The following is a 144,179-nucleotide window of genomic DNA, read 5'->3' as shown; positions in this document are numbered from 1 at the left end:
TGCTACTGGAAATGTAGTGGTCAGAGCCTCCGATACTGATGTCATTGTTATTCTAATTGGAATGCTAGGAAGGCACCTGGAAAGTCACAGGGAAACATCATACAATCGTATTATTATGGAATGTGGATCAGGAAATAACCGTCGACATATTGATGTCAGCAGTATTGCCACTGCCCTGGAGTCAATGCAGAATGGACTAGCTGCAGCAATGCCAGGTCTTCACGCATTTACAGGCTGCGACTTCACCGCATCATTCTACAGAAAGGGTAAAGTGAAGCCACTAGAAGTTCTTCAGAAAAACACTACAGGAACGCTCACCCAATTTTTCAGCAAGCTGTCTTCTGAAGATGCACCAGACCAGCGTAAAGCAGAAGAGTTCATTTGTTCTTTGTATGGAATGAAGGGTGATGTCAAGGATGTCAATGAGGCAAGATACGCAAAACTGCTTCAGATGACTGGAAACAAGAATCAGGTAACTGGTATCTTTGGTATAGGGGCTGTTTTATATTGTTGGCTGGGTTGGGTCAATCAACATAACCACATACACTTATGCAGATGTGCTAATCAAAACATGTTTTGGAGATGTAACCTCTTCCATCACCAATTTGATAGATGGGGACATTATACATGAACAAGTAGGAGTGATGATGGATACTCATAAACTATCAAGATCGAATAGCCAATCAGAACATAAAAATGTGTACTAAAATGTCTAATTGCACTCACCGTGATGCACACAATGTCTTGCCATGCATGCCTGTAGCTTTGGGTTGATTCATATTTCGTTCACAGGAAAGTACTTTATAACTGCATAGTAGCGATATTTTAGATCATTGAGCCTCAACATCTAAATTAGGTTAATAATAGCATACCATTGGTTTTCTTGTATTTAATAACACTTTGTCAACGACAACTCATCTGCAGTTATTAACCAATAATTAAATCCCTCATCTGTAAATTGATTTTAATCCATACCTACATCTTATTTCAGGAAGCCTCAATGACCAATGTGAAGAAGGTTGACTGCGCTCTCCTGCCACCCTGTGCAAAGACTGTGCACAACAAATTACAACGGGCCCACTTCATTAGCATTCTGTGGGAAAATGCTGACTCACCACATCCAGGACATGGTTTGGACCCTCTTAAGTATGGGTGGAAGGACAAGAATGGATATTATGCCCCTGACTGGTTCTCAGGACCTGCCATCCCACATGATCTTTTCAAGGCAGTTGAACGAATGGATGACAATGTGGAAGATCGTCAGAGTGACCAACAAGATGTAGCGACAGAGTATGATGATTCAAGTTCTGAACTACCTTGGAGTGATGACTCAGAAAGTGAAACAGAAATCTGAGCATCCAACAAACTTTAAGGATTATATTCATAGACAAAAGTTTAAGTTTTGTGTGTACTAACAGATGTGTGTTGACCAGATTTTCCTTAGCTAAGCCATTTATTTATTTATTCTTACAGTTCAAATTATTTTATTTTATCTTGTTAGGTGTGTATTTATATGTAAGGCAATAAATTGTTATTGTTAAAAAGCTGTACATCAATTTTGAGATACCCAATGGGGGGGGGGGATTACGTGTATGCAGAGACCAATTTGTGCTGCAGTAACATTTCAGACACAGATACAATAGTTGGTTTTACATGGTACCTCTAATGTGTGATGTGGACCAAGTTTTGAGATCCCATTGGGGGATATAGTGGTATTTTCCATATTTACTCAATCAGTAGTAAGATAGTAGGCGTAGGGGCCACATTTGGAGACTGTCTGGCAGGCTCTATGCAGCAAATAATTTGTCTTGCAGGGACCATTCTGAGCTCTGTGGGATGTACTCATTCTTTTGAAATTGGTTTCATGTGGTACCTCCAATGTTTGATCTAGCCCAAATCTTGGAGGGGTCCTTTTTGGGCGTCTGTCGGGCCTAATGCAGCAGAAAATTTGTCTGGCAGGAGCCATTTTATACTCTGTATGATGTACTTGTTCATTTCAAATTGGTTTGGGGTGGTACCTCCAATGTTTAATCGAGTGCATTTTTGGCCCCTCTTAGAGGCCCCCCAGGGGCCACACGCAGCAGGTGGTCCCCGGCAGACATCCATATTTGCATATGTTAGGTTACACCACGAATGCTCATGTGTTCAGATATTGGTACCTTGTTCGTTTGATCAAAATGCTCTGGGCTGCCGGTCTAAATTGAAATGTATATTTTAGTATGCACAGTTCATTTTACATCACTTCTGGTGTACCATCATAAAACATAACACATTAGATGGTGCCACGTGCGTCCACCACATGTGTGCCAACACATGATTTGATTTAATTTATTAATGCGCTTACGTAATTTGCTCTAAACCTAACACTAGTCTGCTTTACTCCGTTGTGGCGCCCACGTCCAGAGTCTACACTTTTACCAATCTGATTAAAATCCGATGTAGGTATGAGGCTCCAATAAAAAAAATTGGAGCCTCATACCTACATCGGATTTTAATCAGATTGCACATGAATCAAATAATTACATTGTTCTAATGTGGAGTACATTTTCGTCGGTAAAGGGTTAAAGTCAGTTGGAAGAAACGATTTTGGTGTCGTGCTACCTTTCAGTACGATGTAGTACGATATAGGTCAATGGCGTGCATTGAACCCATATGGATAATGTGTGGTAAATGTAGCGAAAAAATAAATAACCTAAATATAAACATGTCATCTTTCACAAATATAGGATACTAAGAAACATGCACAGACCAAGAATATCATACCGTCTTCAATAACTCAACAGAAATATACTGAAACGAACACACCAATTCGAAGAAATGATACAGATTCAAGTCGATATAGCAAGACAGATCGACCCAAAGACACACAATACAACGTAGGACCGGTCTCACAAGATAAGCAATTATTTAGTAACATGTCATTAAACATTTCTTCTCATCATCGTTATTTGCTGCCAATTTTCTTTTACAATAGCGGGCCATGTGGACAGTTCCGCTTTTTTAAGACTGGCATTGCAGCTGCTATATATCTCAACCGCTCTATTGTGACCATACCATTTCATAACAACCACCTTTTTAATGTCAGCAAAAAACGTAGCATTGATGAGACATTTGACTTGACAAAGCTACGAACAATTGTGGATTTTGCAACACCTGATGAGTTTCTGAGTGAATGTGGCCGACACTTTAAACCAGAAAACGTGTTATTGGGACCATATTTTGTAACGTTAGCTGATTCAGTAACATTGAAAAGTTATAGTACTGCTCGATCGTTTTTTCAAAGAGTTATGAATATCAACTTACCAGAGTCAGATGATGTCGTGAAATATCAAGACAACCTAGGAAAAAAACGGGCAAATTCCAGTCCAGTTGAAGTTTCTAGCAAAGTCAGATGTATCATATACTTAGCACAGTCGACATTTGGAGACAAATTTGAACAAGCAAAGTGTGATCGCAAAATTGCCGGTTCTTTTGCTAGAGCACCGTATGTACGCCATGCCGCGGATATTGCAGTTCAACAGATTTCTGATTGGTCACCGTATGCAGTAATTCACTGGCGAAATAAATCGGGTGAGATGTACGTTGTCTTTATACAAAATATAAACAGTTAAATTTTATTCATACGGAGATTGTAAACTTATATATTTCTGTAAACTCATATTGCATTTATGTAAATTTTTCACTATGAACACATTATACAAAGGAAGATGTTTGAAACCAAAACGTCATACACCACATTGTACATTTCCTGAATCCGCGTTACTATTGATCGACTGTGCTAAACTAATAATATAACAAGGTATTTTGAAACCCAGTGTACAAATAACAAAATAATATTTTGTTAATGGAGAGTTTAATTATAATGTGATATGTATCTAACACGCGTCAAATGTTGTCTCTCTTGTAGTTGTTTGAATCCTTCTTCACACCTATGCAATGGTTCAAAGTGGCAAGACGATTTAAAGATCACGAATAAGTATAGTGACGTCATTGCAGAGGCCATTAAGAAAAGTTTGAAAGACCAGAACATCACTATTCTATATGTAGCAGCGCCCCCATATCCTCATGTAAGTAAGACAGTCTTGAATAGATCATTTTCCGTTCATTTCAAAATCCCGCGTTATGCGTGAAATCGAAAAAAGAAAAAGAAAAATTAGTCCAAATAAGTATAACATTACTAAATGATGCATTTACAATGTAAATAATTATGATATGATGACATTTGCAAAAAACAGCATAATTACGCTTCGCAATATCATAATAATTATAACGTAATTTTATAACGTTATAATACTGTTATTTTTAAATGTCACATATGTATCTTCCCTGGGTACGTCATAGTGACGTTTGCCACGACAATTTAAATGTCATACCTTTAATGCTATTTAAAAAAAAACATTATCATAATGGTATTTTATAACAGAAAAATTTAGTTCTTTTTATGTGATTTATTTACGTAAATTGTCATAATGCCATAATTACGTTTTTTAGTGATGCATAAAACACGTTGCATACAGTTATTACAAATACACTGTATAGTAATTTACATTATTCTGAAATACAAACAAAGCAAGAAATGTTACAACAGTAAGTTCATTCAAATACAATTTGTCCCTGAACCACCAACACAGGGAAGAACGAAATTCAAATTCGCCAGCAAGTTCCTGAAAATGGACGGTTTCTGCCTCGCGTAGCAACCATCTTTCTGATTGATAAGCTTAAATAATCATGGTTTTCTGAGTAAAATCTTTGTCTGAATCGTATATATTAATATTAATATACAACCTGTATAGATTATACAAATATTTGACCACTTACCATGCGAAGAATGAAGAAAACGCCGGCAACAGTTACATCTACGAGTTTTATCGTTGCGGGAAAGCCAGCTCAGTACTGAGCTTATGGTCCATACCATTTTTTGGATAGGGGTGCAGAGATAAAAACAGTATTTATCCGCAATTAAATGACGCTATAATAACGTTTTCATCAGAAAAATAACAATTACATCTTTAAAATATAGTAGAGTGTGATTGACTTAACTCATTGTTCTTAAAAATTAAGAGTCTACACAGCTAAGTAAACAGTGAATAGATGCTAATAAATTACGTTATAATAACGTTTTAGAATATTATAACTATGAAATAAAACATGATTTCAATATACTTTAATTTTGAAAATGGCAAATCGTTACAAAACACTAATATATCAGTTTTGTGAAAATTATGATTTGAACGTAATACAATTATGGTATAATAACGTTTCTGTTTGAAACCAGTATAATAGCAGTATATAAAATTGCATTATCAATGTTTTAAAATAGTTCATATTTTATTACGTTATCATAACGTTTGAAATAAAAACATCATAAATAAGTTATATAAACATTGGCGGGAAATTATTTAATGATTGTCCAATACTGATATTTAATAACATTACTTCCACGGATTAATTTCGTGTAAATTACTTCCCCTTGGAACCTCTCCAGGTCTGTGATGAGACAGTGGGTCCTGTGATGATATAAGGATAACTAAGTCTTTATTATTATTCACAGAAAATGCTTTTGCATTTGAAGAAAAAAGTTCCAAATATGAAGACAGAAAACGATATAACCTTGCCAGGAGAGATGAATAAATTAAAAGAAGATAATTATGTGTGGTCATTAATAGAACAGGAGATAGCAGAAAGTAAGTTAATGATAATTATATTTACAAGGATACAGCTGTTATGTCGAATCAGTCAATTGTGGTGGCGCACACAACACTGTTAAGCAGAGAATCTGTGGGAAATGCAATGGGCAATGCAAATTGTTGTTTGTGCTAACATTTCAGCTTCATTCGGTGTTCAAGTTAACGTAGTTCACATACATTGCATAAGATATCGTAAAAGAACGGTTAGTAGTTTAGTTTACTAGTTTACTAATTAGCTAATTACTATATTCTTAAAAGTCGGACATTTGATACATTTAATTTGTAACATCATGTTGATATTCAGATTTGGTAAGTTCGGGAAAGCACTTTTACAATAAAGTAATACAATTTATTAATAAGTAGTGGAATCAAATCTTGTTTAAGAAACCTGATTTATGTTTAATTGAATCTATACATCACAAATATAATGATAAAATATTATTATTTACAATTCATATATGTTCCAGAAATCGAAATAGTTTTTTTAATGTTGCGTATTCATCGTTATACTTTAATTATACTATATAAAGTACCGTAACTTCAACATTTGAATATGAATATTCTGCTAACTTCAACATTTGAATATGAATATTCTGCTAACTTCAACATTTGAATATGAGTATTCTACTAACTTCAACATTTGAATATGAGTATTCTACTAACTCCAACATTTGAATATGAGTATTCTACTAACTCCAACATTTGAATATGAGTATTCTACTAACTTCAACATTTGAATATGAATATTCTGCTAACTTCAACATTTGAATATGAGTATTCTACTAACTCCAACATTTGAATATGAGTATTCTACTAACTTCAACATTTGAATATGAGTATTCTACTAACTTCAACATTTGAATGAGTATTCTACTAACTCCAACATTTGAATATGAGTATTCTACTAACTCCAACATTTGAATATGAGTATTCTACTAACTTCAACATTTGAATATGAATATTCTGCTAACTTCAACATTTGAATATGAATATTCTGCTAACTTCAACATTTGAATATGAATATTCTGCTAACTTCAACATTTGAATATGAATATTCTACTAACTCCAACATTTGAATATGAGTATTCTACTAACTCCAACATTTGAATATGAGTATTCTACTAACTCCAACATTTGAATATGAGTATTCTACTAACTCCAACATTTGAATATGAGTATTCTACTAACTTCAACATTTGAATATGAATATTCTGCTAACTTCAACATTTGAATATGAGTATTCTACTAACTCCAACATTTGAATATGAGTATTCTACTAACTTCAACATTTGAATATGAGTATTCTACTAACTTCAACATTTGAATATGAGTATTCTACTAACTTCAACATTTGAATATGAGTATTCTACTAACTCCAACATTTGAATATGAGTATTCTACTAACTCCAACATTTGAATATGAGTATTCTACTAACTTCAACATTTGAATATGAATATTCTGCTAACTTCAACATTTGAATATGAATATTCTGCTAACTTCAACATTTGAATATGAATATTCTGCTAACTTCAACATTTGAATATGAATATTCTACTAACTCCAACATTTGAATATGAGTATTCTACTAACTCCAACATTTGAATATGAGTATTCTACTAACTCCAACATTTGAATATGAGTATTCTACTAACTCCAACATTTGAATATGAGTATTCTACTAACTTCAACATTTGAATATGAGTATTCTGCTAACTTCAACATTTGAATATGAATATTCTGCTAACTTCAACATTTGAATATGAATATTCTGCTAACTTCAACATTTGAATATGAATATTCTACTAACTTCAACATTTGAATATGAATATTCTACTAACTTCAACATTTGAATATGAGTATTCTACTAACTTCAACATTTGAATATGAATATTCAACTAACTTCAACATTTGAATATGAATATTCTGTTAACTTCCAGTTGGGTGTTGGATTACAGGATATTATGTCATTTGAATGACGAATAATGGTAGTTGAAAGAACGCTACGAATTCTCTACAATTCACATCCTTGACATACAACAGATATAAATACAAAACCCAGTCACAGCGATAGATTAATGTGACTCTATACTTATTTTAAGTTTTATTCATATTTTTAGGGGCAGATTTGTTCTTGGCAAGCCGAGGGTCAAATTGGTCGTCCTTTGTTACGTTTTTTCGAAATGCTCAATACAAGACAACGAAGCAAGTAAACAGTTTACCTGATGTTGCCAAAGTCATGCATGATATTCATGTAAAGTAACTGAGATATCACAAAAGGAGACATTAATATACAATTTTTATTGGACTACAGGTCTGAGTCTGAGCATTGCTTATTTCATTTACATATTGTTTTATTCATGCTTTGCAGCGGTGGCAGACTTTGAGTTTATTTTATTTGTTATGTAAGTAACAGACAAATCAACATGACTATAGCTCAATATGGCAGGTACGATTAGAGTCTTCCATCTTCACTTTTCGCAAAAATGCATTGACTGAAACCATGAAATGTTATGCAGCGGTCATATATTATTTTCCTCATTTACTTTCAATCAATACTATATGATTAGTATAAAACTATTTGTAATTAATTTGGAGTTTTTAATTTTGTGCTTAGTGCGTAGTATGCTGCTTTGATGTCGATCGATACGCACTATGTATTCACGCAAGAAATATTTCCTGTATCACTCAAACATATTGTTGATTTGTGTATCTTGAACACAAAACCAGTTGAACACCAATCGACTCATGTTGTCGGACAGATGGGCGGACCCCAGTTTGGAACTAGTGTATATGTGCATGTGTTAGGTTTACCATAAATTATGGTGATTTCATGTCAAATAAAATATACTATACTATACTTTGGGGTGGAGCTTTTTTGTAAATTTGTTCCATGGGTGGGGTCTTTCCAACCTGATTCATCTGAATTTCTATGATTGGGTTTATGTTTGCGCCGATTCTGCATTGCGCCAAAAACAGGAACATTGTTGCACTTCATCGCGCGCACTGCTTATCGGGAAAACAAACCTAATATTATTACTATTTACTCACTGTACCCACCAATTGTGACTACGATAAGTGTCGTTTCGCTCCGCTCAGGTGTTACTGGTAATAACACACTCAACCTTTTTGTTTGCAACATGGAATTACTTCATGGCTTGTCTTTCAGCTGCAATGCGATCGTTGATTGGCGATTCCAGCCGTAAATTACTTGGCTAGTGTATAATGGATGAAATAACTTGAATAAAATTCCTCGATCATGTGACCTCATTATATCTACTTCACATAAATTGGTTATAGATACATATTTAGTTGGCATGTGCATCATCACTATCATGCATTTATTGCTTTTGACACAATATTGGCATGTGTATCATCACTATCATGCATTTATTGCTTTTGACACAACATTGGCATGTGTATCATCACTATCATGCATTTATTGCTTTTGACACAACATTGGCATGTGTATCATCACTATCATGCATTTATTGCTTTTGACACAACATTGGCATGTGTATCATCACTATCATGCATTTATTGCTTTTGACACAACATTGGCATGTGTATCATCACTATCATGCATTTATTGCTTTTGACACAACATTGGCATGTGTATCATCACTATCATGCATTTATTGCTTTTGACACAATATTGGCATGTGTATCATCACTATCATGCATTTATTGCTTTTGACACAACATTGGCATGTGTATCATCACTATCATGCATTTATTGCTTTTGACACAACATTGGCATGTGTATCATCACTATCATGCATTAATTGCTTTTGACACAACATTGGCATGTGTATCATCACTATCATGCATTTATTGCTTTTGACACAACATTGGCATGTGTATCATCACTATCATGTATTTATTGCTTTTGACACAACATTGGCATGTGTATCATCACTATCATGCATTTATTGCTTTTGACACAACATTGGCATGTGTATCATCACTATCATGCATTTATTGCTTTTGACACAATATTGGCATGTGTATCATCACTATCATGCATTTATTGCTTTTGACACAACATTGGCATGTGTATCATCACTATCATGCATTTATTGCTTTTGACACAACATTGGCATGTGTATCATTACTATCATGCATTTATTGCTTTTGACACAACATTGGCATGTGTATCATCACTATCATGCATTTATTGCTTTTGACACAACATTGGCATGTGTATCATCACTATCATGCATTTATTGCTTTTGACACAACATTGGCATGTGTATCATCACTATCATGCATTTATTGCTTTTGACACAACATTGGCATGTGTATCATCACTATCATGCATTTATTGCTTTTGACACAACATTGGCATGTGTATCATCACTATCATGCATTTATTGCTTTTGACACAACATTGGCATGTGTATCATCACTATCATGCATTTATTGCTTTTGACACAACATTGGCATGTGTATCATCACTATCATGCATTTATTGCTTTTGACACAACATTGGCATGTGTATCATCACTATCATGCATTTATTGCTTTTGACACAACATTGGCATGTGTATCATCACTATCATGCATTTATTGCTTTTGACACAATATTGGCATGTGTATCATCACTATCATGCATTTATTGCTTTTGACACAACATTGGCATGTGTATCATCACTATCATGCATTTATTGCTTTTGACACAACATTGGCATGTGTATCATCACTATCATGCATTAATTGCTTTTGACACAACATTGGCATGTGTATCATCACTATCATGCATTTATTGCTTTTGACACAACATTGGCATGTGTATCATCACTATCATGTATTTATTGCTTTTGACACAACATTGGCATGTGTATCATCACTATCATGCATTTATTGCTTTTGACAAAACATTGGCATGTGTATCATTACTATCATGCATTTATTGCTTTTGACACAACATTGGCATGTGTATCATCACTATCATGCATTTATTGCTTTTGACACAACATTGGCATGTGTATCATCACTATCATGCATTTATTGCTTTTGACACAACATTGGCATGTGTATCATCACTATCATGCATTTATTGCTTTTGACACAACATTGGCATGTGTATCATCACTATCATGCATTTATTGCTTTTGACACAATATTGGCATGTGTATCATCACTATCATGCATTTATTGCTTTTGACACAATATTGGCATGTGTATCATCACTATCATGCATTTATTGCTTTTGACACAATATTGGCATGTGTATCATCACTATCATGCATTTATTGCTTTTGACACAACATTGGCATGTGTATCATCACTATCATGCATTTATTGCTTTTGACACAATATTTGCATGTGTATCATCACTATCATGCATTTATAGCTTTTGACACAACATTGGCATGTGTATCATCACTATCATGCATTTATTGCTTTTGACACAACATTGGCATGTGTATCATCACTATCATGCATTTATTGCTTTTGACACAACATTGGCATGTGTATCATCACTATCATGCATTTATTGCTTTTGACACAACATTGGCATGTGTATCATCACCATCATGCATTTATTGCTTTTGACACAACATTGGCATGTGTATCATCACTATCATGTATTTATTGCTTTTGACACAACATTGGCATGTGTATCATCACTATCATGCATTTATTGCTTTTGACACAACATTGGCATGTGTATCATTACTATCATGCATTTATTGCTTTTGACACAACATTGGCATGTGTATCATCACTATCATGCATTTATTGCTTTTGACACAACATTGGCATGTGTATCATCACTATCATGCATTTATTGCTTTTGACACAACATTGGCATGTGTATCATCACTATCATGCATTTATTGCTTTTGACACAACATTGGCATGTGTATCATCACTATCATGCATTTATTGCTTTTGACACAACATTGGCATGTGTATCATCACTATCATGCATTTATTGCTTTTGACACAACATTGGCATGTGTATCATCACTATCATGCATTTATTGCTTTTGACACAACATTGGCATGTGTATCATCACTATCATGCATTTATTGCTTTTGACACAACATTGGCATGTGTATCATCACTATCATGCATTTATTGCTTTTGACACAATATTGGCATGTGTATCATCACTATCATGCATTTATTGCTTTTGACACAACATTGGCATGTGTATCATCACTATCATGCATTTATTGCTTTTGACACAACATTGGCATGTGTATCATCACTATCATGCATTAATTGCTTTTGACACAACATTGGCATGTGTATCATCACTATCATGCATTTATTGCTTTTGACACAACATTGGCATGTGTATCATCACTATCATGCATTAATTGCTTTTGACACAACATTGGCATGTGTATCATCACTATCATGCATTTATTGCTTTTGACACAACATTGGCATGTGTATCATCACTATCATGTATTTATTGCTTTTGACACAACATTGGCATGTGTATCATCACTATCATGCATTTATTGCTTTTGACACAACATTGGCATGTGTATCATTACTATCATGCATTTATTGCTTTTGACACAACATTGGCATGTGTATCATCACTATCATGCATTTATTGCTTTTGACACAACATTGGCATGTGTATCATCACTATCATGCATTTATTGCTTTTGACACAACATTGGCATGTGTATCATCACTATCATGCATTTATTGCTTTTGACACAACATTGGCATGTGTATCATCACTATCATGCATTTATTGCTTTTGACACAACATTGGCATGTGTATCATCACTATCATGCATTTATTGCTTTTGACACAACATTGGCATGTGTATCATCACTATCATGCATTTATTGCTTTTGACACAACATTGGCATGTGTATCATCACTATCATGCATTTATTGCTTTTGACACAACATTGGCATGTGTATCATCACTATCATGCATTTATTGCTTTTGACACAACATTGGCATGTGTATCATCACTATCATGCATTTATTGCTTTTGACACAATATTGGCATGTGTATCATCACTATCATGCATTTATTGCTTTTGACACAACATTGGCATGTGTATCATCACTATCATGCATTTATTGCTTTTGACACAACATTGGCATGTGTATCATCACTATCATGCATTAATTGCTTTTGACACAACATTGGAATGTGTATCATCACTATCATGCATTTATTGCTTTTGACACAACATTGGCATGTGTATCATCACTATCATGTATTTATTGCTTTTGACACAACATTGGCATGTGTATCATCACTATCATGCATTTATTGCTTTTGACAAAACATTGGCATGTGTATCATTACTATCATGCATTTATTGCTTTTGACACAACATTGGCATGTGTATCATCACTATCATGCATTTATTGCTTTTGACACAACATTGGCATGTGTATCATCACTATCATGCATTTATTGCTTTTGACACAACATTGGCATGTGTATCATCACTATCATGCATTTATTGCTTTTGACACAACATTGGCATGTGTATCATCACTATCATGCATTTATTGCTTTTGACACAATATTGGCATGTGTATCATCACTATCATGCATTTATTGCTTTTGACACAATATTGGCATGTGTATCATCACTATCATGCATTTATTGCTTTTGACACAATATTGGCATGTGTATCATCACTATCATGCATTTATTGCTTTTGACACAACATTGGCATGTGTATCATCACTATCATGCATTTATTGCTTTTGACACAATATTTGCATGTGTATCATCACTATCATGCATTTATAGCTTTTGACACAACATTGGCATGTGTATCATCACTATCATGCATTTATTGCTTTTGACACAACATTGGCATGTGTATCATCACTATCATGCATTTATTGCTTTTGACACAACATTGGCATGTGTATCATCACTATCATGCATTTATTGCTTTTGACACAACATTGGCATGTGTATCATCACCATCATGCATTTATTGCTTTTGACACAACATTGGCATGTGTATCATCACTATCATGTATTTATTGCTTTTGACACAACATTGGCATGTGTATCATCACTATCATGCATTTATTGCTTTTGACACAACATTGGCATGTGTATCATTACTATCATGCATTTATTGCTTTTGACACAACATTGGCATGTGTATCATCACTATCATGCATTTATTGCTTTTGACACAACATTGGCATGTGTATCATCACTATCATGCATTTATTGCTTTTGACACAACATTGGCATGTGTATCATCACTATCATGCATTTATTGCTTTTGACACAACATTGGCATGTGTATCATCACTATCATGCATTTATTGCTTTTGACACAACATTGGCATGTGTATCATCACTATCATGCATTTATTGCTTTTGACACAACATTGGCATGTGTATCATCACTATCATGCATTTATTGCTTTTGACACAACATTGGCATGTGTATCATCACTATCATGCATTTATTGCTTTTGACACAACATTGGCATGTGTATCATCACTATCATGCATTTATTGCTTTTGACACAACATTGGCATGTGTATCATCACTATCATGCATTTATTGCTTTTGACACAACATTGGCATGTGTATCATCACTATCATGCATTTATTGCTTTTGACACAACATTGGCATGTGTATCATCACTATCATGCATTAATTGCTTTTGACACAACATTGGCATGTGTATCATCACTATCATGCATTTATTGCTTTTGACACAACATTGGCATGTGTATCATCACTATCATGTATTTATTGCTTTTGACACAACATTGGCATGTGTATCATCACTATCATGCATTTATTGCTTTTGACACAACATTGGCATGTGTATCATTACTATCATGCATTTATTGCTTTTGACACAACATTGGCATGTGTATCATCACTATCATGCATTTATTGCTTTTGACACAACATTGGCATGTGTATCATCACTATCATGCATTTATTGCTTTTGACACAACATTGGCATGTGTATCATCACTATCATGCATTTATTGCTTTTGACACAACATTGGCATGTGTATCATTACTATCATGCATTTATTGCTTTTGACACAATATTGGCATGTGTATCATCACTATCATGCATTTATTGCTTTTGACACAATATTGGCATGTGTATCATCACTATCATGCATTTATTGCTTTTGACACAATATTGGCATGTGTATCATCACTATCATGCATTTATTGCTTTTGACACAACATTGGCATGTGTATCATCACTATCATGCATTTATTGCTTTTGACACAATATTTGCATGTGTATCATCACTATCATGCATTTATAGCTTTTGACACAACATTGGCATGTGTATCATCACTATCATGCATTTATTGCTTTTGACACAACATTGGCATGTGTATCATCACTATCATGCATTTATTGCTTTTGACACAACATTGGCATGTGTATCATCACTATCATGCATTTATTGCTTTTGACACAACATTGGCATGTGTATCATCACCATCATGCATTTATTGCTTTTGACACAACATTGGCATGTGTATCATCACTATCATGCATTTATTGCTTTTGACACAACATTGGCATGTGTATCATCACTATCATGCATTTATTGCTTTTGACACAACATTGGCATGTGTATCATCACTATCATGCATTTATTGCTTTTGACACAATATTGGCATGTGTATCATCACTATCATGCATTTATTGCTTTTGACACAACATTGGCATGTGTATCATCACTATCATGCATTTATTGCTTTTGACACAACATTGGCATGTGTATCATCACTATCATGCATTAATTGCTTTTGACACAACATTGGCATGTGTATCATCACTATCATGTATTTATTGCTTTTGACACAACATTGGCATGTGTATCATCACTATCATGCATTTATTGCTTTTGACACAACATTGGCATGTGTATCATCACTATCATGCATTTATTGCTTTTGACACAACATTGGCATGTGTATCATTACTATCATGCATTTATTGCTTTTGACACAACATTGGCATGTGTATCATCACTATCATGCATTTATTGCTTTTGACACAACATTGGCATGTGTATCATCACTATCATGCATTTATTGCTTTTGACACAACATTGGCATGTGTATCATCACTATCATGCATTTATTGCTTTTGACACAACATTGGCATGTGTATCATCACTATCATGCATTTATTGCTTTTGACACAACATTGGCATGTGTATCATCACTATCATGCATTTATTGCTTTTGACACAATATTTGCATTTGTATCATCACTATCATGCATTTATTGCTTTTGACACAATATTGGCATGTGTATCATCACTATCATGCATTTATTGCTTTTGACACAACATTGGCATGTGTATCATCACTATCATGCATTTATTGCTTTTGACACAACATTGGCATGTGTATCATCACTATCATGCATTTATTGCTTTTGACACAACATTGGCATGTGCATCATCACTATCATGCATTTATTGCTTTTGACACAATATTGGCATGTGTATCATCACTATCATGCATTTATTGCTTTTGACACAATATTGGCATGTGTATCATCACTATCATGCATTTATTGCTTTTGACACAACATTGGCATGTGTATCATCACTATCATGCATTTATTGCTTTTGACACAACATTGGCATGTGTATCATCACTATCATGCATTTATTGCTTTTGACACAACATTGGCATGTGTATCATCACTATCATGCATTTATTGCTTTTGACACAACATTGGCATGTGTATCATCACTATCATGCATTTATTGCTTTTGACACAATATTTGCATGTGTATCATCACTATCATGCATTTATTGCTTTTGACACAATATTGGCATGTGTATCATCACTATCATGCATTTATTGCTTTTGACACAACATTGGCATGTGTATCATCACTATCATGCATTTATTGCTTTTGACACAACATTGGCATGTGTATCATCCCTATCATGCATTTATTGCTTTTGACACAACATTGGCATGTGTATCATCACTATCATGCATTTATTGCTTTTGACACAACATTGGCATGTGTATCATCACTATCATGCATTTATTGCTTTTGACACAATATTTGCATGTGTATCATCACTATCATGCATTTATTGCTTTTGACACACTATTGACATGTGTATCATCACTATCATGCATTTATTGCTTTTGACACAACATTGGCATGTGTATCATCACTATCATGCATTTATTGCTTTTGACACAACATTGGCATGTGTATCATCCCTATCATGCATTTATTGCTTTTGACACAACATTGGTATGTGTATCATCACTATCATGCATTTATTGCTTTTGACACAATATTGGCATGTGTATCATCACTATCATGCATTTATTGCTTTTGACACAACATTGGCATGTGTATCATCACTATCATGCATTTATTGCTTTTGACACAACATTGGCATGTGTATCATCACTATCATGTATTTATTGCTTTTGACACAACATTGGCATGTGTATCATCACTATCATGCATTTATTGCTTTTGACACAACATTGGCATGTGTATCATTACTATCATGCATTTATTGCTTTTGACACAACATTGGCATGTGTATCATCACTATCATGCATTTATTGCTTTTGACACAACATTGGCATGTGTATCATCACTATCATGCATTTATTGCTTTTGACACAACATTGGCATGTGTATCATCACTATCATGCATTTATTGCTTTTGACACAACATTGGCATGTGTATCATCACTATCATGCATTTATTGCTTTTGACACAATATTGGCATGTGTATCATCACTATCATGCATTTATTGCTTTTGACACAATATTGGCATGTGTATCATCACTATCATGCATTTATTGCTTTTGACACAATATTGGCATGTGTATCATCACTATCATGCATTTATTGCTTTTGACACAACATTGGCATGTGTATCATCACTATCATGCATTTATTGCTTTTGACACAATATTTGCATGTGTATCATCACTATCATGCATTTATTGCTTTTGACACAACATTGGCATGTGTATCATCACTATCATGCATTTATTGCTTTTGACACAACATTGGCATGTGTATCATCACTATCATGCATTTATTGCTTTTGACACAACATTGGCATGTGTATCATCACTATCATGCATTTATTGCTTTTGACACAATATTTGCATTTGTATCATCACTATCATGCATTTATTGCTTTTGACACAATATTGGCATGTGTATCATCACTATCATGCATTTATTGCTTTTGACACAACATTGGCATGTGTATCATCACTATCATGCATTTATTGCTTTTGACACAACATTGGCATGTGTATCATCACTATCATGCATTTATTGCTTTTGACACAACATTGGCATGTGCATCATCACTATCATGCATTTATTGCTTTTGACACAATATTGGCATGTGTATCATCACTATCATGCATTTATTGCTTTTGACACAATATTGGCATGTGTATCATCACTATCATGCATTTATTGCTTTTGACACAACATTGGCATGTGTATCATCACTATCATGCATTTATTGCTTTTGACACAACATTGGCATGTGTATCATCACTATCATGCATTTATTGCTTTTGACACAACATTGGCATGTGTATCATCACTATCATGCATTTATTGCTTTTGACACAACATTGGCATGTGTATCATCACTATCATGCATTTATTGCTTTTGACACAATATTTGCATGTGTATCATCACTATCATGCATTTATTGCTTTTGACACAATATTGGCATGTGTATCATCACTATCATGCATTTATTGCTTTTGACACAACATTGGCATGTGTATCATCACTATCATGCATTTATTGCTTTTGACACAACATTGGCATGTGTATCATCACTATCATGCATTTATTGCTTTTGACACACTATTGACATGTGTATCATCACTATCATGCATTTATTGCTTTTGACACAACATTGGCATGTGTATCATCACTATCATGCATTTATTGCTTTTGACACAACATTGGCATGTGTATCATCCCTATCATGCATTTATTGCTTTTGACACAACATTGGTATGTGTATCATCACTATCATGCATTTATTGCTTTTGACACAATATTGGCATGTGTATCATCACTATCATGCATTTATTGCTTTTGACACAACATTGGCATGTGTATCATCACTATCATGCATTTATTGCTTTTGACACAACATTGGCATGTGTATCATCACTATCATGTATTTATTGCTTTTGACACAACATTGGCATGTGTATCATCACTATCATGCATTTATTGCTTTTGACACAACATTGGCATGTGTATCATTACTATCATGCATTTATTGCTTTTGACACAACATTGGCATGTGTATCATCACTATCATGCATTTATTGCTTTTGACACAACATTGGCATGTGTATCATCACTATCATGCATTTATTGCTTTTGACACAACATTGGCATGTGTATCATCACTATCATGCATTTATTGCTTTTGACACAACATTGGCATGTGTATCATCACTATCATGCATTTATTGCTTTTGACACAATATTGGCATGTGTATCATCACTATCATGCATTTATTGCTTTTGACACAATATTGGCATGTGTATCATCACTATCATGCATTTATTGCTTTTGACACAATATTGGCATGTGTATCATCACTATCATGCATTTATTGCTTTTGACACAACATTGGCATGTGTATCATCACTATCATGCATTTATTGCTTTTGACACAATATTTGCATGTGTATCATCACTATCATGCATTTATAGCTTTTGACACAACATTGGCATGTGTATCATCACTATCATGCATTTATTGCTTTTGACACAACATTGGCATGTGTATCATCACTATCATGCATTTATTGCTTTTGACACAACATTGGCATGTGTATCATCACTATCATGCATTTATTGCTTTTGACACAACATTGGCATGTGTATCATCACCATCATGCATTTATTGCTTTTGATACAACATTGGCATGTGTATCATCACTATCATGTATTTATTGCTTTTGACACAACATTGGCATGTGTATCATCACTATCATGCATTTATTGCTTTTGACACAACATTGGCATGTGTATCATCACTATCATGCATTTATTGCTTTTGACACAACATTGGCATGTGTATCATCACTATCATGCATTTATTGCTTTTGACACAACATTGGCATGTGTATCATCACTATCATGCATTTATTGCTTTTGACACAACATTGGCATGTGTATCATCACTATCATGCATTTATTGCTTTTGACACAACATTGGCATGTGTATCATCACTATCATGCATTTATTGCTTTTGACACAATATTGGCATGTGTATCATCACTATCATGCATTTATTGCTTTTGACACAACATTGGCATGTGTATCATCACTATCATGCATTTATTGCTTTTGACACAACATTGGCATGTGTATCATCACTATCATGTATTAATTGCTTTTGACACAACATTGGCATGTGTATCATCACTATCATGCATTTATTGCTTTTGACACAACATTGGCATGTGTATCATCACTATCATGTATTTATTGCTTTTGACACAACATTGGCATGTGTATCATCACTATCATGCATTTATTGCTTTTGACACAACATTGGCATGTGTATCATTACTATCATGCATTTATTGCTTTTGACACAACATTGGCATGTGTATCATCACTATCATGCATTTATTGCTTTTGACACAACATTGGCATGTGTATCATCACTATCATGCATTTATTGCTTTTGACACAACATTGGCATGTGTATCATCACTATCATGCATTTATTGCTTTTGACACAACATTGGCATGTGTATCATCACTATCATGCATTTATTGCTTTTGACACAATATTGGCATGTGTATCATCACTATCATGCATTTATTGCTTTTGACACAATATTGGCATGTGTATCATCACTATCATGCATTTATTGCTTTTGACACAATATTGGCATGTGTATCATCACTATCATGCATTTATTGCTTTTGACACAACATTGGCATGTGTATCATCACTATCATGCATTTATTGCTTTTGACACAATATTTGCATGTGTATCATCACTATCATGCATTTATAGCTTTTGACACAACATTGGCATGTGTATCATCACTATCATGCATTTATTGCTTTTGACACAACATTGGCATGTGTATCATCACTATCATGCATTTATTGCTTTTGACACAACATTGGCATGTGTATCATCACTATCATGCATTTATTGCTTTTGACACAACATTGGCATATGTATCATCACCATCATGCATTTATTGCTTTTGACACAACATTGGCATGTGTATCATCACTATCATGCATTTATTGCTTTTGACACAACATTGGCATGTGTATCATCACTATCATGCATTTATTGCTTTTGACACAACATTGGCATGTGTATCATCACTATCATGCATTTATTGCTTTTGACACAACATTGGCATGTGTATCATCACTATCATGCATTAATTGCTTTTGACACAACATTGGCATGTGTATCATCACTATCATGCATTTATTGCTTTTGACACAACATTGGCATGTGTATCATCACTATCATGTATTTATTGCTTTTGACACAACATTGGCATGTGTATCATCACTATCATGCATTTATTGCTTTTGACACAACATTGGCATGTGTATCATTACTATCATGCATTTATTGCTTTTGACACAACATTGACATGTGTATCATCACTATCATGCATTTATTGCTTTTGACACAACATTGGCATGTGTATCATCACTATCATGCATTTATTGCTTTTGACACAACATTGGCATGTGTATCATCACTATCATGCATTTATTGCTTTTGACACAATATTTGCATGTGTATCATCACTATCATGCATTTATTGCTTTTGACACAATATTGGCATGTGTATCATCACTATCATGCATTTATTGCTTTTGACACAACATTGGCATGTGTATCATCACTATCATGCATTTATTGCTTTTGACACAACATTGGCATGTGTATCATCACTATCATGCATTTATTGCTTTTGACACAACATTGGCATGTGCATCATCACTATCATGCATTTATTGCTTTTGACACAATATTGGCATGTGTATCATCACTATCATGCATTTATTGCTTTTGACACAACATTGGCATGTGCATCATCACTATCATGCATTTATTGCTTTTGACACAATATTGGCATGTGTATCATCACTATCATGCATTTATTGCTTTTGACACAATATTGGCATGTGTATCATCACTATCATGCATTTATTGCTTTTGACACAACATTGGCATGTGTATCATCACTATCATGCATTTATTGCTTTTGACACAACATTGGCATGTGTATCATCACTATCATGCATTTATTGCTTTTGACACAATATTTGCATGTGTATCATCACTATCATGCATTTATTGCTTTTGACACAATATTGGCATGTGTATCATCACTATCATGCATTTATTGCTTTTGACACAACATTGGCATGTGTATCATCACTATCATGCATTTATTGCTTTTGACACAACATTGGCATGTGTATCATCACTATCATGCATTTATTGCTTTTGACACAACATTGGCATGTGCATCATCACTATCATGCATTTATTGCTTTTGACACAATATTGGCATGTGTATCATCACTATCATGCATTTATTGCTTTTGACACAATATTGGCATGTGTATCATCACTATCATGCATTTATTGCTTTTGACACAACATTGGCATGTGTATCATCACTATCATGCATTTATTGCTTTTGACACAACATTGGCATGTGTATCATCACTATCATGCATTTATTGCTTTTGACACAACATTGGCATGTGTATCATCACTATCATGCATTTATTGCTTTTGACACAACATTGGCATGTGTATCATCACTATCATGCATTTATTGCTTTTGACACAATATTTGCATGTGTATCATCACTATCATGCATTTATTGCTTTTGACACAATATTGGCATGTGTATCATCACTATCATGCATTTATTGCTTTTGACACAATATTGGCATGTGTATCATCACTATCATGCATTTATTGCTTTTGACACAATATTGGCATGTGTATCATCACTATCATGCATTTATTGCTTTTGACACGCTATTGACATGTGTATCATCACTATCATGCATTTATTGCTTTTGACACAACATTGGCATGTGTATCATCACTATCATGCATTTATTGCTTTTGACACAACATTGGCATGTGTATCATCCCTATCATGCATTTATTGCTTTTGACACAACATTGGTATGTGTATCATCACTATCATGCATTTATTGCTTTTGACACAATATTGGCATGTGTATCATCACTATCATGCATTTATTGCTTTTGACACAACATTGGTATGTGTATCATCACTATCATGCATTTATTGCTTTTGACACAACATTGGCATGTGTATCATCACTATCATGCATTTATTGCTTTTGACACAACATTGGCATGTGTATCATCACTATCATGCATTTATTGCTTTTGACACAACATTGGCATGTGTATCATCACTATTATGCATTTATTGCTTTTGACACAATATGTGCATGTGTATCATCACTATCATGCATTTATTGCTTTTGACACAACATTGGCATGTGTATCATCACTATCATGCATTTATTGCTTTTGACACAACATTGGCATGTGTATCATCACTATCATGCATTTATTGCTTTTGACACAATATTGGCATGTGTATCATCACTATCATGCATTTATTGCTTTTGACACAACATTGGCATGTGTATCATCACTATCATGCATTTATTGCTTTTGACACAACATTGGCATGTGTATCATCACTATCATGCATTTATTGCTTTTGACACAACATTGGCATGTGCATCATCACTATCATGCATTTATTGCTTTTGACACAATATTGGCATGTGTATCATCACTATCATGCATTTATTGCTTTTGACACAATATTGGCATGTGTATCATCACTATCATGCATTTATTGCTTTTGACACAACATTGGCATGTGTATCATCACTATCATGCATTTATTGCTTTTGACACAACATTGGCATGTGTATCACCACTATCATGCATTTATTGCTTTTGACACAACATTGGCATGTGTATCATCACTATCATGCATTTATTGCTTTTGACACAACATTGGCATGTGTATCATCACTATCATGCATTTATTGCTTTTGACACAATATTGGCATGTGTATCATCACTATCATGCATTTATTGCTTTTGACACACTATTGACATGTGTATCATCACTATCATGCATTTATTGCTTTTGACACAACATTGGCATGTGTATCATCACTATCATGCATTTATTGCTTTTGACACAACATTGGCATGTGTATCATCACTATCATGCATTTATTGCTTTTGACACAACATTGGCATGTGTATCATCACTATCATGCATTTATTGCTTTTGACACAACATTGGCATGTGTATCATCCCTATCATGCATTTATTGCTTTTGACACAACATTGGTATGTGTATCATCACTATCATGCATTTATTGCTTTTGACACAATATTGGTATGTGTATCATCACTATCATGCATTTATTGCTTTTGACACAATATTGGTATGTGTATCATCACTATCATGCATTTATTGCTTTTGACACAATATTGGCATGTGTATCATCACTATCATGCATTTATTGCTTTTGACACAATATTGGTATGTGTATCATCACTATCATGCATTTATTGCTTTTGACACAATATTGACATGTGTATCATCACTATCATGCATTTATTGCTTTTGACACAACATTGGCATGTGTATCATCACTATCATGCATTTATTGCTTTTGACACAACATTGGCATGTGTATCATCACTATCATGCATTTATTGCTTTTGACACAACATTGGCATGTGTATCATCACTATCATGCATTTATTGCTTTTGACACAACATTGGCATGTGTATCATCACTATCATGCATTTATTGCTTTTGACACAACATTGGCATGTGTATCATCACTATCATGCATTTATTGCTTTTGACACAATATTGGCATGTGTATCATCACTATCATGCATTTATTGCTTTTGACACAACATTGGCATGTGTATCATCACTATCATGCATTTATTGCTTTTGACACAATATTGGCATGTGTATCATCACTATCATGCATTTATTGCTTTTGACACAATATTTGCATGTGTATCATCACTATCATGCATTTATTGCTTTTGACACAATATTGGCATGTGTATCATCACTATCATGCATTTATTGCTTTTGACACAACATTGGCATGTGTATCATCACTATCATGCATTTATTGCTTTTGACACAACATTGGCATGTGTATCATCACTATCATGCATTTATTGCTTTTGACACAACATTGGCATGTGCATCATCACTATCATGCATTTATTGCTTTTGACACAATATTGGCATGTGTATCATCACTATCATGCATTTATTGCTTTTGACACAATATTGGCATGTGTATCATCACTATCATGCATTTATTGCTTTTGACACAACATTGGCATGTGTATCATCACTATCATGCATTTATTGCTTTTGACACAACATTGGCATGTGTATCATCACTATCATGCATTTATTGCTTTTGACACAACATTGGCATGTGTATCATCACTATCATGCATTTATTGCTTTTGACACAACATTGGCATGTGTATCATCACTATCATGCATTTATTGCTTTTGACACAATATTGACATGTGTATCATCACTATCATGCATTTATTGCTTTTGACACAACATTGGCATGTGTATCATCACTATCATGCATTTATTGCTTTTGACACAACATTGGCATGTGTATCATCACTATCATGCATTTATTGCTTTTGACACAACATTGGCATGTGTATCATCACTATCATGCATTTATTGCTTTTGACACAACATTGGCATGTGTATCATCACTATCATGCATTTATTGCTTTTGACACAACATTGGCATGTGTATCATCACTATCATACATTTATTGCTTTTGACACAATATTGGCATGTGTATCATCACTATCATGCATTTATTGCTTTTGACACAACATTGGCATGTGTATCATCACTATCATGCATTTATTGCTTTTGACACAATATTGGCATGTGTATCATCACTATCATGCATTTATTGCTTTTGACACAATATTTGCATGTGTATCATCACTATCATGCATTTATTGCTTTTGACACAATATTGGCATGTGTATCATCACTATCATGCATTTATTGCTTTTGACACAACATTGGCATGTGTATCATCACTATCATGCATTTATTGCTTTTGACACAACATTGGCATGTGTATCATCACTATCATGCATTTATTGCTTTTGACACAACATTGGCATGTGCATCATCACTATCATGCATTTATTGCTTTTGACACAATATTGGCATGTGTATCATCACTATCATGCATTTATTGCTTTTGACACAATATTGGCATGTGTATCATCACTATCATGCATTTATTGCTTTTGACACAACATTGGCATGTGTATCATCACTATCATGCATTTATTGCTTTTGACACAACATTGGCATGTGTATCATCACTATCATGCATTTATTGCTTTTGACACAACATTGGCATGTGTATCATCACTATCATGCATTTATTGCTTTTGACACAACATTGGCATGTGTATCATCACTATCATGCATTTATTGCTTTTGACACAATATTTGCATGTGTATCATCACTATCATGCATTTATTGCTTTTGACACAATATTGGCATGTGTATCATCACTATCATGCATTTATTGCTTTTGACACACTATTGACATGTGTATCATCACTATCATGCATTTATTGCTTTTGACACAACATTGGCATGTGTATCATCACTATCATGCATTTATTGCTTTTGACACAACATTGGCATGTGTATCATCCCTATCATGCATTTATTGCTTTTGACACAACATTGGTATGTGTATCATCACTATCATGCATTTATTGCTTTTGACACAACATTGGCATGTGTATCATCCCTATCATGCATTTATTGCTTTTGACACAACATTGGTATGTGTATCATCACTATCATGCATTTATTGCTTTTGACACAACATTGGTATGTGTATCATCACTATCATGCATTTATTGCTTTTGACACAATATTGGCATGTGTATCATCACTATCATGCATTTATTGCTTTTGACACAACATTGGCATGTGTATCATCACTATCATGCATTTATTGCTTTTGACACAACATTGGTATGTGTATCATCACTATCATGCATTTATTGCTTTTGACACAACATTGGCATGTGTATCATCACTATCATGCATTTATTGCTTTTGACACAACATTGGCATGTGTATCATCACTATCATGCATTTATTGCTTTTGACACAACATTGGCATGTGTATCATCACTATCATGCATTTATTGCTTTTGACACAATATTTGCATGTGTATCATCACTATCATGCATTTATTGCTTTTGACACAATATTGGCATGTGTATCATCACTATCATGCATTTATTGCTTTTGACACACTATTGACATGTGTATCATCACTATCATGCATTTATTGCTTTTGACACAACATTGGCATGTGTATCATCACTATCATGCATTTATTGCTTTTGACACAACATTGGCATGTGTATCATCACTATCATGCATTTATTGCTTTTGACACAATATTGGCATGTGTATCATCACTATCATGCATTTATTGCTTTTGACACAATATTTGCATGTGTATCATCACTATCATGCATTTATTTCTTTTGACACAACATTGGCATGTGTATCATCACTATCATGCATTTATTGCTTTTGACACAACATTGGCATGTGTATCATCACTATCATGCATTTATTGCTTTTGACACAACATTGGCATGTGTATCATCACTATCATGCATTTATTGCTTTTGACACAACATTGGCATGTGTATCATCCCTATCATGCATTTATTGCTTTTGACACAACATTGGTATGTGTATCATCACTATCATGCATTTATTGCTTTTGACACAATATTGGTATGTGTATCATCACTATCATGCATTTATTGCTTTTGACACAATATTGGTATGTGTATCATCACTATCATGCATTTATTGCTTTTGACACAATATTGGCATGTGTATCATCACTATCATGCATTTATTGCTTTTGACACAATATTGGTATGTGTATCATCACTATCATGCATTTATTGCTTTTGACACAATATTGACATGTGTATCATCACTATCATGCATTTATTGCTTTTGACACAACATTGGCATGTGTATCATCACTATCATGCATTTATTGCTTTTGACACAACATTGGCATGTGTATCATCACTATCATGCATTTATTGCTTTTGACACAACATTGGCATGTGTATCATCACTATCATGCATTTATTGCTTTTGACACAACATTGGCATGTGTATCATCACTATCATGCATTTATTGCTTTTGACACAACATTGGCATGTGTATCATCACTATCATGCATTTATTGCTTTTGACACAATATTGGCATGTGTATCATCACTATCATGCATTTATTGCTTTTGACACAACATTGGCATGTGTATCATCACTATCATGCATTTATTGCTTTTGACACAATATTGGCATGTGTATCATCACTATCATGCATTTATTGCTTTTGACACAACATTGGCATGTGTATCATCACTATCATGCATTTATTGCTTTTGACACAACATTGGCATGTGCATCATCACTATCATGCATTTATTGCTTTTGACACAACATTGGCATGTGTATCATCACTATCATGCATTTATTGCTTTTGACACACTATTGACATGTGTATCATCACTATCATGCATTTATTGCTTTTGACACAACATTGGCATGTGTATCATCACTATCATGCATTTATTGCTTTTGACACAATATTGGCATGTGTATCATCACTATCATGCATTTATTGCTTTTGACACAACATTGGCATGTGTATCATCACTATCATGCATTTATTGCTTTTGACACAACATTGGCATGTGCATCATCACTATCATGCATTTATTGCTTTTGACACAACATTGGCATGTGTATCATCACTATCATGCATTTATTGCTTTTGACACACTATTGACATGTGTATCATCACTATCATGCATTTATTGCTTTTGACACAACATTGGCATGTGTATCATCACTATCATGTATTTATTGCTTTTGACACAACATTGGCATGTGTATCATCACTATCATGCATTTATTGCTTTTGACACAACATTGGCATGTGTATCATCACTATCATGCATTTATTGCTTTTGACACAATATTGGCATGTGTATCATCACTATCATGCATTTATTGCTTTTGACACAACATTGGCATGTGTATCATCACTATCATGCATTTATTGCTTTTGACACAACATTGGCATGTGTATCATCACTATCATGCATTTATTGCTTTGACACAATATTTGCATGTGTATCATCACTATCATGCATTTATTGCTTTTGACACAATATTGGCATGTGTATCATCACCATCATGCATTTATTGCTTTTGACACAACATTGGCATGTGTATCATCACTATCATGCATTTATTGCTTTTGACACAACATTGGCATGTGTATCATCACTATCATGCATTTATTGCTTTTGACACAACATTGGCATGTGTATCATCACTATCATGCATTTATTGCTTTTGACACAACATTGGCATGTGCATCATCACTATCATGCATTTATTGCTTTTGACACAATATTGGCATGTGTATCATCACTATCATGCATTTATTGCTTTTGACACAATATTGGCATGTGTATCATCACTATCATGCATTTATTGCTTTTGACACAACATTGGCATGTGTATCATCACTATCATGCATTTATTGCTTTTGACACAATATTGGCATGTGTATCATCACTGTCATGCATTTATTGCTTTTGACACAACATTGGCATGTGTATCATCACTATCATGCATTTATTGCTTTTGACACAACATTGGTATGTGTATCATCACTATCATGCATTTATTGCTTTTGACACAACATTGGCATGTGTATCATCACTATCATGCATTTATTGCTTTTGACACAACATTGGCATGTGTATCATCACTATCATGCATTTATTGCTTTTGACACAACATTGGCATGTGTATCATCACTATTATGCATTTATTGCTTTTGACACAATATTTGCATGTGTATCATCACTATCATGCATTTATTGCTTTTGACACAACATTGGCATGTGTATCATCACTATCATGCATTTATTGCTTTTGACACAACATTGGCATGTGTATCATCACTATCATGCATTTATTGCTTTTGACACAACATTGGCATGTGTATCATCACTATCATGCATTTATTACTTTTGACACAATACTGGTATGTGTATCATCACTATCATGCATTTATTGCTTTTGACACAACATTGGCATGTGTATCATCACTATCATGCATTAGTGCTTTTGACACAACATTGGCATGTGTATCATCACTATCATGCATTAATTGCTTTTGACACAATATTGGTATGTGTATCATCACTATCATGCATTTATTGCTTTTGACACAATATTGGCATGTATATCATCACTATCATGCATTTATTGCCTTTGACACAACATTGGCATGTGTATCATCACTATCATGCATTTATTGCTTTTGACACAACATTGGCATGTGTATCATCACTATCATGCATTTATTGCTTTTGACACAACATTGGCATGTGTATCATCACTATCATGCATTTATTGCTTTTGACACAACATTGGCATGTGTATCATCACTATCATGCATTTATTGCTTTTGACACAACATTGGCATGTGTATCATCACTATCATGCATTTATTGCTTTTGCACAATATTGGCATGTGTATCATCACTATCATGTATTTATTGCTTTTGACACACTATTGGCATGTGTATCATCACTATCATGCATTTATTGCTTTTGACACAACATTGGCATGTGTATCATCACTATCATGCATTTATTGCTTTTGACACAACATTGGCATGTGTATCATCCCTATCATGCATTTATTGCTTTTGACACACTATTGGCATGTGTATCATCACTATCATGTATTTATTGCTTTTGACACAACATTGGCATGTGTATCATCACTATCATGCATTTATTGCTTTTGACACAACATTGGCATGTGTATCATCACTATCATGCATTTATTGCTTTTGACACAACATTGGCATGTGTATCATCACTATCATGCATTTATTGCTTTTGACACAATATTGGCATGTGTATCATCACTATCATGTATTTATTGCTTTTGACACAACATTGGCATGTGTATCATCACTATCATGCATTTATTGCTTTTGACACAATATTGGCATGTGTATCATCACTATCATGTATTTATTGCTTTTGACACAACATTGGCATGTGTATCATCACTATCATGCATTTATTGCTTTTGACACAACATTGGCATGTGTATCATCACTATCATGCATTTATTGCTTTTGACACAACATTGGCATGTGTATCATCCCTATCATGCATTTATTGCTTTTGACACACTATTGGCATGTGTATCATCACTATCATGCATTTATTGCTTTTGACACAACATTGGCATGTGTATCATCACTATCATGCATTTAGTGCTTTTGACACAATATTGGCATGTGTATCATCACTATCATGCATTTATTGCTTTTGACACAATATTGGCATGTGTATCATCACTATCATGCATTTATTGCTTTTGACACAATATTGGCATGTGTATCATCACTATCATGCATTTATTGCTTTAGACACAACATTGGCATGTGTATCATCACTATCATGCATTTATTGCTTTTGACACAACATTGGCATGTGTATCATCACTATCATGCATTTATTGCTTTTGACACAACATTGGCATGTGTATCATCACTATCATGCATTTATTGCTTTTGACACAATATTGGCATGTGTATCATCACTATCATGCATTTAGTGCTTTTGACACAATATTGGCATGTGTATCATCACTATCATGCATTTATTGCTTTTGACACAATATTGGCATGTGTATCATCACTATCATGCATTTATTGCTTTTGACACAACATTGGCATGTGTATCATCACTATCATGCATTTATTGCTTTTGACACAACATTGGCATGTGTATCATCACTATCATGCATTTATTGCTTTTGACACAACATTGGCATGTGTATCATCACTATCATGCATTTATTGCTTTTGACACAATATTGGCATGTGTATCATCACTATCATGCATTTATTGCTTTTGACACAATATTGGCGTGTGTATCATCACTATCATGCATTTATTGCTTTTGACACAATATTGGCATGTATATCATCACTATCATGCATTTATTGCTTTGACACAACATTGGCATGTGTATCATCACTATCATGCATTTATTGCTTTGACACAACATTGGCATGTGTATCATCACTATCATGCATTTATTGCTTTTGACACCACATTGGCATGTGTATCATCACTATCATGCATTTATTGCTTTTGACACAACATTGGCATGTGTATCATCACTATCATGCATTTATTGCTTTGACACAATATTGGCATGTATATCATCACTATCATGCATTTATTGCTTTGACACATCATTGGCATGTGTATCATCACTATCATGCATTTATTGCTTTGACACAACATTGGCATGTGTATCATCACTATCATGCATTTATTGCTTTTGACACCACATTGGCATGTGTATCATCACTATCATGCTTTTATTGCTTTTGACACAACATTGGCATGTGTATCATCACTATCATGCATTTATTGCTTTTGACACAACATTGGCATGTGTATCATCACTATCATGCATTTATTGCTTTTGACACAACATTGGCATGTGTATCATCACTATCATGCATTTATTGCTTTGACACAACATTTGCATGTGTATCATCACTATCATGCATTTATTGCTTTTGACACAACATTGGCATGTGTATCATCACTATCATGCATTTATTGCTTTGACACAACATTGGCATGTGTATCATCACTATCATGCATTTATTGCTTTTGACACCACATTGGCATGTGTATCATCACTATCATGCATTTATTGCTTTTGACACAACATTGGCATGTGTATCATCACTATCATGCATTTATTGCTTTTGACACAACATTGGCATGTGTATCATCACTATCATGCATTTATTGCTTTTGACACAACATTGGCATGTGTATCATCACTATCATGCATTTATTGCTTTGACACAATATTTGCATGTGTATCATCACTATCATGCATTTATTGCTTTTGACACAATATTGGCATGTGTATCATCACCATCATGCATTTATTGCTTTTGACACAACATTGGCATGTGTATCATCACTATCATGTATTTATTGCTTTTGACACAACATTGGCATGTGTATCATCACTATCATGCATTTATTGCTTTTGACACAACATTGGCATGTGTATCATCACTATCATGCATTTATTGCTTTTGACACAATATTGTCATGTGTATCATCACTATCATGCATTTATTGCTTTTGACACAACATTGGCATGTGTATCATCACTATCATGCATTTATTGCTTTTGACACAATATTGGCATGTGTATCATCACTATCATGCATTTATTGCTTTTGACACAACATTGGCATGTGTATCATCACTATCATGCATTTATTGCTTTTGACACAACATTTGTATGTGTATCATCACTATCATGCATTTATTGCTTTTGACACAATATTGGCATGTGTATCATCACTATCATGCATTTATTGCTTTTGACACAACATTGGCATGTGTATCATCACTATCATGCATTTATTGCTTTTGACACAATATTGGCATGTGTATCATCACTATCATGCATTTATTGCTTTTGACACAATATTGGCATGTATATCATCACTATCATGCATTTATTGCTTTTGACACCACATTGGCATGTGTATCATCACTATCATGCATTTATTGCTTTTGACACAACATTGGCATGTGTATCATCACTATCATGCATTTATTGCTTTGACACAACATTGGCATGTGTATCATCACTATCATGCATTTATTGCTTTTGACACCACATTGGCATGTGTATCATCACTATCATGCATTTATTGCTTTTGACACAACATTGGCATGTGTATCATCACTATCATGCATTTATTGCTTTTGACACAACATTGGCATGTGTATCATCACTATCATGCATTTATTGCTTTTGACACAACATTGGCATGTGTATCATCACTATCATGCATTTATTGCTTTGACACAACATTTGCATGTGTATCATCACTATCATGCATTTATTGCTTTTGACACAACATTGGCATGTGTATCATCACTATCATGCATTTATTGCTTTGACACAACATTGGCATGTGTATCATCACTATCATGCATTTACTGCTTTTGACACAATATTGGCATGTGCATCATCACTATCATGCATTTATTGCTTTTGACACAATATTGGCATGTGCATCATCACTATCATGCATTTATTGCTTTTGACACAACATTGGCATGTGCATCATCACTATCATGCATTTATTGCTTTTGACACAATATTGGCATGTGCATCAACACTATCATGCATTTATTGCTTTTGACACAATATTGGCATGTGTATCATCACTATCATGCATTTATTGCTTTTGACGCAACATTGGCATGTGTATCATCACTATCATGCATTTATTGCTTTTGACACAACATTGGCATGTGTATCATCACTATCATGCATTTATTGCTTTTGACACAACATTGGCATGTGTATCATCACTATCATGCATTTATTGCTTTTGACACAACATTGGCATGTGTATCATCACTATCATGCATTTATTGCTTTTGACACAACATTGGCATGTGTATCATCACTATCATGCATTTATTGCTTTTGACACAACATTGGCATGTGTATCATCACTATCATGCATTTATTGCTTTTGACACAACATTGGCATGTGTATCATCACTATCATGCATTTATTGCTTTTGACACAACATTGGCATGTGTATCATCACTATCATGCATTTATTGCTTTTGACACAACATTGGCATGTGTATCATCACTATCATGCATTTATTGCTTTTGACACAACATTGGCATGTGTATCATCACTATCATGCATTTATTGCTTTTGACACAATATTGGCATGTGTATCATCACTATCATGCATTTATTGCTTTTGACACAACATTGGCATGTGTATCATCACTATCATGCATTTATTGCTTTTGACACAACATTGGCATGTGTATCATCACTATCATGCATTTATTGCTTTTGACACACTATTGGCATGTGTATCATCACTATCATGCATTTATTGCTTTTGACACAACATTGGCATATGTATCATCACTATCATGCATTTATTGCTTTTGACACAACATTGGCATGTGTATCATCACTATCATGCATTTAGTGTTTTTGACACAACATTGGCATGTGTATCATCACTATCATGCATTTATTGCTTTTGACACAATATTAGCATGTGTATCATCACTATCATGCATTTATTGCTTTTGACACAACATTGGCATGTGTATCATCACTATCATGCATTTATTGCTTTTGACACAACATTGGTATGTGTATCATCACTATCATGCATTTATTGCTTTTGACACAACATTGGCATGTGTATCATCACTATCATGCATTTATTGCTTTTGACACAACATTGGCATGTGTATCATCACTATCATGCATTTATTGCTTTTGACACAACATTGGCATGTGTATCATCACTGTTATGCATTTATTGCTTTTGACACAATATTTGCATGTGTATCATCACTATCATGCATTTATTGCTTTTGACACAACATTGGCATGTGTATCATCACTATCATGCATTTATTGCTTTTGACACAACATTGGCATGTGTATCATCACTATCATGCATTTATTGCTTTTGACACAACATTGGCATGTGTATCATCACTATCATGCATTTATTACTTTTGACACAATATTGGTATGTGTATCATCACTATCATGCATTTATTGCTTTTGACACAATATTGGCATGTGTATCATCACTATCATGCATTTATTGCTTTTGACACAACATTGGCATGTGTATCATCACTATCATGCATTTATTGCTTTTGACACAACATTGGCATGTGTATCATCACTATCATGCATTTATTGCTTTTGACACAATATTGGCATGTGTATCATCACTATCGTGCATTTATTGCTTTTGACGCAACATTGGCATGTGTATCATCACTATCATGCATTTATTGCTTTTGACACAACATTGGCATGTGTATCATCACTATCATGCATTTATTGCTTTTGACACAATATTGGCATGTGTATCATCACTATCATGCATTTATTGCTTTTGACACAATATTGGTATGTGTATCATCACTATCATGTATTTATTGCTTTTGACACAATATTGGCATGTGTATCATCACTATCATGCATTTATTGCTTTTGACACAACATTGGCATGTGTATCATCACTATCATGCATTTATTGCTTTTGACACAACATTGGCATGTGTATCATCACTATAATGCATTTATTGCTTTTGACACAATATTGGTATGTGTATCATCACTATCATGCATTTATTGCTTTTGACACAATATTGGCATGTGTATCATCACTATCATGCATTTATTGCTTTTGACACAACATTGGCATGTGTATCATCACTATCATGCATTTATTGCTTTTGACACAACATTGGCATATGTATCATCACTATCATGCATTTATTGCTTTTGACACAACATTGGCATGTGTATCATCACTATCATGCATTTAGTGTTTTTGACACAACATTGGCATGTGTATCATCACTATCATGCATTTATTGCTTTTGACACAATATTAGCATGTGTATCATCACTATCATGCATTTATTGCTTTTGACACAACATTGGCATGTGTATCATCACTATCATGCATTTATTGCTTTTGACACAACATTGGTATGTGTATCATCACTATCATGCATTTATTGCTTTTGACACAACATTGGCATGTGTATCATCACTATCATGCATTTATTGCTTTTGACACAACATTGGCATGTGTATCATCACTATCATGCATTTATTGCTTTTGACACAACATTGGCATGTGTATCATCACTGTTATGCATTTATTGCTTTTGACACAATATTTGCATGTGTATCATCACTATCATGCATTTATTGCTTTTGACACAACATTGGCATGTGTATCATCACTATCATGCATTTATTGCTTTTGACACAACATTGGCATGTGTATCATCACTATCATGCATTTATTGCTTTTGACACAACATTGGCATGTGTATCATCACTATCATGCATTTATTACTTTTGACACAATATTGGTATGTGTATCATCACTATCATGCATTTATTGCTTTTGACACAATATTGGCATGTGTATCATCACTATCATGCATTTATTGCTTTTGACACAACATTGGCATGTGTATCATCACTATCATGCATTTATTGCTTTTGACACAACATTGGCATGTGTATCATCACTATCATGCATTTATTGCTTTTGACACAATATTGGCATGTGTATCATCACTATCGTGCATTTATTGCTTTTGACGCAACATTGGCATGTGTATCATCACTATCATGCATTTATTGCTTTTGACACAACATTGGCATGTGTATCATCACTATCATGCATTTATTGCTTTTGACACAATATTGGCATGTGTATCATCACTATCATGCATTTATTGCTTTTGACACAATATTGGTATGTGTATCATCACTATCATGTATTTATTGCTTTTGACACAATATTGGCATGTGTATCATCACTATCATGCATTTATTGCTTTTGACACAACATTGGCATGTGTATCATCACTATCATGCATTTATTGCTTTTGACACAACATTGGCATGTGTATCATCACTATAATGCATTTATTGCTTTTGACACAATATTGGTATGTGTATCATCACTATCATGCATTTATTGCTTTTGACACAATATTGGCATGTGTATCATCACTATCATGCATTTATTGCTTTTGACACAACATTGGCATGTGTATCATCACTATCATGCATTTATTGCTTTTGACACAACATTGGCATGTGTATCATCACTATAATGCATTTATTGCTTTTGACACAACATTGGCATGTGTATCATCACTATCATGCATTTATTGCTTTTGACACAACATTGGCATGTGTATCATCACTATCATGCATTTATTGCTTTTGACACCACATTGGTATGTGTATCATCACTATCATGCATTTATTGCTTTTGACACAACATTGGCATGTGTATCATCACTATCATGCATTTATTGCTTTTGACACAACATTGGCATGTGTATCATCACTATCATGCATTTATTGCTTTTGACACAATATTGGCATGTGTATTATCACTATCATGCATTTATTGCTTTTGACACAATATTGGCATGTGTATCATCCCTATCATGCATTTATTGCTTTTGACACAACATTGGCATGTGTATCATCACTATCATGCATTTATTGCTTTTGACACAATATTTGCAGCATGTATGTACAACGTGCATTAAGGTGTGCATTGAAATCATTTTAAAAATGTAACGATTGTGTTCAAGCTTTTGGCAACAAAGCAACTATTTGATTTTTCAAGGAAGTCAGTTGTACACGCCTTCAAACGAAATATTTTTGTTGTTGCACATTTCTATTTATCCGTGTATGTGTGGATTAGGGGGGGGGCTCAATGGCAGTTGAGAAATTAACGTAACATCCGGTTACATGTGAGAACTATGAGCTATGCTTGTTAATAATATACAATACAACCAATAATAATATACTTCAGCATAAAGAAACTTAATCTTTCTTTTTTGTTAGCATGGGATAAATCATGCCAATCTTTGCAACACGCTTAAAAAGGATGTATTTCAAGTTGTGGTAATTTGTATTTTTTCAAATCACCCGTTTGAGTCCTTCCATAATTTTCTCGTGAAGAGTGAGTTACAGCAAAATGTTAACTAACTAAACTGAAAGGAAAAGAATCTTCAACATGACGTATAAATGAGATGCCGAATATCGCCCAATTTCAATATTAAACTTGTGATTTAAACAACGCGATTGTTTTCAACAATTACAATCAATCTCCATTGTTTACAATGTTGTTCAAATTTGTCTGATAATACTTTCAAACCCAGTGCTGTACCATTGATACATACTTTACACACGATACATACTTTTAATCAAACTCCTTCCCTGCACATTAACCCCAGTTTTATAAGATTTTGCTATAATCGAAAAAAAAAGAAACAAAAGAGATTTTTTGTCACCCTTAGTTTATGAATAAGTTATCAAACAGATGAATGGTTATCAATTTTCAATGTTAGTAATCTAAAAATAGACCATTTAGGTCCCAACACAAAATTTGTAATATTTCCCAATTTTGAGTAATTAACGTCTTGATTCTCTAGGTTATCAAATGGCCGGGTCTCAGCATTGCTACACATTGTCGATTCATCTGGACTTAGATACATGAAACAAACTAATTTTAGTACCGTCAATGATTTCTATCAGTAAGACATGTACCTCAGATCATAATATATATTCAAATGTAACATCTACTAATCCAGTGGAATATAATATAACTTTATTACTCAACAATTACCATTTGTGGGTAATGTATGGTAAGAAAAATACAACAATAAAGAGAAAATTACAATAATAATACTATTAAGAAAATATTACAAAAAACACAAACGTCATTGTTTGTATATTGTTTGACTAAGGTATTTTAACTAGATGAAATCTGTATATTCCACGAAAGGAAAAACACTGCTCAGCAAAGTTGGCCCTTTTTATTACATACCGATTGATTTAAAAAATAGAATTATCTCATTCATCTTATATATCGAGAAAAATAGATTTGTGTGTTTCAGCGAGACTCGGCTAGGACATTTTATTCATGTTGCATTGCAAAGTACAATTTTGGAAATTGGCGTAGAGTGAAAATCAAATTGAATAGTGCTGATTTTAAATATCAGTCTTGAGAAGTAGTATTCTAATAATACTAGCAAAACAGTATTGTATGCTCTAATGCCGACGTTTCATTCTTTTTTATTCGGCGAGAGTAAGCTGGCGGTGTTGTATAAATAATAACAGGTGCTTAACATAATCACACAGTCCAAGTTAAAAATAAACACATGAATGCATACTCAACCTTGTTTTAAATATTTTAAACATTAGTATCCATAATTTCAGGACAAATGTTATATCATTGTTAATATTGTTAAATCTGTGGAATTTAGTCAAAAAATAGACGTTGTCTTTTCACGTGTATTGAACGCGTCTGTAAATCGATACACGCACAGTACATTTTCCTGCGTTTCTTGGAAGTATATATTTGTATACTAGGTTGAAGAATGAAAATAGTATCAGTCGTGGATTATTGTTGACTAAATCTTGCGTAGTCATAATATGTAAATGCAGGTCATGGCAGCTGTAATTTGATAGAAGAATCACATGGCCCAACACAACATAAACTCCTTTTTTTGTTATGTACATCTCATTTTTCTGAACAAACCCATACGCACCCTCTGTTGATAAATATGTTTGTTTACTCATCTTAACGAACCGTTATCTAATGAGTAAAGAATAAGATAACGTTGAGACAATTTGACAGAAACTATACTATAATATATACTTTACAATGTTTTTGAATCAATTACTGGCTGATATTTTAAATATACACACTGACAATTCAAACAGGCCGTGTATTGACGCAAATGCGGATGTCGCCTAGGCAATATAAACACAATATACAAATAATGAAAACTAAACTAGTAACATATGTGAAAACAAAAACATGGCGACCACAAATATCTTTATTCTGGGTATTGAGTGGATCAATATAATTATAGCTATCATATTTCAGGATATAATTAATTATAATGTCATTTGACGCTAAATTATTCTCGCCGCGTATTATCGAGTCTAAGTTAGAATAACGTGATTACAATTTGCAAGAAGTATGATAGACAAATTTTATTTTTTTATCTTTTTAATTCAAGTAACACAAAAACCATCAAAGTAAGGTTATAAGAGACTAAACGTATGTTATCAATCGAAAACAAGTGATATCAGTTATTATCTTTATCAATGTCATTATATATCTGTGTTTTGTGCAGACTAATTGTACACCATGTTCTTTGGTGTTACTGATCACGTGACACCCATGGTAATCATGGTATATATCTGTACTTTGGTGCTACTGATCACGACACATTTCCAGGTAATCATGGTATATATATGTACATTGTTGCTACTAATTACTTCACACCTCTGGTAATCATGGTATAAATCTGTACTTTGGTGCTACTGATCATATCACACCTCTCGTAATCATGGTATATATCTGTACTTTGGTGCTACTGATCACCTCACACCCCTGGTAATCATGGTATAAATCTGTACTTTGGTGCTACTGATCATATCACACCCCTGGTAATCATGGTATAAATCTGTACTTTGGTGCTACTGATCATATCACACCTCTCGTAATCATGGTATATATCTGTACTTTGGTGCTACTGATCACCTCACACCCCTGGTAATCATGGTATATATCTGTACTTTGGTGCTACTGATCACATCACACCTCTGGTAATCATGGTATATATCTGTACTTTGGTGCTACTGATCACCTCACACCCCTGGTAATCATGGTATATATCTGTACTTTGGTGCTACTGATCACCTCACACCCCTGGTAATCATGGTATATATCTGTACTTTGGTGCTACTGATCACATCACACCTCTGGTAATCACGTATATTGTCATGATTTATATTTTCATGTATTTCGGTGAGGCCCTTTTTTGCAGCCATAGCAACTTTCAATGATGACCCCTGGATAATCCACACCTTCTCGTGACTTTTCATGATCAGGTTCATTCGTATGTTAGGGAATTAGTGATTGGAACAACTGGCTGATATAGTTGTCGAATGAGGAATGTTGGATAAAAACAACGAGGCACCGATAAGTATGAGAGTTATGTCCCGACATCGGGGGCAATTAATCAGACATTATGGCGTGTTGATTACTTTGCGTGATTGGCTATATGTGTGAAGGCCACGCCTCGAGCTCTTAAACTCCTCTGTAATTGGTTAACAGTTGGAGTGTGAATAAAACCGATCTCAGTTAGTTGTGGCAAGCTCTCAACGGGGCCCAAGTCTTAACGCGGCCGGGAGAGAGTTACAACGCAGCTGAGACCCAATGTGACACAATTCGATTCTCTGTGTGTCTTTGTTCGATTGAAAGGGTGGCGAATCCTCTGATCACTGGTACCTGACTCTTGACTTGATAACGCGACAATTAAGTCTTTCACAATATATCTGTACATTGGTGCTACTGATCACATCACACCTCTGGTAATCATGGTATATGTCTGTGCTTTGGTGCTACGTATTACGTCACATCTCTGGTAGCTTTCATATAGAAATGCAGCGATTTCTTCACCCTTAATGTAAAAAGATCAAGTACAAATCTAAAATTCTAGTAGCATACGTCTGCATTGGTCATCCTTCGACACCTGTCACTAGTCTTTACTGGTATGAGCTGACGCAGTATCACTTTTGACCTGACCATTTAAGACCAGTGAAGATGCTAGATTCAACATAGTACTTTAATTAATTTATTGTTTAAGATTCATGTTGGTGGATGTCTAAATAATTTGGTTTTCCGAGAGTTGGTTATTTTGGGCCGACTCATAGAGTGTGTATTCTATGCCGTGTATGCGTCATTTCTGAATAAAGTTCTGCAATACCACCCATCTACCGTTAGTCAAGATACCCATTTCTGACAATACGGTGCAATATAACTCACGAAATTACTATAATGCACAGTGTCACAGTCTTAGGCATGCTTATCGCAATTGAGAGGGCCACCCACAGAACGCACACTGGACAGGGGGGTTCTTTCACTGTTAGTACTGGAAATGAAATACACATACACTTATATATCGAGTTAAAGCTCCTGGCTTAATACCTCTCAAAATAATTTCAAGAAATAAAGCGCAGAAAATACAATGAATAAAGTCACTAAAATAAAGGATTGCTTAGCGAAGTGTGCAATGGTGATAACTCACAGTACCAGGATGTAGAAATGGACGACAGAAAATGGCTTCTGGAACACAATAACAAAGAAATACAGAAGTCTTGCTTGCAGAGGAATTCTGTTATTCTGAAGGGCACCACTGGAAGCAAGCGATCACAGAGGAGTTCATACATAAGTCTCACATAATGGTGGTTGAAGCCTGTATCATTAGATTCACAATATCGTAGCAACACACAGGATACTAAGTTGAAATGGTGGTTCCTAACTGTCCACAGTCTGTCCAATTTATAGACATGATTCAGTGAGCCAATCAGAATCTTGCTAGCAGATGTGTCACGTAGGCAACTCAGTAGATCTGATTCATAAACATCCTTTGTTATTCAAATGACAGCACACCTTGTAGATTCCAACTGTCCTTCCAGAGTTGAAAACAAGTATAACCTGTCAATCACCTTTATGACAGTTATCACACGGCAATGCACACCGTTTCTTCCGATAATTCCATGCACACTTCTCTTTGCAGGGTTCGAGGTAATATGACAAAACCATAGACACATAGTGCTATGATGCATCCTCGCATAGTAAGTTTACTGCACAATGTTATCGATCTATCTATCTATTACATCACTCCATGGCAGGTAAATTTCATGTTCTATCTATCTATTGCATCACTCCATGGTGGGTAAATTTCACGTTCTATCTATTAAATCACTCCATGGCAGGTAAATTTCATGTTCTATCTATTACATCACTCCATGGCAGGTAAATTTCACGTTCTATCTATTACATCACTCCATGGCAGGTAAATTTCACGTTCTATCTATCTATTACATCACTCCATGGTGGGTAAATTTCACGTTCTATCTATCTATTACATCACTCCATGGCAGGTAAATTTCACGTTCTATCTATTAAATCACTCCATGGCAGGTAAATTTCACGTTCTATCTATTACATCACTCCATGGCAGGTAAATTTCACGTTCTATCTATTAAATCACTCCATGGCAGGTAAATTTCACGTTCTATCTATTACATCACTCCATGGTGGGTAAATTTCACGTTCTATCTATTACATCACTCCATGGCAGGTAAATTTCACGTTCTATCTATTACATCACTCCATGGCAGGTAAATTTCACGTTCTATCTATTAAATCACTCCATGGCAAGTAAATTTCACGTTCTATCTATTACATCACTCCATGGTGGGTAAATTTCACGTTCTATCTATTACATCACTCCATGGCAGGTAAATTTCACGTTCTATCTATTACATCACTCCATAGCAGGTAAATTTCACGTTCTATCTATTACATCACTCCATGGCAGGTAAGTTTCACGTTCTATCTATTACATCACTCCATGGCAGGTAAATTTCACGTTCTATCTATTAAATCACTCCATGGCAGGTAAATTTCACGTTCTATCTATTACATCACTCCATGGTGGGTAGATTTCACGTTCTATCTATTACATCACTCCATGGCAGGTAAATTTCACGTTCTATATATCTATTACATCACTCCATGGTGGGTAAATTTCATGTTCTATCTATCTATTACATCACTCCATGGTGGGTAAATTTCACGTTATATATATTACATCACTCCATGGCAGGTAAATTTCACGTTCTATATATCTATTACATCACTCCATGGTGGGTAAATTTCATGTTCTATCTATCTATTACATCACTCCATGGCAGGTAAATTTCACGTTCTATCTATTACATCACTCCATGGTGGGTAAATTTCATGTTCTATCTATCTATTACATCACTCCATGGCAGGTAAATTTCACGTTCTATCTATTACATCACTCCATGGTAGGTTGATTTCACGTTCTATCTATCTATTACATCACTCCATGGCAGGTAAATTTCATGTTCTATCTATCTATTACATCACTCCATGGCAGGTAAATTTCACGTTCTATCTATTACATCACTCCATGGCAGGTAAATTTCATGTTCTATCTATCTATTACATCACTCCATGGTGGGTAAATTTCACGTTCTATCTATTACATCACTCCATGGCAGGTAAATATCACGTTCTATCTATTACATCACTCCATGGTAGGTTGATTTCACGTTCTATCTATCTATTACATCACTCCATGGCAGGTAAATTCCACGTTCTATCTATTACATCACTCCATGGCAGGCACATTTCACGTTCTATCTATCTATTACATTACTCCATGGTAGGTTGATTTCACGTTCTATATATCTATTACATCACTCCATGGCAGGTAAATTTCACGTTCTATCTATTACATCACTCCATGGCAGGCACATTTCACGTTCTATCTATCTATTACATTACTCCATGGTAGGTTGATTTCATGTTCTATATATCTATTACATCACTCCATGGCAGATAAATTTCACGTTCTATATATCTATTACATTACTCCATGGCGGGTTAATTTCACGTTCTATCTATTGTATAACACCATGGCATGTATATTTCAAACATTATGAGATCCTGAAGAAGGTGCACTAATTTGGTTCACGTACAGTGACCCTGTCAGTCATAAATCCACAACAGATGAGCCTACAATTTGGTGATTGGACAGAATAAAGACTAAACCCAGCTAATTCCGTGCACATCTGATAGCAAACAAAGCTTAATATTGTTATTATTATTATTTATGTACTAAAATAATAATACATAATGCATTGACCCAGAATATATAAACACAGTCGATACATGCATACAAAGTAAACAATTGTGAATTGATAACGGGTACTACGTCACATAAATAATGATGCTATGTACAAAGTGATTTGTCATACAACACGACCAATCAGAAAATATATTACATGCGTAGATTGCCAAACATTAGAACGTCATTTGTATTAATTTTAAATGTTTGATATATATATCGAGAATTCAAAATTCATCGTGCAGTCGTGAGACCTATTGTAAAAACGAAGCGTTGCGACGATTATGGATGTGTTGTGTGCATCGCCTTTGTGGTCCATTACGAAAACGAAGCTGAGACTGCGCTGCATTTTTAAATTTACACATTATTTTTGGCAGTTGGAACGTTGGGCGGAGATTGTTATTTCTGTGGATGGATAAAGCTAACACAGGAGGAGACATTCTTCTGAAAAAGAAACACAAGATTTGGACACAGACACGTGTCTTCCTGTGGAACATAAACATCAGGTAAATTAGTAAACGAATTATAACTTGTTAATATATTCCTACCTATCTGCCCCTCACAAATAATGGTTCAGTCCACACGTATCATCTTGCCACTCTATACGCTGGTATATGTACATGTAGACGATGGCGCAGTCGAAGCTCTTCTTTCTCTTAGTTATTGTTTCTATGTGTAGTTTTTTTATTTACATCTCATTTGGAGAACACCAATTCTTGCGAGATCATCCTAAAATGAAGACACAGAAGGTACGTAATTGTCTTTACTAAACACGGCAGTCACATTCACATAGAACTTAAATCTGCAATACGATGAACTTAATATAAATTTATTTATTAAGTTACATGGATATTGAACACCCATAACTAAATGACATTCCCTTCCTGTCACCTTGATGCGGATTTTTAACGGTTCACATCAATTGAAAGTGAAATGTATATTTTAGTATGCACAGTCACGCAACTCTGATATTAATTTTGATTTGTTAGTCATATTTTTGTCTCAAGCAACCGGACATACGTTTGCAGAAATGTCCCAAAAGCTATTGAGTACAATTCTTGAATTCAACTTTTTTTGTATTTAAACTTTTTTATCGGAGCATTTCCAAAATTCTTAGATTCCTTTTAAGCATTTGGGGCAATGCTTTGTTCAACTATTACATAGCTCATACAAGACTCAACACAATTCAATTGACCTCAGACCACTATTAGTGTCCTGAGCATTAACATGTATTTTTCATAATAATCAAACAAACAAGTAAATTAATTAATTAATTAAGGAGTTGGATTTCTAGTTACGATACACAAACATGGTAAAATTGTACACTCCAAGGTTCTCCATGACAAATGTACTCATTTTACATCACTGCTGGTGTACCAAAATAACACATTACGTGGGAGCACGTGGGTGCACCACATGTTCGTCAACACTATCAAAGGGAACAACTTTGTTTTGATTAATTCACCAATGCGCTTACGGAATTTTCCCAAAACAAAACACTATTCCATTTATTTATATATGGCGCCCACATCTAGACTTTTAAGTTCATTAGCTTATTATTCAATGAGTTTTCCTGATATCGAGATTTGTTATTTATTGTTTGTTATTACGTATGAGTAGTTAGTTATTCAAGAATGAAATATACATCAATATAAATATAAATATATATAAGGTTCAAGTTCATGAGATAGAATGGATCAATGGCGTGCATTGAACCATTATGAACAATGTTTGAATGAGATAAATGTAGTAAAAGACATAAACATGTTATCTTTCACATATATAGGATACTAAGGAACATGCACAGACCAAGAATATCATACCGTCTTCAATAACTCAACAGAAATATACTGAAACGAACACACCAATTCGAAGAAATAATACAGATTCAAGTCGATATAGCAAGACAGATCGACCCAAGGACACACAATACAACGTAGGACCGGTCTCACAAGATAAGCAATTATTTAGTAACGTGTCATCAAACATTTCTGCTCATCATTGTTATTTGCTGCCAATTTTCTTTTACAATAGCGGGCCATGTGGACAGTTCCGCTTTTTCAGGACTGGCATTGCAGCTGCTATATATCTCAACCGATCTATTGTGACCATACCATTCCATAACAACCACCTTTTTAATGTCAGCAAAAAACGTAGCATTGATGAGACATTTGACTTGACAAAACTACGAACAATTGTGGATTTAGCAACACCTGACGAGTTTCTGAGTGAGTGTGGCCGACACTTTAAACCAGAAAACGTGTTATTGGGACCATATTTTGTAACATTGGCTGATTCAATAACACTGAAAAGTTATAGTACTGCTCGATCGTTTTTTCAAAGAGTTATGAATATCAACTTACCAGAGTCAGATGATGTCGTGAAATATCAAGACAACCTAGCTAAAAACCGGGCAAATTCCAGTCCAGTTGAAGTTTCTAGCAAAGTCAGATGTATCATATACTTAGCACAGTCGAAATTTGGAGACAAATTTGAACAAGCAAAGTGTGATCGCAAAATTGCCGGTTCTTTTGCTAGAGCACCGTATGTACGCCATGCCGCGGATATTGCAGTCCAACAGATTTCTGATGGGTCACCGTATGCAGTAATTCACTGGCGAAATAAATCTGGTGAGATGTACGTTGTCTTTATACAAAATATAAACAGTTAAATTTTATTCATTCGGAGATTGTAAACTCATTGTATATTTCTGTAAACTCATATTGCATTTATGTAAATTTTTCACTATGGACACATTATACAAAGGAAGATTGAAGTTTGAAACCAAAACGTCATACACCACATTGTACATTTCCTGAATCCGCGTTACGATTGGTCGACTGTGCTAAACTAATAATATAACAAGGTATTTTGAAACCCAGTGTACAAATAACAAAATAACATTTTGTCAATGGAGAGTTTATTTGTAGTGTGATATGTATCTAACACGCGTCAAATGTTGCCTCTCTTGTAGTTGTTTGAATCCTTCTTCACACCTATGCAATGGTTCAAAGTGGCAAGACGATTTAAAGATCACGAATAAGTATAGTGACGTCATTGCAGAGGCCATTAAGAAAAGTTTGAAAGACCAGAACATCACTATTCTATATGTAGCAGCGCCCCCATACCCTCATGTATGTAAACATTCTTGAATTGTTTTATCTTTGCTATATAATCCACGGTGGCCATATTTTCCTGGGATGATGGATGATTTTCTGATCCATAATGTCGTTTCGGCGAATTAGCTCCACGAATTATTGAGTGTTACAGAATGCTACAGAATTTCGTTTTAGAATAATCCGTACGACTCAGACATCCCACGTGTCCGGATTGGGAGATGTGTTAAGATCAGTGTGAGAAAGATAACTAAGCCATTGACGCTGCAGGTCTATGCTGGGACAACAGGACCTGTGACGACATAACACAGTCTCCCATGCAGAGTTTTATTTCTACGAATACTTTCGCAAGGAGCTATGGGAAAGATAATGGACATAACGATAACTAAGTCTTTATTATTATTCACAGAAAATGCTTTTGCATTTGAAGAAACAAGTTCCAAGTATGAAGACAGAAAACGATATTACCTTGCCAGGAGAGATGAATAAATTAAAAGAAGATAATTATGTGTGGTCATTAATAGAACAGGAGATAACTGAAAGTAAGTTAATGATAAATATATTTACAGGGATACAGCTTTTACGTCGAATCAGTTACATGTAATTGGCGTGGCGCACGCCAAACTGTCAAAAAATATTTGATACCAAGGGAAATGCAACAGCATTGTTGTTTGTGCTAACATTTCAGCTTCACTCGGTGTTCAAGTTAAGTTGGTTCACAACCATTGAGTAGATATCGTAAAAGATCGGTTCGTAGATTAGATCAGGAATTAGTTAATTACTATATTTTTAAAGGTTGTTAAACACGGATATTTAATACATTTAATTCGTAACATCATAACGAAATTCAGATTTGGTAAGTTCGGGAAGGCACTTTTACAATAAAGTAATACAATTTAAATAGTGCAATCAAATCTTGTTCACGAAACCTGATTGTATGTTTAATTGAATCTATACATCACAAATATAATCGTAAAATATTATTATTTACAATTCATATATGTTCCAGAAATCGCAATAGTTTTTTTAATGTTGCGTATTCATCATTTTCCCTATGATGGCGTTTTATATATTCTGCTAACTTCAACATTTGAATATTCTGCTAACTTCAACATTTGAATATGAATATTCTGCTAACTTCAACATTTGACTGTGAATATTCTGCTAACTTAATCGTAAAATATTATTATTTACAATTCATATATGTTCCTGAAATCGCAATATTTGTTTGTTCATGTTGCGTATTGATCGTTATACTTTAATTATACTATATAGAGTATCGTACGTTTTCCTCACATCAACACTTCATAAATTAAGGTTTCTGACGATGGCGTTTTCTGATCACATCATTACATATTACAGTATATCACGATTACCCATGACAATATGATATTATTCCTATTTTAAATGAATGTACTCGAATAAGTTTGTCATTGAACTATCACGGGAAGAGAATTTCAGGATATTATCTCATTTCAATAACGTATAATTGTAGTTTTGGGTGGTAGAAATAACGTAACGAATTCTCAACAATGCATATTCTTGACATACAACATATATAAATATGAAACCTACTAACATCAATAGATTAATGTGACCTTATTTTATTCATATTTTGTAGGGGCAGATTTGTTCTTGGCAAGCCGAGGATCAAATTGGTCTGATTTTGTTACGTTCTTTCGAAATGCTCAATACAAGACAACGCGGCAAGTAAACAGTTTACCCGATGTTGCCAAAGTCATGCATGATATTCATGTAAAGTAACTGAGATAATACAAATGGAGACATTAATATATAATTTTTATTCAATAATCAAAAGTGTTCAAAAGTCCGATCATTGTATTCTTTCTGTATATTGTTTGATTCATGGTTTACATCAGCGTCTCATTGACAGCCGTTATTTAAGCATGTTAGATTGCCACATACATGTACACTATTATAAGCATTCATAGAGAAATGGATAATAGATTAAAAAACATAAATATAACTAATTATCATTGATGTTATTTTATATTTTCAATAAAGGCCAACGGAAATCGCTGTGTTTTGATTGCGTTAGAAATCAGTAGCAGCCGCAGATGATGGCCAACAAAGAGCATTTGGATTTGGCCAATAGATACGTCCCCAACTCACGAACGAGCTGGAATGTACCTCTCGAGACTTACAGTGTTGACTGCATGTCTCCGGCAGAGTGCCGTTAGCGTCACCATCCCGAGTCCAGTAAAAGTCTCTAATTTTTGAAATTTCATATGATTTCTATGAATGTCGACACAATCCTAGGCAGTAAAATGATCTTTTCCATAACCAAAGATTGTCAACTATATTGATGTCGTGGAAGCATACATATGTATCGTCCTATTTCTGATAAAATACTCAGAAAGTACACTTAACTGCCAAAAAAGCTCACCACAACAATGTACATCGGTGTTTAACTTTCATGTCAGTTACTTGGTATATAATTACAGCTATGATTTTATTATTTCCAGAACTTAGTAATATATAGTATACGCTTTATCCTGAGTATTTAAACAAAACATGTTGAAAATGCTAAAATCGTTTAGTGGTTTAACGGATAAAAACAATCCGACGACATCATGTAAACGTGTTAACAACAATCACATTATATTGACGTTGATGTATGGGGTCGATGAGCGCTGTGCACCGTGCTTTTCAGCTTTGGCCTAGAAGATTTTACTCGTGTCGACGTATCCGTGATTTTAAAAGAAATGAATACTCTTAGATATGAATTCCCACAAATTAGAAATCGACAATGTTGGTTCAAGGTCGGAATTTGGTTAGCGTGTTTACCTCACACCAGGGAGGTTATAGGAATAATTTCATTAGCTGACTGTTCACTCGGCAGTATAAATCCGAGGACAGTCTGCCCTGACTTCCAAATATGAAGCATTAAGTTTAGAAGACCGGTTTGCACACATACACTTGCAATCAGCATCTAAGAGCAAAAAAGTCCGGAGAGACATTGAATCAACAAGGATCGAAACAATTCTGACACTGATACTGGTATAAGTTATTGATGGTGTATGTTGATGATGATGGTGGTGGTGGTGGTGGTGGTGGTGGTGGTGGCGTTTTTCGTGAACAACAAGTGCATAGCGAGTGCAATACCAGCATAACTAAAGCCTGGCGCATATGATAGCTATCGGCTCAATTCATTCGTAGATTTGCTTAAGCAGATGGCCTCCGTATGTGCATTACTTTACTTTCAGTGTGAAGATGTTATCAGTATGAGTCTGTATTTCCGTGTTGCCTTGCGTAATTTCAGACGTTTCCCTAGGGTAATATTGAATGGATTACATCAACGGCCTCTGGCTGTTTTCTCCGCTTCGCTACTGAAAAATAGACTCAAAACATTTCTTCGCGTCGAAATTGGACGTGGCGCGTTGATTGGTCAAGTTGTTAATGATTGAATTTTTTTTACGTCATTCATACACCCTTATTTGTATAAATTACCGAAAGTGAACACAATCACGATCGGCACCGTAGCCAATCGAGTCTCACAAATTTGCCATAATAATAATACGCTTGAATATACTACAAAATGATGGGAAATTTGTCACGTAGTGCACTTACCATGTCACGTAGTGCACTTACCTTGTCACGTAGTGCATTTATCACATGACAGGTGTACTAAGCAGCTTCATCAATTAACAAAAAAGTAGAATGACCTTTAAATTTGTTAAGAGGAATGCGGCATGCGGAATTGTGTATGGTATTTTCAATATATTAAATATTCGCCAGTGTGATTCCCATGAGGCCATTTCCAGTTGAGTCCAGTGTGATAGGTAATTTTTGATGTTTCGAAACCTTTCACTTAGGTAACCGGGATTCGATCGTTCTCTACGTTGGACTCACAAAAAACACACAGAAGCTCAATTCGTGTCACCTCCGATTCTCCGACTGACTCGTGCTCTCCTCCCGAGACAGCTTCAAATCACTTTAACTTGTCAACCATTAGCCAATTACAATAGAGTATAAGAGACTTTCAGGCGTTGCCTCTAAACAAACAGCCAATCACACGAAAGTTTTACACATCATAATACAATTGATTAATCGTCACTACATTAGAAAATCACTACCATAGTGACAATGTCAGTTTATATTTATGGGCGCTAATGCAATAACATTCCACAGTTGACATTAGTTCTGGACTACGAGAAGAATGTGAGAATGTGTCGACTGATCTCAACCAGTCATGTCATCTGGCCTCATCATTTAACCTTTATCAGTAGATGTCATGGCAACCACCATTAAGCCGAAGTATAAATTATGATACCAGTGTGGTTTAGTTTGTAACCAGGCTACCATTTTAAACATTGCTAAAATCAATTTAAATCACATAATTGTGAATAAATATGCACCTCAGTCAGCCTGTACAGACGTCCTTGATTAGTCGTTTCCCTCCAATTGACTTCAAAATACTAGTTTCATTGAAAATCAAACACTTTAGAATCAGTTACAGGAACAGGGAACTGTTTAGGTTTGAAAACTAAAAATATCTTTTTTAGTATTGACAGATGATGGGAATTCATTTATGAACTCTAACGAATCACTGAACAGCATTGACAACTAGCAATATGGCTGTATGAATGATTCTACTATAAAATCTTAATTCGTCAAGGGTTGTTACGAGTTTCGCTAAAAACATGAAAGATGAAAAGCAACAGTTCTAAAGCACAAATTTTGCATATTGAACATTGGGATATACTCTGAAAATTATATAGAAGGTTTCCAATATTTGGTGAAAATATAGAACAAGGAACACATAAAAAATGTTCTAAGCTTACTTTAAATTTTAATACAGAACTTATAGAACACTGGTGTTTAAAACAGGTTAGACATTTTTTCATAATACTGTTAAGTGTGTATCAAACTGCAATTTAGTGTAAATCACAAAACTGATGTAAAGGTCAACACATTAATAATAATTGAATAAAAAGCGAAATATTTTTAATATAGAAAACGTCTTTATATCTGTGTGTAGCCTACTACTGTGAAATACTTTATTTTCAACAGGTCTTATTTTCGCGCAAGGCGACTCTGCACGGAATTCACAGAAAGTGTCATGGACAATACAGTAGAAGATACACACAATACAAGATCCTTACATGAAATGGAAATATAAATATCAATCGTCATATGACACTTGGACATTCGCGTGTCATACTTGTCATCTGCCTGTGACACTTTAAATTTAACCAGTTATATTGCTTCGTTTACGAATTTAAAACAGTAGTCAATTGGAAGTAGGCAAGGTCATTAAGATCTACATTAATTTGCCAAACAACTGCTATTTTCAGTTTTTACTACTCAATTGCTGGTGAAAAATGACCAAAAACAGAAAATAGATTCCAAATGATGTCGCATTAGCTAGAAAACTACTGTAAATCAGCAATTACTGATGATAGTCCGGGAAGTTCGACACAGATTGCCAGGTGGCCACAAAGATCACACAACGGAAGTATCTGGTGACAGCCGTTGCAGGTTTCCCTTAAACTCGACGCGGACGCCAATGATTCAATCAGTTACATACTAAGGTTACTTTGCATCGAGCGAAGGTAAAGCTTTTGCTTGTAACCGAACATTACTTTTCAATTCGGCAACGCTCCAAGCACATTGAACAACTAATACATTTCGACAGTTCCCTGTGCAATTTATTATTTCGAAACCGCCACATCCTTGGAGTTGCGGATATTCTGCTGTTACTAGTATTTTCTTCATGACTTCATTTCCGTCGTCATCTGCGTAAAAACATTTTGTGTTCAAGCCCAGCCTTGGAAAGTATCCCTTTTTGTCGTATTGGGGATTCTGTACGCATGAAAAACACAGTGGCGGCGGCACGGGAGGCAGAACATATGTTGGGGGATGTCGACCCTCCAAAATCAAGCTGAAACCTTTTGTGTCAGCAAAATTTGCCCTCAAAATGCAGGAAGTGGCGTTTCAGCGCGTCTAGATTTCAAAATGTTTAAAGCGGAGCATGTCATAGACCCCGTAGTATGGTCGCGGCTTCGGCGTCAGGTTGGTGAGCAGATCTCGCCCCCAATGCAAAATGTTGTGCCTCCGCCTCTGAAACATAAAAAAGTTCATTGTCCACGTTCGAGTATGTTGTGCTCTTTTCGTGAATCGACGATCACCACTCTGTTGGCAAGCTCCACCCGGACTGAAAAGACGCTCGTTTTCGGGACGTACGTTTGTGACTGGAGTCCCGCTTGTTGATGACGAGTAGTGGTCGGGGGAAGGGGGCTACTTGCATAGAAGTGCAATACGGGTATGTGCCGCCCGACTGGGGTGTCATTTCACGTGGGTATATAAATAGGAAAAAATGGTTTAGAAGTGAGTATAGTTTACGAGAGGTGGGCTTTGTACCTTTACCCACTTAATGTGGAAGTAAACCTCCCCCGGGGGGGGGGGGGTAGTGGTCAACAACCTTGCACCGTTGCGTACAATCGAAGTCTGAGACCCCAAAGACCCTCAAGCCTCATAACATGACAAACGCACCACCCAACAAGACGAAATAACGTCACAGCTTAACATGGCGGACAGTATGAATTTTTACAATATGATTTAGACTTGCATACAGTTTATTTTGTTGGTGTTATCCTAAAATAAAATATAGAGTTCACGCTGAGAAAAACAAAAAAAACACGACATCGATCAGATGTATTCGTATTATTTTACACTAATTTCAAGTTGTTTGTGGTTATTTTTAAAGGATATTTAGAAACCGCGCTTTAGCGGTTGGAACCCATCCAACAAACGACAGAAACTTTGAATGTGACATTGCATTGATCTGAGCGCCCTCCAATAAGCTACGTACATAGGGTGTGGTATCGAATCTAGACAACTGCATTTATAAATGTTTATAAAAATCTACAGTAACAACAACCACAGGTAACCCCAAATTAAATGTTTTTATATTTAATACGGTTTAATAATATCGAGTGCGGTGCTGTAAATGTCAATCTCGTAATTGATAGATGTCCAGTCAATAGGTACACGCACTGAAAGCTCAGCTATGCAGGGCTGACCAATCTTGTATGCTAACGAATTGATAACAGGCCTAGAATCAACCTCCTGTTTATCATTATTGGACTCGGATTCATTCACAACGCATATAATGCCATATCCCATGGTATATGTCAAGTCTATTCTCACGGGATCTTGCCATTGACCTTAAAATCACATACGCATCAGGGTGACCTTGTACATATTCTGTGTCGTGCCCATGCATTTTGCTAGACTTGTAACCTCTGGGGGTGTATTCTATCCATATACTGTTCGTCTAATGGGTCAAGAATATTGCTTTCTTCCATGAAGTAAAATAACGACTCTATCACTGAATTTCATCTTACCTAAGCAGTAGTACCTCATGCTTCGATCGACAGTCACTTCAGAAAATGAGTGATAATATATTTGATATCTCTGAGACAGTAAAACGCGATATAACAAAAGCTGGTGCACCACCTTGACCTCTGAACTATTCGGTTGGAGCATGACCCCCCATGTGTAATGTAATTTAGCCAAAGTAACATCTTGTCGTGTCTAATATTCACTCCAAGTTGTCACTTTTTGGAACAAGATGACCAAGACTTATTATAGCCAGTATATTGAACATAGATGCAGCCATCTTTAGGTCTTGAACATCGAGAGTGATTACAACAAGGTAAATGCATTACATAATACGGTAAATGCACTACACAACAAGGTAAATGCACTACAAAACAAGGTAAATGCACTACACAACAAGGTAAATGCACTGCACAACAAGTTAAATGCATTACATAACACGGTAAATGCACTACACAACAAGGTAAATGCATTACATAACACGGTAAATGCACTACACAACAAGGTAAATGCACTACACAACAAGGTAAATGCACTACACAACAAGGTAAATGCACTACACAACAAGGTAAATGCGCTACACAACAAGGTAAATGCATTGCACAACAAGGTAAATGCGTTACATAACACGGTAAATGCACTACACAACAAGGTAAATGCATTACATAACACGGTAAATGCACTACACAACAAGGTAAATGCACTACATAACATGATGAATCCACTACATAACGAGGTAAATGCACTACACAACATGATAAATGCACTACATAACAAGGTAAAAGCACAACATGATGAATGCACTACATAACATGGTAAATACACTACACAACAAGGTAAACGCACTACATAACATGATAAATGCACTACACAACAAGGTAAATGCACTACATAACATGGTAAATGCACTACATAACATTATGAATGCACTACATAACATGATAAATACACTACATAATACGTTAAATGCACTACATAATATCATAAATGCACTACACAACAAGGTAAACGCACTACATAACATGATAAATGCACTACACAACATGGTAATTATACTACATAACTTGATATTTTAGCTGTGTTTTTCCATAGTTTTCTCCTATTCGGCGTCATTTAATTGCTAAACCAATATTGAGGATGCCGGAAATGGGTAAGCAATTTTTATTACAAACGGATGCATCAGACACGGGAGTTGGGACAGTATTGTTGCAAGAGTGTGATGACGAGTTGTTTCCAATAGCTTATGTGAACAAGAAACTGCTTCCCAGAGAGCAGTCGTATTCTACGATTGAGAAGGAGTGCCTCGCTCTGGTTTGGGCAGTCAGAGAATTTCAGTGTTACGTTCTGCAGACTGACCATCAGCCGTTGGTATATCTGAATCGGTGCAAGATTAGTAATGGCCATTTAATGAGATGGGCATTGTCATTGCAGCCCTATCGATTCCATATTGAGGCCATCAAGGGATCTCAGAATGTTGGTGCCAATTACATGAGCCGGATTTAGTTTGGGGTGAAATGTGAGGGTTTAGAAAAGCGATGTTTTTTTTTTTAAATGGGGGGGCCGTGTCCCTTTTTTGTGGTAGAATTTCTATGCTGGGTTAAATAGCACCTGGTGGAGTAGTGATGTATTGTGATTGGCTGAGCAAATAGCCACCTGGTGGAGTAGTGATGTATTGTGATTGGCTGAGCAAATAGCCACCTGGGAGCGTACATCGAGACAGGAAAGACAGCTTTTGGTTGGTCACTTGCCTGGAGACCAGCGACGAGTGGACACACTAAATATTGTGTGTGGATAATAGTGGTTTTCCATCATAGACATGGGCTGTAGGCAGCTATCATAACAAGTTATGAACTGAAGCCTGGGCAAGTCATGTGAAACGCATTGTGTTGTAACTAAAAAGTGAGTAATGGAAATTTGATGACTTTTAAAAGATGGTGTTCAATCGTATTTACCAGTTAGTAGACTGAAACTTTGTAGTCACGGAATGTAATTATTGTCACGGAATGTAACTTTGTAGTCACGGAATGTAATTATTGTCTGTCATTTTGTGTACTACGCTTATGCATGCTATTCTTAATTATCGCCTTCAGACAATCTAGCTGAGGTGTGATGGTCGGCGCGCTGAGTGGTCGTAACTTCGTAGTGTCAGATTGGAACTTGCTGTCGGGTCTACATCCCTCTAGTTCAACTACTGTGCGGCGAATGATCGCACGTGACGAGCGGATATCTGGAGTCCGTATTAGCAATGTCAATACAATGTGTGGTAGTGTAGAGCCTTTGTGTGTAATTTTATTGTAATTCGTATCTATGTATTTGTAAGTTGACGCATGTTCAGTTATTGGTTACTTTGGCGTGGCCGGCCTGGTAATTATTGCATTTGTATTAATTAATTTGGTTTTTAATGTGGAAATGAGTTACTTAGTAGTAGTGATAATTAATGTGAACCTAATTTGGCAGTTATTCATAAAGAAAGAATGTCGAGTATGAGAGTACAGTTGTATTTAAATGATCAATATGCATATTGAATCCATAATTCAGTAATATAACCGTTATGTACGTTAGTTTTATTTTCTTGCTCCATGTATATACAAATATGATATACCACGATGTCCTTATTACGTGCGAGTGCTCGAACCTGTGACATTTGTTGAGCAAGTTACAGTCACAAAATAAACATAACCTTTATCTGGGTATACGTCACATACAATGGCCATCATCACAGGCATCTCTATCTGCGTATACGTCACATGCGATGGCTATAATCATCACATGTACCTCTATCTAGATATACGTCACTCACGATGGATATTATCACAGGTCCCTCTATCTGGGTATACGTCACATGCGATGGCTATAATCATCACATGTACCTCTATCTAGGTATACGTCACACACGATGGATATTATCACAGGTCCCTCTATCTGGGTATACGTCACATGCGATGGCTATAATCATCACATGTACCTCTATCTAATTATACGTCACACACGATAGATATTATCACAGGTCCCTCTATCTGGGTATATACGTCACATACGATGGATATTATCACAGGTCCCTCTATCTGGGTATATACGTCACATACGATGGATATTATCACAGGTCCCTCTATCTGGGTATACGTCACATGTGATGGCTATCATCACAGGCCCCTCTATCTGGGTATACGTCAAACATGATGGCTATCATCACAGGTACCTCTATCGGAGTATACGTCACATGTGATGGCTATCATCACAGGTACCTCTATCTGGGTATAGGTCACATCCGATGGATATTATGACAGGTCCCTTTATCTGGGTATACGTCACATGCGATGGCCATCATCACAGGTACCTCTATCAGAGTACACGTCACATGCGATGGCTATCATCACAGGTACTTCTATCTGAGTATACGTCACATATGATTGCTATCATCACAGATATCTCTATCGGAGTATACGTCACATGCGATTGCTATCATCACACATACCTCTATTGGAGTATACGTCAAATGCGATCGCTATCATCACAGGTACCTCTATCTGGGTATACGTCACATACGATCACTATCATCACAGGTACCTCTATCTGGGTATACGTCACATACGATGGATATTATGACAGGTCCCTCTATCTGAGTACACGTCACATGCGATGGCTATCATCACAGATATCTCTATCGGAGTATACGTCACATGTGATGGCTATCATCACAGGCCCCTCTATCTGGGTATACGTCAAACATGATGGCTATCATCACAGGTACCTCTATCAGAGTACACATCACATGCGATTGCTATCATCACAGATATCTCTATCGGAGTATATGTCACATGCGATTGCTATCATCACAGATACCTATATTGGAGTATACGTCACATGCGATTGCTATCATCACAGGTACCTCTATCGGAGTATACGTCACATGCGATTGCTATCATCACAGATATCTCTATCGGAGTATACGTCACATGCGATTGTTATCATCACAGATATCTCTATCGGAGTATACGTCACATACGATTGCTATCATCACAGATATCTCTATCGGAGTATACGTCACATGCGATTGCTATCATCACAGGTACTTCTATCTGGGTATACGTCACATGCGATGGCTATCATCACAGGTATCTCTATCTGGGTATACGTCACATACGATCACTATCATCACAGGTATCTCTATCTGGGTATACGTCACGAACGATGGCTATCATCACAGGTACCTCTATCCGGGTATAGGTCAAATACGTTGGCCATCATCACAGGTACCTATATCTGGGTAAACGTTATTTACTTTTTGACAGTTGAGATGTTGGGCGGAAATTTCTGTTGGGTGGAAAGGGTTTTTATTTTTGTGGAGAAAAACAAAGAGGACATTATTCTGAAAAAAGTATACTCATGATGTGGATAACGTTACGTCACGGAAATAAATGTCACATGATTCGGTGAACAAAATATAACTCGCCAATACATCTTCCTTATCTACCCGTCATAAATAATGGTTCAGCCTGCAAATGTCACCTTGTCGCTGACTTGTCACTGACTTGTCACTCACTTGTCACTCTGGTATACGTTGGTACGTATATGTAGACAATGGCGCAGACTAAATTTTTCTTTATTTTAGTTGTTTTGATTTGTAGCTTTTTAATTTACACATCATTTACACATCATCAATCCTTGCGACCTGTTCCTAAAATCAAGACACAAAAGGTGAGTAATTGCAATTGTCAATGAACACGTGTCAAGTTGTCGCTATCGTCATGTATAAAAAAAAATACTTCTGCCATTATTGACATACCCACAGTCTATGTGTTATAGAATAAAATAAAAATTGTCTAAAATGGGGGAATATCTAAAAACGCTTTGCTTCTGGTTGCCTCGTTATCTATATGTTTATTTTCTGGTTTATTTCCTGTTTTTATTTTCTTGTTTACCTTGTGAATTATTGTGTGTGTACGTATTTTTATTTTTGTGTACATTGACATTCCTTTCTGTGTTATCGTGGTGTTGATTGTTTGAGTTTACGGTTAACATCAATTGACAATCAAAGTTTATGTTTTCCGACTGAAGTGTTCATCCAATATTTGTGACTGAATTGAAATGTAGCAACATGCATTGTAGGTACACTGGTCAGTTGAAAATAACTCTTCCAAATCCTGAATATACTTACTCGGCGTGTTTAAACTCGTGAGCAATATACTAGTATAGCAAAAACTGCCAATTGCGACAGCAATAAATACGTTTTGATACACAGACGACACCATGGCTATTATCACAGGCCCCTCTATCTGGGTATACGTCACACATGATGGCTATCATCACAGGTACCTCTATCTGGATATACGTCACACATGATGGCTATCATCACAGGTACCTCTATCTGGATATACGTCACATGCGATGGCTATCGTCACATGTACCTCTATCAGGGTATACGTCACATGCGATGGATATCGTCACAGGTACCTCTGTCTGGGTATACGTCACATGCGATGGCTATCGTCACATGTACCTCTATCTGGGTATACGTCACATGCGATGGCTATCGTCACATGTACCTCTATCTGGGTATACGTCACATGCGATGGCTATCGTCACATGTACCTCTATCTGGGTATACGTCACATGCGATGGCTATCGTCACAGGTACCTCTATCTGGGTATACGTCACATGCAATGGCTATCGTCACAGGTACCTCTATCTGGGTATACGTCACATGCGATGGCTATCGTCACAGGTACCTCTATCTGGGTATACGTCACATGCGATGGCTATCGTCACAGGTACCTCTATCTGGGTATACGTCACATGTGATGGCTATCGTCACATGTACCTCTATCTGGGTATACGTCACATGCGATGGCTATCGTCACATGTACCTCTATCTGGGTATACGTCACATGCGATGGCTATCGTCACATGTACCTCTATCAGGGTACATACAATATACTAGTATAGCAAAAACTGCCAATTGTGACAGTTATAATAAGTAACACAAATAATTCCTACCAGCCGCGCACATTGTAATCTGTACAACTAACATACAAAGATAGAAATATATACGTTTTGATACACAGACGACACCAGTTTATTTCACACATTTTAATCTGAGAACAGTATTAACCAACACTAAATAGTTGACTGTAATAAACACTAACAAAACTTAATATATAACATTCAGAGGTAAAAATACAAAAGTAGCGACTTTTGGGAGTTGGATAGTTAAAAACCAAATTATTAGTGCGGTAGAGTGTACTACATATGTTGGTGTGCTGCTGGACTACAATTTTAATTGGAAAAAAAACATCTTGATAATTACTGCACAGGTTATGAATTGCTGCGATGTTATAAGCTAGTTATGAGCTGTTGTGGACATGTAATAAATTATCTCTGAGCTAGGGAGTTGAGACGTTACGTGAGTAACCGAGTTATGATCGACCTGAGGGGTCCGATTTGTCCACGTGTCAGAGTTGTTGCAGAGTGTGAAATGAATTGTCTTACGCGTGGTTGCTGCCCTTGCTGTCGTGGCGCGCTGGTTGTGTGTTCCCCGCTGACGCCATGACTGTACTGTTCTCCTTTGCAGAGCCTTGCAAGTGAACACGCCGACTAATGGATTCGAGCATTCCAAAGAGTTTTGTCACTCTCCGTCAAGACGCAGCTTATCAAACTGTAAATACAGTGCATACTTCGCCAAGACCACAAACTTATGCCGAATTATTAACCGAGAAGACTGGCACCAACATAAAGACCTTATTCGTTATATTGTCATGATATTCCAGTAACATCGTCTCTGAGTTGGCTGTAAACCCTTAGTGATGTCGAGCAGTGGTATAGGTAGTGATTAAGTGAAGATGGTAAACCCTGCTCTTAGCTGAGTATATTTTTGTAATTTGGAGTTTTATTTGAAACGCTCACCAGCCATTTTAATCTAGATTTTGTGTGTAATGTTAATATTCATTAATCTCTACCCATGCATGTACTTACTGTTATTATTGTCATTACTGTTAAGGACGAAATTTCTGGACCAGTGCAATCAAAACTAGTTTTGTAATATTTATTGTGTATCATTCTTCCATTATCAGAAGTGGGGGCTCTTACCATATGTTAGTCTCAGGGATTGAGTCTGAATTGCCAATTGGACTTTACCCCAGGGATGTAACAATATCTTGTATACACTTCACTGTGTATACGTGTTCGTCCATGTTGATTAGAAATCAATAAAACATACACATGCTGATAGAATCCCATAATTTATTATCCACTGTATCCCCTTTCATCTTAATAAAATATTTGAGCCGCTCAGTCAGTGCACTAAGTTCTTGATAACCAAGCCTCAATGTTCTCCCATTCCTTTACTGCCTTTGAATTCAGCTGCTTCATGGACATAGGAGGTCGGCTGCTGCTGAAAATTCTGGCCTTCAGTATCCCCCAGCAGTTCTCAATTGGATTAAGTCTGGCGAGTTGGGGGGGGGGTCATTCCTCTTCACGGAGAAAACCAGGAAGTTTCCTGGAACACCACTCCTACCCTTCACTGGCGGTATGAGCAGGTGCCCTATCCTGCATGAACACCATGTCCGAGTGTTATTTGTATATCTTCCCGCCGGTGACAGAACCACTCTTCTACTTTCTGCTTATGATGGCCACCAGTGTCTTCTGCAGATAGTATTGAGCGTTTCCTGTGGTCACCTGTGGCACTATGTGAAGCTCAGACAGCCTGAATGCTGACAAATACAAGGGGCACTCGTTGGAGAAAATCCAGTTCTCCCAGTCATCTGGGGTCATGCTGGCATACTTCCTGGCGAAAAAACGGCCTTTTCCCTTTCTGGATCTGTCAGTCGTGGTATTTTAGGCCCTCAAACAAATGTTTTGGGTCAAATAGCGATGAACAGTGCTTTTGGAGCCTTTCTCATCAATGTTTTTTAGTCTGCGACTGAACCACCTGCATGACTGTCTCCTTCTGCCCTTGGCCTTTCTAATGTCTCTGGCTCTGGCAGTGAGCACACGAGGACGTCCAGACCGGGGTTTATTTTCAAAGCCTCACTTTGCTTGTGATGCTTGGTCCACTTCAAAACCCATCGTACAGTCCTCCCCAAGGATGTGGCAACCTGCTCACAAGTTTTGCCCACACTATGAAGGGCAATGGCTTGGACATGGAGCTGGAACTCAGAAAGTCTGTTATGTCCAGATTTGACTTTGCCTATGATGTAGTCATGTGGGTATCTTTCAAGCCAGTGAGACATACTTGTATATTCTGAACATGTTATAGAATCAGCACACACATATGACCCAGATGGACAACCAGACACAAGCTAGCTGATCAGATGGTGTGGGATGTGAGAATAATGGGCGGTAAACAATAAGGTAAACACACGTTTGGAACACACTGTAGACTATAGAATGTGATGTGCTTTGTTAACTTCAGTCTGTTTTGACATAATAGACTGTATCATTGAACAAAAGTTTAAGATATTGAAAGTTATCCTCACACAAAATTTAAAAAACATTTGACAAAAGACTCCATAATTTTTTTTTCTGAACTGAACTGAGCATGATGGCGTATTTTTCTATTTTTGCTGCATACCTAAAACATGAAATAGGAAAGACATTTTTAGGTTTGTGTAGCGTTCAACCTTAACCACTTATAATGATTAAAGGTTTAAATATAATTTATCAACCACTGTGCCTCTCATTTCAATCAACCATAATAAGGGACAACGAACAAGATGAAGGCAACACATCCAAGCATACACGCCCAAAACAAATTGTTAAAAACGCCATCGCAAATTTGGGATTCTAAATTTGGTTCATCACTAAACAGTTGAGAAAAGATGACAATTTTTTTTTTAATAGCAAAGACCTTTGTCATAGTGTAAGGCCTGCTTATTGCAATTGAGATGGCCACCCACAGAACTTACACTAGACAGGGAGTTCTTTTACTGCTAGAATGAGGTAGACAAGACAATAGTACAGGAAATGAAATACACGTGCACCAAATATCGAGTTAAAGCTTCTGGCTTTAATACCTCTCAAAATAATTACAAGAAATAAAACACTGAAAAATACAATGAATATAGTCACTGCATTGGTGATAACTCAGAATGTAAAAATGAACGAGAGTCAATAGCTTCTACAACAAAGACAAGTCAGGCTGCTACATTTGTGGTGATCCAAACCACTGTGCTGTCAGTTGTCCTAAGCGTTATAAAAGTTTCAAGCCACAGGTTAAGTCAGCTGCAATGTTGACATGTGATCAGATTAGTAATGATTCACAGAAAGTCGGTGCTACATGTGTAGTTCATGAGGTCATAGATGCAAGTAGGCATAAATGTTTACAGGGACGAGATAGAGTTGAGTTGAAGTGTGGCCATGAGCTGCCAATTATTAGTGTTGTCAGTGTCACACCAGCTATTAGAATGGTGAGTGGTATGCCTGTGGTTCAAGGCTTTATTGGCAGTACCGAGGTAGAGGTCCTGAGTTGGTAGAAGATGGTCAATTGACTGGGGAGAGTCGTACCTTTGTGATGATGGATAGTACATGTCGGAAAGCCCCAGTAGCTAGACTATATATATAGATACACCCTTCTGTTGGTGAGGTCGAGGCACTGTTTATGAGGACCCCAGTGTATGATCTTATTGTTGGTAATATTAGTGGAGCTAGGGAGCCCAAGGATCCTGATATTGGTTGGAAGCTAGGTGTAGCTCTTGAGGTAGGGCATGGTCAGGTTAGTTCGCCCTCGGGTGGTGAACATAGTACTCTTTCGAGTGATGGGACTAGTGTGCCTGCTGGTGGTGAAGGTTGTTGTTCTTCGGGTAATGAAGGTTTGTACATCTACTAGTAGTCAGGCTAGTGTGAAGGTTGTTCTTCAGGTGTTGAGATAAGAGAGCCTTCAGTTCAGTGGGAGTGGTTGTGAACCCTCCAGTGATTCTAGTCAGGATGATAGTGTTGATGTTGTACAGGTGGTACAGACTAGGGCTCAGACGTTTGCTGAGAAGAAGCCATTATGTAGGCTTATAGTTCATGAGTTTAAGGAATTTCATAGTAAGGTTGATACTAATGGTGCTAAGAAACCTGTTACTGTGGATGCAGTGCAAGAGGCACAGCAGTCTGATTCCACATTAGAGCGTGCTAGAATGTTAATGAGTACAGGTGAGTAACTATCGGGCAAGGTTTGTGATGAACAAGGGGCTGATGTATAGGGAGTTTCAGTCACCTCATGTTGATAGAGAACGTGCGTGTTCCTAATTAATTGTACCATTGTGTTACCGTGATCAAGTACTAGCACTTGCTCATGAGTCGGTTATGGCAGTTCATCTGGGTGCTAAGAAGACTACAGGTAGAATAGCAACTCAGTTTTATTGCAGGATAATGTTATTAGATATTGTAGGTCATGTGATATATGTCAGAAGACCACTCCTTGGGATCGTTTTAGTAAGGTACCATTATTGATTGAAGTTCCTTTTCAGATGATAGCTATGGATCTGATTGGTCCGAAGGGTTTTCACCCTTCGATCTTATCTATGGCAGAACAGTGAGGGGCCCAATGATGATTTTAAGAGAGTTGCGGACAAAGGAGGCCACTACACCAGGAGTTAAAACTACATACCATGTACATACATGTCCTGGATTTACGAAATCGCCTTGAAGAGACATGTACATTAGCCCAAGCTGAGTTAGCTAAGGCAATAATTAAGAAGAGTGGGCCTAATGAATTACAGAATGAATGTGAAAGGCAGGGTGAAAATCTATCATGCTAACTTGTTGAAAGCATATTATGAAAGAGACAAACTGAATGACAAGAAAGTGCTTACGGGTGTGATGAACTATGTGTGCACTGCATTTGTTGAATATGATACTACTGACAGTGACACAATACTGTGTGATAGTGGTGAAGTCTGTGCCAATTCAGTGCAAGGAAACAATTGTTGATTGTCATGTTGGCTATTAGTTGATTGTCGACCAACATAGAGAGATTGATGAAGTTATGAAAGAATTTTCTGATGTTCTCACTGATTGTCCAGGGTAGACTAAAACTGGTGAGCATGATATTCAATTGGTAACATCTGAAGCAGTTAGGTCAAAACCATACCCTTTACCATTCTCTATGACAGATATAGTGAGGTCAGAGGTTAAGAGTATGGTAGAGACTAACCTTATGCCTCGCCCATTGTTTTGGTAAATTTTGGGTGTTAGGTTTTGCATTGATTTTCGCAAACTAAATTGCATTAGTGTTTGATGCAGAACCAATGCCACCACCTAAAGACTACGATTAACAGAGGGTCGGTAATTCACCAAAATTGATCTAAGGAGTACTGGCAGATCCCCATGAGTCGGGGGGGGGGGCTAAAAAAGACAACCTTTCCCACACCTGATGGTTTATTTCAGTAATGACGCGTGTCTTTCGGGCTTGTGAATGCACTAGCCTCTTTTTCCCGTATGGTGCGCATTTTGTTGGTAGGTCTTGCAGGTAAAGTTGATAATTTAATAGAAGACATTTTAATTTATTCAAAATTCTGGAAGGAGCATGTGCAGTTTGTACAAAACGTTTTGGCTCGGTTAAGGAAAGCAGGTTTAACTGCAACACCTTCAAAGTGTTTCTTTGGTTTTACTAATTTAGAGTGTATTGGTCTCCAAGTAGGTGACGACATTTTGCAAGTATTGCCAGATAAAATAGAAGCCATACAGCATGCAGCCACCCCTGAAACAGTAAAGCAAGTAAGGTAATTTTTAAGCATAGCAAGGTACTATCGCAAATTTGTACCAAACTTTGCTACAATAGCAGCTCTTCTCAGTGACTTAACCAGAAAAGGTCAGCCAAGAAAAGTAGTCTGGGGAGATTCCAAAGAATGTGCCTTGAATCACATAAGTGTTATTGAGTAAGCAACCAATATTAAGGTTTTACTAAGAGTTTTATTTTGAGAGTGCAGTTTTATTGCAGCAATATGAGGAAGGAAAATTTCCAGTAGCAGATGCCAGTCGTAAATTGCCAGCCAGGGAGAAGTCTTATTCTGTAATTGAAAAAGAGTGTTTGGCATTTTGGGTATTGCATAAATTTCACCAATATTTATATGGTAAAGAATTTATTTTGGAGACTGGTCACTAGCCATTGATTTATTTAAACAAGGCTCAAGGAGTAAACACTTGGCTAATGCGGTGGGCCCTATATTTGCAATCATTTAGCCACGGCATAAAAGCAATTAGAGATGAAGAAAATATAGGTGCAGACTATTTAAGCAGGATTGACAATACTTAGAATTACTGTTAAAATATTTTTTCCAATTTTGAGAAATGGAAATTTATTGGTAGTTGATGCTGATTATTGAACTGAAAATGTGCCATGTTCAGTCTTGATGAGGGGGCAATGTCAGAATCCTTTATTTCATGTTTTTGTCATATTACCTCAAACTCTGCAAATGGAAGTGTGCATGGAATCATGGGAAGAAACTGTGTGCATTGTGATAACTGTCATAAAGATAATTGACAGGTCATACTTGTTTTCAACAAAGGTGTGCTTGTAATTTACGTAACAAAGGGTGTTCACAACTTTTTAAGTGAAATTGGAATCTACCAGGTGTGCTGTTATATGAATAACAAAGAATGTTTATGATCTACTGAATTGCCTACGTGACACAGCTGCTAGCAAGATCACATTCTGATTGGCTTGTGTGGAAAAACAGGTGGTGACACTGAATCATGCCTATAAATTTGACAGACTCAGGACAGTTGGAGTCCATCATTTCAACTTGGTATCCAGTGTCTGCTGCTACGATATTGTGTGACAAGTGATACATGCTACAACCATCATTATGTAATACTTCTATGAACTGCTCTGCGATCTCCTGCCTCCAGCGGTGCCCTCCAGAATAACAGCGTTCCTCTGCAAGCAAGGCTCCTGTATTCGTTGTTGTTGTGTTGCAGAATCCATTGACTGTCATCCATCATTACATCCTGGAACTGCGAGTTATCACCAATGCACACTTCCCTAAGCAATTCATTGTATTTTTCTGTGCTTTATTTCTTGTAATTATTTTGAGGGGTATTAAAGCCAGCAGCTTTAACTCGATATTTTGGTGTATGTGTATTTCATTTCCAGTACTATTGTCTACCCCATACTAGCAGTGAAAAAAACCCCTGTCAAGTGGGAGTTCTGTTGGTTTCCCTCTGAATTGTGATAAGCAGGTCTTACACTGTGACAACAAAACAAAATCATAGGTTTCCCAGTATAACTTTGAAAGGAGACTTTTTACATTGAAGATATTATCAATGTGTTAGTATTTCATATTTGCTGGGTTTTGGTGACATTCAATGGGACTAAATTGTGTTCTATTGATGACTGATTTCTTTCTTTATTCGAATGACGATGACATTTTCAGATATTAGGCATTAGATGATACCAAGAAACCAAATATTTTAATTTCACATTTTGATATAATAATGATACACTTTCTATCATCAATTCTAATTTAGTAATATCATTCCAACAATATATCCAGATATATTCATACTTCTTCTGATTATACTTAGATGTGTGTATTGGTTTTGACTTTAAGATCCTTTTTTTATCACACTATATGAAAAATAAGTTGATTTTAATTTTACTATCATTCCCCTACTTTTACAGCAATACCTCGCTCTTTCGCAGCTTATTCCTAATGCCAGAGCCTGTAGTACATATGCAGATTCATTAAAAACATTCTTCTTTCATTCAAATTATTAATCCGATGATTTCGTAGAAACCAATGATTTTGTAGAAATTTGGTATTTTGGTAGATATAATGAGCCTGTGTTTAAATGTGTAACACTGTTACAAAAGAATGTTAGCTAACATCAGTATCACTTGTCTAATGTAGACCTGAGAATCAAGTTGTGGTCACCTTTTTTGAACACCAGACATCATTTCCTGTATACCATTGACTGCATATATCTTTCTCTTGTTATGTTGCGTAATGCACTTGTCAGATGTTCCTAATGATTGTTTTGCTGCCAGATGTTTATTTTGTGTACTTGGATTGCTACGCTTCCCTATGCATCTTTTGTTCCCATATTTGTGTTTGGTAATGTTATTTTTATTTGGCGATTATAATCAAATAAAAAAAGCTATTGTAACAAAATGCACAAGTCTGGTGAAATACCATAATAGGTACATAACATGAAATATCAAAGAATTCAGAATAGCAGTTTCCAAAACTGCTAAAAGGGCGTTTTGTTTTTACAAATATTGATGACTATGTTCTGCTCTTCGTAAAAATTATATCTAACCAGAGTTCAATTTTACAGGAAAGAATATTCACGAGATTTGAATTTAACATTGTCCCTTTGATTTTGAAGTACAGGTACAATGGTTTATTGTTTGTTACATGTCTAACGTCTTGCCATCTTTTACCTTTATAGGATATTACTAAACATGTACATGGCAAGAGTATAATGCAGTCTTTAATAACTAAACACGAAGACAGTGAACTGAATATTATGATTGGTAGGAATGATAACTTTTCCATTCGTCAAAACAACGCAGTACAAGATGTTATACTTTATGCCGGACCCCGCTCTTGGGATGGAGAGTTAATTGGTGCAATGTCATCAAACATTACGTCTCATAACCGTTATTTGCTGCCAATTTTCTATTACAATACTGGGCCATGTGGACAGTTTGCACATTTCAAAAAATGGCATATCAGCTGCTATGTATCTTCACCGCTCTCTTGTGACCATACCATTTCATAATCCCGATCTCATGGATAATAGCATAACACGTAGCATAGATGAGACCTTTGACTTGACGAGACTTCGAACAATAGTAGATTTAGCAACACCTGACGAGTTTCTGCGTGAATGTGGTCGAGATTTTAAAGCAGAAAACGTTTTGTTAGGGACATCTTGGGCAACGCTGAACGCGAAAAATGTTGACGAAAAATTGATAAATTATAGATCTGCCCAGACATTTTTCCAGAAGATTTTGAATATTAGCTTACCAAAGTCAGATGATGTAAAACAATATCAAGACAACCTCAAAGCCAGCCCAATTGAAGTTTCTAACAAAGTCAGATGTGTAGTATATTCAATATATATGGGAGGAGGGGGTGAAAGAGAGGTTGAACAAGAACAACATAATCAAACAATTGCTGGTGCCCTTGTTCGAGCACCATATATACGTCATGCTGCAGATATTGCAGTTTCACAGATTTCTTATGAATCTCCTTATGCAGTAATTCATTGGAGGAATAAATCTGGCGAACTGTAAGTTATTTACCATTTGCAATTTTAATAATTTGATGAACAGCGATTTATTGTGCTTAAGGTTGTTCGATTAGGCTCTCAAAACATGAATCCAGATTTGATATATAGAATCAGTAACATTTTAATAACCGTGAAATATTAGGTTCATCATAATTCATCGTCTCAGTTGATGTTCCCACAAAGGAAAACATTGAAAGACAATCACGTCTGTTCAAGGAAGTTAAATTGTATGCTACTGGTCGATGTATTTGTTTAGAACATTTACGCATTCAAAGCGACATTATTTATATTTGAGAATTAAAGTAGCGGTGATGTTAACCCTTATCCACCACCACCACGAATCAACAATAATACCACAGAGATCTAATGTCATCTACGGCATACAGTATTCTAAAAAAGGATTTGAGACTATAAGGCCGATTCTCTGTTTAATCGGGTTGCCAAATACAGATTGATGCCATAACCAAAAAACACGAATTTTAGTGAAACCGTTTTGGCATCATTGAAGGGTTTCACAAATTCAAGATGGCTGCCAAATATAAAACCAGACATAACTTTGTCAATGTTTGAGCTAAATGTGTTTTTAACTTATGTATTGTGTATGTATTGTGGATCTGTGAACGCATATTTAGAATAATAACTAGAACAAGTTGTAAGTAGAACAACCATATATTAAGTAGCTTGTCTGGTACTAAACAATGTTTCGTATAAAACTGCACTATGGCTTTTTGTAATTGGAAAGATCTAAGTAACAATACTTACAGTATTTTATTATTACATTACATTAAGGCCGGGTGTTTTAAGAGAACGTCTTATCTCAACATTCAAGTGTTTATATGGCAGGCATCATGAACTTGTGACAAAATACGACAAATCACCTAGGCAGATGATCACTGATTGTAGAACATGTAGAAGGTCCCTTCACGAATTGACTACTTAGATTGATATATGCATGGTGGGTGCACACAATGAATTTGAACAAAATATGATGTGTACATTTATAAGATATTTCTTGTAGGCTCCCAGTTTCATATTGGGCACATTTTACGAGTGTTTTCAAATTTACCGGTTACCCGCGCACATACATCGGATATACTCCAATGGAAGCTAATGTTCACGCAATCGCTTCGGAGTAAATTACTCAACCAATCACAGAAAACATTTCACTACTAGAATATACCAGCCTAATATTGCGTACATACAACGCGACGCCTTGTCTTTTGAAACAGCTTTTCATAGCGGACATTCTGAATTATGCGATTTGGTCGAATTATGTGCAGTGCAATAAAGACAAGATGACACAACAGCATGTGAACATTATGTAAACTAAAAAAATACTTGAACAATAATCACGATGCTTGGGGCATTATGTATGTCTGTTCAAACTTCAAATTTGACCAGCAGACTAATTAATCACAATTATAACATTCACCCCTTTTTCTGTCACTGACAACAATGAAACTAGTCTTTTGTTATCCATCAACTGTAGAATTGTTTGTATTTGATTGTAAATCTACCTAGTTTTTTGTTTTCGGTTTACTATTTTTTGCAATATAGTTTTGTTCAGGTGAGGTTCGTAAACTAGTACTTGCTGCTACAATTGTCACCCATTGGTTTACATTTGCCCTGGGGTGGTTACGTATATATTCTCAACTACTGTCACAGAACGGTAATTCATATGAATTATTGCGAGCTACTTAAATTTATTCATGTATATCAATGTATGATACTTCATTAGTGAGAATTATAAACAGAAAATGCTTATTTTATTAAAAAAACAATTTCCAAATATGAAGACAGAAAACGATATAACCTTACCAGGAGAGATGAATAAATTAAAAGAAGATAATTATGTGTGGTCATTAATAGAGCAGGAGATAACAGAAAGTAAGATTATTTGGTTCTTGTGTCATGAATTTGTTTTTGCGTATCTGTTAACCGACTTAATTAACTGATTATTAGCTGAATTGCTGTGTTATGTCCGTCATCGTGTAGGCCTATTTGAAGTTTTGGACGGAACTTGGCTCAGTGATTTGGAACTAATTACGAGATATCCGTCGCGATTCTAACAGTTGGTATTCATAGTTATTAATGTAGTGAACGATTAATCAAAAGATATGACGTATTCAGTACTTAGTGTGATTGGCTTTATGACTGAAGGTTACGCCCTAGAGTCTTTTTACTGCATTGTAATTGGTCAGAGTTTTGAAAATGAATAAAGAGAGTTTGAGTTGGTCTTGGGGAGCACAGCACGATAGACGCAGTAAGGAGTGAGTCCTGGGGAGAGCCTTGAGGCAGTCCAGTCTTGGGCTAGTCTTGGGTCAGCCTTGCGAGAGTCTTGGGGATTTTTTCCCCAGGGCGCTGTGTCTTATAGAGTGCTCGATTGACCGACTAAGACGAGAGCTGAAACGTATTTCGTTGTGTGTGTCTTATTTGACTGTAAAGTATAAGTGACATTCCCGATCCCGTACCTCAAGGGGACGAGATAGAGAGACGAGACGAGATCCCCCTGACACGTGTGGAGAACCCGAGAGTAGAATTTCCCCCCTGATACTTGTTAATTATACCCATTTAACCACTAAGTGTTATTTACATAACGTGAATTGGAGTCTACATTAGTAGTTGTAATGATTAGTTGGTTATTATACTTGATTCAATTAGCCTTTTGAATATATCTATATCAGTGGTAATTAAATACTCCCATGACAAATCAAGTAAATGAATTGTACAAGAAAATATGTAAACTGCGATATTGACGGATTTTTTTTTATTATCTTTCATTATTTAGGAGCAGATTTATTTCTGTCAAGTCGGGGATCAAATTGGTCGAATTTTGTAACGTTTTTCCGCAAATACCAAAATAAGATAACACAACCAATAAACAGACTGCCCGGTGTGGGTCAAGTTATGAAATTTGTTGCTGTGAAGTAAAATTAGTGTACAAGTCTACAGGAATCATTGTGCCTGTTATTTGAAGTGCCTAATCTTTACAAGTATAATAGCTATAAGTTATTGATTTTGTTATTTTTTTCATTATTTATGATTGAGGTGATTACATTATTGTGTGACGGTATTAAATTTGTTGTTCGCGGTATTAAATTTGTGTTTTAAGGTATTACATTTGTCGTTCAAGGTATTACATATGTAGTTCACGGTACTACATTTGTAGTTCAAGTTATTACAATTGTGGTTCACAGTATTGCTTGTTTAAGGTAGCGAGACTATTATTTGTGTTGAAAATTACGATTTTCACATTTATTTATTAATTGATGAAATGCACGATAAACTTTCATCTGATAAAGTCAACGTAACCTAAAATGTCATGTAAGTTGGTTAAAATGTAGATTTTCTGAAGGGAAACAAGGCAGCTTCAGTAGTGTTTTCTAAAATCAACAACACAGGTTTAATTTGTGTGCCTATGAGTTTCAAAGATTAACTCAAGACAAAGCAATGTTAGGATGTGTTATCAGTAGCTATCTGACACACAATGAGCGTTTCCAAACATTTGAGTGGTTTGTCTCCGCCCCTGTTTATTTCACAGATTAGTCATTTGCATATGAATGTGTCAGACACAAGGTCACACAGCCACTGAGAAAAAATCATTGATTTTGGTGTTTTCATATGCCGAATTTATCCAATTATAGCTATCCCATTCCTTTATTTTTTGGTTTCCAATAGCCTTACACATTTGGATGCCCCTACACATGGTAAAACAGACCTTGATTGGAAAACAAATAGATTGTGCAGATAAACAAGCTTGAAAATCTTTGCTGTGACTTCATCAACGTTTTCTAGGAGTTTATGTTTTTCAAATTACAAGGTCTTTAACAAAAAATAACGTATACTTATTGTCGTCGGATAAACACCAAATTTTCACAGCTTCAAGGTGACAATGAGAGGAACTTGAATGTGTCCAGACAAACTATTTCATGGATTATTTACCAATGTGTTGTGGTTTGAGTTGGGGTCAATGCGACTAAAACAGAAATTAAAATTCAGGACACAACTTTTCAAAACGCGTTACTTGAATAAAACTGTCCAGACACATTCAATTTACCAGACTATTGAACAACTAGGGAAAGTGAAAACAAAACTTCTTATCACCAGCATAAATGCGTAATTATTTTTTTTTACAAAAAAAGTATTTTTTCACTTTTGATTAAGTAACGCACCGTAGAATGCAGATACGGGCATGACAAACACACTTTTGAGAAGCTTGAAGTCTGGCGATTCCAAAAATATATACTTTCTTGGGTCTATTTGTAGTCATTTGGTCCCAATTAGAAGAAGAAAACTCGTATGCAAATAATAGTCCCGCTACCTTAAGTGACTTTGTTATGTATGTGGTTGAATTTGATTGAAAACCACCACATTTCAGCTTGATATAATTCTCGTTTTTTTTTATTTCACTCATGTATGTGTGCATTTGGTTGATTGTATTACATATTTATGTCAATATATTGTATGTATATGTAAATCATTCCGACGGTGAATAATAGTTATCCATGATTGTTGTACGTTTTCTGTTGCTTTACCCATTATGTTACCCAAGTTTTAATAAACTGCATCATCCACAAACATAAAGTTACATTTCCACTGTTTATGGCGCTGTTTGATCCGCATATGATACAAAGTAGAAATTCAACTTTAATAAAATAAACCACAGTTGTATTAAACAGTAATAAAATAAGCCTGAACGGACACATGAAATGAAATATTGTAAAATACATTTATACCTATTTGTATAGTTTGTTACAATTCTGGATCAATGCAATGGTGGTTGGTTATTATACAATTATGATTTAAACTTAATCTACGAACTGTATTGTACTTAAGGTGAAGAGTTTTATCATTGTAGTTATGTTTACATTTATTGGGGATAATGACCACAATCGAAATAGTTCCTATGTTTTAGAGCATAATAAAACCGTTAACGGAATATGTTTACCGCGTTTATATATAATAGACCAGTAAATAAAGATGATTACAACACACGAGTACAAACGTATTCATGTTGAATGAGTGAAAGAAAAATAAACCTCAATACATACAGTCAAAATCTGTGAGCAAATCCTGTTTCACATGTCACGCCCGTCATGCATCAACAATTTCGTGCTTTCGATATGATGGCAGCGTCAGTTGTTCCCATTCCATTATTTATTTAATATTATACCATTCATCTGTCAAAAGGTTATCGACAGTCATATAATTGAGAATAACTTCTTTCTTCAAAATGACGATTGTATCCTTACATTTATTCACACTACCAAACTGACAGCAATATGCAACCCAACATGTCTTTGTAAATCAAATATGTTGACTGTCTGTAAAAATGTTGCGTTTTTGATATATTAGCGAATTTAACTAGTCAAATTTAATCAAAATCAAAAATATCTTGACATGCATAATACATTAGGCATTTCTCCTTTGGCACAGAACAAGAAAGTTTGAAGAGAAAAAAAGTCGTAATTCACAATTGATTCGACACACTTAACAAAATGCCAAGTCTTGAAACCCCCATGATGTACAATTTTCATAACAGAGTTGAATGATTACGGTTGAAACCACACTAACAGTTTAAGGTTGTTTGAAGCCAAAATAAATAATCGCAATATTAAATTTCTTTGAAATCAAAAATAAATTGGCACACATATGCAAACCATTATACATGTAAATATAAATGGATAAATCGTCCCGGGCATGAAAAACAAAAATATGGCTGCGGTAATTTTTCATCGAATCCAAAGAGAACGTACATTGTCCCCGTCTGCTGGTTTCTAGTTGATATGAATAATTCATAGTTGATGCAAATTTATTCTAAATGACCACCTGAATGCGTTGGTTGTTCACGTTATGAACACAATGAATACAGTCACTCCAACCAAAATAACAAAACAATATTAAATCGCCTAGAACCAAAGAAACAACGTGCATTGTTTGAGGCAGTCAAATAAAAAATGGAACTACGACATGAAAATAAATCGAACTTGTTGAGACAGAGACGATCGATCTACATTTGCCAGTTCGTATGCGTGTAGAAAATGTGGACTGAGTTTAAAAGCTTTCGGCGTAGCCTCCATATATCCAACTCGCATGTAGCCAATCACACGAAGTACATTACATGTCATATACACTGATTAATCGTTCTCTATATTGGAAGACCTCTAATATAAAATAGCGTCAGAACACTCGTGGGGTCAGGGTTATCATGTGTGGTTTTAATTAGTTCCAATCACTGATCCAATTTCCGTTCGGCACTTGGTATATACTCCAAATGATAAGAGTATTAGCGAGCGTGAATGATCTCACCCGTCCTTTCACCGGAAACCAATCATGAAGTCGCAATCAGTGAATTTCGATATCTAAACACATGAAAACATATTCATAAAAGCACTACAAACAGCACACTGACAACAGTGGCGGATCCAGCAAAATGTGTTGGGAGGGGCCAAGTTACGCTTAAAATTATGGAACGTAAATCGCAGAGAAAATATGCGTAATCCAGATGATATTAATCGTCATGCGTTTTGGGGGGGGCATGGCCCCCCCCTGGCCCCCCCTCTGGATCCGCCACTGACTAACAAGTAACACACATATAATAGCCATGTCAAACTTGTATTCCGTGACGATCTCAAGTGATCAGTGTCTAAATGCTTATAAGAGTTATCAATGTTTCGATATGAAAAATCTCACTTTGCAGGCACCAATAAATTACGCATCTAATTTCCTGTGCACCACGACGTTACACATCGGCACCTATCAAACATGGCTAAAGGAGAAAACTTAATTACGTTGGCTGAAGTGAAGTTCTGATTAACGACCACCTGAGGTAACAAATAAATGTTTCATCTATTTATTTAAATCGATTTCAAAACAGGTAAAACTCGTGAAACAAGTGAAGTGGCCATTACTCTCTACATTAATCATGTCCGCTCATGTAATTTGGTCATACACAGTAGTTTGATTGTTGCTTTAGAAATACCATAAGTCATATTAATATGAGTGACTTATTAGTGTTTACTAGGAATACAATTCCACTTACATATGAATTTGTTTTGACAAAATAATTGTCAATAGAAGATTCAAAAATAAAAATGATTAGATTAGCTTCAAAGTGATTGAACATGATTCTATCTTCTTTTTAAAGAATAAGACAAGTGTGAAACATGTCTACACAGAAGATGATAATATTAGTTTGCTAGAATATCTTATTGAAAACACATTTTCCGAGTTTCGAGTATTTATTTTTAAAAAAATGTCAGCATTCCAAATTTTACTTACCAAATTTACAAATTCTGATTCTTCCGCTTCATAAACAAGTTGCCTCAAATTTGACTATAATGTCCAGCTTTCAACCAACAAACGAGATGACTATATCTCTTCTCCCTATACATTTTCAAGGTCAGTCGCTATGCCCGGTCATGTAGTACATATGCAGACATACGGAACTCAATTTGATCGGAAAACACAAAATATCAAGATCTCTTAACATGACTAGCGAAACTTTGTCTGGTATCACCACATATTGTCGAACTGTAATCCACCCCGGGAGCCATACCATATGTGCTTTAGACCAGTACTGACGGTACTGACATATTCGTCGAAAACATAATTACGTGCCGAATCAGTCAGTCTGTTTTTGTTCAATATAGCTCCATGACGAATTTCTTGACAATATGGGTCTATCGAAACTCTTTGAACATATTAATGTTTACTTACTAATCGAACAATACGTGAGATAAAAGGTCTATTTCAAAACTATATATTTCTGAATGTATTTTACTTAGAAAAAAAAGATTGTATATACGTAGTATAAAACTGAAATGACATTACAGTTGGCGTTCCATAGGGCACCATACTTTAATGGTGATAAACAATCTGCTGCTATCACTAATCTGACAGCGATCAGCATATTTTAACTAATCTTTTTTTGAATGACGTAAAACACCCCCAGAAGAAGATAATGACATAAAGTGTTAAACATGATATCGTATTTACTAAAACTATTACATTATTATAATTAGGAGTACTAGAGTACATACAATGTAACAGACATTATACATACCACCTTTGGTCACGTAACCCATTGTTCTAGTTGTACATTTATTCATGCTATACTACTCTTTTTTTTTTCTGTAACCAACACTTTACTCCAAAATCGGTTAGTTTCTTTAATTGCAAACTTTCCTTGTGAATGGGGTAGCTTTTTTGTTGAAAATTGCCCCCCCCCCATTTACTGGTCAATCAGAGTGCAACTTACTTTTTAAAGAACATATTATTTGTCGTGTCAAGACTCGGAGTACCTCGTGCTTATATACATATATACGTTCACATCTTGGTCGTGTTTTCTGAATTGGTCATTAACCCATTGTTTATCTGTACAAAATGTGTTACATAACATATGCACACAACAACCACAATGGGGTTAAATGGTTAAAAAGATAAATGGTACTGTTTTACTAAGGAATTTAGTCCAATAAATTACCTCATAAGTAAATCCACACCTGTATTCATAAGTATAGTTCCACAGCTGCTAAGTGTTTTTGCTACAGATAACAGTACACAACCTCTAAACCGGCATTCTCTCGGCTACGTAACTGTAGCATATTTTGTAAATAAGTCAATTCAGTAAAACGTCTTTTTCTTTTTAAACTTTTTAAACAGTTGGTCAGGAAAACAGATATAGGCTTTAACGGCTGGCCTAACGAGATAATCATATTTGTCGTGATTTGTTTCAAAGTAAAATGAAAAAATGAAAAGTTCCACTCACGTTACTAAACATGAGATTTGGATTGTATTCGAATGCGTCTTTTTCTCCATCATTGCTTTTTAATCGAATATCGCTAATTGTAATTAAGTCAGGTTTTACATTGTGGATTTCATTACATTACCAGAACTTTGTTTCAAAGTTGGCAGGTGATGGCATATTTTAAAAGTCAATGTAAAGGATTATGGGACACAACAAAAATAATCGATTCGATTGAACCTTACAATAATTGCTTCGCTACAGCGCGATCCGACCATAGAGCGAGCGAGACGTAGACTGATTAATGTAAAGTAACAGTGGTTTGACAACAATGCCAGTTTGCCATTCAAACAGCTTACGAAGCCCTGCAGCAGATGAACTGATGAGATTCAACGAAAAGAGTGCAAAGTCGGGATAACGAATTATATGGATGCTACCATAGACACATTCTGGAATTACAGTACATTCACAACTATTTGCAGTAAGTCACGTTGAGTTCCAGTGATTCAATTTGAAGAAAACTAAGTGATAACCATGTGTTCTTTTTTAATTTTATATATCTGTCTATAAATGTGTTTTATTGTTAATTAAATAAAATATCAATGATTGACCATAACTTGGATCTCAGTGAGTTTGTTTACAACCGATTTCTCATTGAATTTTAAATTTCCCCTAACAGTTTTGAATATATTGTCACCAATGTATTTGTTGCTACCCAAATTTGTTTGTATGTGACTGGGAAACCCATACCAAGCGACACGACCTTTCATGGAAAATAAAATCCCTCATAGTTTTGGCACCAAATCACTGCTGTGATATTCATAATCACATGAATCCAACTTAACGGTAGCTTCTTACAACAATGCGAACTAGGCTCAATTATTGTGCTTTGTTATACTCTCTTCGTGAGCTTTAAAAAATACCAAACAAAACGTTAACGTTGGTAATTTGCACATAAACCACCATTCAAAGACATTTCCCTGACTGTTACACTATTTTGTTTTTATATTATGCTGTTGTGCACAAAAAAAACACGATAAAAATATATATTCAACGACCTACGGTCAAACATTCAGTAGTAATATTTGAGCCATTTACTGTACTATAGTAAAACAAGTCTTCCCATATTTCAATATGGGCGGATGTCACAGTGCAAGGCCTGCTTATGGGCGTCGTCTTCTCAAAAATCGGTGAACCGTTTGACTTGATTTTTGTTGTGAACCTGTCTTTGTGAGTGTAGATGGAAATTTGAGAATGAGAAGTTGATCTGCCAAAATTTATGCAAATTAGCTACCAAGATGCTTACTGTATAATTTCCAATTTGAGACGTCACTATAATTTAGGCATCATGGAAGAGTGAAATTGAGCCTTGATTTGGTTCTAACATAAGCATAACGAAATTACACTTTAATTTAGACATCGGTAAAGATCTAAATATTCGAACAAAATTACATATTTTAAGGTAAATGACTTGTACTATGACACTATTTGGTCTACAATGGTGATATTGTTAGTGTACATGGTATGTAAGTACCTTGTTATATTGGTTCAATCATGCATCATGATTCTCTATTTGGGGGGATATTTTGGGTAAATAATGCTGTTTTCGACGTCTTCTTGAAAACTACCAGCTCAATTGCGTTGATACTCGATTTTGGGTGGATCGTTGTCAGATTTGTTTTTGTGATATCTTCAATTCTCTATTTTTAGTGAATACTTTTCATTTTTGGTAAAAGTTTTATTTACGCTTTCCTTGTGAGAACTACCAACTCAATTGCTTTGATATTTGGTATGTAGATACCTTTGGTGGATATCTTCTATCCTCCTTTTTGTCATTTTTAATTTAGAAAATGCATTTTTCTTGAAAGCCACCAGCTGAATTACTTCGATATTTGGTATGGTTTGTAACAAATACCAATTGCCGTAGCAACAACCATATCAAGCAGCATGGCTGTGATTTAGAACAACTTGGTAACAATAGAGTTAATGCAGTGTAGTTAATCTGTGCAGGTATATGTGTTTATGGATGTCTGTGTGTCTGTTCCACCAATATCTTAGGAACTAATCATTAGATTTAAATGATGCTTTGTGATAATGCACAGAACGGACAAGATTTCAGTGGAAATCTGTGCATGTTACTAATATATAGTAGTGTTATACATTGCCCTACTCCCAAATGAAATGTCATTCTTTTTTGACAAAAAACGTTTAAGCGACAACAGTGCCATCCTTCTAAAACCCGAATGAAAACAGACGCAAACGAAGAACATGAGACAAATGAAGGAACAGTATTCAGACTGAACACTTGGGATCTTTTGAATCAAATGACGAAACAGTATCCAGGCTGAACAGTGGGGATCTTTTGAATCAAATGAAGTCACGGTATCCAGACTGAACACTGGAAATCTTTTGAATCAAATGAAAACGCAGTAACCATACTGAACACTGAGGATCTTTTGTGTCAAATGAAAACACAGTAACCATACAGAACACTGGGGGTCATTTGAACCAAATGAAGACACGGTTTCCAGACTGAACACTGGAGATCTTTTGAATCAAATGAAGACACAGTAATCATATCATAACACTGGGGATATTTTGTGTAAAATGAAGACACAGTAATCATACTGAACACTGGTGATATTTTGAATGAATTACGAAACAGTGTCCAGACTGAGCACTGGGTATCCTTTGAATCACATTAAGACACGGTATCCAGACTGAACACTTGGGATCTTTTGAATCAAATGACGAAACAGTATCCAGGCTGAACAGTGGGAATCTTTTGAATCAAATGAAGACACGGTATCCAGACTGAACACTGGATATATTTTGAATCAAATGAAGACACATTAACCATACTGAACACTGAGGACCTTTTGTGTCAAATGAAAACACAGTAACCATACAGAACACTGGGGGTCATTTGAATCAAATGAAGACACGGTATCCAGACTGAACACTGGAGATCTTTGAATCAAATGAAGACACAGTAATCATACTGAACACTGGTGATATTTTGAATTAATTACGAAACAATGTCCAGGCTGAGCACTGGGTATCCTTTGAATCAAATAAAGACACGGTATCCAGATTGAACACTGGATATATTTTGAATCAAATGAAGACACATTAACCATACTGAACACTGGGGATCTTTTGTGTCAAATGAAAACATAGTATCCAAACTGAACAATGTGGATCTTTCTAATCAAATGACGAAACAATATCCAAACTGAACACTGACGATCTTTTGAATCAAATGACGAAACAGTATCCATACTGAACACTTGGGATCTTTTGAATCAAATGAAAACACAGTATTCAGACTGAACACTAGGGATCTTATGAGTCAAATGAAAGAACAGTATCCAATGCACTCTAAAAACTGGAGATATTTTGAATAAAATCAAGGAACAGTATCCAGACTGAACACTGGAGATCTTTTGAGTCAAATGGAAGAACAGTATCCAGATTGAACACTGAATATATTTCGCGTGTAATGAAGAACAATGTCCAGACTGATCACCGGGGATATTTTGTGTCAAATATCTAGACTATACACTGGGATTCTGTTAAACAAAAACGCTATATAAATGTGTTTGGCTTATTTTAATGCATTATTCAATAAATTGTTGTTTTGAGCAGTAACTTATAACAGTGATATTACCGAGTCATTTTCAAGTACGAGCAGACATCAGCAACATCAAAAAAATCCATCGTTACGTTGGTGGCTGAAAACACATCGATGTCTCTGATTTCGAGCCAGTTTGAATCGCTTCCAAGGAAATCACTTCCACAACCTACGTTATAAGCCGCTGTGATTTCCCCAGGACTCAGGACGTAGGACCACAGATTAAAATCCATTATGTGCCCCTCGAACGCCTGCCAGGCTTTAAACCCTCCCTTAAAAAGAGTTTGGTGCTGCCCAAGAACAAGATAACCATCGCGTTTTATGTTTCCGTTCTGGTTAAATCCACACTCATTATACACGCAGGTTCCGTCAACGAATAGGTTATAAAAACCAGCCACGGACTGCCAGGTGAGACATACGTGATGCCATTCACCATCGTTCAGTGAAAGTCCAATTCTGCGGCTCTGTGCTTTTATAGTTATACGCAAATCTCCAATATGACGGATACTGAGCTCTTCCGGGTTGTCTGGTACCGAGTAAGAGAATAGTGTACCAGTGCTTGAAGCCATACCCCAGATACATACCGTCAAAGCCGTCAAGTCAAAGAGCGGTGCTGGAGCGACGACGTAAGATTTCAACGTTCCATCAAGTTGAAATGCCCGCCTTCCTATGCAAGACAAAAAAAATAATTAGTACGTGTCATAACATTTACGAGCTCCTTATTCTCATGTTTATGTTTATGCCGGTTGTATACTTTTGAATAATGTTATTTTCGTTGGAAAAAACATAACGCAGTTAATCTTTATTTTTGTTTGTGTGTTAAATCAATCAATAAATATATTCATCTGTGTCAAAATAAATATCAACGGTATTAATGGTATACAACGGGATTTTCAGACTGAAGCACAACTTATACAAACGTTTGGTGTTTTCGCCAGGATTACTTTCTGTCTACCCTGCAATTAACTTTGAAGAAACCCTTCATTGTGGGTGATATATACCTGCAGTCAATGTTCTGTAGTCAAAACAATCCAATGTGACCTGGCTGACTTGACCATCTTTAAGACTACACGCCCCTGTGAATTCATCGTACTCCCATACGGCGCAAAAAGCTTGGTCTGCGCACAGGTTGCAACATTCTAATTCCGTACTTTTACGAGGGTCTATCAATGAGCCCATTGTGTTCTCCTGTGAACTGCAATCTAAAATCAGTCATAGTATTCTCAGTGTTTATTAGCTTATAGAGGAAGGAGTATACGAGAATGTGGCTGTACTATCACAGTTAGTACCTCGCATTAAACACACTGCTGGCATATGTAAAATTCATAGCACGCAGTATCGAAGAACTTACCAGTCGGGGCAACCGTGGTCCCAGTCGGGGCAACCGTGGTTCCAGTCGGAGCAACCGTGGTCCCAGTCGGGGCAACCGTGGTCCCAGTCGGGGCAACCGTGGTTCCAGTCGGGGCAACCGTGGTTGACGCAGCTCTTTCTTCCCGATGAGCTGTTTCAGCCTGTTTTAATAATAATATTCATCATATACAAAAGTAGGACAGTGATATTGAAATGCTAAGGTGGTGACAGAGAAATATAAATGGTTTGTAATTAAAACATGTGACTATAGAAGTGTATATGATGCGTATGTAGAGGAAAACGACTGCACAAGGCTCGTGTCTTTATTTGCTCCAAGGGCCAAGTAACGGGCAACTGAACATCAAAAGCAAAGTTTGTTATTGATCAAAATTAAAACTGTAAAATAGAGGAATCAATTTACAGAATCTTTCTTTGTGTTACCATGGCATATTTCAAACCATTCTTTTAAAGCTTAAATGAAATAGTTCTCACAAAAATGTGATATATTCATCTGCTATTATTATTAATTAGTCAAGGTTCAGTCACAAACTTTTTAAGAGAGCGAGGTGGAGAGTTAAACAAAAGCATCTTAGATTTCTCTATCAGTAATTGTTTCAGAACTGTGACAATCACAAACATGCTGTTGAATTATTTCTGAGCACGTTGAATGGCGTCAATTTCAGATTGAGTAAGGCGCGTTTGCGTAAAACAACTTTTAATTGTTGACTGTTTGAAAAAATGCCTTCCACAACATGAACAAACATTATTTTTTCCCAATACAGTCATATTCTCTTATATTTCAACTTTTCGAAAAGGTATTCATATGTGTGTTCAGTAGGTTAAAGAGAATTAAGAAATAAATATACCGATATATTTCCCTTACGCCACCTTATTTAGTATTGTCCGATCCGCATTCTGTGAAGCCGATCATCCAAGGCCGTATTCATAAACCAGTGTGTGATCGTGCTACAAAAGCTTTATTTGACCTTAGTCAAATTGAATAATTTGATTGGGCGCGCCGAATAGTTTGACCCATCAATCAGCGTTCTTATAACAACAACTCTTATCAATTTCCATTTTAAACCAATTGATATTGTCGTCTTATATTACGTCATATCTTAACTGACAATAACATGTTCGATTTACCATTGAAACACGTCGCAACACTTGACCACGTGTTTCATTTATCAAGAAACGCACCAGAGCATGCACCGTTGTGCTTGATTTCAGTTATACAGTTAATGTTGGGAAGACATATTGACGGAATGTATGCACAAAAAATTTAATGTCATCACTTGTGACGTATTCATACATAACGGTTGAGATATTGAGATTTGCATTCTAACTCACTCGTGAGTTTTTCGATGCTATAATTTGTCTCTGTGAGTTGAAGTAATCATAGAGAAGACCATATAGCTGTATTAAACTGCCCATCGAACTAAATTGTGTTACACGAATTGTGTAATTTGAAATTGGCTAAGAGGGTACAACATTTTGAATATTACATGGTGGTTTGGGTTACTATTTGATCTTATCCCGTGATTTCGTGATACTACTATTTTATTGTATGAATGCGGAATTCGTAACAAACCAAAATCTAACTTAATATATTTCTGTGGTACGCTGCTAACAATACGTTGACATTAGTTTCATTTATAAGAGGTGGCCCTGATATATGCAATGGAAGCAGGGAAACCCTCGATTTAGGATTTATTCTGAAATTAGTTTTTTTTTATTGTGATTTCGCTATAATCCCACCTCTCTTCAGCTACACACAAAACGAACGACAATGATGACGCCTGTTTCAAGTTGCTGATCAAAATTTGATAACAAATTGTCTTCAACTTTCTATTTTACTACACACTTGTGTATATCACAGTGACTGTGTGTATATGAAGAAGTTAATGCCTGCATATATTAGAATAGCAAGTATAACATGACTTACCGCCTCCGGGGTGAGCACTACACACAGCACACTTATAACTAAAACACATATATTCGCCATGTCGTTCGCTGTGACCAATGTCAGCAGAACACGTCTTCAAATACTTATACGAATTGTCCCTGTATCCACGGACACATAAATACCCGCGTTATGTAAATTACCGGCATTGCAAATAGTACTAAAATACAAGTCGCATTTCCTTCCCATTAGGGAGTCTCGCACTTTGGCATCCATTAAATTTAATTGAAAAGGGATTAATTATTTTGGCAGTGCTTAATGTTCAATTTAATAACTACCTATGGTCCCAATTTATTACCCATTATTACTCTGTTTATTCAATTGAACCACATTTATTCAATCAATCACAAATGTTTTCACGACAGAATGAATGCATGGGACTCTGTGATCCAGAATAATCACATTAATTTTTTTCCTGACTCAAGGTCATCTCAAGAGTTGTGTCTAGTACTGTAGAGTTGTGGTGTCTAGTATTGTATGTGGGACATATTCATGATGGTCGACTGACAGCAATCTCGTTTATTGAAAATGTGATATCTTGTATATTAGTTTTTTCTGCGAGAAGAATGTCAAAATCATCCTTTTACATACAATGTGGATGCCAAACAGTTATTCATACAATCCTTGGTATCTTGTAGCACATTAATTGTTACATATTAATAATATACATATTGTCAATATCCCATTCAAAAACATTGTTTTCCCGTGAGGTGACCAGTCAGTTACATATCCATTTCATGCAGATTACATAATGTTATCAAGTGAATGTAACTTAATTTCTCAGGTGATCATTTACACAAAAGATATAATTAGTACAACTCATTCCATATAACTTTTTCTCCAGCTTTTATGAATATAAATATTCTCTGATATTCATAAATAACAAGATTTCGTCCTGAGATGCATGTTAGCTAGTAAAACTCAGTATGGCTATGGGTGCATGGACGCTTCAACTGACATTTGAGGATCTCCAAGAACTGACTGTCCGTGTCAAATTGAATAAATCTGATATCCAATGGACATGCATTTGACATGCCGTATATCCCAATGTGTATATATATTTTGTTCATTGGTTGAATTAATACATGCATGTAAGTTTATGATTGGTCCATTAAGTTTCGTCATCGAAGCATTGTTAGAACATAAAGCTCTATAGAACCTTTCACTCTCACTTGATTAGACTAATATTTTCACAGGTGGGTGAATAAAATAATAAACCCGCGTCACTTCAACGCACGTGCAGCATGTTATGTGCAAGGTTACCACAAGTCGAACATTGCTATCTCCCGTGGCTTCAACATAATACCTACGCACTCATTTCACAAATCTATTTAAAAAATCAACAGTGCACTGAATCGTATGTGGAGTTAACACCGTTTGGTTAATCGAATAAGCAGGTGGTAAATTTATTTAAATTTACAGACCTTGCTGGAAATCACTAAAACTGTGCATGTTGCTTGCATTTATTTTGTTTAATTTAGATCAAATGCTCTTGCGATATGCCGATTGCTCTCTTCCATAGCGTTCAATACCACACATTGTTTTGATATTACCAGTACACTTCGTCCAGTGTTTCCCCAGAACAATTGGAGAAAAAGCCCTGAGATTAATTAAGTTTAATTTATGCAAAACAAAAAATATTCAAATTTAATTGGTTGTTGTGCGACTACATGTCATCATATCTTAGTGAACATCCCAAACGACACCAGTTTGACGCGGCGGAAAGAGTTAAACGAATACTCAATGCTATTCGTTTCATGATTGATTTCGAATCCACATTTTTACTCAGGGAATAATGAATTTCATGCAATGAACTGCGATAATTACATGTCTGTATACGCATGTGTGCACTTAAATCATGTGGTAACAGTTAAATTTAAATTTTTGTTCACATGATAGTGATATTTATCGCTTTTGTTTTCAAATGAATATTTGGTTGGCTATATACTAGCATAGCGTGTCGTCAAATTAATATCGTTATAATTCATTTAATACCTAATAAACTATGATGTTTCTTTGGAAATCCTTGTTGGGTTTTATGAAAGCGATATTTTCATAAGATACCACTCATAAAAACTATTATGATAATCAAATATACCCATTAATGGCGGGACGAGAAAACCACCAACAAACTGCGAGGTAGGAGTGCAAAAGCTAATTCCCTAGTATATTATAGATTATATGGATACACATACCATGTCTGTGTACGTTATTTCGATAGTAGAAAATTTATAAACTGTTAATACTAGTACCATGTTTTTATTTCTATTGGTCAAAACTGTCATGACATTCACCACGGACATATTTTGTAAACCCACGGACTTGCACAATATAATTGTTGCCTCTTGTCATACACACCACATTACAAATTCTATTCCATACAACCAACTACTCAGAATACAGCGTATTTGCTAAAAAAAGTGAGAAAGCTGCACAACATCTGGCTAATTACTTTAATTACTCCGCTTGAGAAGGTAACCTTAAGAAAATCACGTTATAATTAACTACTCGGTCACCAACCAAAAAAGGAACTCAACCCTTTACAAAGTTGCCAATCGTGATTTAACTGATAGTGACTCGACCCCTCTTGTTATCATTTACAACCAAGCATTCCGATATTTGAAACGAATTACGCGCAGATGTAACCCCATTTTACAAACAGATGGTAGTCTACGCCAAGTGTTCAAATCACCATTACTTATTTTAGACAGACATTGTCCCCAACATGATGAAATACCAGCTATAGCACAGAAACTTCAGTAGTAATTTACACACTAGGATACATACAATGTAGTATCAGATGCTGTATCACGTGCTCCTATGATGAAATTGTTTGTGCGTATCTGTTAATCGACTTAATTAGCTGATTACTGGCGAATGGCTGTGTTATATCTGTCATCGTTTAGGCCCATGCGAGGTTCTGGACGAAACTTGGTTCAGTGATTTGGAACTAATTACGAGATAATCGTCGCTATTCGGACTACTATTTCTGACAGTTAGTATTCGCAGTTAGTAATGTTGTGAACGATTAATCAAAAGATATGACGTGTTTAGTACTTAGTGTGATTGGCTGTATGATTGAAGGTTACGCCCTAGAGTCGTTATACTTTTTGTAATTGGTTAAGGTTTTGAAAGTGAATAAAGTTGTTTTAAGCAAATAACACCGAATAAACGGCAAGGTAAAGACTACGTCTAATTATAGTAAATACGTACTGCGTGCGTGACTCGAACCGGCGCTCGCGTACGGCACCTAATCGCCTAGCTTCAAGCCACTACAAGTCTTCCCCTCGGCCACCGGGCATCCCCCAAAAAGGATGCTTAATAACCGAGCTTATTACGTTACGTCTTTACCTTGCCGTTTATTCGGTGTTATTTGCTTACTTTACTTCCTATGTCGACAGCAACTATGAGTTTAAAGTTGTTTTAGTTGGTCTTGGTGAGTACACCAGGACAGACGCAGTCTAAGGTAGTCTTGAGACGCAGTCTTGGGCGAGTCTTGGGTCAGCCTTGCGGTAGTCTTGGGGACTTTTCCCCAGGGCGCTGTGTCTTATAGAGTACTCGACTGACTGACTGAGGCGAGAGTTGAAACGTATTTTGTTGTGTGCGTCTATTTGACTATAAAGCTTAAGTGACTTTCCCGACCCCGTACCTCAAGGGGACGCGATAGAGAGACAAGACGAGATTTCCCCCTGGCACGTGTGGAGACCCCAGACGAGACGAGAATTTCCCCCTGGCACGTGTGGAGACCCCAGACGAGACGAGAATTTCCCCCTGATTAATACCAAGATTATTTGCAGTAAGCTTTCAAACAAACAGTTTAAAACAATGTTTATTTAATAACATGCAATATTTGTAATAGAAAAATAAAACTGGTGATAAATTTAAAAACTCAAAATCATGCTTCTGTAACATCGTTCTTCCAATCTGTCAAATAAAATATAGCTTCCTATGTCATTCCACTTTAATAGCCATGGTCAAAATATTTGTAATCTGAAATTGTTGGTATAGAATCTGAGTTCAAAAATAGCTGCATCCGAAAACTAAAAGAAGCTTTTTGGATAGAGAGGTTTAAACAGAATGTATGAGGGTAAATAAACTATCTCTCAACTTACCACTTCACTACATTTTTCATTAGCAACTTTCTCGTATTGTGATTTTAAATTTGCTTTGTCTCACCATCCCCTAACGATCTATGGCACTTTAGAGCGATTCACGCATACTGCATTTATGACTAATCATCATGTTTATATCAATATGGTATTCTTTCTATGCAAAAGATTTATTACCGTTCTACACATATTTATATAATATTTCTGTATTCAGCTTAAAGTCAGAAATAAAGTTTAATAACGTGTATGATATATCGACCCGAAACGTAACTAATAACTATTTCGACTAAAAGGACGTCGGATTGCAGTTTCTATTTCAGACCATACTGTAATATTTGACTTTGCGGGAAATCTTTATTGTACTGTCCACCAGTACGCACTGATTAGTCAAAACAGAGGATGAACCCAGCTCAGAAAGTTACAATGGGTGCAGGCCCTTAGCCAGAACTTTTGAATAGGGGGTTCGAAACAACAATAATATATTTAATGTGAAACGTGTGAATTTTATAATATTCAAAAATTGAGCTCTGTTACAGACATTTATATATTCCCGGTTTTAAATTCAATTGGTTTACTTTGTGTTACGTTGGTAAGTTATTTCACATAACATCTTTGAACTATTTTACCATTTTGAGAAGGGGCTCTGAGCCATTCCCCAGCCACAGACAAACACACCCACACCCTTGATCCACCGCGGCAAAATGGTGTACACAAAAAAGACAAGACTGTACGTATCTTAGCATTATTGTCTAAGCATTTTAAGGTAGAATGCTACTCACGAGGTTTTTCGTTCTTCGCAGATGTTAGCGCACATAAAAGTGACTCGATTTCATGTCGAAATCTGTCTACAATTATTCCTTTTAATATTAGTAAATTTTGTATTATGTAATTTTATTTTATAGCACGTTTTAAAAACAATACAAAATCCATGTAAACATATGGTACTAAGTTAAGCTGGCTTCATATTCATCTCGTCGCTTGAAAACTTTTAAAAGATACAGAGCTTGTTGACACATGGTGTGGCAGTTTGTGTAGTGACGAAGTAAGCCTAGATTGTCAGTATTTGCATAATTGCATAGGGTTATTGACAAAAGATCAGCCCTTAGATCATTATATAATGTACATATAAAAACAAATTGAATTTCATTTTCTACCATGCTAAATTCAAACGTATCACTGCAAAAACAACAAATTTATTGATCAAACTGTATTTTCGTATGTCTGCCTCATTCAACATTATGTTTATGGCCAAAACAGCAAAAACTCGTCATAAATATTTTAGTCTATAATTGCTTGCCAATAAATCTCCAAGGTTATAATACTACTTTGATTTTTTCGAAAGTACACAGCCTGGATGATTGTAAAATTGAGGCATGCCATTCTTACTGACAACATTTTTTATTCTTTGAGTAAATATCTCTAAGAAATTTACAGTATCTCCAACTTGTTTTTCAAATCAGGCAATGCTGAAACCATATCTGAACAGGAGATTTTTATATGGGTTTTCCAAGTAAGTCTGCCAATCTTGTCTAATCGTGTTAGCATGATATAACATGTTTTGGGGTTCCAGCTATTTTTTACTTCAAGTAATTTTAACCAATATGAGATACAACGCTTGAAATATCCACAGCATAATGGCAGCCTTCCACATTCGTCCAACATCGCTACATTGTTTGCACAACTATTAACGCTAAGTAGATATCTGCAAAATGTTGTCTGTACCCTCTCGATTTCCGAATTTTCGTACACCCCTATCCCTACCATAAGAAATAGCTGGCACAATGATTGCATCAAACAAATTAAATGCACTAACCAGTGGCATACTACCAAGTTTCTTACAGTATGTAAATTTGTTGGTTCATTGTAAATCTGTTTTTAGAGGGCGGTAAAATAATTTGCATATAGTGGTAGTTTAGCAGCGGTCTCACTAGACTTCAATGACTACATTTGTTTTGTATGAACCCTCTAAAAATATAGTAAATTTTTTAAGACATCACAAAAAAAAAACGTGTAAAAAAATATGTTTGAAAAATATGATTCATCGCACAGTTTCAGTGCTGAAGCAACACTGTGGGGTAAATTGTTGGCTGCAAGATGCTCTACGATCTATACAACTCGTGATTTTTTTAATGATCTGTTTAACCCGTAGCTGTACACTATTGTCCAATAACACAGGCTACACGTACTTACAATAAGTTGACTACATTTGGCTGATACACATAACAAAACAGTATATATGCCATCATTAACTTGAAGAAAACAAAACTAATGAACCAAATTATGAAAGTACTGTGTCGTGTTGTCGTGTCAATCCCGTTCGATCCCCACACTTTAGTAATTGAGCGAACACGAGCATAAGACAAACGGCACCACATCCTTCAATGAGTGACTACCATTACATTATTGTTTCAATGTTGTTTTAATATTTAACATCAGCTGCTTGAACGCGATCTTCATTACACCATCGCGGAATCACCGAATAAAAGCTTGCCCATTTAAAACAACTTTTTTTTATTTGCTGCTGTTGAGCTGAAACGGCGTAACTTCACCATTGACATTCAAAATCCGTAATTACTATACAATTTCGGCTGAGTCTGATAGTTACCTCACTGAGTCAAGTGATTTAAACGATGAAAAATATTTTAATTAATACTGTTCATTATGTTCTAATCTACGATCATAATTCTATTCACTTACAAAATTTAGGGGGTTCGTCCGAACCCCCCGACCCCCCCCCCCCAAAAAAAAAAAAAAACTACGGGCCTGGGGTGCATGGACTGTTTTAACCTGAGGCATCCCAGCTTGAATTGTGTGAGCCTAGGGCAAACTAGCTCGGTAAGTGTAATTGAGTGCAAAAATGTCGATGGTCGCTCGTAAAAGTTCTTGTCTTACAATCTCTATGTCATATCAGACACAATCAGAGTACCATGGCGAAGGACAGAATGTCACGTCGGGAATGACAGAATGTTATAAGGGGCTGATCATTAAGAATGCTTCATTGGGGGCATCCCTTTATTAACCTCTGAAGTTAAGGGCAAACAATTTAAGGGGCACACCATTCTGCTTTCAGGGGAAGAGGTGAGTGTGATGAACGTCAACGAAGCTATTCGTGTAAAGAGCTGTTTGAGTGAGGGTTTGCGAGTGGGTGGATAAATATTCTATAGGTGGACGGGGAGATGTTTGCATTTCGTTTGGGTGGGTGGGTAGTTTTATTCTTAAAGTAGGATGTTTACTAAACCACTAAACAACTCCCGAAATCCACTTGGGTACATTTGTTGTCAGTCTTTACGTTCGGTACACGGCGGGGCAGAATGTTATAAGGGATTGACCATTTTAACAGACTGATACATGGGGACATAACTTTATTTCTGATGGGAAACGCAGAATTGTATAAGGATTGACGTTTTTAAACCTTAAGGGAAGAACAGAATGAATGACTCTAAGCGACGGCGACGCAATCTGTGGTATTAACACAGCTCGATGGACGTGCGCCCGTACTGATAAATTTCTCCACGAAAAAAACAAACATGTAGCATTTCTATTTCCATGAGTGGAACTATAACCCGTATATTACTGTCATGTGAAAGAAATATAATGGTATGTTCATCAAATTTGCATATAAAAACATTTTAGTATATATACGGCACATATGTGGCAAAGGCGAGTGTCGTTATCCACTCGTCGCACCTTTCCAGTTTCCAAATATATGATTAATATATGTATATGAAATAATTACCAACATAAGTTTTTATTCTAGCCAATGAAAGCCAATGAAGTCAGTGAAATCGGAAACAGCCACTTGTGGCGCTGTATAGTTTTGAAAACTTTAGTGACTCGCAAAGTTAGACTTATAGTATAAGACGCAGCAGCACTTGTTACATTTGGTGACCAGTTTAGTATTTGCTTGCGGCGTTTCTTAATAAATGCTTGCTAATAAACTGTGAACCACTTTCCCAGTGACACAGACACATTTTGCAGTCTATGGAAATACATCTACAAATACATCCACTTAGTGAGAGGATACTTCGTGTTTAATGAATCCTCTCACTACCAAAGTCTGGCATCACCACCTATTCGTCCATAACTCCCTTATCAACCATCTACATTGTCCCCTTCCTCCACAACAAGGTACAAACTTCCCTTAAAAACAATCAACAGGTATTAAATAGTCCATGTCTACTTCAGTGAACCAATTTATAGTTCTAGTTCCCATAACTCAGTAAGCGTTGCCGATATAATCGATAATTGAGGCATGCTTTAAGACAAATGGTCTATTATACGTAACAACGACAAATACATACAAATTATGTTCATATTTTAATGTGACTTTGAATGACTAAAAGCTTTCTTACAACTGAGTACCATTTTGGTAGTTCATTATTCATTACCAATATGCAAAATAATTTAATCGCAATGAGCAACTGGTGTGTGTAGACAATTGTATTTCTAAATTAACGAGTTGAAGCCAAGCAAGTGTCGTTGGAGCTCAAAGGTACATCAATGACGCCGAACTTGTCAGCTACTGTTAATTGAAGCCAGTTTGATTCCGTTCCATAAAAATCGCTTCCACATCCTGTCAAGTAGCCCGCTGCCATCTCAGCAACGCCCAAGACGGATGACCAGAAATTAAAATCCATAATTTGCCCTTCTACCGCTTGCCAGGCCTTAAAACCACCTTTGTAAATGGTCTGTTGTTGTCCAAGGGTGAGGTGACCATTACCAGTGATTTTCCCATCTACATTGTACCCACAATCCCTCATCCGGCTGGTCCCGTCAACTATAAAATTAAAAAAACCACCCTGGGACTGCCAGGTGAGACATGCATGGTGCCATATGCCATCGTTTAGAGCCACACCGGTCGATCGTACCGTCGCTTTGATGGTTAAACCTACATTGACTGTATTACGAACGCTGAGCTCATCGGGGTTGTCAGGTACCGAGTAAGAGAATAGGGTGCCGGTGCCCTTGGTTTTTATCCACATACACGTCGTCAACGCCGTCATGTCGAAGAGCGGTGCTGGGGCAATGACGTATGAATTGACGGTTCCATCCAGTTCCAATGCCCGTCTTTCTGTTAAAAAAAATGATATGAAAAAAATAAGTTTTCACAATAAATTCGTTGGTTATACATATATTTTGCCATTTTTTGCACTTGTTATCAATTGTTCCAGTGGCATTTGAGCCATGACGTGTCTCCGTGGTTATATAGTCATAATCATTTTCGTAATAGAATAAAGTCATAACATTATTTGTGGTGACACGGAAAGAACAATTTATATAATTATCTGCTGACGTGCTACTGTAGTTCCAATATTTGGCACCGAACAAATTATGTAGCAAAAATAATATTTGTATTACACAATAAATCATCGGGGTTGTATTATCAAGATGCAATACTAAGCAAATTTATTCAAACTTGCTCAAATATTTGTCCATAAGTGATATGCTCGTAAGTGTGGATAGAATAGATTGTGGAATTGTATACACACCTGATTCAACTTGCTTGTAATCAAAACAATCTATGTTGGCTTGAGTAACTTGACCGTCTCTCAGTTTGCAACCTTGAGTTGGTGCATCATATTCCCATCGCTCGCACCCAATACTGTCTGAACAAGCTTTGCAGCACAGGAAAGGGGTAATCGTCAGTAAATCTATTGGAGACCCATCAACATCCATGCTGTTACAATCTGATGGCAGATAAATATATATATCATACGTCACTACAATGTTTTCTTCAACGTGTGTCAAGCTGAAATTCGGCGTAGAAGGTTTCAGCATGCAGCCACTTTGTATTATATTCATGGGGATTTTGATTGGTTGTGGTGCATAGAAAAAAAAGTAAAGTATTTATATATGTATTCGCTCGAGGAGGGAAAGGCACCGAGAAAACTCGACCCATACAGTCGACACTAAACGATTGTGACCGCATGGAAGTGACTGCTTACGAGAGGAGTTTTGTATGAGTACACTCATTAAGCTACACGATAGGTCGCAGTGTATCGGGTAATCATTGCTGGCGATGACAGAAAAACAAATGTACATACAGTCAAATGGTCCTATCAATGGACATGGATCACCTACGGCACGTGTGAACTTCACATTTCTCGCATCTGTACTCTGTTTAGAATGAGAATCTATTTAGTAAAGTAATATGCAATTATGACATTGGCCATAGTTGTAGTAATCATTTTCAGTATTCGCCTGCAATTTATAAACAAGTAAGCTTATGATCCAAATACCCGAAATATCGAGTAAAACTGGACTTACCGCCTCCATGGTGAGCACTACACACAGTACACTAATGACTAAAACACGTATATTCGCCATGTCGTTCGCTGTGATGGTCTAAAGTGAAAAATGACCATGATATAAATTTTCAAATACTTATAATAAGTATTGTGTTGGTAACCATGGAAACACATATATGCCTCTGCAAGCGGCAATGAAATATATATCTAATTTCCTCTCGATGCGGACGTCATTTCGTTTTGAAATTCACAATTATTAACGACGATATATATTTAAATTCAGTTAATTCACCGACCACCCAAAGAGTGGATTTGATAAAGTTTTGTTTTTAATATTTTCACATTATTCGCTGAACCAAAAGTTATTCATTCAACCCAACGTGACGTTTACTTTTAATATACATTTACAATTCGAAAGGGATTCATAATGATGAAATAAATAGTTTAAATATGTACATTAATATGCTCTAAAAAATTGCAATTTTTTTATTATTATACTCGTGATGTCAGTGTATTGAATAGCTTATTAAACTTTAGTAAGCTTAATTAGTAAGTTTAGGTGGTGTTATTTGTCTTTACATCACCGTATTCAATATATTAAACAAAATCATATCCCTGTAACAGTGATCTTACGGGAACATTATTTACCAGTATCATGACAAAATGTCCTGGCAGTAGCGGCTTCTTGACAGCAAGATTTCTTGTAAGGAACACTTCCACGCAGTAACTATAGGGTTTTCTTTACAGCAACGTAACGTTTCAGTGCGGTAGCAATTCCTGATTACATTTCTTGAAAGTAACGTAACGTTTCAGTGCGGTGGCAATTCCAGATTACTTTTCTTGACAGCAACGTAACGTTTCAGTACGGTAGCAATTTCTGATTACATTTCTTGAAAGTAACGTAACGTTTCAGTGCGGTGGCAATTCCAGATTACATTTCTTGACAGCAACGTAACGTTTCAGTGCGGTAGCAATTCCTGATTACATTTCTTGAAAGTAACGTAACGTTTCAGTGCGGTGGCAATTCCAGATTACATTTCTTGACAGCAACGTAACGTTTCAGTGCGGTAGCAATTCCTGATTACATTTCTTGACAGCAACGTAACGTTTCAATGCGGTAGCAATTGCTAATTACATTTCTTGACAGCAACGTAACGTTTCAGTGCGGTAGCAATTCCTGATTACATTTCTTGAAAGTAACGTAACGTTTCAGTGCGGTGGCAATTCCAGATTACATTTCTTGACAGTAACGTAACGTTTCAGTGCGATAGCAATTCCTAATTACATTTCTTTACAGTAACGTAACGTAACGTTTCAGTGCGGTAGCAATTACTGATTACATTTCTTGACAGTAACGTAAAGTTTCAGTGCGGTAGCAATTCCTGATTACATTTTTTGACAGTAACGTTTCATGAAAGTAACACTTCCTCGCAGTAGCGTTTGTCGGAAAATCTGTGTAGTTGTTGTATTATCTTAATCGCTGTCGCCGTCAAACAGACTCTTACCACATATTGGCTGGTATTAGTAGATGGATTACGTAACATCATGTGTGTACATAGTTTTAATGTCGCTTTCATGTCTGAATTTATATTTAGTATTAGTAGTAGTTGTTTACTTAATTAACGTTTCATGAAAGTAACGTTTTCTTGACAATAAAGTTTCAGTACGGTGATCATTACTGACAGTAAAATTTCTTGACAGTAACGTTTTCTGACAGTAGCGTTTTCTTGAAAGTAACGCAACGTTTCAGACACTAACAACATCGTCTTTTAAAAATGGTTTATAGTAACTATGGTAAATAGTATATGGTAACTATGGTAAATCAGACACCAGTTGTCAGGTTAAAATAGCTCCAGAATAACATATGTCCGATTGTTCTTAAATTGTCAGTTTTCACTTCATCATTAGTTGACAATAGGAACGGAAACAATAAAAAAATCGTAAACATTTCTGGTGTATTTTTTGCCAGTTCCCAGTTTGACTGATTGTTGTATCTGAGCTAGACTTGCTTACAGTCTCTTGCTTGCTTTTTGGTGTGTTTTTCAGCAAATTAATATATCATGTGAGTGTACAAATGTCGAAAGCCGGGTACCGCGGAATGCCTTGAGTTAACGTTTGCGTAGTGGCAATATGTAATAAATATATATGTAAATATATGTGATACAAATACACAGCAAGGTAAATACGTTGTATGTTGACGTGTTTAGTGTTTTTGCAGATACTTCTACTCTAAAGGTTTACATTGCAACAAAAAAGGGAAGAATACAATTTTAAGTACTGTTGTATAGTGAATATATGTGGCCCGTGGCACGCCAACGGCAACACAAATATAAAGGTTTAATTTACATGACGGGTTCCTTGTTGCTAGAAACATAGCAACGTTACTAACAATCTGTATACGTTTACATTAAACACAATAGAAGAGTGAAAAACTACACCAACCCAACAACTGGGCCGTATAATATTACAAACTCTCTCAAATAAGATACAGGCTATATATCAGAACGCCATTTTGTAGTTGCTAGTCTAGGCTGCCGGTTTCCCGATTTCCAACATGGGAGAATCAGTTTAAACGTCGTGTGGTTTGGTATACGTACAACCGTCTATGATGGTTCGATATCTGTTCGTAGCTAGCTGTCCGGTTAACGAATGTCTTAAACAGTAAGTACAGACAGTACTGTGTTTTTTTCTGTACATACATAGGTTTACATGTTTTGTTTTGAAGCATCCGCCAAATGTATATTTGCTGCGTATACGTCTAAAACATTTGAGGTCCTACGTCATACGATGAATCAACATATCTGTTCGTATTGAAGTCCATGCGGTAAATCCATATGCAATTCACATTAGTTTTTCTATTGTCGTATTGCAGGGATAAACCAATGTCATGGCAATGCATTCATGACGGAACTGATATGTACATCAACGAACATGGATACCTGTCTTGTGAGAATTACTCGCACGTCGCCCATATATGTAACTGGAGATTTGAATGCGGAGAAAAAAGAGGGCCACACAAACACCAAAAGCGTCAGAAGACGGACTTCGAAGGATTTAGCCATGCAGTCATTCAGGGACAGCCATATATAGCGAAAGAAGCCGGTACACTTTGGATGAAAAAACTTATTGAGTCCTTGGAAATTCAATTTGGGTAGGTTTTTGAACACAAAATTGACCACTCCCGTATTCTCCTAAGAAGCGTTAATCATTGATTTTTTTTTATTTTGTAATGCAGGTATTCTAAAATGTTTTAAATATAATTTAACTTCCATGTACTATCGTGGATAAATAAATATTTCAGATTGATGCTATACAGTTACACCAATGTGCATGCACTGAGCCCCCAAAGGGGATGTGACTATTTCGAACATTTTACACGATACGCAAACTAAACAATAGCGGTTATAACATCCTTTAGTATAAGCTATAATCTCACATACGAACCTCACCATGGATTCACTGTGGATTCCAGATCATGTGAATAGACAAATGTTTCAACATTTCACCGGTGTTGAATGGCCATGACTATTTTGAACATAATATCGTTGTCTTTGTTTTCTGTGTTTTCACCAATCATTTGATCTGTTATTAAAAGGTCGAAATTACAAACATGTAGTCTGCGTGTGGGACATTGACTTTGTCTGTGATTGAATGTCATTCGTTTCTAATACCTGGGCAACTTTATTGAAAAGCTCGGCAATAATAGTTCATATTTGCTACCTTGGTACAAAAGATATCCATTATGCCGAGTTGTTTTGAACCAAACTATTCTATGCTCAAGCACGACTTTCTATTTTTACCAAATGACTAAAATCCACGCTTAGGGTGGAATTAGTTACAAATCCGATGGAATCTACACCTGTGGCGGCCAAAACAGTGGCTTTCATTTCGTATTAGTCGACAAACATATTGTATGTACGAGTTATGGCTTAACAATGGGACATGGAGTATCTAACTCCTGTGAGGTTACTCTGACGTCACAGTGGCACAAACAGAGTAAAATATAATGGTTAACAAATATCGATGTTCCATACTATAAAATGGTAATAATTTTATCTCGGATTAGAAAATACGATTAGTAATAAGTCGCGGTTTATTAGCAAAAAATGTACTCGTAAATACAGATATGGTGTCCTATTCACAGTGTGTCGTTGTGAAGAGGTTTTGTATCCATTGAAGTACACATGATATACGCATATTTGCACTCTTTTAAAAACAGGGTGAGATTCTTTAAATGAATTTTAAATGAAACGAACAAATTTGTTTGAATCTAAATTGACTGTCTACGTATTTCATTTCACCCACCAGTCTTTGCAGTATACTGTATCATGAAATTGAAAAAGAAAAACTCCAAAAGTTGGAGGCCAAACTTAATCCAACTATCTAATATGTTTGTATCTAAACAAATGTTAATGACGTGAATGTCATATTCAATCACGCAAAGAATCAAATTGCTATACATGTGACGAATAAGTGGCAAACAACTGATGTTCATGTTTTCAGTAAATCTATTAGTAAAAATAAATTGTGAAAAATATGAATAAATGTTCATGAATGCTTAATTATGTTTCCCATTACGTAATCATTATAATTATAATTATAGTTAGAACAATCGATCATAAAATGAACACAAATGTGTTCCTTATTCTTGTTATACTGACTACATACATTTGGTGGAAGCTGTAGGAATAGTTCATCACGTGATGTGACATCATTGATTGGCAACAATGGGATTGATCCATCACGTGGTCTAAGTTAAACTGGGTGGGAGCGGTGAAATAGGTACATCACCTAGTGTGGGGACATTGGTTGGGCGGTGGGAATAGTTCATCACGTGATGTGACATCATTGATTGGCAACAATGGGATTGATCCATCACGTGGTCTAAGTTAAACTGGGTGGGAGCGGTGAAATAGGTACATCACCTAGTGTGGGGACATTGGTTGGGCGGTGGGAATAGTTCATCACGTGATGTGACATCATTGATTGGCAACAATGGGATTGATCCATCACGTGGTCTAAGTTAAACTGGGTGGGAGCGGTGAAATAGGTACATCACCTAGTGTGGGGACATTGGTTGGGCGGTGGGAATAGTTCATCACGTGATGTGACATCATTGATTGGCAACAATGGGATTGATCCATCACGTGGTCTAAGTTAAACTGGGTGGGAGCGATGAAATAGGTACATCACCTAGTGTGGGGACATTGCTTGGGCGGTGGGAATAGTTCATCACGTGATGTGACATCATTGATTGGCAACAATGGGATTGATCCATCACGTGGTCTAAGTTAAACTGGGTGGGAGCGGTGAAATAGGTACATCACCTAGTGTGGGGAAATTGGTTGGGCGGTGGGAATAGTTCATCCCGTACGTGGTGTGACATCATTGATTGGCCACGGTGGGATTGATGCACCACGTGGTCTAAGTGAAATTGGATGGGAGCGGTGAAATAGGTACATCACCTAGTGTGGGGACATTGATTGGGCGGTGGGAATAGTTAATCATGTGGTGTGACATCATTGATTGGCCAAGTTGGGATTGATGCATCATGTGGTCTAAGTGAAATTGGGTGGGAGCGGTGAAATAGGTACATCACCTAGTGTGGGGACATTTGGTTGGGCGGTGGGAATAGTTAATCACGTGGTGTGACATCATTGATTGGCCAAGGTGGGACTGATGCATCACGTGGTCTAAGTGAAATTGGGTGGGAGCGGTGAAATCGGTACATCACCTAGTGTGGGAACATTGGTTGGGCGGTGGGAATAGTTAATCACGTGGTGTGACATCATTGATTGGCCAAGGTGGGATTGATGCATCACGTGGTCTAAGTGAAATTGGGTGGGAGCGGTGAAATAGATACATCACCTAGTGTGGGAACATTGGTTGGGCGGTGGGAATAGTTAATCAGGTGGTGTGAGAACATAGCGGCAGTGGAATTAGTAAGTCACATGGAGTAACGTTTTACATTTTGTGTTGCCTTTTAGCATGATTATAACCCAGGAGAGCGCTCGTCGTGGCAAGAGTCCGGGCAGACTCCGTGCAAGGGCCATCAGTAAAAAGATACAGTCACCAAGGACTGGATTTGCCGGTCAGCATCTGTTTTATGTCACGTGTCCGTTATCAACATGTCTAGGAAGGTACGTTGATTGAGCATTTATTACAGCTCTGGTGTGTGGGAAAGGGGTTCCCTTCAAATATTGCACGAACGCCAAATTATGCGTAACACTTTTGGAGTCTTTCGAACAAGCTATAGTAAGACACCACAGTAGCCTATAGAACCTGTTTAAAATAACAACATAGTAGTCTATAGAACCAGTTTTAAGCGATGCCATAGTAGAATATAGAACCATTTTTAAATGACACCGTAGTAGTCTATAGAACCAGTATTAAACGACACCACAGTAGTCTATAGAACCAGTTTTAAGCGATGCCATAGTAGAATATAGAACCATTTTTAAATGACACCATAGTAGTCTATAGAACCAGTATTAAATGACACCACAGTAGTCTATAGAACCAGTATTAAACGACACCACAGTAGTCTATAGAACCAGTTTTAAGCGATGCAATAGTAGAATATAGAACCATTTTTAAATGACACCATAGTAGTCTATAGAACCAGTATTAAACGACACCATAGTAGTCTATAGAACCAGTATTAAACGACACCACAGTAGTCTATAGAACCAGTTTTAAGCGATGCCATAGTAGAATATAGAACCATTTTTAAATGACACCATAGTAGTCTATAGAACCAGTATTAAATGACACCACAGTAGTCTATAGAACCAGTATTAAATGACACCATAGTAGTCTATAGAACCAGTATTAAATGACACCATAGTAGTCTATAGAACCAGTATTAAATGACACCATAGTAGTCTATAGAACCAGTTTTAAATGACGCCATAGTTGTCTATAGGACCCGTTTTAAACGACGCCATAGTAGTCTAAAGAGCCAGTTTTAAACGACACCATAGTAGTCTATAGAACCAGTTTTAAATGACACCATAGTAGTCTATAGAACCAGTTTTAAATGACGCCATAGTAGTCTATAGAACCTGTATTAAACGACACTATAGTAGTCTATAGAACCAGTTTTAAACGACGCCATAGTAGTCTATAGAACCAATTTTAAATGACGCCATAGTAGTATATAGAACCAATTTTAAATGACACCATAGTAGTCTATAGAACCAGTTTTAAATTACACCATAGTAGTCTATGGAACCAGTTTTAAATGACACCATAGTAGTCTATAGAACCAGTTTTAAATTACACCATAGTAGTCTATAGAACCAGTATTAAATGACACCATAATAGTCTATAGAACCAGTATTAAATTACACCATAGTAGTCTATAGAACCAGTTTTAAATGACGCCATAGTTGTCTATAGGACCCGTTTTAAACGACGCCATAGTAGTCTAAAGAGCCAGTTTTAAACGACACCATAGTAGTCTATAGAACCAGTTTTAAATGACACCATAGTAGTCTATAGAACCAGTTTTAAATTACACCATAGTAGTCTATGGAACCAGTTTTAAATGACACCATAGTAGTCTATAGAACCAGTTTTAAATTACACCATAGTAGTCTATAGAACCAGTATTAAATGACACCATAATAGTCTATAGAACCAGTATTAAATTACACCATAGTAGTCTATAGAACCAGTTTTAAATTACACCATAGTATTCTATAGAACCAGTATTAAATGACACCATAGTAGTCTATAGAACCAATTTTAAATGACACCATAGTAGTCTATAGAACCAGTTTTAAATGACGCCATAGTAGTCTATAGAACCTGTATTAAACGACACCACAGTAGTCCATAGAACCAGTTTTAAAAGACGCCATAGTAGTCTATAGAACCCGTTTTAAACGATGCCATAGTAGTCTATGGAACCAGTTTTAAACTTCACCATAGTAGTCTATAGAACCAGTTTTAAACGACGCCATAGTAGTCTATAGAACCCGTTTTAAACGACGCCATAGTAGTCTATGGAACCAGTTTTAAACTTCACCATAGTAGTCTATGGAACCAGTTTTAAACGACACCATGTAGTCTATATAACCAGTTTTAAATGACACCATAGTAGTATATATAACCAATTTTAAACGACGCCATAGTAGTCTATAGAACCAGTTTAAATTACACCATAGTAGTCTATAGAACCAGTTTTAAATGACACCATAGTAGTCTATAGAACCAGTTTAAAATCACACCATAGTAGTCTATAGAACCAGTTTTAAATGACACCACAGTAGTCTATAGAACCAGTTTTAAATTACACCATAGTAGTCTATAGAACCAGTTTTAAATGACACCATAGTAGTCTATAGAACCAGTTTTAAATGACACCACAGTAGTCTATAGAACCAGTTTTAAATTACACCATAGTAGTCTATAGAACCAGTTTTAAATGACACCATAGTAGTCTATAGAACCAGTTTAAAATCACACCATAGTAGTCTATAGAACCAGTTTTAAACGACACTATAGTAGTCTATAGAACCAGTTTTAAATGACACCATAGTAGTCTATAGAACCAGTTTAAATTACACCATAGTAGTCTATAGAACCAGTTTTAAATGACACCATAGTAGTCTATAGAACCAGTTTAAAATCACACCATAGTAGTCTATAGAACCAGTTTTAAATGACACCACAGTAGTCTATAGAACCAGTTTTAAATTACACCATAGTAGTCTATAGAACCTGTATTAAACGACACCATAGTAGTCTATAGAACCAGTTTTAAACGACACCATAGTAGTCTATAGAAGCAGTTTTAAATTACACCATAGTAGTCTATAGAACCAGTTTTAAATGACACCATAGTAGTATATAGAACCAGTTTTAAATGACACCATAGTAGTCTATAGAACCATTTTAAATTACACCATATGAGTCTATAGAACCAGTTTTAAATGACACCACAGTAGTCTATAGAACCTTCATTAAACGACACCATAGTAGTCTATAGAACCAGTTTTAAATGACACCATAGTAGTCTATAGAACCAATTTTAAATTACACCATAGGAGTCTATAGAACCAGTTTTAAATGACACCACAGTAGTCTATAGAACCAGTTTTAAATGACACCATAGTAGTCTATAGAACCAGTTTTAAATTACACCATAGTATTCTATAGAACCAGTATTAAATGACACCATAGTAGTCTATAGAACCAATTTTAAATGACACCATAGTAGTCTATAGAACCAGTTTTAAATGACGCCATAGTAGTCTATAGAACCTGTATTAAACGACACCACAGTAGTCTATAGAACCAGTTTTAAAAGACGCCATAGTAGTCTATAGAACCCGTTTTAAACGATGTCATAGTAGTCTATGGAACCAGTTTTAAACTTCACCATAGTAGTCTATAGAACCAGTTTTAAACGACGCCATAGTAGTCTATAGAACCCGTTTTAAACGACGCCATAGTAGTCTATGGAACCAGTTTTAAACTTCACCATAGTAGTCTATGGAACCAGTTTTAAACGACACCATGTAGTCTATATAACCAGTTTTAAATGACACCATAGTAGTATATATAACCAATTTTAAACGACGCCATAGTTGTCTATAGAACCAGTTTTAAATGACACCATAGTAGTCTATAGAACCAGTTTTAAATGACACCATAGTAGTCTATAGAACCAGTTTTAAGCGACACTATAGTAGTCTATAGAACCAGTTTTAAATGACACCATAGTAGTCTATAGAACCAGTTTAAATTACACCATAGTAGTCTATAGAACCAGTTTTAAATGACACCATAGTAGTCTATAGAACCAGTTTAAAATCACACCATAGTAGTCTATAGAACCAGTTTTAAATGACACCACAGTAGTCTATAGAACCAGTTTTAAATTACACCATAGTAGTCTATAGAACCAGTTTTAAATTACACCATAGTAGTCTATAGAACCAGTTTTAAATGACACCATAGTAGTCTATAGAACCTGTATTAAACGACACCATAGTAGTCTATAGAACCAGTTTTAAACGACACCATAGTAGTCTATAGAAACAGTTTTAAATTACACCATAGTAGTCTATAGAACCAGTTTTAAATGACACCATAGTAGTATATAGAACCAGTTTTAAATGACACCATAGTAGTCTATAGAACCATTTTTAAATTACACCATATGAGTCTATAGAACCAGTTTTAAATGACACCACAGTAGTCTATAGAACCAGTTTTAAATGACACCACAGTAGTCTATAGAACCAGTTTTAAATGACACCACAGTAGTCTATAGAACCAGTTTTAAATTACACCATAGTAGTCTATAGAACCTGCATTAAACGACACCATAGTAGTCTATAGAACCAGTTTTAAATGACACCATAGTAGTCTATAGAACCAATTTTAAATTACACCATAGTAGTCTATAGAACCTGTATTAAACGACACCATAGTAGTCTATAGAACCAGTTTTAAATGACACCATAGGAGTCTATAGAACCAGTTTTAAATGACACCACAGTAGTCTATAGAACCAGTTTTAAATGACACCATAGTAGTCTATAGAACCAGTTTTAAATTACACCATAGGAGTCTATAGAACCAGTTTTAAATGACACCATAGGAGTCTATAGAACCAGTATTAAACGACACCACAGTAGTCTATAGAACCAGTTTTAAATGACACCACGCTAGTATATAAAACAGTTAGTAATGTGACAATGTGGGAGAAGTGTGCTGTGATTTGAACACCCCCCCCCCCCGAGATATATTCTCCTGAAAACAAATGACGTGACACACAAATGTCAACTCCTCGAAACAGAAACCGACTTTACTACTGGGAGTGCATGGAGGACCAGACACCTTTATATATAGACGAGGAAGGATGGTTAACCTGTGAGACGTACAGTCACCGGGCACAGCTGTTTGATTGGACATTCGATTGTGGTGACAGAAGAGGTAGTCATGGTTACCGGAAATTTGTAGAATCTGATTTTGAAGGTGTGAGACAGGCGATGTGCCAAGGACTGGTATATTTTGATGCACCTGAAGACTGGATGTGGCCTGTTATTGACAGCATTGCCCAACAATACGGATACACGTAAGATTATATTTTTTCAAATTTTCAGCTTTGCAGCCAGCAGCTAGATGTATCAATGTACAAATGTTCGAAGTAAAATCTAGAAGTCAACTATTTAATAATCTAGCTTTCGGGGTCACGCGAAGCTAGCTACAAGATTGTGTCTGATTGGCTACCCAACCCTAACAGTCAGGCCAATCAGAAATTTAAGTAGCTTGTATGCTGAAAGTTTTTTCAACATACCAAATTATACCTTGTGCAAATGCTCTTTCGACGCAAGGTTCGATTCATTCATTTGCACACGGCGCCACCAACGAATACAAATGTTGTTTCTTTCGGTTTATGGATGGGTAGGTTGGCGCTATTCCGTTTCCTATTTTAACCCTGCTGTGTATATAGCAAGCTAATACGTATATCATCGTTTCTACACACGCAGATATTTAGAAGATAAATATGAAACTCGAGCACGTGGACGAAGTGAAATGGATCACCTATTTGCAGGCAAGGGACATTCACCTGGGCAGGTCACATTCCATGGGGGAAGTGGTTCTCATATAAAACTTGTCAGTTGGCAGTGAGCGGATTGAGTGAATCCAGACACAATACGCGATGTGTAAACTTATGGGTAGAATCGGACTAGTCATGTGACGCGTTGTGTAAACTTAGGGATAGATGTGTAACACACTGATGAAGAAATAGGGAAAACCCGAATGTTAAGTCTTCAGACATTGCTAGCAAAAACCTATTACCTTTGCACAGAGTCGCAGTACACCGCTCATCCGTGTTTCCAATTCGCTGTGTAAAAATTCCCTTCAAATTAAAGTGCCTTCATCTTTCAACTAACTCATATCAGTCTCTGAATATTTTAAACTTAAAGCTAAAACGAACATGCAAATTATTGTTTGATATAGCGTAATACTTTCATATTTAGAGGGTGTTCTAGGATTTGAAAAACGGCCAGTTACTCTAGTTACATTCATATCTCTTTCTCAGTTCAATTTCTCTGCAAAAATCATTTTATTCAAATTGTAATCAGCGTTTCTCAGCTTTCTTATATAGTTTTTCTAGGTGCCCTTATGTACCCTCCCACGCCCACGGCACTTCGTTATCTTTTAAATTCTGTTTCAAATATGCTGCTGACTTCTTCCGGGGTTACCTGTCTTTTGACTTTTTATAATTTTGTCCTTCCATCGCCCGTTGCTATGTAGCTTATGCGTGCACAATACCAATTATATCACATCTGTTGGTAATTCGGGAATCGGGAACAAACAGTCAGCCTACTGAGACCTAAGTGTAGTTTTGCGGGGAGTGAATTAGTTAAAAGCCGAGATACATTAATTGTATTTTATTCATATTTTATAAACACTGAATCTGCTGAGTGAATTTTGGATCGGTCGGACAAGATTTGTTAGTACGAGTACGAGTACGGGATAAGTAATTTTTGGTCATTAGGCAATCAATAAACATATGAAGGAGTGTATGGTGTGTTTAGGGTGAACGAGGTCTGAATGTTTGAGCAAATGAACTACTGAATGGCCACGAATGAGCCGCGAAGTTCATTGTATGAATGTGTTAATGCATTTATGCCAGGAACGTGTATCGGGTATTTAACGTGTGATTGTGTTTACACAGCATCACTGAAGGGAGAAGATGCCACCACACCCACCTCAGCAAACACCACCGTACACGCCAATAAAGGGCAAAAACAGGAAGAGAGGGAGAAAACGACAGAAAGCGACAATGTAGAAAAAGAGAAAAAGGACGGCGGAGAAACAAACACGGTTGAGACGAAAAGTACGGGCAGTAATTCTGGCGGCAGCAATACCGATAAGAACTCGAAGAAAGAAGACTGGGAGGACTCGGATAACGCTGGAAACCACAACAGGGTGTCTACCGCTTCCCCAAATAGAGTGGAAGATAAAATAGTTAGGTATATTAATCGAGCTTTTGAAAAGTCTGTACTAAAAGACAAATTATCGGAACGTGAATCTATTCCTATGGTGGTTACAGCTGATGATGCAGCGGAGGGTAAGTCACTACTACAGTTTTTAAAATACCCTTTCTCAATAAATTTCGTTCTCTAGCAATTATCGCTTCGATGACGTAAAATATGCGTAAATGTAAAGCAATGTCGTTCAAATATACAGTTCTGTTCTGTCGTGCAGTCGTTCACCAGTTCTGTTCTGTCGTGCAGTTGTTCGCCATTTCTGTTACGTCGTGCAGTCGTTCGTCAGTTCTGTTCTGTCGTGCAGTCGTTCGCCAGTTCTGTCGTGCATTCATTCGTCAGTTCTGTTCTGTCGTGCAGTCATTCACCATTTCTGTTCTGTCGTGCAGTCATTTGCCAGTTCTGTTCTGTCGTGCAGTCGTTTGCCAGTTCTGTTCTGTCGTGCAGTCATTTGCCAGTTCTGTTCTGTCGTGCAGTCGTTTGCTAGTTCTGTTCTGTCGTGCAGTCATTTGCCAGTTCTGTTCTGTCGTGCAGTCGTTCACCAGTTCTGTTCTGTCGTGCAGTCGTTTGCCAGTTCTGTTCTGTCGTGCAGTCGTTCACCAGTTCTGTTCTGTCGTGCAGTCATTCACCAGTTCTGTTCTGTCGTGCAGTCATTCGCCAGTTCTGTTCTGTCGTGCAGTCGTTTGCCAGTTCTGTTCTGTCGTGCAGTCATTTGCCAGTTCTGTTCTGTCGTGCAGTCGTTCACCAGTTCTGTTCTGTCGTGCAGTCATTTGCCAGTTCTGTTCTGTTGTGCAGTCGTTTGCCAGTTCTGTTCTGTCGTGCAGTCATTTGCCAGTTCTGTTCTGTCGTGCAGTCATTTGCCAGTTATGTTCTGTCGTGCAGTCGTTTACCAGTTCTGTTCTGTCGTGCAGTCATTTGCCAGTTCTGTTCTGTCGTGCAGTCGTTCACCAGTTCTGTTCTGTCGTGCAGTCGTTTGCCAGTTCTGTTCTGTCGTGCAGTCGTTCACCAGTTCTGTTCTGTCGTGCAGTCATTCACCAGTTCTGTTCTGTCGTGCAGTCATTCGCCAGTTCTGTTCTGTCGTGCAGTCGTTTGCCAGTTCTGTTCTGTCGTGCAGTCATTTGCCAGTTCTGTTCTGTCGTGCAGTCGTTCACCAGTTCTGTTCTGTCGTGCAGTCATTTGCCAGTTCTGTTCTGTTGTGCAGTCGTTTGCCAGTTCTGTTCTGTCGTGCAGTCATTTGCCAGTTCTGTTCTGTCGTGCAGTCATTTGCCAGTTATGTTCTGTCGTGCAGTCGTTTACCAGTTCTGTTCTGTCGTGCAGTCATTCGCCAGTTCTGTTTTGTCGTGCAGTCATTTGCCAGTTCTGTTCTGTCGTGCAGTCATTTGCCAGTTCTGTTCTGTTGTGCAGTCGTTTGCCAGTTCTGTTCTGTCGTGCAGTCATTTGCCAGTTCTGTTCTGTCGTGCAGTCATTCACCAGTTCTGTTCTGTCGTACAGTCATTCGCCAGTTCTGTTCTGTCGTGCAGTCATTCGCCAGTTATAAAATTACATTTTTTTACACGGTATTTCTATTGATAGACAACTACATATATATCCCAGACCACTCGTCTCGAGATTATCGCTATCATCCACACGAGACTCAAGCTTGAATATTCAAATGACTTTTGCACTTACCCCAATATCCAATCACATTCGATCGCGGACGTCACTCATGGAATTCAACTGAATAAATTAATAGACCATTCTGGAATATAGAAGGTAAATTCAACGTTGTTGATGTTTTCGTTCGGGTTCCGAACTCACACGAAACGAGTTCATATTGCGCTATCTTTAGAATTTGTAAAACGAGCGATCGTCAAAACGGTGCTTTTTTCGGTGTTTTCGTGGCGAATCGTCGCGGCATTCGTGGCGATATAGACTCGCATACAGTTTTTAATTGTTAATTAGTGTTTTTCAAAAAAGAAAAATATTATGTATGTGTAGTATAAATTGCGAAAGCCGGCTCTCACCAGTTATACTCACATAATTCATGCAGGGCACATAGACTGCATCAAAGCAGAAATTCATATTAATAATTTTGGTACCAGTAGTGTAAAAGATACATTTAAAATATTCTATTATGAGCAACAAGCACATATCACTTCCCACAGCTCAGTTCATTAAGACCAGTTTCAATTTCAGACAGTAACTGTGTCTTGAATGTGTATGAAGCTTTGTGTTTATGTTGTTGTTTTTGCCTTATTTTTGTCGTTATGTATGTCCATTAATTTTTATCTTCTTCGTAATATATTATGAGTTAATACATATTACATTATATTAATATTTCTTTATTGAAAAAAAAAAACACGAAAAACAAACAAGCGACTGTATGCAAATCTAGGTCAATGTCTGCATTACTTAAGAATTATAGAACAAAGGCTCAGCAAAGCGGTGTAGTTTCGGCGATTTTGTCAAAGTAAGTTGGTAAAATGTGTCAAAACTTAATTTCGGGCTGGGCTCAAAATTGTGCACGCGACATTCTCCATGATGGCGACACCGTACACATTGTCACGTACACACTAAGTACATGTTGCCAATGACTATTGTGTTCATACAGACTTCGAGTTTGTGGAAAGTTGAAGTCGTGTGTAAATTTATTCAACCCAGTGGAAGCATAAGGGATAACTTCCGGAAGTAGTTTTTACCAATTTGACCCAACAGTCCAGTTTTGGCAAAATTGTTACTCGAACTTTAAATAACAGTTAACCGAACTTCGAGATTTGTTGTTTTGTTTAACGTTCAAATTTAGTAACTCGAAGTTTTCGTAACTCGATGTTCGTAACTCAAACAAGTCAACATCTCCATTGTTTACATTAAATAACTCTCAAATTAAGTAGAAATGAGTAAATATGTGAAAATTCATCTCAGAATTGTTTGTGTTTTAACAGCTAATCGATTGAGGCAGGTATTTGTGTATATACAGAAAAACATATCAAAGAACTGGAAATCGGTGTTACGCAGCTTGCCATGGCCAGCCCACTTCGACGATTCTAGACTGGAACGTGAAATAGTTGAAATTGTGAAAAATAATTCAGATGATCTCAAAGAACAGGCGTATCAAGGACTGCTCATGTGGAGGAGTTCGTATCCACGGGCCTCGGAGCTTAAATTGTTTACCGCTCTTAGAAACTGTGAATTTGACTCGCTCGTCGAGGACATTGTCAAAATGCAAGAACAGATAGCAGCAAGCAGTAAATCCATAAGTAATAGTAGGGCGCCCTCAGAGGCGTTTAGTGTTCTGTAAACTGTCGTAAGCAGTGGAGGAACAACCATCGATACTTATTACTGGGTACGAAATGGATTACAAATACAAATCCATTCATACTAAGTACGAAATGAATTACAGACACAAATCCATTCATACTAAGTATGAAATGAATTACAGATGCAAATCTATTCATACTAAATATTAATAGATTATAGGTAAATCTATGCCGGGTCAAGTAGGTAGCGCCCAACACTTTGGGGCACAAACTTGAATGAACTTCATTGTGTTTATGAAATTTGCTCTTTTGTGTTTTGTAACCTAGGTGACGTAAACACAATATATGATTGTCTCTAGAGTGAGCTTACTATCAGCAGTGAAAATATACTCTTGTAAATATTCTGCTTTGACATGGAATGATTTTATTCCATGTGACGTTTTCACATTTACGTTTTATGAATACTGTATTTATGCAGTCCAAACAAGTGATATATATTTACAAGTGTTAATAAAATAAAGATTATGCTGTAATGGATTATTATATTTGTCATGTACTACTTTCAACAGTATAACAACAGTTGATAGTTGATAAATAGCTGTAGCTGAATGCCGTAAATCGTTTACAAATTTTTTTTTCGAATACAAACGATTGAATCGATAACCAATGACGCAACATGTTACCACAAACTTGACAAAACATAATGTGACGGTACAAGTCTGACAATGGGGTATTGTACCCCACCCAACCTCGTTGTAACGCGTGTATTATTATTATTTGCCAGTTTACTAACAGTGTGCTACCCCGACCCCGCATCACGCATTGTGGTTTCATTGAGATATACAGATGTTGCAAAAATAAGTTGTATGTGTTTTATGTTAACTATTTCGTGATTATTTGTAATAGTCTCTTTTCAACTACACTTCTGCATTCGAGTTTGTCACATGACAGTGTCAGTCATGAGAGATTTGCTAAAATTCCAAAAGTTAGAATCATTGATATCGATTTACGACTTTTTTTATTGTGACGCTTATATTAATAGTTATAAGTACCAGGTGTATCATTATATGAGGTTCGTTTATTGCATTTTTTCGACTCAAGTATTTAATTAATATAATCTCTTTATTGTGTGTATTGTGAAATTGTCAAAAAATGTCGGTTTTAAACAATAACCGAGTTGACCCGTATAATATCCATACCATTACTAAATAAACATTTTAAATTCAATCTGCGTCGCATCTGAAATGCTGGACTACTTTGAAAACCCTCCATACCCAACAACATGCCGAAGTAATGTACTGACTAGACACGTACAATGTAACCAAAGTTATTGATGCACTGGGACTGACTTTTGTGATGTACTGACTAGACACGTACAATGTAACCAAAGTTATTGATGCACTGGGACTGACTTTTGTGATGTATTGTACAACATGGACGGCGAGGGAGGGGCAGCATGTGTAACAACTACATCGTAAAAATAAATTCCCGCTACTCCGAGTGGACATAAGGGGTCGGTTTCGACAAGTTTTATACATATAGACGTAGTAGAATCAATAAAAACGCATCTATCCTTTTTACTGCGTTGCAGTGAATTCGCTCAAATTGTCACCGCTTGATTGGACACCAAAAGCTGACTCATCACTATTCTATGCCAAGAGTGTTCGACACCTACGTTCAAAAGAGGAAAACGTGCATTTCAATAGGTGTACATGTCGCAAATGAAATGTACCATACATATGCTTTATTTATTACCGTTTCAGTGATTCCATTCGATGCGCACCCTACTAGTGTGAATATCAGTGAGTAAAAAAGCCAGCTACACGAATTCATATACATTAACAAACAAGATCACTAATAGTAGGTACAAGTATAACACCATTTTGAAGGACGCAGTTATAATACAACCCTGGTTTGCAACATGATTAAATATAACGCACGTGTTAGATTGAATAAACACAGTCAAAGCGATATACTATATTTTTAGATGTAAGCGCGTGAGTGATTTTATGACCGTAACCAAAGCGATATACCATGTATTTAACAGAAAATGAATATGCAAATGATGAATGTATACGTATAGTATATATAATGAACTTGAATAATTTAACAATTGATTTCATGAACTGGGATGCTCTGATCTTTGAATGGAAGTGATGTCATGGTCAATGACATCTGATGCAAATTCATTATGATGATTATGTTAAATATTATTACTGACTACGATGATTACAGATAAATCCAGCACGGTTATCTCTTCTTTACAACCGTTTCAGCTATTCTATTCAATTTACATTCTACTAGCACGTCGACTAGATTGTTTTTCGTTGCTAGGGAACCAGCTACATTTTCCCAAACTTTGAATGACCTATAGGCCTGTTCCTTCAAACCCCGAGTGTTTTTCCGAATATCCACGATCTCCGACTCCACCAAGTCGGAAGTAATTTCTTTCGGCCAAGGCAGGCGTCGAAAAATGTTCGGCCATTCTCGGCCAATCGGTAGAGTTTCCTTAAGATACTGGAATACTGATTCTAGCCCTGTGAAATAAAACATTCATTAGTATTCAGATCAAAAAATCAACATAAGAGTTACAATCACCCTTCAAAATGTGAAATTTTATATGACGTTACTGTAAAAGAAAATGTTCAATATTTGCGACTTTGTAACTAAAAAAAGAAAACACTATTAAAACTTTAAAATATAAAATTTAAACTGGATTGAAATAATATGCAAAGATAATGATGTCATTATAGAGAGTATACGTATATGTAAATGTATAGCTCTGACCATCTATACGTTCAATTGTATAGTAGTAAGTACATTATGCTGTAAATGTATAGACCTGACTTGAGTCGGTTGCATTCATTATACTAGTTACATTAAATTTGAACTTGACCAATTTTCGATTTGTTGTTGAGTTTCAGGTAATGAAGGGTAATTTCACGCTATATATAGGTCAGTTTCATTCATTTCATGTGAATGAGTGCCCCATAGCATATTTTATTATTTTCATAAATAGATAATATTAAAGGGGCGAAGAAAATTTCATTGATTTCATTTCAGTCGTACATTATTACAATTAACGAATAAATTATAGAAAAAAATATGCAAAGGTTATACCAATATTTTGGCAGGAAAAATTGTTGTATTCAAATATTTTCAGAAATAATAGCCCATTTTAAAAATGATTCTTTCCTTGAAAAGCTATGTGTAGGAAAACAGACAAACACCATGGTAGCACACTGTGTTGCTAGCGACATAATGGCAACATCATACTAACATACTGTCACGAACACCAAAAACAAGAACTCACCTTGAGAAGATATATGTTTGTTGCTAACGACACTATGACCAATGGCAGGTAACACACTGTCCCGTGCACCAATAGCAGGACTCGGACTCAATATAAGAGGCGTTGGTGATTTGAACTCGCTACCAGTAATGGACAATGATGGCGTCACATTAGCTGCGTGAAAACAATAATGTCGTCGTTTGTATTGACACGAGAAACATTAAGGGCGGACTGACATAAATGCGGCATGAACCTCACTAGAATGTAAAAAACGATTTGTATTCAATTTTCATATAGATACGTGTAATAATACTATATAGAGATCATTTCTAGCAGCTACATGTGTTATGTTCGAAGTATGTTTCATATAAGACTTTATTTTCAAATTATTGTGGCATCCATTTTATTTAGTACCCTTCATCATAATTAGTCAAGTGTCGAAAGTAGATGGCCAGTATGGCACATCTAGTTTGAATGGATGTTCCCACCTGAGATGGCCAGTATGGCACATTCAGTGTGAATGGATGTTCCCATCTGAGATGACCAGTATGGCACATTCAGTGAGAATGGATGTTCCCCTCTGAAACGACCAGTATGGCACATTCAGTGAGAATGGATGTTCCCCTCTGAGGTGACCAGTATGGCACATTCAGTGAGAATGGGTGTTCCCCTCTGAGACGACCAGTATGGCACATTCAGTATGTACGGATTTTCCCCTCTGAGGTGACCAGTATGGCACATTCAGTGTGTATGGATGTTCCCCTCTGAGATGACCAGTATGACACATTCAGTATGTATGGATTTTCCCCTCTGGACGTTTAACGTATCATTTAAGAACATTTTGTAAACTTCCAAATTACAAATGATGCCGACAATAAAACAGAAACGGAATTTGCAGTGGGTTGTTTTTTGTACACCGGGTTTCATGAAGGGGTGAACCTGGTTAATATAAAATATTCATAAATATTAATACATTTCAAATGACGATTGAAAACACCTCGGATAAATCTATTATAATTATTTATAAATGTGTATTTACGCCTTCATGAAACCCGGTGTATCTGCTATAAACTGGTCTGAATCATGCCTCACACAAAGCACGTTGTTTAGAACCAATCAGGATCGAACCCACGTGTCTGTCTGATTCGATATATTCACGTCACTATATGTTTTGCTGAGATCACTCACATCCAAACAGAGCCTTAGAAATTGGATGTACGCAATCACGTGGTGGTTGCTATTGTGTTCGTAATTATTCGCAAAAGAGACTAGTGACCTTGTTGAATTGACGTTCCCAACCAACAATACATTAACAAGCTATTCAAGTAGTTTGGTGAAACGCCATTCATAGTTCCGTTTACTATAGTAAGATTGAAATGATCGTCATAATAACGGGTCACAAGGCGAAAGGCGATGCCTATATATTACGTCACCCCTCTTCATGACGACGTAAACACAACTGGGTCAAGATGTCCTGTTTTATCACGTTACTCTTTGTACTCGAGGCTGTAGCCAGATAAAGGGCGATGACGATTCTTTAAGATTTCTGAAAATACCGTTCCCACCGAGTTGTCCTGCAGACGACTTTACATATACATATGCACGTAGAACGGATGGAATTTGTTTTGGAGCGAAACAAACTATTCGAATGAAAACCAAGTGGCTACAAACATTTACAATAATACCACACGGCTGTAATAAACAATTATGTTATATTATTTGTAGTATGTATACAAGAAAATGAACGCAATCATAAATAAATTTTAGGAGTGCGAGAAAGCAATATTTCTGTTGTATATACATGGTAACAATAATTACACGGCATTTTCGGCATGTATTGAAGAAGACGATATATCTCAAATTGCTGAGCCTATAGAATTAATTGTCATGACAACAGGACCATTGTGTATTTTATAGCGACTATAAATCTTATCGTCGTTGAATGGTTCAGTCCCGTTGTGGGACATTAAATTTGAATAGTCGTTTATAAAAAAAAAATCCTACTTGTCAGGGAATGTGATATCCACCAACTGTTCCATGTCTTACCTTGGAAGTCGGACTGCAAGATAAATCCTTCGTTAATTATTGGTTGCAATAAATGCATTTTTCTCTGTAATATGTTGTCTAACTTTTCTACTTTTATGTCTAACCGGTGCAATGCCGACTGGAAAGCCTTAATTCTCTTCTGAAGTTCCACCCGTCGTTCTTCAAGTCCAGTCAGTCGTCTATACTTGTACTCTAAAGCGTCTCTCTGTTGTCGTTTCAACGCTAGCTGTTTTTTCACCCTCTCTAGTCGGAACCCCAACGACGTTACCGTGCTTTCCAGTTCTGTGGCTTTCCTGGCTAGGTCGTTTATTTGTTTGCTGAGACTAGTCACAGTTTCTATATCTTCTATCGATTCGCCAGTCGAGGCCAACTTTCCAGTTGATTCGAAGTCATAACTCAATCTCATCCTCGTTATACGAATAGATTCTAAGTCATTTTCCATCTGAAATATTTCTTCAGTAATACTATTCTTTTCATTCTCTAAACTTTTTATTTCTATGCTCAACGCTTCCAGGGTTTTCCTTGCGCCCCTCACGTCCTCGGAAACCCTCAGTTTGCCAAGTTCTCGCTGTTCCATCACAATACTCCGATGCAGAGTCTTTCTCTCGAAGCGCACTTCTTTTCGGTCCTTCACGAGTAACTCCACATAATGTTCGTCCTCTTCGAGCCATTTGTCAACGACATCGAAAGCTTCGTTTATCTTGAGAAATATATCGCGAAAAAACTGAAGTATGGGTTCGAATAAATCGCTAGTTGATGATCCTTCTTGCTGTGTGACGACTATATGTTTTTGTGAAGGACTCGTGAAGCCGGTCGCGGGATCCTCGGGGTCATGTTCTTGTAACTTAATGAATTCGGCGATACTTTTACATTTAACAGGAAGCGATGTTCTCAAATTCTGAAGTCGTACAAGCAGGTGGCCTGTGTTCGCCTTCTCATCAAACTTCTCATAGACTCTAAAATACCTATTCAGTATTTTACAGATATCAACCAACCGATCCCAGCATATTTTGATATTTCTCACTGTATCCGTACACAATGTGTAAAAATGCTTTACCACGGTTCGCGCGTTTTTGTCCACTCCCCTCAACTGCCGCAGTTCTAACGTCGTTAGCAGCTCTTCTAAAGTATTGACGGAGTCTATAAGCGGGAATTTTCTTTTAATACTGTCTTTGGTATAAATTCTTCCAACTGCCTTTTCTAGTGCGTCTTTCTGGAACTTCTTGTTAAACCTCTCTTCACTTTCGACGGCAGAGTCACGACAACCTGCTAATAATTTCCTGATATCCGACCGAACGTTCTGCAAGTTGGTATAATGTGGACCATCAATACTCCTTGATACCGGTTGATTGGCTTTCGATATTGATCGATATCTTTTCAGTCTTGGCGATAAGTAACTCTCCATATTTTTAGTTATATCTACGGTAGACAGCTCATTAGTTTAGTCTTGAGTGAGCACAAGGTCCAAGCACAGCAAGAGTTTTCACTCCGTAAAAACTGATTCCATTCATCGATTCTCATCGTCTCCTAGGATGAATAATCACATGATACAAAGCGTAGGAAAATCCTGGACAGAAATTAACATTGAAAAGTGCAAATAAATAGAGTACTATCGCAACTCATAAGCCACTAGATGATTCGTACCGTCAGCAACGTTACGAATCATTTGACAAGCTTAGTGGCCTCTGTGACCTGGCTGTACCGGTATCCAGTATAGAACAAAGCACTTTGGAGGATAGGTTCTTTTGTTGAGGCAACACAATAGACGGCGATGACAAGAAAATAATAGGCATTCGTGCGTTTTGGTTGGGACATGAATAAACAGGACGAACCGAGATAATGAATGCCCTACCTAACCAACCACTCGATTGATACAAGAACTAACCGTACATGCGCAGAGTGACGATAACACGAGGCCTTGGGCGCATTTGTAATTTAGCGGAATATCTCAAAAGGGCAACGATGTGGTCTGCAAATGTTGATACCACTCGCAAATCTGTTTACATACAAATAGTTACCCCCATTAAGTACTGCAGTAATTTTGAAGTGGCGACCAGCCAGTCACTATAGCGATTCAAGTTCATAACGGTTGATCGTTTAGCCGTTAAACAATGACGTGACTGCATTTAATACTGCGTGCGTCGATATATATTTTTGTAACACGTGGAAATATTCGTGTGTTGAAAATTAATACATTAATAAATTACTATTAAACTTACATTGATAACTTTTACTTCCTGTAATTCTATGTAATTATTGAATAATTTGTATGCAGTTAGACAGTTTGCATTTACTTTCAAGGTCGCCATAGAGGGCGATTGATATTGGTGAAACAGTTATTTTTGCTGTAATCTATTTGTTCTTTATTTGGTAAATTCATTGTAATTCCCAGCTTTGAGATTAGTAATTCACTATTTAGTCAGATTTGTAATTTTATTTTGAAGCAAGGGTTGCCAGATTTGTAATTTATTAATGTATTATTAAACGGTAATACAGTTATCACAATTTTCAACACACGAGTATTTCCACATGTTAAATTTCAGGGCACGTTGACAGTAATTTAGATTGAATAAGGTAGAAACTCAGAATCAGTTTTCCTGGCCCAAGTCATGCATTGCATTAAAATTGTATATTTATAACTTAGATCTTTTTATTTGGAACGTACAAAAAAGAAACCTTGAGTATTGTCTAATAACAAAACAACATTTATGTAAACGAGGCAACTAATAGTGTGGACATATTATACTACAGTGTTTGGTTGATTGCATTCGTGTCAGTGGCGGATCCAGCAAAATGTATTGGGGGGGGGGGGCAAGCTTCGCTTAAGATATACGGAGCGAAAATCGCAGAAAAGCTATGCGTAATCTAGATAATATGAATCGTCATGCGTTTGGGGAGGCCATGGCCCCCCTGCCCTCCCCTCTGGATCCGCCACTGATTCGTGTAACCATACTGCTAACGAGAAAGGGGGAATATTCAACATGTAAGAGGGACCTCTGGGCGGCAGGAAATAATAAAGGACGAAAGTTTTCAGGTACATTGTACATTGACAATTCTAATCAAGCTTTCTACCGGAAATAACAGTCTACCCACCTCAAAAATTATAATCACATTGGCACCGCTGTTTCTATGGTATAGAAATAGCTGTAACTATCGATATTTGTTCTTCTTTTTATTTTCAATAAAAAACTTCCTGTGTCATTATGTAAATTTGTAACGGTCGTCGCCAATATGCCGAAACATGTGCGCAATACCGGCGTTGTATATTAAAGGTCGGCAGTCGTCGTGCCGCGCTCTGTTCGATATGGAACTCATAGCGACGTATACAACGCGTGTAAAATACATTGTTTATTTACATGAAATTCGAACAAGCGCTGCGCGACGACCACCGCGCTTTAAATCACTTGCAAATGAAAACAACCCGCCGGTCTGCGTCTAGGTCTCCAGAGGGCGCCATTATTAAAATTTAATTTCTCATGGATCGGATGGATTACGGTACAATAAATGTCATGAAATGTCAAATAAGTCGTTATTTTGAGGGGCTAAGCCGTTCTCTGATGATTTTATGTGTCATTCCCCACATTGTATGCATCGTGTGTCATAATTTTCTATGGTTCCATCACGTGACCGATTGCAACGAAATGGCGACTACTAGTACTCGATCCCCAGTTTTCACATAGCTTTTTATGTGATATTAGCCATAAGCAAAATTCCGGTAAGATTTGGTCATCTTTATGTGGATATAAAACGTTCAAAATCACATTTATTGTCGCTATGAATGACGGAAATAGCCGCCCAGTATACCATATTTCACTAATGTAAGCAAATAAAGCATGCACCAAATTGACTAGTGTATCTAAGTGCATGTCTGAAAAATTACATTTGGGTGTACGTCCCAGTACATGTTCAAAAATGACACTAGAAAAACGTTCAAGTGTATGTCAGAAAAATAACACTTGGATGTGATATCGAGAGCGTGTTCAAAAAAGTGACACTCAGATGAACGTTTCATCGTAGGTCCAACAAATGACACTCAGGTAGACGTCATAGATATTCAAATAATTGGTATTCACTGATGTAGCCGATATTCAAATAATTGGTATTCACTGATGTAGCCGATATTCAAATATTTGGTGTTTGCTGACGTAGTTGATATTCAAATATTTGGTATTCACTGATGTAGCCGATATTCAAATAATTGGTATTCACTGATGTAGCCGATATTCAAATAATTGTTATTTGCTGATGTAGCCGATATTCAAATAATTGGTATTTGCTGACGTAGCCAATATTCAAATAATTGTTATTCACTGATGTAGCCGATATTCAAATAATTGGTATTCAATGATGTAGCCGATATTCAAATAATTTGTATTCACTGATGTAGCCGATATTCAAATAATTGGTATTTGCTGATGTAACTGATATTCAAATAATTGGTATTCACTGATGTAGCCGATATTCAAATAATTGGTATTTGCTGATGTAGCCAATATTCAAATAATTGGTATTTGCTGATGTAGCCGATATTCAAATATTTGGTGTTTGCTGATGTAGTTGATATTCAAATATTTGGTATTCACTGATGTAGCCGATATTCAAATAATTGGTATTTACTGATGTGTCCAATATTCAAATAATTGGTATTTGCTGATGTGGCCGATATTCAAATAATTGGTATTCACTGATGTAGCCGATATGCAAATAATTGGTATTTGCTGATGTATCCAATATTCAAAATAATTGGTATTCACTGATGTAGCCGATATTCAATTAATTGCTATTCACTGATGTGGCCGATATTCAAATAATTGGTAATTGCTGATGTAGCCGATATTCAAATAATTGGTATTCACTGATGTAGCCGATATTCAAATAATTGGTATTTGCTGATGTATCCAATATTCAAAAATTGGTATTCCCTGATGTAGCCGATATTCAAATTGGTATTCACTGATGTAGCCGATATTCAAATATTTGGTGTTTGCTGACGTAGTTGATATTCAAATATTTGGTATTCACTGATGTAGCCGATATTCAAATAATTGGTATTTGCTGATGTGGCCGATATTCAAATAATTGGTATTTGCCGATGTAGCCGATATTCAAATTGGTATTCACTGATGTAGCCGATATTCAAATAATTGGTATTTGCTGATGTAGCCGATATTCAAATAATTGGTATTCCATGAAGTAGCCGATATTCAAATATTTGGTATATGCTGATGTATCCAATATTCAAAATAATTGGTATTCACTGATGTACCCGATATTCAAATATTTGGTATATGCTGATGTATACAATATTCAAAATAATTGGCATTCACTGATGTAGCCGATATTCAAATAATTGGTATTTGCTGATGTATCCAATATTCAAAAATTGATATTCACTGAAGTAGCCGATATTCAAATATTTGGTATATGCTGATGTATCCAATATTCAAAATAATTGGTATTCACTGATGTAGCCGATATTCAAATATTTGGTATATGCTGATGTATCCAATATTCAAAATAATTGGTATTCACTGATGTAGCCGATATTCAAATAATTGGTATTTGCTGATGTATCCAATATTCAAAATAATTGGTATTCACTGATGAAGCCGATATTCAAATAATTGGTATGTGCTGATGCTGATAGCCCATATTAACAAATTGTTATTCACTGATGTAGCAGATATTCAACAATTTGTATTCACTGGTGTAGCAGTTATTCAATTCAAAGAAAACTTAGAAAGAACTCTTGTGTGCTGAGAGTATTGGAGACACATTAAAATTACCGGGTAATTCAAAATTTATTTTTCAAACATTGAAATGTATTGGAGACACATTAAAATTAATTTAAAATTTAAGATTTGCTTTTCAAACAAGAAGCTTGGCAACTAATTTCTGTCTGCTATTTGAGATGCATAACATTAAAACAAAATTTATAATACATGCAGAAAATACATTTTCAATACAATTGATTTTTCATCCATGGTTTTTAGTCTAGTTAGTTCCAAAGCACTTCTGCAATGAATTTAAATCTGATTTGTTTAGATAGCAGAAATGAGCTAATAATCAATATGCATGTTTATTATTAAACTAATCATGTCTGTGACATGACATGAACCAAATGAATTACTATACAAATTAAGCAATTATTATGCATAGATTTAGGTCTGTATATTGTTTCAGAGTGCACATGTACAAAGTTTCATTATAATGTGATGATTGATCCTAATTAAATTAGTGGAAAGCTGAAAAGTAAATTATTATGCAAATTAAGTAACTATTATAGATTTATATTAACCTAAAACTAATTTGATTATCGGATTGTATTAGAGTACATATGTACCAAGATTCATTGAATTAAGATAAGTACTGTCACAGACCATCTATGTAAAACGTTTTATTGAAATGTGATTAGAACCAAAAATTATGATTTATTATGTAAATTAGGTAATTAATATGATCTGATTTTAACCCAAAACTTAACAGGTATGTGCATTGTTATAGAGCATCTATGTACCAAGTTTCATTGAAAAGTAATAGTACTTGAAATACCAAGAGCTAAAAATCTATTAATTATGCAAATTAGGTAATTAGTACTTCACATATCTGTCTGTGCATCGTCCTATGTATCTATGCAAGTTTCATTGAAATGTGATGATTAGTACCTGAGATATAAGCAGAAAAGCCAAAAATTGACTAATCATTATGCAAATTAGGTTAATTATATGCATGGATTTTACCCAAAACGAATCACATGAATGGCTCTTTAGATATCAGTGGAACAGTCAGGGAACACCTAAAATATAGCTAATTATCATGCAAATCAGGTTATTAATATGTATGGATTTCAACCAAAACCTAATCAAAAACGAACATACAGTTCTTGAGATATCAGTGGAACGAACAGCTAATACACACCCTGGAACAGTACAGCTCATACACACCCTGATATAGTACAGCTAATATACACCCTGGAACAGTACAGCTAATACACACCGTGGAACAGTACAGCTAATACACATCCTGGACCAGTACAGCTAATACACACCCTGGTACAGTACAGCTAATACACACCCTGGAACAGTACAGCTAATACACACTCTGAAACAGTGCAGCTACTACACACCCTGATACAGTACAGCTAATACACACCCTGGAACAATACAGCTAATACACACCCTGGTACAATACAGCTAATACACACCCTGGTACAGTACAGCTAATACGCACCCTGGTACAGTACAGCTAATACACACCCTGGAACAGTACAGCTAATACACACCCTGGACTAGTACAGCTAATACACACCCTGGTACAGTACAGCTAATACACACCCTGGAACAGTACAGCTAATACACACCCTGGAACAGTACAGCTAATACACACTCTGAAACAGTAGAGCTAATACACACCCTGATACAGTACAGCTAATACACACACTGGAACAGTACAGCTAATACAGACCCTGGACCAGTACAGCTAATACACACTCTGGTACAGTACAGCTAATTCACACCCTGGTACAGTACAGCTAATGCACACCCTGGAACAGTACAGCTAATACACACCCTGGACCAATACAGCTAATACACACCCTGGTACAGTACAGCTAATACACACCCTGGAACAGTACAGCTAATACACACTCTGAAACAGTACAGCTAATACACACCCTGATACAGTACAGCTAATACACACCCTGGAACAGTACAGCTAATACACACCCTGGTACAGTACAGCTAATACACACCCTGGTACAGTACAGCTAATACACACCCTGGAACAGTACAGCTAAGACACACCCTGGACCAGTACAGCTAATACACACCCTGGTACAGTACAGCTAATACACACCCTGATACAGAACAGCTAATACATAACCTGGTACAGTACAGATGATACACACCCTGAAACAGTACAGCTAATACACACCCTGATACAGAACAGCTAATACACACCCCGGTACAGTACAGCTAATATACACCCTGGAACAGTACAGCTAATACACACCCTGAAACAGTACAGCTAATACACACCCTGGAACAGTACAGCTAATACACACCCTGGTACAGTACAGCTAATACACACCCTGGTAAGATACAGTTAGTACACACTTGGTTAACTGTTAACTGAAAAGTTAACTGAAGTAACCTTGCATCTCATTAAACAGTAACCCCTTTGACATTCAATGCCCAAGTTAACTGAAGTAATCTTGCCTCTCATTAAACAGTAACCCCTTTGACATTCAATGCCCAAGTTAACTGAAGTAATCTTGCATCTCATTAAACAGTAACCCCTTTGACATTCAATGCCCAAGTTAACTGAAGTAATCTTGCATCAAAATAAACAGTAACCCCTTTGACATACAATGCCCAAGTTAACTGAAGTAATCTTGCATCAAAATAAACAGTAACCCCTTTGACATACAATACCCAAGTTAACTGAAGTAATCTTGCATATCATTAAACAGTAACCCCTTTGACATACAATGCCCAAGTTAACTGAAGTAATCTTGCATCTCATTAAACAGTAACCCCTTTGACATTCAATGCCCAAGTTAACTGAAGTAATCTTGCATCTCATTAAAAAGTAACCCTTTTGACATTCAATGCCCAAGTTAACTGAAGTAATCTTGCATCTCATTAAACAGTAACCCCTTTGACATACAATGCCCAAGTTAACTGAAGTAATCTTGCATCTCATTAAACAGTAACCCCTTTGACATTCAATGCCCAAGTTAACTGAAGTAATCTTGCCTCTCATTAAACAGTAACCCCTTTGACATTCAATGCCCAAGTTAACTGAAGTAATCTTGCATCAAAATAAACAGTAACCCCTTTGACATACAATGCCCAAGTTAACTGAAGTAATCTTGCATCTCATTAAACAGTAACCCTTTTGACATTCAATGCCCAAGTTAACTGAAGTAATCTTGCATCAAAATAAACAGTAACCCCTTTGACATACAATGCCCAAGTTAACTGAAGTAATCTTGCATCTCATTAAACAGTAACCTATTTGACATTCAATGCCCAAGTTAACTGAAGTAATCTTGCATCTCATTAAACAGTAACCCTTTTGACATTCAATGCCCAAGTTAACTGAAGTAATCTTGCATCAAAATAAACAGTAACCCCTTTGACATACAATGCCCAAGTTAACTGAAGTAATCTTGCATCAAAATAAACAGTAACCTATTTGACATTCAATGCCCAAGTTAACTGAAGTAATCTTGCATCTCATTAAACAGTAACCCCTTTGACATTCAATGCCCAAGTTAACTGAAGTAATCTTGCATCTCATTAAACAGTAACCCTTTTGACATTCAATGCCCAAGTTAACTGAAGTAATCTTGCATCTCATTAAACAGTAACCCTTTTGACATTCAATGCCCAAGTTAACTGAAGTAATCTTGCATCTCATTAAACAGTAACCCCTTTGACATTCAATGCCCAAGTTAACTGAAGTAATCTTGCATCTCATTAAACAGTAACCCCTTTGACATTCAATGCCCAAGTTAACTGAAGTAATCTTGCATCTCATTAAAAAGTAACCCCTTTGACATTCAATGCCCAAGTTAACTGAAGTAATCTTGCATCTCATTAAACAGTAACCCCTTTGACATTCAATGCCCAAGTTAACTGAAGTAATCTTGCATCTCATTAAACAGTAACCTATTTGACATTCAATGCCCAAGTTAACTGAAGTAATCTTGCATCTCATTAAACAGTAACCCCTTTGACATTCAATGCCCAAGTTAACTGAAGTAATCTTGCATCTCATTAAACAGTAACCCTTTTGACATTCAATGCCCAAGTTAACTGAAGTAATCTTGCCTCTCATTAAACAGTAACCCCTTTGACATACAATGCCCAAGTTAACTGAAGTAATCTTGCATCTCATTAAACAGTAACCCCTTTGACATTCAATGCCCAAGTTAACTGAAGTAATCTTGCATCTCATTAAACAGTAACCCCATCCTGCGTAACAAGGGTCACGCGCCATCCTCCGGTAACCCTTGCCACCACAAGCGGTGATTTTATCAAGAATCGTGATAAATAAATACTTTCTTGCATTAATTGAACTGGAAAATGTATCAAAATGATTCAAATACTTCATAAAGTAGTTGGTTTAAATAAATATGGTAAAAGTATTATGTTTTACCGTGCTTTGTGGACGTAAACGGCTATTTTGCTAAAGGACTACATTTTTGTGTATTGATTACAATGCGTAAATAGTTTCCCGGGAGATTTTGAAATGGCAGCCTCCGATCCGATTGTGAAATCATGCAATGATGCCTTGAACCCCAACATGTAGGTAAGTGTTAATTTGAAGAACTTTGCCATTGTTTATTCACCACAGAGACTATTCAGGGGACAAGCCGTAGATTTTGTGTGTTTATCCTTAGACAACTAATAAATTTATTTATTGTCTGAGGTTTATCATAGGTTGCTAGATTGTTCTTCTATAGTAAAATATTAATCGTCACCGTTGTTTTGCTGCTCACTGTTCTGTGGTTATGGAATTCCCTCTTATATAATAACATTTTCATACAAAGGAAAACAAATTACTAGTGGTGGTCGGTGAATCACGGTTTTTAGTAACCGTGGGTGAATAAATAATTTGTTTCTCAGAAGTATTAGGCAAGGTGCATTTTAGATTATGTCTTTTAAATAAGCTAATATAAACAATTAGATCTCATTTTTTTAAATTTATTTTAATAATATACTACATTGATATACATAGTGTATATGCTATGCTTTCAAAGTCCACATTTTGGCGATGGCCACTACAAATTGACACCGTGACTAATGACACAGGAAATGTTTTATTAAAAACAAAAATAAGAGAAAAAAGATAGATAGTTACAGCTATTAACACTTTAATCAAAATAAAATGTTATACCTACCTACATTAATTTCAGTGTTTCCATAAACAACACTATTTTATTTGTCCTATACAAAATGTACCCACTGTCAATGCAGCATGTTCAAGTGTGCTGCTTGACAATATAAATTTGACATTGATCATGTAAATATTATTAGGATTAAAATTATAATAAGATACTAATTTAGATTTATTTTTATCTAGGCTTCTGCTATTGTTGAAATAGATTCAGTCACAATGCGCACTATAGCTGCTACGTGTAAGTCATTCTAATTTTAGTGGGCAAAATAACTTTCACAGTTTCTGGTTGTTGTTGTATTTCATTTTCAAGTATTTCTGTTACAAGTACAATTTTTCATATATTGTATTTTGACTAAACATGTTCATTTTTTTTTGCAGAGTAAAAACATTTTGTAAAACCTACAAAGAGCTGAACACACAACTGTCTTTTTTTATTATGGCTCTTTTCATGGCATTGAGTAGCACTCTGACTGCTGTACAGCTGGACCAGTTACCACAGTTACTACAGCTACAAAATATTGCTAAGAATGTTCCTGGCATGCAAGAGAATATAATAATGTATTGCACAACAATATATGTTGTCTGTGTTTGGATTCACAAAAGAGCAGTGCTCCCCAGGGATGTGCTGCACTAATTGCCACAATTTAAGTGCACCTCCAATATAATCATACCTGTGTTAAATTTGTAACACCTCTTTTACCTGGGTACTTTACCCCATGAAAAACTCCTGATAATTCGAATCCAATACTATATTTGCTCTAGAAGCACATATATATATATGTGTAAATGAATAAGTGTTTTGTCTATTGATGAGCTAATACAGTAAATGTGGTTCACAATTAGTAGGTCAAGTAAGATAAGACCAATTTAAAGGGTTGTACTAGTAATTTTCAGTGTGTGAACAAATATTTTTTTTAATTTTCAACAGATATTTGTCTGCATTGGTGTAAGGCTGAATTTCAATAGTGGTTTACATGTTATGTATAGTCATCTGTATTAACTACACTTTGCATATCAACACAAGTGCGGTTACAACCAGAACAAAGGTCACATGACCAATAATGGTACAAGTATTGATTTAAGGTTGAAGCCTACTCAGCATTTTTTGAGAAAGTTGGTCATAAATCGCATGTTCATTGGTTTATTATGTAAAATCGTGGAGCTATTGCCCCATAAAATAGCATTCTTTTGTGTGAACAGTGCCGTATTTTGAAAAACTTGTCCTAATATTTGTCAAAAATCGCTATTTTTAGAACAATTCCATAGAACGCAATGTTAAGCAAAAATTGCATTTTTCAACACTTTTTAAAACCAAGGTTTTTAAAAAAATTCAGGAAAACAAAAAGTACCCCTCATTAACAATATATATTTTTTTCAGCCTATGTCACCAGCCTACAATTTGACATATGGCATAATATCTCTGCCATAGGAATCTATCGTAAAAGCACTATAATACTGCCAAAATAGCCACTATTCACTAAAATACAACCACATATATTTTCTTGAAAATTAACCTGGTGACCCCCAACTTTTTTTAAGTCAATATATTGCCTAGAAGTACAATTTATAAAAAATAGATAAATTCTGGGTATTTGAGTAGACTTCTACCTTGAGGGTTGGGAGGGTCAAGGTTTACACTTGAACAAGTGTTTTACATTTGGACAACAGTAGTATTTCAAATCATTCTTTTGTTAGACTTTCATAATAAAATTTATTTTTATAGTGTATACATGTAATATAATCCCATTATAAAATTATATATATACATGTATATCACAAGAATGTTTGTTATATATATATATTTATAGGTTCATTATCCATTCATTAATAAATTAATAATACCACACATTTGCATCAATCAATGTGCCTTTACTTTATAATCAGATTAGCATTAACTTATGAACATGTTAGTATTCCAATTAATACAACAATTTCTTCTATACTAAATATATATAAATAAGTGCATGTACACATGTCAATTTAAAGATGTTTTCTCAACATGAAAGAGGTCTGTATATCCATGGCCCCTGGTAACCTTTATTAGTCCCCAAATATCCAAAAAATTATTTATAATCCCAAGGTTACAAGTTGCAATTGAACTGTATTTTTATCATAATGATGGTAATTAATAAAGATTGGAATCCTATGTGAAAATTTTCATTGTGTTATGATTTGTTTTTTACTTATACTAATATAATAATGTTTGAGGCCACTTAAAGCTTATTCGTTGTAAAGTGCTCCAAATATTTACAACTTTATTACTGAAAAAGTAAGATTTCTGACATCCAGACGTGACCAAATTTTCTTAATTTAAAGTCATGGCCTCTAGTTATAGATGTTTTACCATAAATGCTCACTGACTGGACATGCATCAAGATTATAAAGCTACACAGGTGACTTTGTACAGTAACCATATCTCTAAAAAAACAATTTAGCACCCTAGCTTTAAATTTCATTATCATGCAGAGAAAGAAATAATTTGTATAAAAGTGGCATTGCAAGCATTACCAACCTATGGTCTGAAAAAAATGGTAAATAATGAGATATTGATAGTTATGAATATTGTACTTGTATCAGAATCACTATCATTTGAGAGTCCAGTTTTCAATCTTGACACGAGTAATGCCACTCTAGTTAGGGCACATTTGTTGAATTTCTGAAATGGCGATGAATTCCTTTTAATCCATTACATGATTGTCCAAGGGTTTTCATAAATATCCTCAACTTCTGTAGTACTTGTGTACCTCTAAGTAAAACTTCTTCTGGAACTACATACGTGTGTCTACTGGATTTACAGTAGATGAAGAGTACTTCATTAAAATTGACACAGAACTACATACTGCATCTGCTGACCCTGTTTCACGACCCATGGCTTGTGTAAATTTATCTGGGCCTAGCCGGTGGATTAACGTCTTGACATTACATATTCCATACTTCTGTCTCAAATCATGTAAAAATACGAACAACAAAGAAATTTAGTTTTTGACAATGCAACAAAAGTAATTATTAATTAAATTAAAAGTTTCACTGTTTTTAAGAAAACCAACAAATTATCCGCAATCATGAGTTCAGATATAACATTTCCTAATATTGCTCTTCCGATTGCATAACAAAATACTATTGAAAACAAAATAAGGAAATCTTATCTAAATACGATTCTAAGATGGTCGTTATATTATCAGCTTTGGCTTTACGGCTTCCGAGCTTGATATAAAATGATAATCCAGCAGTCGAAAACTAAAACAGTGAATGACGGTCGTGCCTCCGCTTGTTTGCATTTCTGTGTTTATGTAAATGTAGTTCAGGGTTCAGTGCGCGGAGGAAAATGCGCAGTGACTGTGCGCACAAGTTGTGGTTACAGAGGTCCGTGGGGCCGATGGTAGAGAATGACAGTAACCCCTTTGACATTTAATGCCCAAGTTAACTGAAGTAATCTTGCATCTTATTAAACAGTAACCCATTTTGACATTCAATGCCCAAGTTAACTGAAGAAATCTTGCATCTCATTAAAAAGTAACCCTTTTGACATTCAATGCCCAAGTTAACTGAAGTAATCTTGCATCTCATTAAAAAGTAACCCCTTTGACATTCAATGCGCAAATTAACTGAAGTAATCTTGCATCTCATTAAACAGTAACCCCTTTGACATTCAATGCCCAAGTTAACTGAAGTAATCTTGCATCTCATTAAACAGTAACCCCTTTGACATACAATGCCCAAGTTAACTGAAGTAATCTTGCATCAAAATAAACAGTAACCCCTTTGACATACAATGCCCAAGTTAACTGAAGTAATCTTGCATCGAAATAAACAGTAACCCCTTTGACATACAATGCCCAAGTTAACTGAAGTAATCTTGCATCTCATTAAACAGTAACCCATTTGACATTTAATGCCCAAGTTAACTGAAGTAATCTTGCATCTTATTAAACAGTAACCCATTTTGACATTCAATGCCCAAGTTAACTGAAGAAATCTTGCATCTCATTAAAAAGTAACCCTTTTGACATTCAATGCCCAAGTTAACTGAAGTAATCTTGCATCTCATTAAACAGTAACCCCTTTGACATACAATGCCCAAGTTAACTGAAGTAATCTTGCATCTTATTAAACAGTAACCCATTTTGACATTCAATGCCCAAGTTAACTGAAGTAATCTTGCATCTCATTAAACAGTAACCCCTTTGACATACAATGCCCAAGTTAACTGAAGTAATCTTGCATCTTATTAAACAGTAACCCCTTTGACATACAATGCCCAAGTTAACTGAAGTAATCTTGCATCTCATTAAACAGTAACCCCTTTGACATACAATACCCAAGTTAACTGAAGTAATCTTGCATCTCATTAAACAGTAACCCCTTTGACATACAATGCCCAAGTTAACTGAAGTAATCTTGCATCTCATTAAAAAGTAACCCTTTTGACATTCAATGCCCAAGTTAACTGAAGTAATCTTGCATCTCATTAAAAAGTAACCCCTTTGACATTCAATGCGCAAATTAACTGAAGTAATCTTCCACAAAATAAACCACATTTTTTTATTTACCCCAATTTTGACCTAGTTTCTAAAAACAAAGTAAGTATAGAAAATCACATAAAAATAAATGAAAATATTTGGTGCAACAATTCGGCGGGAAACATAAGGCATTAAATTGACCCCTTTTACCCTCATGTACCATCACTATAACATCATGTATTCAATTTATTAACTTCCTCAGCAACACTACGCAATCCACATTTATTCAGAGTATCTACAAGGTCTTCAACAGATGCATCACTGTATGTCTGTCTCCATAGCAACAAACCCTGGTAAGCTTGCTCTTCAGTATTACCTACATGGTCATTACTAATAACTGTAATTTTAGACTCTATTTGATCGTCTGCCATGTCAGATGGCCAGGGTAAAGATCGAAGTATATGTTTCCATCGTGCTGCACAGCAATTTGTAACACATGTAAAAAACTTGCTGTAGTCTGAAAGAAAGCAAACAATACAGAATAAAATACAACTCTTTGCAGGAATCTGGCCACTAATGCATGATGATATACTTACAACTCTTTGCAGGAATCTGGCCACTAATGCATGATGATATACTTACAACTCTTTGCAGGAATCTGGCCACTAATGCATGATGATATACTTACAACTCTTTGCAGGAATCTGGCCACTAATGCATGATGATATACTTATAACTCTTTGCAGGAATCTGGCCACTAATGCATGATGATATACTTACAACTCTTTGCAGGAATCTGGCCACTAATGCATGATGATATACTTATAACTCTTTGCAGGAATCTGGCCACTAATGCATGATGATATACTTATAACTCTTTGCAGGAATCTGGCCACTAATGCATGATGATATACTTATAACTCTTTGCAGGAATCTGGCCACTAATGCATGATGATATACTTATAACTGTTTGCAGGAATCTGGCCACTAATGCATGATGATATACTTACAACTCTTTGCAGGAATCTGGCCACTAATGCATGATGATATACTTACAACTCTTTGCAGGAATCTGGCCACTAATGCATGATGATATACTTACAACTCTTTGCAGGAATCTGGCTACTAATGCATGATGATATACTTACAACTCTTTGCAGGAATCTGGCCACTAATGCATGATGATATACTTACAACTCTTTGCAGGAATCTGGCCACTAATGCATGATGATATACTTCGGAATACAATAGTACATTTCAACCAAAAACTAATAAGCTCTGTTAATTATCCTTGAGCACCTATGTTATAAGTTTCATTGACATCTGAGATTGGTTCAGTGCATGGACACACAGACATACATACACACTTACAGACATTGTGTATTTAAGATGTGGAAGTTAAAAAAATATGCATCTGCTAAACTTCAAAACTAACCGTAGTTTCTCAGTTCATTTATGTGTTGTATTTTTGCAGCCAACGTTTTTCACCAGGACTTTACAGGAATTACTAAGTTAATATAAAAGTACTGGTTATGTGCAATTGTATTACATACAAGATACACTTCTAATAGAACAAACATGTAATGTACTGGATAGCATAGCCCAGTTTACCCTGCCTGTTCTTGTCTGTCAATTTTGTTGATAATAATTATTATATAATTTGCTACATTTCATCACTTTTAATTTGCTATTTTATTACTTTCATTTCATTTGTGGTTACATATTTGAACCACTAATATTACACAAAACAATTTCATTTAGCACAATTCATGTGATACAAGAAAGTCATGATATACTATTCAGTGAAGGCAGTATTTTTTGTCAACACTTTTGTTTTTGCAATATTTTGTACATTTATAATCAATATATATATCAAACTTTTCCCAAAAAAATTGAAAATACTATGTGGTTATATTATGTGAAACTAATGATACATTTGTATGACTTACTTTTGAAAGACGATGACAAGGGAGGGTTTTCACAGCTTGTAGATCTTCTAAAAGATTCACCAAAACTGATATTTGCATTGCCACTTGCTGAAACCACAAAGTTACCATCTCCTTGTACGTTGATCCCAGTTGTAGTCTGAGATGAATCTTTTACATGACACTTGCTGTTTTCCATGACAATTTAACATTGATCCTTAATGTAAATAAGATGAAATCATGTTTGGGTGAGTAAGTTGTGGGCGTGCTTGAGTGGGTAGGGGTATACATGTGTAGGTGGTGAGGGGCCTGTTAGTGTGTAGGTGGGCATAGGTGTGTAGGTGGGCATTGGTGTGTAGGTGGGTGTAGGTAGGCATAGGTGTGTAGGTGGGCATGGGTGTGTAGGTGGGCATGGGTGTGTAGGTGGGCATAGGTGTGTAGGTGGGCATTGGTGTGTAGGTGGGTGTAGGTAGGCATAGGTGTGTAGGTGGGCATGGGTGTGTAGGTGGGCATGGGTGTGTAGGTGGGCATAGGTGTATAAGTGGGCATAGGTGTATAGGTGGGCATAGGTGTATAGGTGGGCATAGGTGTGTAGGTGGGCATATGTGTGTAGGTGGGAATGAGTGTGTAGGTGGGAATGGTTGTATAGGTGGGTATGGGTGTGTAGGTGGGAATGAGTGTGTAGGTGGGCATGGGTGTGTAGGTGGGCATGAGTGTGTAGGTGGGCATAGGTGTGTAGGTGGGCATGATTGTATAGGTGGGCATGGGTGTGTAGGTGGGCATGTGTGTGTAGGTGGACATGGGTGTGTAGGTGGGCATTGGTGTGTAGGTGGGCATAGGTGTGTAGGTGGGCATGAGTGTATAGGTGGGCATAGGTGTGTAGGTGGGCATAGGTGTGTAGGTGGGCATGAGTGTGTAGGTGGGCATGAGTGTGTAGGTGGGCATAGGAGTGTAGGTGGGCATAGGTGTGTAGGTGGGCATGATTGTATAGATGAGCATGTGTGTGTAGGTGGGCATGTGTGTGTAGGTGGACATAGGTGTGTAGGTGGGCATTGGTGTGTAGGTAGGTATGAGTGTGTAGGTGGACATGGGTGTGTAGGTGGGAATGAGTGTGTAGGTGGGCATGGGTGTGTAGGTGGGCATGGGTGTGTAGGTGGGCATAGGTGTGTAGGTGGGCATGATTGTATAGGTGGGCATGGGTGTGTAGATGGGCATGTGTGTGTAGGTGGACATAGGTGTGTAGGTGGGCATTGGTGTGTAAGTGGGAATGAGTGTGTAGGTGGACATGGGTGTGTAGGTGGGCATGGGTGTGTAGGTGGGAATGAGTGTATAGGTGGGTATGGGTGTGTAGGTGGGAAAGTGTAGATGGGCATAGGTGTGTAGGTGGGCATGAGTGTATAGGTGGGCATGGGTGTGTAGGTGGGCATGACTGTGTAGGTGGGCATGCGTGTGTAGGTGGGCATGCGTGTGTAGGTGGGCATGAGTGTGTAGGTGGGAATGAGTGTGTATGTGGACATAGGTGTGTAGGTGGGCATGAGTGTGTAGGTGGACATGGATGTGTAGGTGTGCATAGGTGTGTAGGTGGGCATAGGTGTGTAGGTGGGCATGAGTGTGTAGGTGGACATGGATGTGTAGGTGGACATGGATGTGTAGGTGGGCATAGGTGGGTAGGTGGGCATAGGTGTGTAGGTCGACATGGGTGTGTAGGTGGGAATGAGTGTGTAGGTGGGCATGGGTGTATATGTCGGTATGGGTATGTAAGTGGGAATGTGTGTAGGTGGACATGGGTGTGTAGGTGGGCATATGTGTGTAGGTGGACATGGGTGTGTAGGTAGGCATAGATGTGTAGGTGGGCATAGGTGTGTAGGTGGGACATGGGTGTGTAGGTGGGTATGGGTGTGTAAGTGGGAATGAGTGTGTTGGTGGGCATGGGTGTGTAGGTGGGAATGAGTGTGTAGGTGGGAATGGTGGTATAGGTGGGTATGGGTGTATAGGTGGGAATGAGTGTGTAGGTGGGCATGAGTGTGTAGGTGGGCATGGGTGTGTAGGTGGGCATAAGTGTGTAGGTGGGCATGGGTGTATAGGTGGGCATGTGTGTGTAGGTTGACATGGGTGTGTAGGTGGGCACGGGTTTATAGGTGGGCATGGGCGTGTAGGTTGACATGGGTGTGTAGGTGGGCATGTGTGAGTAGGTGGTCATGAGTGTGTAGGTGGGCATCGATGTGTAAGTGGGTATGTGTGTAGGTGGACATGGATGTGTAGGTGGGCATAGGTGTGTAGATGGGTATGAATGTATAGGTGAGCATGGGTATAGGTTGACATTGGTGTGTAGCTTGGGAATGTGTAGGTGGGTTGGGGTCTGAGAATATGTAGGTGGGCATGGGTCTAAGAGTGTTCAGGTAGGTTGCGACTGAGTGTTGGTGGGTTGGGTCTGAGAGTGTATAGGTGAGTTAAGGTCTGAGAGTGTGTAGGTGAGTTTTGGTCTGAGAGTGTGTAGGTGAGTTTTGGTCTGAGAGTGTGTAGGTGAGTTGGGGTCTGAGAGTGTGTAGGTGAGTTGAGGTCTGAGAGTGTGTGTAGGTGAGTTAAGGTCTGAGAGTGTGTAGGTGAGTTGGGGTATGCGAGTGTGTACGTGAGTTGGGGTCTGAGAGTGTGTAGATGAGTTAGGGTCTGCGAGTGTATAGGTGAGTTGGGGTCTGAGAGTGTGTAGGTGAGTTGAGGTCTGAGAGTGTGTAGATGAGTTGGGGTCTGAGAGTGTAGGTGTGTTGGGGTCTGAGAGTGTGTAGATGAGTTGGGGTCTGAGAGTGTAGGTGTGTTGGGGTCTGAGAGTGTGTAGATGAGTTGGGGTCTGAGAGTGTAGGTGTGTTGGGGTCTGAGAGTGTGTAGATGAGTTGGGGTCTGAGAGTGTAGGTGTGTTGGGGTCTGAGAGTGTGTAGATGAGTTGGGGTCTGAGAGTGTAGGTGTGTTGGGGTCTGAGAGTGTGTAGATGAGTTGGGGTCTGAGAGTGTGTAGGTGAGTTGGGGTCTGAGAGTGTGTAGGTGAGTTGAGGTCTGAGAGTGTGTAGATGAGTTGGGGTCTGAGAGTGTAGGTGTGTTGGGGTCTGAGAGTGTGTAGATGAGTTGGGGTCTGAGAGTGTAGGTGTGTTGGGGTCTGAGAGTGTGTAGATGAGTTGGGGTCTGAGAGTGTAGGTGAGTTGGGGTCTGAGAGTGTGTAGGTGAGTTGGGGTCTGAGAGTGTAGGTGAGTTGGGGTCTGAGAGTGTAGATGAGTTGGGGTCTGAGAGTGTAGGTGAGTTGGGGTCTGAGAGTGTGTAGGTGAGTTGGGGTCTGAGAGTGTGTAGATGAGTTGGGGTCTGAGAGTGTAGGTGAGTTGGGGTCTGAGAGTGTGTAGATGAGTTGGGGTCTGAGAGTGTAGGTGAGTTGGGGTCTGAGAGTGTAGGTGAGTTGGGGTCTGAGAGTGTGTAGGTGAGTTGGGGTCTGAGAGTGTGTAGGTGAGTTAGGGTCTGAGAGTGTAGGTGTGTTGGGGTCTGAGAGTGTAGGTGTGTTGGGGTCTGAGAGTGTAGGTGTGTTGGGGTCTGAGAGTGTGTAGGTGTGTTGGGGTCTGAGAGTGTGTAGATGAGTTGGGGTCTGAGAGTGTAGGTGTGTTGGGGTCTGAGAGTGTAGGTGAGTTGGGGTCTGAGAGTGTAGGTGTGTTGGGGTCTGAGAGTGTGTAGGTGAGTTGGGGTCTGAGAGTGTGTAGGTGAAAAATTCAAAGCCTTTATATGGTACTTACAGGGATGTGTAAAAGGTTTTCTACATTGATACAAAGTGGACATGCTTCTGCAACACCGACAGCGACCAACTTCCTGCTTTCATTAAACAAAGATTACAAGTTTGGTACTATCTATTGTGGCAAATAACTTACGTTTCCAAAGACAAGCGATTAACTCAAGCAAGGCCCTTTCCCTTCAGAATGTGATTGATTAAAATCATGTACGTTTATAGATCCGTAACGCAGGATTCAATCCACGGTGATCGTCTATAGCCAGCTAAACAGGAAATGTATGTTTTGGCACTACGTAGCCTCGAACGCGGTGACCAAACACACAAACTAGTTTAATTTATTGACATATTAAGAAATGCGCATTATATAAGTAATATTTTCTGTTAAATAATGAATATTAGATAAGAAAAACTGACAAAATGAAGTGTAGTATCAGTGATCATGTTTAAGGCTGGTAGACAAAGTGAGTTCCTGGAACAGGCTTTATCTTGACTTTATCAAAGACCAAGTACCGGGCATGCGCAGTGATGTCCCTGTCTGGTTGTGGGATTTAGACGAATATTCACTGGTTTATGAAGCATATAAGTGCCAACAATGAAAATATATTTTAAGTAATATCAGAAAAACAAAATCAATGACGAAATTAAAAATAAGTAATCAAGGAACACAAATAGAGATTGGGCGATATAATTACAGATATATCTGTCAGAAAGCCCCTATTTTTGCAGTGAGAACGCAATAGAGGATGAATAACATGTTAAAATGTGATCAGACCAAGCCACAAATAAAAGAAAACAATAGTTAAAAACATCTTTTAAATAATAAAAACGGGAAAACAATAATAAAATACATTTCTTTTTGTTTTGTTTTATTTTTGCATTTCAGTCAAAACACAGTAAAAATATTATTATTAACTTCCATATTGTAGTTGCATACTGCATGGTCGTTATTACTACTTAATTTATTATCAGTTGATTCACAGGTTGTTAACTTTCTATGATTATAATGGGTTCAAATAGTGAGGAGTTTAACACAAATTTTGCAACACTTTGCGTTTCTCGATCTTACTGAAAAACAATCCGAAAGGTGTGTTTTCCATCGCTCATGTCAATATACGATCGTTAACTACAGGCTTCGATGAATTAAAATTATTTTATGGGGCAATTCCTTTCAAATTCAATATGGCAAGTCAAAAATAAGGAAATGTTCAATCTATATAGTTACTCATTGGAAACAAAAGGCGGAACACATAAAAGGGGTGGTGGAGTAGGGGTCTATAATCACACTTTTTAAAATTATAATTTGATTAATGTCGAGGTACATCACGCTAAAACATTGTGGGTAAATGTTAATATTAGTAGGAATTCAATAGTCATAATCTACAGAAAACCAAACACAAATGTTGTTGAGCATTTAGAAAATTTAGATCAATAAATTCCAATAAATTCCGTGTCTTAGTTGGTGACTTATTAATTTAAATAATTTAGACGTTAGTCACACATTGTTATACTACAACTTCAAACAAATTATTAATGTGCATACGACTAACTCGCATACTGTAGTTGACCACTTATTCACGAATATACATTCAAATTGTGTCAGTGCCGGGACAATAGAGGTGGAAATATCCGACCACCTACCAATCTTCGAAATTTTCCAAGACTTAGAAAAGTATTTTCAAGAAACTACTTTAAGACTATTCCAAACTGATATAATCAAATTAAAAAATTAACTAGAGAGTCAGGATTGGTCCAACCATGATATGGTGGTAACAATGTTGATTATGTATATGAAGCATTCTCTGGTAATTCTTTTAAAATTTGCAACAAACATGTCCCACTAAAACAAATTACAACACAAATTGACTCGCGCACTATCCCAACAATCCCTGGCTCACTAAAACGTGTAATTATAATGCGGGGAACGTGGCTAATTATAAACGCTATAGGAATTATGTGATAAATGTTCTAAGAAATACGTAACGTAATTTCTATTCCGATCAGTTTGTTGAATGTGATGGGAAAATAATGAAATATTAGGAAGAGAACATACAAAAATAAAATTACCGGACCACATGGATGTCCGATACTCCGAAAGCAACGTTACGACTACACTTAATAACCAAGATGCAATTGTGAATGGGTTCAATAACTTTTTTACCAGAGTTGGGGTGAACCTTGCAAACGAAATCTCACCACGTACATTCGACACTTATAATGCACATGTGACAAATTCATTCTTCGCGCGTGGTACCACGGCTCATGAAGTGTCAGATATATTGAGAGGGTTAGATAAAAAGAAGGCAGTTGTTTGTGATTAAATAAGTGTTAAGCTACTTGTACATGCCGCGGAGTATATCTCTAAGCCCTATCTCACATTATCAATCGTTCTTTCTTTTCAGGTTCGTTTCTAAATGCTCTTAAAATAGAAAAGGCTACCCAAATCTTGTTGACCCTGTCTCAGTACTGCCCCAACTAAGTAAATTATTCGAGAAAAATAATCAACAAACAATTAACTGTATATCTGAAAAATACAATATAATTTATTCCGAACAGTACGGCTTTAGAAAACAATTTACAACAAAACTCTCTGTTATGGACCTAGCACAAAAAAAGTATTAGATGAAATTGATAAGTGGAATGTAATTCCTGTTTTTTTTAGATCTTGGAAAGGCGTTTGACGCCGTCAATCACTCAATTGTACTTAGACAATTATATGGATATTGGATACGAGGCCTACCTTTAGATTTGGTTGAGAGCTATTAAAAAACAGGAAACAATATATGAATATAAATAATGTAACATCAGACTCATTTCTAATAATATGCGGTGTTCCACAGAGCTCTGTACTTGGTCCTCCTTTGTTTCTTTGTATCCTTTGTATCTACGTACTTTGATATCCGTCTGTTTGCAGACGACACCAGCTTATTTCATACATTCCAATCTAGGAACATTATTAACCTACATTATGTTAATGAAAAGTTAAATCAAATAGTTGACTGATGCGACTGTAACAAATTGACAATAAAAAAAAAACTAAGTATATATTATTCAGAGGTAAAAATACAACAAAACAACAACAAAATTATTAGTGAGGTAGGGTGTACTGCATATGCTGATATGCTGCTGGACCACAATTTGAATTGGGAAAAAACATATTGATCATGTGATGAGCAAAATAAATGTCAAAGCAGGTAATATATATAAATTAAGAACAATTATTCCAAGATCAAGTTTATTATTGTATAATTCATTTATTTTGTTACATATTTTATATATGTTAGAAACATCCAATACATAATATTCAAAAACGATTTGTATGTACTATTACTGGTTCATCTTCATTTTCACATACTTCTCCATTGTTTAATAGCTGAAATTTACTTGATATATACAAACAACAACAGGTACAGTTATCCCTTTTCGTTTTTGATAGCCTTCATTGGCTTTATCCTAATTCTATTTCACAACACTTTCATTATCATTATTACTATTATTATTAGTAGTAGTAGTGATTTTTGTGTCACAGTTACAGACAAGTACAGTTGACAATTAATAGAGGAAGAAAAAAACTATCACGTTAAATTAAACCATGGGACCCTGCAGGTAGGCCGGTCACATCGGTTCTCACCACAAGAGGTTACAACCCACCCACCCCTACCAATCCCACAGCAGAAATAAAACACACAACATTTACTAAAAAATACTACTGTACACGGTTGTTAGGGCAGAACTTTATTATAAAATATAGGCAAGGAAATTTATTGCGTTGGTTAACTGTTGAAATCTACATGGCTTTTTAGCCATCCCTTCGATGCTCACTTGAAGCAATGGTACTGCAGTACCTTAACTTGATGTGCGGCGGAGCTTGGCTCTGGCACCCCACGAAGCAAACTTGACGCCAGGTACAAAAGCACCCATGTATCTTCTCAAAGGACGCCACCCGACCCAAGAGTACCACAAGGAAATCTAACAAAAACAGGTAGCACCGACAGTAGAATTGAGACAGATTCAGAAACAATAGTGTAGTTTACAACCATCGCGGCAGCACAGTGCTTTGTTTACTGTCCATGCATTGTCGAATTTTTGTAGTTTGCAACTGAATTTACAAAAGTCGAATTCCATCCGGAGGCGTGCCTGAACAAGCCCAATAAAAATGTGTAAGGGGTTGAAACATCCTTCATTTTGACGTTTGTTGCGGCGTGACAGGTGGATTGCACGTTTTGCACTCGCCGCCGTAAAATTAAATAGACACTGTGCCTCACTGATGTAAATGCACGTGATTTAGGTGGAGGAAGCATAACAAAGTAGTAGTAGTAGTGATTTATAATAAACAGTTTGACAAGGACAAGTAACGTAAATGAAA

General features: G+C 36.3%; 7 protein-coding genes across 9 annotated transcripts in view; 3 read left to right on the top strand and 4 right to left on the bottom strand.

The window, feature by feature from the left end:
* Window positions 1-8,545, top strand: part of LOC144362706 (uncharacterized) — a 14,837-nt gene extending 6,292 nt beyond the window's left edge. Inside the window, exons 2-5 of the mRNA XM_085501649.1 lie at window positions 2,727-3,577; window positions 3,908-4,067; window positions 5,552-5,684; window positions 7,806-8,545. Coding sequence (XP_085357775.1) covers window positions 2,727-3,577; window positions 3,908-4,067; window positions 5,552-5,684; window positions 7,806-7,948 — 1,287 coding nt within the window. The 3' untranslated portion in view covers window positions 7,949-8,545. The remainder of the gene's footprint in view (window positions 1-2,726; window positions 3,578-3,907; window positions 4,068-5,551; window positions 5,685-7,805) is intronic.
* Window positions 8,546-46,012: 37,467 nt separating this feature from the next.
* LOC102804439 (uncharacterized) lies at window positions 46,013-50,527 on the top strand. The gene is made up of 5 exons (XM_085501648.1): window positions 46,013-46,169; window positions 47,207-48,057; window positions 48,395-48,554; window positions 48,946-49,078; window positions 50,158-50,527. Exons 1-5 carry the CDS (start codon window positions 46,050-46,052, stop codon window positions 50,298-50,300), a joined length of 1,407 nt encoding a protein of 468 aa, XP_085357774.1. The 5' UTR covers window positions 46,013-46,049; the 3' UTR covers window positions 50,301-50,527.
* Window positions 50,528-83,467: 32,940 nt separating this feature from the next.
* On the bottom strand, window positions 83,468-86,867 carry LOC144350914 (neuronal pentraxin-1-like). Its single transcript, XM_085501612.1, has 4 exons — window positions 86,800-86,867; window positions 84,856-85,015; window positions 84,506-84,706; window positions 83,468-84,171 (listed from the first exon to the last, which is right to left on the bottom strand). Exons 1-4 carry the CDS (start codon window positions 86,857-86,859, stop codon window positions 83,537-83,539), a joined length of 1,056 nt encoding a protein of 351 aa, XP_085357738.1. The 5' UTR covers window positions 86,860-86,867; the 3' UTR covers window positions 83,468-83,536.
* An 8,363-nt stretch (window positions 86,868-95,230) lies between these two features.
* LOC102809290 (C-reactive protein 1.1-like) lies at window positions 95,231-97,251 on the bottom strand. The gene is made up of 4 exons (XM_085501647.1): window positions 97,194-97,251; window positions 96,971-97,043; window positions 96,416-96,613; window positions 95,231-95,997 (listed from the first exon to the last, which is right to left on the bottom strand). The coding sequence occupies exons 1-4, from the start codon at window positions 97,200-97,202 to the stop codon at window positions 95,378-95,380; spliced, it is 900 nt and encodes a 299-aa protein (XP_085357773.1). The 5' UTR covers window positions 97,203-97,251; the 3' UTR covers window positions 95,231-95,377.
* Window positions 97,252-99,680: 2,429 nt separating this feature from the next.
* Window positions 99,681-113,966, top strand: LOC144343479 (uncharacterized). 2 transcript variants are annotated; one of them, XM_085501020.1, is made up of 7 exons: window positions 99,681-99,835; window positions 100,047-100,325; window positions 103,162-103,314; window positions 107,988-108,266; window positions 108,682-108,746; window positions 109,878-110,273; window positions 113,112-113,966. In XM_085501020.1, the coding sequence occupies exons 1-7, from the start codon at window positions 99,780-99,782 to the stop codon at window positions 113,465-113,467; spliced, it is 1,584 nt and encodes a 527-aa protein (XP_085357146.1). In that variant the 5' UTR covers window positions 99,681-99,779; the 3' UTR covers window positions 113,468-113,966. The 2 variants fall into 2 exon arrangements, with proteins under 2 accessions (XP_085357146.1, XP_085357147.1); XM_085501021.1 differs by lacking the exon at window positions 100,047-100,325.
* A 1,157-nt stretch (window positions 113,967-115,123) lies between these two features.
* LOC102801434 (uncharacterized) lies at window positions 115,124-120,520 on the bottom strand. Its single transcript, XM_006825288.3, has 3 exons — window positions 118,765-120,520; window positions 116,740-116,892; window positions 115,124-115,963 (listed from the first exon to the last, which is right to left on the bottom strand). Exons 1-3 carry the CDS (start codon window positions 120,167-120,169, stop codon window positions 115,677-115,679), a joined length of 1,845 nt encoding a protein of 614 aa, XP_006825351.3. The 5' UTR covers window positions 120,170-120,520; the 3' UTR covers window positions 115,124-115,676.
* A 13,670-nt stretch (window positions 120,521-134,190) lies between these two features.
* LOC146740218 (uncharacterized) lies at window positions 134,191-140,079 on the bottom strand. Of its 2 annotated transcripts, none has more exons than XM_085501645.1 (3): window positions 139,956-140,079; window positions 136,082-136,274; window positions 134,191-134,649 (listed from the first exon to the last, which is right to left on the bottom strand). In XM_085501645.1, the coding sequence occupies exons 2-3, from the start codon at window positions 136,254-136,256 to the stop codon at window positions 134,366-134,368; spliced, it is 459 nt and encodes a 152-aa protein (XP_085357771.1). In that variant the 5' UTR covers window positions 136,257-136,274; window positions 139,956-140,079; the 3' UTR covers window positions 134,191-134,365. The 2 variants fall into 2 exon arrangements, with proteins under 2 accessions (XP_085357771.1, XP_085357772.1); XM_085501646.1 differs by lacking the exon at window positions 139,956-140,079 and adding an exon at window positions 139,824-139,890.
* Between the last annotated feature and the right edge of the window lie 4,100 nt (window positions 140,080-144,179).

This window comes from Saccoglossus kowalevskii, chromosome 7 (assembly GCF_978046115.1).
Source record: "Saccoglossus kowalevskii chromosome 7, keSacKowa6.1, whole genome shotgun sequence".
Lineage (NCBI taxonomy): Eukaryota > Metazoa > Hemichordata > Enteropneusta > Harrimaniidae > Saccoglossus > Saccoglossus kowalevskii.
Note: the sequence above shows the minus strand (reverse complement) of the source record. Positions and strands in the feature narration are given on the sequence as shown.

Bases quoted from the DNA above. Each gene is read 5' to 3' on its own strand.
- LOC102804439 (XM_085501648.1), top strand. From the start codon at position 46,050: ATGGCGCAGTCGAAGCTCTTCTTTCTCTTAGTTATTGTTTCTATGTGT. The intron at 46,170-47,206 runs GTACGTAATTGT...TCACATATATAG, and splicing joins CTAAAATGAAGACACAGAAG to GATACTAAGGAACATGCACA. The intron at 48,555-48,945 runs GTATGTAAACAT...TATTATTCACAG, and splicing joins CAGCGCCCCCATACCCTCAT to AAAATGCTTTTGCATTTGAA.
- LOC146740218 (XM_085501645.1), bottom strand. From the start codon at position 136,256: ATGGAAAACAGCAAGTGTCATGTAAAAGATTCATCTCAGACTACAACT. The intron at 134,650-136,081 runs GTAAGTCATACA...GCTTTCTTTCAG, and splicing joins CTTGTCATCGTCTTTCAAAA to ACTACAGCAAGTTTTTTACA.
- LOC102801434 (XM_006825288.3), bottom strand. From the start codon at position 120,169: ATGGAGAGTTACTTATCGCCAAGACTGAAAAGATATCGATCAATATCG. The intron at 116,893-118,764 runs GTAAGACATGGA...GTTTTCACGCAG, and splicing joins CTTGCAGTCCGACTTCCAAG to CTAATGTGACGCCATCATTG. The intron at 115,964-116,739 runs GTGAGTTCTTGT...TTTATTTCACAG, and splicing joins CAAACATATATCTTCTCAAG to GGCTAGAATCAGTATTCCAG.
- LOC144350914 (XM_085501612.1), bottom strand. From the start codon at position 86,859: ATGGCGAATATATGTGTTTTAGTTATAAGTGTGCTGTGTGTAGTGCTC. The intron at 85,016-86,799 runs GTAAGTCATGTT...TTATTAAAACAG, and splicing joins TAGTGCTCACCCCGGAGGCG to GCTGAAACAGCTCATCGGGA. The intron at 84,707-84,855 runs GTAAGTTCTTCG...GACTGATTTTAG, and splicing joins GACCACGGTTGCCCCGACTG to ATTGCAGTTCACAGGAGAAC.
- LOC102809290 (XM_085501647.1), bottom strand. The intron at 96,614-96,970 runs GTATGTACATTT...ATCTGCCATCAG, and splicing joins ATTGATAGGACCATTTGACT to ATTGTAACAGCATGGATGTT. The intron at 95,998-96,415 runs GTGTGTATACAA...TTTTTTTAACAG, and splicing joins TTACAAGCAAGTTGAATCAG to AAAGACGGGCATTGGAACTG.
- LOC144343479 (XM_085501020.1), top strand. From the start codon at position 99,780: ATGATGGTTCGATATCTGTTCGTAGCTAGCTGTCCGGTTAACGAATGT. The intron at 103,315-107,987 runs GTACGTTGATTG...TCCTCGAAACAG, and splicing joins TTATCAACATGTCTAGGAAG to AAACCGACTTTACTACTGGG. The intron at 110,274-113,111 runs GTAAGTCACTAC...GTGTTTTAACAG, and splicing joins AGCTGATGATGCAGCGGAGG to CTAATCGATTGAGGCAGGTA.